This window comes from Oenanthe melanoleuca, chromosome Z (genome assembly GCF_029582105.1).
Source record: "Oenanthe melanoleuca isolate GR-GAL-2019-014 chromosome Z, OMel1.0, whole genome shotgun sequence".
Lineage (NCBI taxonomy): Eukaryota > Metazoa > Chordata > Aves > Passeriformes > Muscicapidae > Oenanthe > Oenanthe melanoleuca.
This window is the reverse complement of record NC_079362.1, coordinates 11,056,757-11,200,935: the sequence shown is the minus strand read 5'-3', so window position 1 is coordinate 11,200,935 and position 144,179 is coordinate 11,056,757. Positions and strand designations below refer to the sequence as shown.

At 39.3% G+C, this 144,179-nt stretch overlaps 2 protein-coding genes across 2 annotated transcripts in view; one reads left to right on the top strand and one right to left on the bottom strand.

Annotated features, from left to right (window-relative positions):
* Positions 1-8,881, bottom strand: part of ZFAND5 (zinc finger AN1-type containing 5) — a 15,487-nt gene extending 6,606 nt beyond the window's left edge. Inside the window, exons 1-4 of the mRNA XM_056513258.1 lie at positions 8,492-8,881; positions 5,439-5,596; positions 4,925-5,036; positions 4,398-4,495 (exon numbers count right to left, since the gene is read on the bottom strand). Coding sequence (XP_056369233.1) covers positions 4,398-4,495; positions 4,925-5,036; positions 5,439-5,596; positions 8,492-8,850 — 727 coding nt within the window. The 5' untranslated portion in view covers positions 8,851-8,881. The remainder of the gene's footprint in view (positions 1-4,397; positions 4,496-4,924; positions 5,037-5,438; positions 5,597-8,491) is intronic.
* Positions 8,882-72,162: 63,281 nt separating this feature from the next.
* TMC1 (transmembrane channel like 1) lies at positions 72,163-131,646 on the top strand. The gene is made up of 20 exons (XM_056514647.1): positions 72,163-72,327; positions 80,436-80,498; positions 80,633-81,002; positions 86,567-86,707; positions 101,616-101,706; positions 102,406-102,487; positions 105,281-105,387; positions 107,754-107,852; positions 111,029-111,171; positions 113,576-113,720; positions 115,336-115,530; positions 117,446-117,625; positions 117,849-118,001; positions 118,895-119,023; positions 121,959-122,026; positions 123,223-123,462; positions 125,904-126,029; positions 127,521-127,599; positions 127,695-127,830; positions 128,686-131,646. Exons 1-20 carry the CDS (start codon positions 72,294-72,296, stop codon positions 128,946-128,948), a joined length of 2,844 nt encoding a protein of 947 aa, XP_056370622.1. The 5' UTR covers positions 72,163-72,293; the 3' UTR covers positions 128,949-131,646.
* The last annotated feature ends 12,533 nt before the right edge of the window (positions 131,647-144,179 follow it).

Below are 144,179 nucleotides of genomic sequence, written 5' to 3'. Positions count from 1 at the left end.
CTTCTTGAAGAATAAAAATCAGTGTCATTCAAAATTAAAAACCACTTTAAGAAAAGAATGTCCAAAGCTATCAGAAGTTTTTCTTATACCAAGCAGCATGGCTGCTTCAAAAAAAGCATGTATCTTACCAGTATTACATAGATTTCACACTGGAAAGGAATGAATCTAGTGTTTCAGTTGAAGAAAATATTGAAAATAAATTGGTACTATTTTCTAAGACTTTCCATATCAAAAGTGACCAGAAGGGATACAGAAGTTACAGAATAGTTTTTAGAAGCTTCTCTAATGAAAATATAATTCACCAAATAACATCTATACACCTTAAACTTCAGGTGGCACAAATTCTTGAAAGCAAGGAAAATTTAAGGACTGTGACTTGATGAAGCTAACTACCAACTCCCACAATTGAAGAAATAGAAAAAAACAAAACAAAAGAGAGAACAGGTAGAGCCAGAAGTCATCCAAAAGACTTTATATGCAATTCTGCAGCTCTGTAGCAGAAACAATAGTAGTAGTAGTAGTAGAAGTACTAGAAACAATACAATCCTTATACTGCATATTAGCACAATTGTCCTGGTTTCAGCTGGGATGGATTAATTTTACTCTCAATAGCTGGTACAGTGCTGTATTTTCAATTCAGTATGAGAATAATGCTGATTATATCAATGAAACTAATGTTTTAAGTGTTGCTAAATAGTGCTTTTAGTTTAAAACAAAGACTTCTCAGTATCATGTGCTCTGCAAACAGGTTCACAAAAAGCCAGGACAGAGCACCACTGGGACAGCTGACCTGAATGAACTAGCCAAAGGAATATTCCACATAACAGAACACCCTTCCCAATACATAAATGTGGGGTTGTTGACTGGGAGCTGTCAATCACTCTTCCGGGATGAGCTGGGCAGAGGTCAGCAGGTGGTGACCAAATGTAGTATGCATCACTTGTGAAATTTCTGGAGTTTATTCCTCTTTCTCCTCTTTTCATTACAATAATATTATCATCAGTATTGCTTATTTTATCTTGTTTTAATAATTAAGTGGTTTTTTATCTTAAGCCACAGGGTTTATTCCCCTCATTCCCCTAACTGTCCTCACTGCTGGGGAGCAAGAATTGAGTGGCTGCATAGTACTTAGCTGCCAGCTGGGCTTAGTCTAAGACAATGAAATGCTTGTACATACAATTTAAGTCTGAAAATATGGGCAGTACTTATTTTGCTTTAACAAATTTTTGCTCAGGAACTACAACAGCTATGCCAGCCTAGGTGGAGTGAGAACATATGAAAAGAACAACTCTGCAGAGACACCAAAGTCAGTGGGGAAGGGGCAGGAGGTGCTCCAGGTGATGGAGCTGATATTCCCCTGCAGCCTGTGGTGCAGACCATGGTGAGGCAGCTGTGCCCCTCCAGCCATCCACAGGGATGCAGAGATCCATCTAGAACCCATGGAGGAGCATCACATCAGATGTGTGAGGGGGATGCCTGAAGGGAGGCTGTGACCCCATGGGAGAGAAGAAGAGCCCTGCTCCTGTGCTGGAGCAGCCTGACCTTGAAGAACTGCACACCATGGAAAAGTGACCCATGCTGTGGCAGTCTGAGGGGTGCCACTGCCCATGGAATGGACTTCTGTTGCAGCTCTCAGGAAGCTGCTGCTTGTGACATGGCCTCATGCTGGAGAAGTTCATGTAGAACTCTCTTAAGTGGGAGGGACCCAACCCTGAGCAGCCTGAGGTGATGAACTGACCATAAGCCCCTTTAATTCCCTGTCTCCTGGCACCACTGGGGTAGGAGGAACAGAGTAGGTGGGGAGGGTATGTAGGGAAGGTGTTTTTAAGGTCTATTTTTGTTTCTCATTATCCTGCTCTGATCTAGTTAATGATAAACTCCATATCTCTAATTCAAGTTGGTTTTGCTGTGATGGTATTTGGTGAGTGATCTCTCGTTGTGGAGGGGATCGATAGAGAGACTTTGGTGGGTGCCTGGCATCCAGTCAGACTCAGCCAACACAAGAAGATACAAGAAAACAATCACAGGAGTTACAACTGAGTTACATCCACCACGCCTTTCTTCAGGTGCTAAGGTACAATTACTTGTCTTAGCACCAGCCAAATCTAAGTTGCAACCTCAACCTGAGCAAAGAAGAAAAACACCAAAATCCCAACAAAAGAGAAACAAGCTTGTCAAACTTCAGTTTAATTTTTTCTCAACTTTTCTACCTTCAGTCACTTGGTTCAATTCCAAAAGAAAAAAAGTATAATTTTATGCTACAAGACTCCAAAAAAAAATAGTTTACCAGATGTAATCTTCCTTTTAAAGTTTCTAATTCATAAGGGAAGCATACAAAATTTATTTTGCTAATGAACATCTGGCTGAAGAGAATGTGACTTCATACTTTTGAAGATATGAAACTGCCCCTAAAATCAAGCTGTGCTTACAGCTACACTGTGTTTCATTAACAACTCCCATTATCTTAGTGAATCACACCTCAAAGAAAGTATTAACTTTTGCTGCTATTCGGTGATAGGAATTATTTACCATTGTTCCAGTTTGTCCTTGAGGGATCAACATGTAACGGATGCTACCGGAAAAAAGGAAGATAAAAAAATCTGCCTAGCCCAAACACACCAGGAATCTTTTTCATAACAAGTCTAGGCCAGTTTCTCTTGCCTGCAAGATGCAGAGTAATGCACCACTAAATATAGCCAACAATGTGATTTAAGATTTCAGATGTCCAAGAATTGTATATAAGTACGTTATTTTACAGAGCTGTGCCAAACAATAATACTTAAAAGGGAACTTGGGCATTAGAGCAGCTCAGGCTGCTTCATGAATTTACAGGTAAGTTCTCTCAGGAGGTAGCTCAGTTCTTCAAGTTTTTTCCAGAGGCATTTAATTTCTTTGGTAGTATTACCAAGCTTCTCTACACAAACCTATGACAGCTTTTACAGGTTTCACCCTCTGAGATCATTTACTACATTTCCTAAGTATCTGTGAGCTGCTTTGGCTTTTCCCCCCATTCTAATCAATAGAGAGACATGTAACCTATCATACAGCTGACCCACAGTACCTGAAAAACAGGTATCAACAGTAACTAAAGACTTTACAGCTGACAAAATGACAACTGTTCTATGAAAAGTAAAATCACCTATTATTTCTGCACTACTACCATTTTATGCATTCTTATTTCCTTCTTGACACATTCCAGTAGTATTTCATAACATGGCACAATGGGTTAATGAATATTGTTGAAAGTCAAAAATCACTTTTCAGTCACATAATGGAAGTCTCTTTAGATGACACCAGCTACAGAAATTTAGTAATTGCAAAATTTCCCTTTTAGTCCATACATAATGAAAAAACCCAATATATTGTATAACTGTACTTTAGTTCGTGCAACAGAACCTTGATTTAACATGACTTATGAAAATGGTAAAACCCTCTGTACAAATACTGAGCACTCAAACATCAAGTGTCAGACCAATCTCTGTTGGCAAAGATATAACTAGATAAAAATCACTTTGATACAGTGCTGAGTAGCATCTGATGCCATTTTCCTGTCAATGAAAATGAAAAAATAGATTTTTATCTTCAGCTTGAATAAACAGACTTCCTACTACACAGAACTTTTTAAAACTGTTTCAGAGCTGGTAAATTATATAAAAAAGTTGGATTTGTTAAAGTACAAAACAAGCATGTTAAGATATCCATTTGAACAAACTGGTATGAATTCAGTTGTTCACTAGTTAAGAAAGCTGCCTCTGCCTCTCTACCTCACCCCAAGAAGTAGTTTATACATTGAAGTTTTATGGCTACAACTATCAAGCATGAGAATAAACTGTTAAATGGACAATTCACACCCAGCAATTAAAGCTGCAACTACCCTACATCCCTGAAACAATGCATTAGTTATATCTACAGATTACTCAATTAGTTCAAGAACCCTAAGCAACCTCTGTTGATGTTTCCAAATCCCATATTCTCCCTTCCCCCACAGCCTCACTCCTCTGTAGAAAGGAATTTATTAAGCACCCCTCTCCAAATACAACAGGCCATTTTAACTGCTATGAGTCAGCTGGAATTGTTCTCCTAGATGATACATAGAATCCCAACAGTTTGACTTCAAAACTGAACACCTTGCCCTAATACGATTTTAGAGTGCCTAACTCTTAAAAACAAATGTTAGGGATCTAAAAATACCCTCATAAGTGTCAATTATTTTACTAAAAATTAACATATTTTAACTCTAGTTCCTTTTTCTTGATTCTGATGAGACAGTACTCAAAAGCATCTTAAATGCATTTCTTAAGATCACCACCATAAGAGGAGACGGCTACTCAGAAAGTAAACAAACTCTCCACTGTGTTAATTCACTGGTTATGCCCAGTGTCACTCTGAGAACATACCTGGCTCAGTCTCTGTTTTCGGTGTTAATTCTTCCTCTCTTGAAATACTCATTTCTGTCATTTGCTGTGTTACAGGCAAAGCGGCAACAGGCACGTTTCTGTTTAAGCACAGTGAAACACATAATTTACATCAGTTTTACACTCATAGTAAGAGCCTGAACTGTGCAGACCCAGTAATGAACTACTGGTTCAGTCACCACTGTCACACTTTCCTGACCTATGCTTCCACTATCTTCAAAACGCACTCCTTTATTCTACTCTAGTTTCCCCAGAAGGAAACAGGCAAGCCTGTAACAGCCTATAACAAATTAGTTCTGAGGATAAACAAAGAACATTCTTTTTACTGCAGCACTACAACACCAAATATTTGAATGATTTTTCAATTTACACGGATTTACAGAACCCTGTCAGACCTGTCAGGTCCTTTTTCCTCTGCACACAGTCGCTGCAATAGGGCAGGACTGCTGCATGCCTTCCTGCACACACACACAGCTCATTCAACTGTCACAATACAACCTTAATTTTACCTTGTTTTTTCAGATGTGCTGCCAGCAGCACCTTCACAGTTGTTTAAGCTAGTGTCTGCTCTCTGTACAGATGCAGAGTCTGAGGTAGGACTGTTTGAACCACTGGTTGATCCTATGCAACAAGAATTTGACAAGTTATGAACAAATTGGAGAAAACACATTAATCAGTCTCCTATACAGTTATGAACTGCCTGCATACAATTTTCAATGCTACTGCTTACTACTTTTTATTTCAAGATACTTTTTGCTTAATAATCAAAATGCAGATTGCATAAAAAATGCAAACATAAGTGGGAAAGCAAGTTATGGTTGAATGCCAAGCAAACCAGAACATATTACATAGAAATTATTTTTATCTTTACTGTGCTTTAAAGTAGTATTCTCTTTGTATATCCATTCTTTCAGTTCAGCTTTCAGAAGTTCTCCTAAAAATGTTACAGTATTCCTTGTAATCCTCTGTATACTTTAATACAAAAGAAATAAAGAAACCCCCAACAACTCCTCACACGCTTACCCATGGGGCTGATTCTACCACTATTCTGCTGTCGTTGAAGATGTTCTTTGTAGCAAACAGAACACATCCCATTTGTCCTAGGATTTCCATAAAATCCACATCCTGTAGTACACAGCATAGGCCCTGGGGTCTGGTTTGTCTCCTGAGTCATCTCGATGCTGTAAATAAAACCAAAAACTGCATTAGGATCCAGCTTGTCATTAAAATCAATTTCAGGGTTAAAAGTATTAAGAATGAAAATAATTACGCCTGCTTACCCTGCCCCACCAAGTGGTATCACCATTCTTAAAAAGGTTATTTCAACATTAATATACCATTCAAGACCACAATTTATTGCTAAGTAACATGAGCATGAACCTTTAAGACAAGAAAAAGTGTCATCATACTAATATTGAGAAATAATATACTTGATGAGCACTGAACTGCATGTGCAAGTTAATTTAATTTGACAGCCAAAAAATAATCTCCCTGTTTCTGAGCACTAATAAGCATATGCAGAATAAGTAAGACTAAGTTCAAAGCCACAAAATAGTTCTGGCAGATAACTTTGCACATTTTTGCTGGACTCCACCAGAGCCAAGAGACTCCAGCAAAAAGCCCTGCTTTTTCAGCGCTGATCTCAAATCATTTTGAGGCTAATTCCACAATTAGCAATACTTACTCTCACAACACTCTTCCAAGGGGGTGATAACACTAACAATTCCAAACTGTTGAGTATGTTCTATTACATATCTTACACATTTACAAAAGAAAAAAACTTATCTAATCAAGTTATGTCAATACTTCTAAGCCTCCCAGAAGCAGACAGTGACAGACAGCACGTTAGAAATAAGGTTTTCACCTTCACTGCCTGTTAACCTCTGCAAAGCAAGGTGAGTAGAAAACTGCACAGCAGCCAAATCCTTGCTTCCCAAGGGCAATAAAACTGGAACACAGTAATCAGGTACTTGCTACAAATTGGGGACATGTAATAATATTGCACTAAAATTTAAATTTAGTAGAAGCTGTACATATGGCATGTGAAGACATTTTAGTATAAACTTTGGATTGCTGTTTTCCTATTCAGAAACTGTCACAGTAAAAAAATATTTGACAGTTGACACTTAGGAGAACTCAAAAATCCAAAAGTGAATTTGTTACAGTGTAAAGAAAAATGCTTCTAATTAAGCTCACACTACAAATAGTAAACTTGTTTCCCTGCAACCACAACTGCAATTTACAGGTGTCTTTAGCTAAACTAAACTACTGGGATCACAATAAACCAAAACCAGGAGAAAGTAAACCAGCAAAATTCATCGTGTCTGCTGGTGGTCACAGGACCTAATTTTCCAGATATAAATAGCTGTACTATTTATAGCTTTATAACACCTTCCAGGTATAAATAGCGTCCGTTCTGGCTACAACACGGCTTCACACTTATTCTGATACAGTTTTGCAGCCAAACACACCAGTCAAGGAAGCTAGTAAAAAGCCTTGCCCACCTAGAGAAAATTTAAAAAAATCTTGTCATCTTTGACAAGATGTAGACCTATGCCTATATAATGCAAAAAAACACTACTTCTGCCCTCTTGTTACTAACCAGGTAACATCAACATGCTATTAAACGTACTGCCAACAGACCTGCTTAATTTCCAAGTTCGTGCGCTAAAACAAATTTCACCACCTATTAAATGTTGCTTTAGGTGCCAACTCTAATAATCTACTACAAACTAGGCACTCAGCAGCTCCTTCGGTCCGCAGAGTCTCCCACCACCTGAAATGCATGTCTCTAACGGAACGATCAAGTCGTTGCGCCCAACGCTGAACAAGCCGTGCTCTTTCCAGGCCCCGCGGAGCGGCCGGGGTTTCACCCAGGCTCACTTTCAAGGCGCCTCCCGACCGTGGGAGCAGCGCCAGGGCGCACGCAGCCCGGCCGAGCGCTCCGCGCCGGGGCACGGCCGCCGGCGGGTCGGTCACATGGGCGGGCGAGCGCCTGCGCTTCCGCCTGTCAGAGCCCGGGCCGCCCGGCCGCCCCCGCCGCCCGCTGAAGTCAGTCCCTATTTATATCTCCCGCAGGCCGCCGGCTCCGGCGGGAGGAGGCGCCGGCGAAATCCGACTGCCCTTCCCTTCCAGAGGGGAGCGGGTGTTGACCTGCAGCCCAGAAAATGCGGCATCGCCAGCCAACCTCCCGCCAGCAGCGCCCCGGGGCAACCAACGCGCCACAAATGCGCCCCGCAACCCGGGGCGGGTAGGGTTACACCCAACCGCTCCTCTTCGAGAGGAAGGTAAAAGATAAGTGAAAAGGGTCTCCTTCCACCAGCAGCCCCGCCACCAGCCCAGCTCGGAGGAAGGGAAGGGCAAATCCCGTTAGCGACCCCGGCCGCGCACCTCAGTCACCCCTTCGGCGCAGAGGCCATGGCCGGGCTGCCGCCGTCCCGCCGGGCGATCCCGCACTGGCGGCGTAACGACAAAAACGAGGGGCCCAACACGTGGGCACTGCGTTAGCAACGGGCTCACCGACCTAAATACCGAACTGCCTCAACACCCTCCTCTCGAAGAGGGATCACAATAAACACGAGAAACACAGGAACAAAACAAAAGGAGGATGCACAAGGGCCGTGCGGGTCGCTCGCCGCTCACGGCCGCGCTCGGGCGAGGCAGAGCCCGGCGCCGGTACGGGGGACCCGAACCGGCAAAGGGCGCTCCCCAGCCGGGTGCAGCCCGGCGGCTGACTCAGACAAAGGGGGGGTTCCTGCCAAGTGCCCGCAGCGCCGCGCGTCCTAACTACGTCGCCCACCCCCTCCGCCTCCCTCCTCCGACACCCGGACACAAAAGACCCGCGAGCTGCCGGCAGCAGGCGGAGGAGTCCGGCCGGGCCGCTCCTCGCAACCGCCTGAGTCACGGTCGGCCCCACCGCCGCCAGCCCCGGGAACCTCACTGTCCCGCCGCCTGCGCTGCCCCGCACAGGCCATGCCCAAGGCCGGACGCAACGCCGCCGCCCGAGAGGAGGCCCGGCACACCCCGCCGCGGTGAAGGCCCCGCGGAGCCGAGCCCAGATGCCACCCCTCACCCACCTGTTCCCGGCGGGGGCCACAAACCCCGCGGCGGGTGCCGGAGAAGGCGCCGCGGATTGCTCCGGGCGGCTGCGGGGAGAGCGCGAGTTGCGGGGCTGGCGGCCGCGCCGCCGCCGCTTCGCTCCTTTGTTCCCGCAGCGGCAGCGGCGGCCGTGTCGGCAGCGGCGCGAGGCGGAACCCGCCGTGCGTGGAAGGCGGGCGGCGGGAAAGCGCTGGAGGCGGGTGGGCGGGGAGGGGGAAGAAGAAGACGGCGACGAGGAGGAGGAGGAGGAGTAGGAGGAGGAGGAAGAGGAGGAGGAGGGAGGAGCCCAGCCCGCCCGGCGGACGCGGCTCCTCCCCCTGCCCGCCCGCCGGTGCATGCGTGCTGCCGCCCCGCGCTCCGCCCGTTGCCGCTGTGGGGCGCGGCCGCCGGGCCGTTCTCGCCGCAGCGGCGTCACGGGCGCGGGAGCCCGGGCGGGGGCTGAGCGCCGGAGCGCCGGCTTGCCGCTGGGTGTCCGAGCGCCTCGGCGCCCAGCCGTGGAGAGTGCCGATTGCCTTCGAAATACCGTTTTCTCGGGTATTTCTTCCTGTTTGACCTAAATTTGACCTACAGGATCCAGGCGTCTTGTGAGATGGAAAGTAAAAATGAAGGAGCGTTGCCCCGAAAGGGAAGAGAACTTCCAATTTAAATAGCCGATTATAAATTTCATTGCCAGTTGTCTGATAATGTAGTCCTTTCGCTGCTCTGAAGAGCAGAGCTTCGCAGAAAAACAAGTAAGAAAGTAACTACACGTTTTACTTAATCCAGTGATAACGAGCCAATTCTACTTGCCATTTTAGAAAGAATCTTATCCTCTAAGAGGTTAATACCTTCAGAAATACCGTGAGATTCACAAAAACTACCTTGGAGACCTTTTTTAACTTGGGATATTTGGAATGTCAGAGATCCATAAAAGGAGGACACTCCCAGGGTAACCCTAGGATTTTACCACAAGGTGCTTCAGAAGAAGGCATAATTTTTGACCTGTTATTTGCTTAGCAGCATCAGAAGCAAGTTGCCTTCTAAGGAAATGGGTGACTAGTCCAAGGGACACACTTTTAAAGAAGTTTCATCATGAAAATACTCATTGTAGAGCAGAAACATACTGCTTCCATTGGCTTACACCTGTTGTTTCTGGTTGTATGTTGTGAATTAATGCAGGTACCTAGAACTTGGCAGATGAGGCAAGCAGGAAATAAGTGGTTTGAGTCTGAGCAGGGTTCCAGACACTCCTTTGGGAGACTGTAAACTCACCTCCTGATGAAAGGCATCTGCCCTCTGAAGAGACTTGAGGTGTAGCGTTCCTAAAACTTTGTGGTGGAGATACATTGTTTTTAGACATGTATGTGTGCAGCCCAAGGGAGGGATAAGTGACCATCTTTCTCACAGATTCTTCTCTAAAAGGCATTGGACGACTCTATGGCATAAAATGTTAAGATTTCACCTACGAAGGACTGTAAAAGACTGCCAGTACTTTTCCCCTGCTACTTTCTTTTGTAATGCTGACATTTGACATACACCTCCATTGTATGGACTAAAAGAAATGCAGAGAATGACTAGACTACAGGGTCTTTATGCTCTTTTTCTGTGTACTACTGAAAGTATTGTAAACTCCCGTTCCAAGGTACAATAAGATGATATTATTATTATTATTATTATTATTATTAATATTAATATTAATATTAATATTAATATTAATATTATTATATTATATTATATTATATTAGAATTATTATTATATTAGAATTATTATTACTATTGTGTAATTTATGGTATGCTGAGTTGTGAATTTCTGTGTCGTGAACAATGAAGCTGATTGTGCTGATCCTGGCCAGTACTTGTCAATTTCCTTTCCTTGTTGTGCCAATGGCACATCAGTCTTGTCCAGCCTCATTTTCTTCAGAGTTTACTGTGTTCCCAAAAATCATGTCAGTTCATGGACTATTCTGCATAGTATTCTCTTTGTGCAAATCCTCACATTCTACTCTCATATTGCTCACTTTCAACTCTCAAGATCTCTTTTTAATATATACTTTAATACTTTTGTACCTTTTTTTCTGATGGTGCTTTAAATAGTTTTGCATCAGCAGATTACCCAGATGCTGGCTCAGCTACTGGTTGAATTTCTGTAACAACTGCACTGTTTTAAAACCGAAATCAATGCCCAGAATATAATTGATGGTTTGCTAGTCAGTATTTGTGACTGGAAAACTGTATCTGACCGTAGGTATTACAGATTCCTCCATCCAACTCCTTTCTGCAACATTGCAAGGAAGAAGTTTGGTTTCTTCTGTCTTCCAAAGTACTGCACTTGTTTAAGGTACCTAGATGATCTAAATCAGTGGTGTCCAAAGCAGTGGTATTTCCAGAACATTTACAATGCTTTTTCAAAAGATATTTTCTCTGTCATCAGAGTCCCATCAGAATGAAGCTGTGCAAAGTCCTTTTTGACGTGTTGAAGAAAGTCTTCTTTGCAGTGTGTTCCAACGATGCTTGTTGTCAGGGCTGGAACTCACGGAGGGATGATGTTCTACTGTCGGCAGCGGAGAGCAAGCTGCCAGCTTGGGCAATTCACACTCTGCTGTCTCGCTGCCTCCTCCTGTATTTCACAGCTGTCAGTGCTGCTGTTCCCATGGGGGTGTTGCAGGGGAGAAATCAGTGTCCCCAGGCACTGAAAATCATACCCTCTGGCTCTTTCTGCTGCAAAATTCACTCTGAAACAGTTTTTGATTATGAAATGTAGCTTCTTGGGTTCCTACTGTTGCCAGTAGAGCTAAGAGGCAAGAAGCAAGTGAGGCAAGAAACCAAAGAGAGCGTAGAGTCAAGGTGACAAACAGGAGAACTCAGTTTGGGTGACTCTGACTTCTAAAAGGGAACAGCACGCCCCTCTGCTTCCCTGTAGTTTCATTTCTGGCTGCAGGGTTCTTGAAGAGGCAGTAACAATTTTGGGCAGAGATAGATAAGGAATACAATATCATTTTGGGATACCCAGTGTGGGAAACAGAAACAGAAACTTCCACACATACTGAAGGGTTTGATTTACAGCCTTGGAAAAAGCCTGGATTGATGTAGAAATAGAATTATACAGACATTAAGCAGAAAAATTATAGACTTACATTTCTATAGTTGTAAGTAAGAATATGCCTTAAGTAAGTAAGAAACTGTAAAGAATTTTATAGTGTAGTAATGTAGTTGTATAGGGTGAGCTAGGAGTTTAAGTGTTATAGTAGAAACATATGTGTGTTCATGTCATAGTAGCTCATTGGATAAAAGTATACACAATGCAGAAAAATTAAGTGACAGTGATAGGTTAGAAAAACAAAATATACTTTGTAGCAACTCTCCATTGGACTAAAATGTTCTATACGGCCTTGTAACAAAGAAACCCATGACTTCTTTGGCTATGGGTGAATTCTTGCTTTAAATTTCACAGCCTCAAGTCTGATGCATTTTGAAACCTTAAATCATCTTTAGCCCAATCGTAGTCCCATCCCTTCATTCAAGGTGACGATAATACCCAGGACAGTGGTTTCTCTCTCCTCTATTTTTCCACTTCACTTGATTTATCACTTCAACATTGGAAAAGCACAACAGATCATAATTACACCTAAGGGTGTAGTTAAATATTGAAAACATTTCTTTCCTTTGTTCAAAGGGACTAGCTTTTGCAAGACAAAAGCAATATACCTATGAGCAGTGTTTTGACTAAATGATTACTACACCTCATAAACCCCCCCCCAAAAAATATATAGTATGGGAGAGCTTAAGGAAGTCTGATTTCACTGGCAAAAAAGGGTAAATCTGAAGTATAACTAAGAATCCGATTTTTGTTGGTTTTTTGTTTTGTTTTGTTTGGGTTTTTTTTTTGTTTTTTTTTTTTGTTTTTTTGTTTGTTTGTTTGTTTGTTTGTTTGTTTGTTTGGTTGGGTTTTTTTTGACTGGTAGTTTTATATTTGGGAAATTTTCACTCTTCCAGTCCACAGAAAGGCATACACACAGCTGGTGGATGTTTAAGTAGACAGTGTGATAATAATGTCCTTCAGGTAAACTGCTAATTTTTAGACCTCATTTCTTGGCTTCCTCTTAGCAAAATTAGGAATTAGATAACTGTGCTGCAAGTTTATGCAGCAGATATATCTTGATGATGTTCTCTCTGTCTGATTCTGTGCTACAGACTCTTCTGGAGCATGCACCTTTTAATGCCAAAACTATTTTTTTGTACCTGTGGTTTTGTTCATCTGTAGGAGGAACAGGAAAACACATTTATTTTACTAATGCAATGGGGTAAGTTAGGAGAAGTTCTAAAGATTATGCCAGTGATATTTCTGTGGAGATCTTGAGTTGTGACCTCTCTGTTTGGGTGTATACCAGAAGCTTTTCATTGATGTTTTATCATTGGATTTTCTAAGATGTCTGTCCCATAAATTTTACTGGAAACAGGATCATGGAAAGGCAGTGGTGAGGTACAGCATGTCTCTGTTGTCTGCTTTCACATGATGGCTGAGGCCTGCCGAGGATTCTTGTCCACTCACATGTGGTGACCAGAGCACTGCTTTCCCATTTTCTTCTTTTCTCATCTTCCCACAAAGGATGCAATACTCCAGAGGGTCACAATGATTCTGTCCCTGTACCCCTCCTGCAGTACAGAAATCACAACAGTCCTGCCATTTAACCCACACATTTCATTCATGTTAATAGGAAGGTTCTCTACTTTGGCTTTAGAGCAGCACTGAAGCCATTGGAAAATGTATTGGAAAAATTTTTTAAAAGCCCCACCAAAAAAAGATGTCATAGCTTATGGCTTTGAAACTCAGCTTGGCACATCCACTGCTTAATTGGTTTATTTTACAATTCTTTCTATAAAGAGAGAATCAGCACACACTCAGGCCCGCCTCTGATTTTTATTTTTCTCCAATTGCTTTGATGCTGCTTTCAAATATCCAGAAATTAGTGAGCATTTCTAGCTTGATTTCTTGCTGAGCAGATGAATGTGAGTGCACTGCTTTGTGCTTTCCAGCTTGCAGCTGTTTTGTAGCAGTGCTAGTGTGTGCTCTAGGAAAAAAAAGCAGACAAAGATTTGGCTTGTCTGCATGCTGCTGTCTTTCCTTGTGTCCAGATTTGGGCAAGAGGCTTTGGGTGGAAAGCTTTTTATGCTTTTGGCTCTCATCTGCCCTTTGTGCAAGGACTCTTCTCATTTCAACTGTAAAATTTGCCATACTTGTAAGTGCTTACACCAAGCCAATTGGTTAGCAACTTTGGGGAGGTTACAACCATGAACCCTGGCTTTTATTAAAGGATTTGAATGGATTGCTGGCTGCTTACAGGCTCAGAACTGCAGAGAATATGTATGCAGAGCCCACTGGGCTGTATTTGTATACTTTTGTGTGACATTTTACCTGGTGCCAGTGTATGGATATTCTGCTTGCTCCTACTCCTCTCAAAATTTCAAAGCAAAATTTCAAATTTTTTCTTATGGTATAGGCAGTGGATTTTATGTTTTTTGATTAATTTCTCCTCCCTATGTTTTAACTGCTTTTTATACTTTGGAGGAAAGGAGCAACTCATTACTGTCAGGTATTTGGTAGGTATTTGTCAGGTATTTTTTTGGGTAGGTATTTTTGTGACCCCTTCTTTTTCTGCTCTTCAGCTGTGGATGTCAAGCCCCATCCCCACCCCACTGTAGTACAACTAATTGTTTCTTCTTTTAACTGTGGCATGTAAAAATCCCTCTCTCGTTTCCTTCTTGTGGTCAGGGTAGTGTGAAATTATGTCACATTAACAAGGTATCAAAGTGCATAGGTGGGGCACAAGGGAAGCCAGCCTGTTGTAAGGTTGACAAAATGTTCAAGTGGGGCGGGGGTCACACCTTGTCAATTGAAGGAGTTACCTGACAGCTCACAGGAGCTGGTGATAAAAATAATTCTGTGGACCATCTTTCCAGAAAACACAGCATTATAAAAATGTGCCCTTAACTAAGTCCCCAAAAGGTAAAATGATAAGAGCAAAACAGATGCAAAGGTTTATATTAATCTTTGATATACTGTCTTATTGCAACATGTGGAATATGTAAAAGTTTTCTTAAGAAAGGATGTTCTTTGATGTTTGATCTTTATATATTTCCAAGCCTAATCAACCAGAAGGGAGATTTAATCTGTGAAACAGATAGCAGCTAACAAGCAAACTCCAAATGATACCCATGTATCAGAGAAATAAATCCTTGTTTAAGTTTAGGGCTTGACACGCTTCAATGATCTCAGGGGGAGGTTTAACAAGGCTTGTGAAGAAGGGATGTCCACTGATACTGGACACAAAGAATGCAGAATTTATGTGACATCTGGTGGAACTCCCAAGATAAGGGAGAAACTAATAAAGCAAACTCAGCAACTGTGCTGAAATTAGCTCTGACTGGGTGAAAGGTAATTCCTGCAGGGAAATCTGTGACCATGGAGCACCAACCCAAGAAACCCACTGAGCCAAAAGAAGGGAAAGACTGAGCATGCAGACTAATTAGAATGGGAAGGAAGAGAATCATCAACCAGTAGAAGATAGGATAATAATGAATAAGAACTATGTAAAAAGTATATAACATTGTGGCAGATGAACGCTAATTCTTTTGTTTGCTACAGTAAAAAGCTTTAATATTAGGCATGCTTGATTTGTGGAATTCCACCAAGCATCCAGGCTTGTGCAACCTTGAAATAAACAATGTCTCTCTAGAGTGTGTAATTATTGGCTTGTTGAAAACCAGGTAATTAATCCATTTTTTCCAGACAACAGTCTATTAGTAAATAGTCTGTCATCGCTGATTCACTGTCTGTGACTACATATCCACCAATGACTTTTTCTTCCCCGTTTAAAAAAAATGTTTATATTAATGATTTTCGGTATATAGCACCACTTACATTACTGAAATTAAAATTTTAAGTAAAGTCTTACAGCATGTTGTAACTTTAGGGATCACAAGACCATTAATCCACACATCATTTAATGTCTGATATAAGATGAATTCTTACTACTTAGGGAAATGAACAGAAGCCATCTGCTAGTGTTTATCACCTGCTAAAGAATCTTAGCACCTGCTAATAGCAACATTGATTTTTTTTGAAAATTACCTGTGCACAATCTCATCAGTGTCCCTTTACTCAGGAGCTCTGGTGTTACACAGATTTTTTTAATCTGCTTTTTCTAAGGTCATGTGGCCAGTTCCCAATTTTCACACTTTTCCAGTTCCAGTTGATGGTGAAGCAAGAGCTGGAGATATGCCCATGAGTATATTGTTAGATGGTGTGTCACAAAGGATCTCCCGTCTTGAGATTAGCAGATTCCTTTTGCTGAGCCATGTGCATGATCATCCTTTCAAAAAGAAGAAAAGTACTGTGAGAAGCTTCTGGCATTTTTGAGTGTTAGTGCCTTCATTCATCAGCTCAGCAGAACTTTGCAAGGCAAGTCAAGAGGTCACAGAAGTTCTTGTACTGAAAATGCTGTTCCCAATAGCAATGATTAGCAGTGGTTAGGTTTTCAATGTAAGAATAGGGAGTTAAGGTGTAGTTTTCTGGTAAGAAGGTTTTGTGGTTATTTTATGACTTTCAAAATTGAGAGCTAATTAGTGTACCTTTCCGTGGTCACTGTAACAATAGCATTTGCTCATCTTTAGGAGCAGGGAGACTTCACTGAACTTTAAACTTTGCAGAGTCATGTAAGATTCTTTTTTCTTCTTTTTTTTTTTTTTTTTTTTTCCTTCCCCTCCTCCCCCCCCCCCCCCCCCCAAGTCAATTAGAATATTCAAAAAATCCGTATTTTTCAAGGTTGTCTTTGAAGCCCAGGTTTTATAAATAATTATGCTCTTCATACTGCCAGAAGCAAGGCTTTCCAAAAAGCCTTAAGTGGATACTTTGTAGCCCAGAAGCTTCTGAGACAGAAACATCCACATTGTGAAAGGTTTGAAAGTCAAAGTTGTCCGGCTGGCCTTAGCTCAGGCCCTTTGAGGTTAGGCATTATGCTACCAGTATTAATTATACTGTTGTATACCTTTTTTGCTACTTAATTTTTTCTCTACTGTTGTGCTAATGTTAATAAACCTTCCAGTGTTTGATTTTTTGTCAATGGTCCGCTACCCTCCAACTCTGGCTGCTCTACATCCCAGGAATTCTCACATTTACTGTTAAGCTCCCTCAGAGTGTATCAGAGACAGTGATCCTTGGAAGTTCTGCTGCCTTACCAACTGCTGTTGTCTAATGCCTTGGAATGTTATTTACGTGTACTATTTGCCTGGATGAAACAATATTGTATTTACTGGGCTTCTGAGGAAAATTCCAACCCAGGTCATGGCCAGGAGGATGACTGATAGACAAGTATATCTAACCCCAAGCTGCAGTCCCAGATAAGGCTCTTTGAGCTCTGCAGGGCCACAGAAGCTGCCCCGGCACCTCCCTCCCATTGCAGCACCTCGTGGAACTCAGCAATTTTGCAGTTTACAAAACTCGGGCCGCCAAAATCTGGCCTTGGGCTGATACTCCCCTGCCTGAAGCTCAACCTAAAGCAATATGTTGCACCTGGTGAGAGGTGCAAAGGCATTCAACATGAGTTGAACTTGAGGTGAATTTTTAACAGTTATATACCTCTGTACATACTTCTTTGTGCTTGTATACATGCATGAATTGAGTTAAATATGATTTTCCTTTGTATGTTTCATTAATGTTATAAGTAAAACAGTGAACCTTACATTGAACTTCATTAAGTTATGCTTTTGGAAATTTATATTACACCTTTTAAAAAAATACAAAACTAACTCTGATGATGATTCTTTATGCAACATAAATCACTCATTCATGAGTGGAAAAGTGGGGACATAATTTCTTGGGATTTTTAAAAAGGAAGCCACCCCTCAAACTAAATAATTGTCCTTGTGAGATCTCCTGACCACTTTTCACATGGGTCTTGAACAAGGATAAAGAGTCCTGACACTTTTCTTGCTATTTGAATTAAAGGAGTGATTGGTCGTGGTAGAAGCCAGATCGACTTAAGTTTCCTAAAACACTAAACAACAAGTTCACAGATGTGTAATGCAGCTTGGGCTACTGGCCTCTCTTCCTTGATGACATACAGCACTCTCCTTTTCCTCTCATCTTCCAATCTAAAAGATTGAGTGTTTAATGTGAATATGCTCAAAGAAGAATCAAAATCCCAGGCCTATAGTACCGTATTATTTTTAGTTTGTTCTGCCAGCAAACACAGGCTTTGTTCTTGCAGCAGCTATTCATCTACTATAAAATGGATGAGAATTGCAATCAGCATTTTCCTCTCAGAGCTCTTTGAGCAATGCTGTCTTGGACCTCCCTTATGAGGAGCTAAGCACTCACACTTTTCAGGAGCTGCTCAATTTCTCAGAGGACACAGACAATGTAGCAAATGACAAAGTATTTTCTAACGAAAAAATATGTTGGAGGAGAAAATAAATTACTACTTAAACAAGGCCTTTGAGATTGTTCTTAGAGAAACACAGACATTGGAAAAGAGGAACAATAAGAACATATTTTTTAAATCAAAATCTCATGGAAAAAGATCTTTGTGGTTGAGGGGATGAAATACAGACTCCAGTTTTACCAGCTGTAATTGAAACCATAAACTTCTGTTGTGATCTGATTAAAAAAAACATCCAAGAATCCTTATGGAAGTCATTATTCAACCTCCTGGTGCACCACTGAAAGAGAGAAGAAAGCTCCAGTGTCACAAGTTACTCCACATGGAGTAACTTTACCTTCCATGAGTTCCACTAATTTTTCTAATTAGTAGGGTAATGTTATTTTCCCAGATATGAGCTCATTATCTGAAACATAGCACAAATTCACACTGAGGAGAGGTATTTCTATCCTTTATTCTAAATTTTATTCTAAATAGGGAGCTTGGTGGTAAACCATGTAAAGTTTTTTACACTAGTCATACATTTTAACAATGTATAAACCAGCATTCATTGGTTGCAATTACATAACTATTTCATTTTTTAATACTCAAACCCCTATTTATTAGTTATATCTCTTGTTTCCTATGCTTCTTAGTCTGCAGGTGAAGTTCTTCCCTTCATTTGAGTCTGGGATATGTTTTAAATAGATGGACTGAGCCACTGAGTCGGTGGCTATGATGGCTCACTTCTGGAATTACCTTTCCTCCCTGGTGGCTCTCACCCAGACATTCTCCTTGGGATTGCCATTGATTTCCCTTAAAACAAAAGATTAGCCAAGCATACAACATTCACAGTACAACTGCTTAATCATAACAGTCTATCTATAGCTACTGATTAACAAATAAAAGTTTGATTCAAATTTTGAGGTGCTTAAATCTTGCCAGGCTGGATATCACAGTCTTAAAGGGATATAACTGGCAACTTTGGGGAGTATCAGTGCTTGGCTTGGTCTCTGCTTTTTAGCTTTATCAATACAGATACATTGGCAGGATGATGGCAGCAGCACAGGGTTGATGAGTCAAGCACACAGAGGAGCTTTGCCTGGCCCAGTGCCTGCCATGTGCTGCTGTAGGGATCTGCTCCATGCATCACTCCAACGCTGTGCAACATGGCTGTGTGGGCCTTGCCACGCATTCAGAGAGGTGAGCAGTGCTGGCTCTGCTCCCCAAAACTGTGCTTCAGCACAGCAGGGTCCTGGGTCTGCACCAGCCCACTGGCATTGCCATCCAGGGTGCACATGCCTATCCCACTGCAGTGACCTGCAGCATGAAGGCCTCACACATACAGACCTGTAGCATGAAGATCTCAAATATACAGACAGACAGTGTCAGACCATGAGTGCCTGCAGAGATTTCCCAGCGTTTATAAAAGGATACCTCCGTATACCTATAGGGATCTAGCTCTTTGAATCTTGCAACTGCGTAGGTAAGAGATGTGCTATGAAAAGAGTACCCTTTTGGACCATTATAACTTTAATAATCTCTCCTTTAGCCTTCTCTTTTTTTGAAAATATGTAGGCAGACATTGTCTCAGGAAAGAGAGAGACCAAGAGCAAAAGATGTCCAGTGAAAGGGGTTTTATTTTCTTGTCTTTCTGTCCATGAAAGAGTTCATTGTTCCACCTCCACAGTTCATTGCTACTTGTAAAGAAAGGAGCAAATTACTGAGTGCCAGCAGAGGAAAAGAATGGTATTGAACCGAGATGAACAAGGGTTTTCATCATGACAAGAACAAGACAGATAAGAAATCAGTTGATTTGTGTTTGATGGCTTGTGTTATATTTTATTATTCCAGTAGTGGCTTTGCTGTCTCTCACGCCTTTTGGAACTGTTTGTACTTTGATTTAATCAAGAATTAAAGCTTTAAAACAGATTCAGTAAGCCCCCCCAGGGGAAGAGCTACTTGTCAGCTGTGATTACATTTAATTAGTGCAAGAGTAAAGTTTGTCATTTCCCCCCTTAATCTTAGCTCAGCAAGTTCTACTGAGTTTCTTTGGAGTTCCATATTCCTTTTTGGTTATCTGGGTTCTGATTTACACTATACTACCACGTTCCTGATGTCAAGTTTTGTAACAATCCTTGTTGACACAGAAAAAGATATAAACTCAGCCAATATTAAAAAGTAATGTGACCAGGTCATAGCAGAATGGGCAATATGATAAGGAAAGATTTAATTTGTGGATGAGTATTAATTGTACCTGGCACTTTTGTGGGTGTTGAAGTTACTTAGTAGTAACCCAAGCTGCATTGATATAGAGATCTGTATTTGGAAATGTATTCCTCTAGTTTAACATGATTACCAGCAGCTATTTTGCTGGGTTTTTTTGTGCTTGACTGTGCTACCAAAAAGTCTGAATAATGAGGATCATAAAATTTTCATTCAAACGACACAAGAAATTTTCTGGAACATTGTTGCTGAACATTGCACAATATCTGCCAACATGTTTGATAACCTGGGTGAGTATGATGAAATGGAGGGAAGAGGCTTGTCTTTGGAAGAGTTACACATGGAGGACAACCAGCAAAGTAGCCAAGCAGACAAAATCTAGAAATTGCTGAAGAAAGGAAATTGGTATATTCAGGGAACTGGAAGGGTATTGCAGAAACAGATCTATCTTATGGTTAAATGAACTAACAAAGCTCTTATTCTTCTTCCACTTGGGTGTCTGATTGCCTGTACAGTAAACTGAAGAACCATCAGCTGAAGGCCTTGAAAACCCTGTGCATGAGGAACAGCTGCCCATAAGAATCTGTGACCCAGAAACTCCAATAACACTGCCTGAAAGGGAAGAATAAATTTGGGCTGTATACAGACAGTCTTCATGGAAATGGGCACTGGAAAATGTCCAGCAAATTTAGGGTTGGTGAGGTGTTTCCTGCTACTCTGCAAAGGATCTGTACAAGGGTTTGTGCTGCTGGGCAGAGAATTTCCTTTTGACAGGCATGAATTATTCTGCCTCTTCCCAGAAGCATACCTTGAACCATTCAGCTTGTAATTCCTTTTGGAGTGAGAATGGTGACCCATGGATGCTGAGTTTCTTTAATCCTTCTGAAGGTGAAGATGGTGCTTTATTAACTCCTTCAGCCTCTGGAGCTCCCAGGGGGGTTCCAAGAGGGAAGAAAGCTTAAGTTCAAAAATTAAGATTTTCAAACCAAGCTCCTTCTGGTATTATAGAGCCCACACTGTTTGCACAGCATGTAAGCAGTTGCAGTTTAAGAAAGAGAGAGCTATTGTTTGTGCAAATGTAATTTAATTTTCTCATTTTGTCCGTTAAACCAAATGCTACTGCCCAGAAACAGCCAGAAAATACCATTTTACAAAGAAGGAGGAGAAGTTCCATGGAGGGTAGTGTGTGTTTCTTTGAGCCAAAATGTTAAAATAGATGGCATGTGACTTCAATAAAGCACACTGAAGGTGAAGTAGAAGTGTGTTCTCAGGAGACCTTGGCTAGTGATTCACATCTGATGAACTAGGACACCTGACCCAACATGCTACTCAAGGTCCTTTTTGCCAAATGGATGTCTTCATGTCTGTGTGAGATGCCCCTGATACTATATCCCCAATAATTCTCCTTTGGAAGGTGGCACCTCCTAGTGCACCGAGACTTGCCTGGAAAATTGGTGTCTTTCTGCAATGCATCCTGTAGTGCTTCAGGCAATACTGGAGCCAGTGCTTCAGAATTGGATTCTGGGGTTTATATTACACATCAAGGATCATGTTTTTCCCAAAAACATGCTCTGTGGTTCTCCTGCATCTGTTTTGGTGGCTGTTTGTTCCTGACATAATCAAGTCTTCATCAACTGTTGTAGATGAAAGAAGAGGAAGATTCAGAAGACAGCAAAATACACAGTAACATCCATAAAGCTGGCCAGTAGCTGTCTTGAGGACTGCTGGGGGAAAACAGTTGCAATAATTGTAATACAAGAGATGTGCTCACCTTTGTCATGAGTTCTGCTTGTCAGGCTGTATTAATTAACACCTGCACGCACCAATTGAACATCATGAACTTCCAGGTGCTCTGTGTGCTTGCAGGAGCTCTTCTATGTGCATGTCCCTGTTGCTGAAACTCATAGATATCCTTGTCTTCTGCAGCCATGCATTGCTCTCTTCTCCTTGATGATGTCTCTTCAGAACCACAATGTGCTAAATTAACCTATTCTGTGTTGCCTTGCTGAAGCAGGCACCCAAGCTTCTCTTTCTTTGGTCTCATGCTTGTTCTCTTTCTTGTGAAGCTGCAGAGGATACAGAGGGACCTGTGACTTCCCATGCATCCCCAATCTGCTCACCAGCATGGCAGGATGGAAATCAGAAAGCTCTGTATAAGCTCTGCTCAACAAGAACAAAAACATCACTCTATTACCAACCCGATGTTCAACACAAATCCAAAACAACCCACTGCCAGCGAGTGTGAAGAAGATTAGCTCTACCAGAGCCAGAACCAGTGCAGGCCCCTAAACCTGCTGTCACAGCTGCTGACTAGCACAATGCTTGGCTTGCAGCCAGCTTGCAGTGACCAGTGTGCACTCACCATGGGTGTAGCACATCTGCCTGACTATCAGACAAGTCTGGGCTGCCTTTCTGGTAGTTGTGGCTGTCTGCTGGCACTGGTTGTTTGAAGGAGTCAGATATGAGATGGCAGGAGAAATTCCCGGGATTATTCTTGTGCGTTCCTAAGGCGGGACATAGCATTTTTTAGTTGCTCCATTGCCTGCATCTGAATACTAGGAAAATGCCACATGAATGGAGGTCAGCACTACTATAAGCACGTGTAACCATAGGAGGAAACCTTCTTTGTCTGAAAGCATCAACTCACTGTAAAGTGAAAGGTGTTGGAGTGCTGCCATTGTGTGCCTGCTCAGATGGTATACTTACCATGAAGTACATAACTTGGTGTAACTCAAAGAAAGTAGAAAAGTTCTAAGTAATTTTCTGTGTTTAGTTGGCTTATGTTGGTGTCACTGAAATTAATGGAGTTGCAAAAGTGAGATGTACAACTGCTCTAGACTACTTTTTAGAGAATTTTTTTTCTTTTTTGGTATGATTCCCAAACTAGAATAATTCTGACCATGACATTAGAATTTAGTTTCTCTTTAGCAAATAATGTTATATAGGCATTCAGCAGCCGAGGTGTAGTCCTGCCTTTTTGCTCCAAAGCTCCACTTACAAGCTGGTGGTGAAGTCCTTTAACATTACAAAAATATCTCAGAAAAAAAGATTAGTTTACTAATCCTAGACTAATTTTAAGTTGTGTTGGCTTCCCAGCTCTGTTCCAAGTTATGCCCTAGCTACAAAATGGCAAGATTTGAATATTGTCATAAAACGCCACAGACCAGAGTTAGAGCCATGTCAGGGTATGGAGGCTGAGCTGCCAGGCTAGCTGAACACCACTGCTTTACTCAGAGATGCTGCTAGGTCAGCAGACTGCCAATTTTCTGAACACTAATTCAGAAAGTCTGTAAGCAATTGGCTGGAAAATGCAGGATATTTATCTCTCTGTTTCATTATTGCCTCACAAGTGTCACAATTCTTTTTCTTCATCAGTGGTGGTGGGCTGACCCTGGCTGGGTGCCAGACACCCACCAAAGCAGCTCTCTGACTCCCCTGTGCAGGTGGACGGGGGAGAGAAAATGTAACAAAGAATTCGTGGGCTGAGATAAGGACTGGGATAGATCAATCACCAAATACCATCATGGGCAAAACAAGCCAGATTTAGAGATATTTAACTGAATTTATTACCTACAAAATCAGAGCAGGATAATGAGAAGTAAAACAGACCTTAAAAACACCTTCCCCCCATCCCCGCTCCTTCCCAGCTCTACAGCCTACCCCAGCAGCACATGGAGACAGGGAATGAGGGTTATGGTCAGTTCATCATGGGCTGCTTCTCTTGCTGCTCAGGGCAAGGAGTCCTTCCCCAGCTCACCATGGCATCCCTCTCATGGGACACAATTCTCCATGAACTTCAGATGTGAGTCTGTTCTACAGGCAACAGTTGCCTCAAATTGCTGTAGTGTGGGTCACTTTTCCATGGTGTGCAGTTCTTCAAGGTCAGGCTGCTCCAGTGTGGGCTCCTCTCTCCATAGAGCTCCTCTCAGGCATTGCTTCCACTCTGGGCTCCTCTGGTGCCTGGAGCATCTCTTCCCCTCCTTCTTCACTGACCTTGGTGTCTGCAGGGCTGTTCCCATCACACATTCTCACCTCACTCTTCTCTGGCCATGATTACAGCTGTGCAATGACTTTTTTTGTCATTTGTAATTTCTAATTGGCCCAGCCTAGGCCAGCAGCATGTTGGCCTTTGGAGCCACTTGGCATTGGCTTTGGCAGACACGGAGGAAGCTTCTGGAAGTTTCTCACAGAAGCCACCTTGGTAGCCCCCTGCTATGAAAGCTTGGCCATGCAAATCCAATGCAAGTAGTTAAGTGAGGGCAATATTAATTTAAGGGCATGAAAATAAAACCAGACTGCCACTCTGGGCACTGATAGACAATGCTGAGATTATAGTGACAATGGGGAGCAAACTCCTTTCTTCTCTTCATGATATTCTCAGCTTCATTTCATTGTCCATCTTCCTTTGTAATGAAACCCAAAATTTAATAAAAAGCAGCTATATTTACTCAATTGGACTATGTGAGATCAAATTACTTTTTGTCTTACAGTTAGCTGCTGGTTGCTTATTTGCTGTGCATTATGTAAGGCCACAATTCCAATACTCTCCTCACTGCATGAAAGAAGACTGTGTGTGTATGTGTGTGTTCAAACTGTCTTTTCTCTGTGTGTGGTGAGTGGATGCCAAGTACATTGTCTTTATTACCAAAATACAGATGAATTAAAATACATGAATTAAAATAATGCAATATGCAATAATCTGTTTTCCATGTGCATGAAGTGTGCAGGCAAACCTGTTTGCTGCAGCTTAGCAGCCCAAGCTTTAAAGATTTGCTTTGCAGTCTCCTGACACAAAGCTTTCTGTAAACTAGATTGCAGGCTGACACCTTGTTGTTTATATGTATATGAAATACAAAGATTGCAGGCTGACACCTTGTTGTTTATATGTATATGAAATATAAAGATTGCAAAATATAAAGGTCCAAAATATAAAGACATCATGTATCTTTCTAGTGTAACTCCCTGGGTAAGAGAAAGCAGGCGTAACCACTATGATCTTGCAGTAATGAGTATGCCCATTAAAGGAATAGAGAGAAATACAGCAATTAGATACTTGCAATATCTGACTAATAACCAGCCTTAGCCCCATATCTGAAAATGATTGTTCATTTTTAAAAATCTGAACACATTTTCAAATTTCATGGCTTTTTACTGCTCAAGGCATCACCCTGAACTGACGACATGAGAAAATAAAACCTTGGGCAATTTTTGTCCTCCAAGGCTACTCTCTCTGTTTCCTCATGAACCTACTACTTGCTTGGACTCTTAAAAAAAAAAGTTCTAAGTATAAACAATTTAAAGTGGAGCCTAACCTATCATATCATGCTAATGGCTGAACATTTTTTACAGCTGTCAGTGCAGTTTTCTGTGACCCTTACCAGTACTCACAGTCCCTTAGGGAACTGTATTAAAACAAAAGCAGTGCTTAACACTTGGAAATGTGACAAGTCTCTGGAGAACCATAAAATTACAGGCAGTTTTGCACAAGTGTCTATTGAAAGGCAGCAGAGCATCTCTCCTTCTTCCATGCAAAATTGATTAAAAAATTTCTGCCCATACCTCTTCCCTGCCTTTTAAACACAATGTGATTTTCCCTCTCTTGAGTAAAATTTATGTTAAGAAGGTGTGCACATCAAGTTTGTGTGTCTGATGACTTGGAAAATATTTGTACATTCAGAACATACTGGAGTCCATGGAGGGGCGTACATTATGCATACTTTAGTATACATGAAAGGAGCAAAATAGGAATGTATTTGGCATATGCTGAGATGCCATTTACTGTGGTTGAGCAAAGTAAACATAAAAGGTGCCAGACTACATTTCTGACAAGCATTTTGTTAGAAAATGTGCAGTGGAAGTATGTTGTTATCAAAGTTCCAAAGAAATCAAGCCTATCTTACAGGCTGATATTCCTCTTAAACAAAGTGAACAGGAAGATGTTTGAATCTCATGAAGATTTCCCTATCTATATTTAAGTGGAACAGTTCAGTGTGTAATAAATATCTTCATCTCTCTTAAGTATGTGTACAATATATTTTATATTATGAATAATTCAGCATAGCAGTTGAAAAATCAACAGTAACACAGTAATATTTTGAGATAGCATTCCAACACTTTTTTCCCAGGTCATTGAATTTCCCTTCTGAAGAATTTTGAAATTTCGGGTTGTTGTCCATTCAAAAGAATAAAAATATTAAAATTCTTCATAAAACCGCCACTGTACAGTACTAGTGATGACTGCTTTACTGACAGAGCTCTGGTGGCAATAACAGATCATATATAACTTCAGAGAAAGTGGAAGAAACTCATGTGAGGCAGTTACAAACTAGAAAATATAGCTCAGTTGCTCAGAGCATGGTGCTAATAATGTCAAGGTTGTGGGTTTGATCCATGTACAGGCCATTCACTGAAGAACTGGACTTGATGATCCTTGTGGGTCCCTTCCAAGTCAGAAAACTCTGTGACTCTGTAATACAATGTTCTTGAGATTAATGACAAAAATACTGTCTTGCTTTCATATGTACAGTGGACTTGTTAGTAGAGGATAGCTTAAGACTGGACAAACAAAAAGGGCTTTCTTCTATTTTTCTGATTCTTTGAAATGATAGCAGGTGCTATTAAATAAGAGCTTTGAGTGCTCACCTTCAATTTCCAGCTCTACATTCAGTAATAGCAAAATGTGGGGCATTACTCAGGCTCAAACTGCTGTCTGGCACTAGTGGGTGTACAGTGACCTGACATGGTCAGAAAACGATCAGTCCTGATTTTGAGCCTGCCCCCAAGGCCACCATGTAATTTAGAAGGTAACAGTTGAGCAGTAAGATTTTCCTACCTTCCTTTTTTTTCAGGTGAGGCATCTTTTTTCATTAAGAAAGAGGATGGAGGCAACTGAAGATTTCAGTTAAACAAAATGCTGAATCATCTCAGGGCAAAAGTTAAACCACACAAGTGCTTCTGATATCTAAAGGCATTGTCACCTTTGTAGCTGGAGTAAAGAGGTTCAGGTAGGAAGGGATCAGGGATCTTTACACTGGGCTTCAGCATACTGAGCAACTGGCACTGATTTAAGTGGGATTTGGTTTCAGGGGCATGCAATTTCATTTTGAACAGCAGGTACAGATTGTAACAGAAAATACATTATACAGGAAGCTCCCTGTGTACTTGAAACCAACACATGCAATTACTCATGGATGAAACTGACATTTTAAAAATGAAGAAGACTTGTCCAGTTACAGAAATCTGTCAGTTTTCATTGTAGGAAGGCACAGACAGCAAGAGAAAATGTCAAATTTTGACTTATTGAGGGTTTTTTAATACATTCTTCTTAGCATTTCATAAACAGAGTGCATGAGATGTAGCAACATTCAGGAAAGCTCACTGTTCATCAGTAATGGCTCAGTCATGACTCCATTACCAGAAGTCTGCTGCTGCACTTTTGTATAATTCTGCATTTCCTTTTAATAGCTGCTCACCAGCAGCCATTTGGTTGTACACAGAGGTATTTTGGGGATGCTAAAAAGTGCTGCATTTACAGATCTGTTCCTTTATTGAGGTGTTTGACAGAAATGAAGTGGCAAAAGTAGAAATAAAAGGAAAGAGACTTAAAAGTATACCAAGGGAAGGCCAAGAAGATAATGCCATGAAGTTAAGCAAAAGCTGCATTTTAAAAAAGGTTTTGTAGCTGAGGTAGCATCAGGCTTGTACATTGGCAAAGAGTTGGTGGAAGTCTGAATGCTCCTTTCATAAAAGGACTTGGAGATAGATAGCACATGGAATACATGTCAGGGAATAAGACTGGCCTTGTAGCAGAAGAATGGACGAGCTAGTAGATGCTTTCTGTCTTTAATTCTCATCATTCACACTCCATAAGTCAGCACGTGATATAGGACAGAAAACGTGGTGCAGTTTTGCAGATGACATTGTTTTCTGCAGCTATTTCACACCTGCTGAGAACCACTTGAGTAAAGTCATTAAGCCATCAAACATGGCTTTTCAGCCTGCAGGGCCTCATTAACACTAAGGGAAACAGAAATCCACCTTTTTGAGAGCTCATTGTTTTCCTTACTGAGGAATGGTGCTGCCCTTTGCAGACAAAATAGTTGTGCCAGCCCTGTAGTGTTGACTTCTCGAATTTAAAAATCAAAAGACCTCTCAGGAGCAGCACAACCGTAATATACTTTGGCTTCCTTGAATGTTTGGTCTACCTTAAACTCTTTATGTTTACACTATTATTATTTTTCTTCTTCAGGAACAAAAAGCTAATCTCTTTCAGAAAATCAGGGATCCCCTGTAATAAGTGCATAAACAAGGAATTAAATATCCATCATTTTATCAGACATGATTCTGGGTGCACAGTTCTCTTACCTGCACGAACAAAAATTTTGCTTATGGGTAAAACAAGACCTCTGGTGTGGACCAGTTTTGAACATAGACCATTTCAGTCCGTATTATTTTAACCTGTGCTGATGGCAAGCAACAGCATTATTCCGGATCCCCAGAGCCCAAAGGGCATTGAGAAGAAAGAATTAAGTCACAGGATGGGATGAGGGTCTGCAGGAGTGTGCAGAGTTAGTTGGCACTTGTACATCTGTACATTTACTTCAAAAAGAGAAGCCATTGTCACTCCACACTAATCTGAACAGCATCCTATGGGATCAGGAGCCTAATCACAGCTGCCTAATGACCGAAATACTCGTGAGGGTCAGCTGGGCATGCAGTCTTGCTGGAGGGGACACTGTGTGACATGGCTTGGGCTCTGTCTGCCCGGGTGGCTAAGGTGCAGGTCAGCCCACAATCAACAGCTTTCCTGTTGGCCTACTGCCATGAGATGCTACCAGACAGGCAATGTTATACCTTTTGAGGCAAAAGACAGCAGAGATATAAGCATGCTATAATAATTGCTTTTCTCCTGTGCAATGTCATTCACTCATGTGCAGAAATTCTAGTCTGTTAATACTCAGAAAATGTGCATGTTGAGCAGTGTTTTCTTTCTCAGGAGATCCAAGGTTTCCCCTTTGCCAAATAACCTGGCAGCGACAGGGTGTTTAAATGAACAAATACCAGGCAAGAAACTAAGCAAAGCAATCAGTGTCATTAAGGAGGTGATGATTCATGCTCCACCCTTCCATCAAGCTGCTGCCTTTTCAGGTTTTGAAGTAAACTTTATTCTTAGTCTTCTGTAAGCCCCAATGTTCATATGTTATCTCTTCTGTTAATCTCAAAGCAAATACATGTGTCAAAATATTCCAGTTGCCCAGGCTGAATGGATCTGGATGCTAAGAATTGGAAATTATGGTGCTGTTATTAAATGGATCTGGATAAAGGTGAAAATAATTGCATGAGGAAATTTTACTGCAAAAAACTTATTAAATTGCTAGCTAAGATCTGTGTTATTTCCTCTTCTACAAGAAAGAGAACATTTCCCTCCCCCTTCTATCCTTCTCCTGTAGAAGGCTGTCCTGCATTTTACAGTCCTGGATATGTGTTATCCATAAGAGAAGTGGAAGGCTAAACACAGCTCTGCTTGACAAATATAGAAGGCAAATTGAGGCTGATAACTCTTTAATAATTTATTTCTTCCTCAATAGATATTTTTAACACAAACCGTGGAAACACTGAAGAATATGGATCAACCTGGAAAATGAGTTGTCCCATTAAGGTTAGTGGGATGATTTGCATGGACAAAGTACACTCATGATACTACAGGCTGCTCTCTGTGGCACAGGTTTTGCAGCCGTGCAGTCTGAGGTCCTGCTCTGAACAGGTACTGGTTAGAATGAAGGAAAAAACCATATCTCCCCATATTACTGCAGCTCTGTCCTTTTGGTTTGAACATTGAACAGAGGGATTTTGGATTTTTTTTAAGATTGTATTTTTCCTGACCTTGAAAAAACCAAAACATTAGGCCAGAAAGCATTTTTTCAGCATTTTTTCTACAGTGAAAATAATTACAAGGTTTGAAACATAACATATTCAGTAATTTTTTTCCAATTTTAAATTCTTTAAATTTGGCATACTTATTTTGGAACACATCCACAAGAAAATTTTGGGTTTTCAGAGGTCATTTTCAGTCAGTGCAAGTACTCTGTAAATTTATAAATATTTTGAAAGTCTGTTCAAACCCAAAGCTTTTCTGTTGAAAGTCAAAGCAAGGTTATACTACTTTAAAAAACACTCATTAACAGTCAACAGAGCTCACTGCTTGGTGTGAACTATTTGCCATCCTGTGCTAGTTGTTAGACTAGCAATTTTCTTTGTAAATAGATGCAGGAAAAGTGATTGAACAAGACTGAAGCCCGATCATGTGTGCAGGTGGTCTGAGAGCTGGGGACCCAAAGGCGGTGGTCACCTGTTTCCTGGGATGCAGCTTTGGAGCAGGAACACCTCTCTGCTTCTCACCATGACTTGCCTCAGCCAAGTGCAAGTCATCAGCAGAAGGAAGGTAAATTCTTCTGATTGTGATTCTGATTGTGATTGTGATTCTGATTCTTGCAGCTCTCAGAATTCAGGAACTATCTGCCCTGGGAATGGTATCTGTGATTCCTCAGCCTCTTGGTTGAGGTCTCAAAACTTCCAGGCTGCAAAGTCATCTGTAGATGCCAACATTTTAAAGAATCTGACTCTTTTTCACACCTATAATGCTGTCAGGAAGAGGAATGATGCTGGCTTGGGGCTGCTGCCTTCATTCAGTGCAGAATTCCTCTAAACAGAATATTCCAATTGTTTAGAAACAATGTTGTGAAGTGTGGCTATTTTCCTGCAATAGATAATATAAAAACCATTGTATTAACCAGTTTCTGTGATTCCACAAACTGTTTGTGGAAATTAAGTGGAGTAAATTTTGAGTGTAATAATCTGTATCCAGTCGTAGTTCTTAACTGATAGTGATGTCAGGAAAGAAATTGTGTCTGACCAATCACCAGGGTATGACTGGAGGGACCAGGGGCATGCTGCATGTAGGGCTTAGGTTTAACTTAGTAACTACAGAGGATGACACAGCTATGCAGTGTACAAGTGTGAATGCAGATGTATGATATCCCTTGACCTTTATGGGATAAACACCACAAATACAACTGGAGGAGCAACTGGGCTCAGAGAGCTGTCAAAGTCGTTCATTCTGCAAACCTTGCACAGAAAGCACTGAGGACAAACTCATCTCTTCTGGTGTAATCCTGGGCTAGAAATAGGTAAATTGTAGGCACACTTTTTTAGTTTATGCTCTAGTTTTGTAGGATGGTGAAGATATTGTAACACAAGTGAACAGAAAGTTGTTAAAAAACTCAACAAAATTCATTCACCAAGCAGAAATATCTGAACCACCATTATCCTGAATGACAATATTCTCTACTGAATCTATAAGGTTACTGTGCCAGGGATGGCTTAGTTTGGATATCAGGAAAAGGATTTTCACCCAGAGGGTGGATGGGCACTGTAACAGGCTCTCCAGGGAAGTGGTGACAACACCAAGCCTGACAGAGTTCCAGAATTGTTTGGGCAATAGTCTTGGGCACATGGTGTGACTCTTGGGATGTCCTGTACAGGACCAGAAATTGGATTTTGATGATCCTGATGGGTGCCTTCCAGCACAGGATATTCTGTGATTCTATGACTTAATTTGTACATGCACTTGACAGAAGGTATTTTCAGTCTGTCTGCAAGCAAAGTTGAGTAATCAGTATTGCAGATCTGACACATTCATAACAGTGTAAGTTTCATCCAACACACACAACACACATGCACACCATGTTATGCTAACCTAGTTGTTAGTTAAAACTTGTTTATGCATTATCATATTCATCCTGGAGCAGCTCATTGAATTATTCTACGTTGTAAAAAACTAACTTATTATTTCTCTAATATAATCCCTTGAAATAACAATAACTAAGGTACAGTCTTGTCATGAATGTTAATTTCATGTTGTTGAAGTACCAGTTTACTGTCTGAAACATCTTTTTTTTATAGCTGGCTTTACTGCTTTTGCTGTACTGCAGCTCCTATAAGTTGATATTTGGATCTATTCAAATGTAATTACATAAGAACAACAGTTCAAACCAAACAATGTCAGTTTGGCATTTCTTCTGGAAAAAATAGGTATTTTTATTTGGAGATAATAACAATTAAACTTATATACTTAATATGTGAAGATTACAGCAAGAAATTTGGATTGGTTCTAAAAATGGCAAAGTTATTATTTTTCTCCTTCCCTTCCAGAGAGTAATGGGCATCAGGGAGCATTTCTTTCCTTCCAATACTGTACTATGGCAGTAATGAAAAGGAAGCACTACCATTGTGATAGGTGTGTTTTTGTGAAAGTACAGTTTTGCAGTGGCCTTGCTGTGAATGGCACTCACAAACTATTCTCACCTCAGCTGGCAAGTATGTACAGCCTTCATCTTCCTCCTCTTAAATTTTTTGTCATGATTTTGACTATATGAATAATCTTTTCACTCTAACAGTGAAACTGGGGAATTTTGGCATATTCTGGTTGCAAGAAAAGATCTCCCCCAGGTTACTGGAAACACATTCATTCAGCTTTTAATTTTAGATGGCTTCTGAGTCCAGTTGTAAAATGGAGCAAACATCACCAAACTGATTTTAAGAGACTTGAGATGCAGCAGGAAAAGGCCATGAGGTGGGCTCAGAGCACTACAGGAGTTTTAATTTTACATGCTCATTACAGCTTGACTTTAGCACTTGGATTTGAAAAGTTTATTATTGCAGGAACATGTTTTCTCTTTGTTCTCATTTCTAGTATTTCCCTCCTTAAAATTGAAAATGAAAACACGTCAGAATACACATATCTGCAGGTGAGTAAATTTCATCAGTGAAATGTATGAATATCCACCATGAATAGAAAAAGAATCATGAAGTAGTAAGACCCCACTGTTTTAGAGATTGTTTAAAGCTTTCGTTCTAGGAGGGTGATTTTTTTTTTGGCTTGGTTTTTTTTTCCCACATTTATTCAGGGTGGTTTAACTGGTGCCCAGTGCTACTTTTTTTGCAATTTTTGCCAAAATATGTATTTCCAGCAACAAAGTGTCAAGGTCATAGAATAACATGGGCTGAGAAGGAAAACAAGAGGGAGAAGAGATGCTGAGAAAAAGAAATGAAAATTCCAAGGCAGTGTATCTCACCTTCCTTTCCTTTATTGGACCTGGCTGCACCAAACAAGTAGTGTGTAAAAAAGTGGATGTGCATGCTGTTTTTCAGGACCATTCCCATCTGTCACAGGGGAATGTTTTTCCTAGGGGTTAAGCGTCTTTTTGTTAGATCATTCCTGTTAGAGCTCTCAGTGGAGAGGTGTGGGAGAGCAGGTTGCTTTGTGTTAGTAATTAGGGAGTAACCTTCACATCTTGCATCTGCCTCCAGCTCCAAGATTTTTAACCAACAGAAATGTGTACTGGGTTCACAGGGTTCAAATAAACAAGTTTCAGCTCATGTGTGTTGTGATAGTCAGCTATATTGAGAGAAGTTATTTACATCTAGCTCTGGCTACCTTTTGACCTCACTAGCTTTCCGCCCCCCTTCCCCAAATTCTTGATTAATTTCCAAGGTATGACTAATGCATTTCTCTAAATGCTTTGGGCTTCACACCCCAGCTCTTATAATTCAACAGTGTGTTTCGTCATAATCCTGTTTACTAGTGTTTCAGTAAACAAGACTCGCTTGCTCCCTGAGGGGAACACAGGAGCAACAAAGCCTAAAATTATTCCTAATTGAGTTCCAACTACTACATGATGGGAAAGATGAGAGATTTATTATTGTTAGCGTAATCTTGTGGGGCATCAAATGTTTTGGTTATGGGCATCGAGAAAAAGACACAGGTACTTAACAGAGAAGGAGGTAAAGGAATTATTATATTTAGGTTTAAAATGAAAGACTGTATCCTTCTGCCTTTGAGTGTAAATCAGTTGATAGAACAGTTGCAAACATTTTCTGTTGTTACATTTAAACTTGTCTAGGTTAGCATTTACACAGAGACTTACTAGTGTTACACCTCCATTAAAAGTTATATAGTGCAAGAAAAATACATCTAGTTAATCAGTTCTAGCCTTGGTTTAAATACCATTGTTTTCTCTCTGGTCAGCTGGTGGCAGGCAGTGCAGGAAAGCTACCCCAAGGAGACACTGTAGAGAAGCTGCAAACACTGGAAAATGACCTGTGTGTCTCCCATCCGTGTCCAACAGAAAGGGGAGGTTGGGGCCTGGTAAGGATTAATAGCTGACAGGAGGTCTTTGGGGAAGTACAAAGGATCCCTGGAACTCCCTTTAATCCCTGGAGAGGTCCCTGTGGGTGTGGGGTGATGGGTATGAGTGTGATCAAAGCAGGAATTCAATATCAGGGACTGGAGGCACCCCTGGGACTTTATGTTCTTCTGTGTCTACCCTCTTGTACTTGGCTGAAGTGAGAATCTTTCTCCATCCAGCATGTGCAAGACTATTTCTGTTCTTTCTGCCCTTTTGGTGTCACCCCAAAAGATACTGAGATCCTGCTGAGTTGTTCCTAGACACATGATCATTAGCAGGATTGCATGGAGGTCCACAATGTTGTGGTCAAAATATTGTGCTCACAATATGTGGAAAAGTTAATTAATTTCAACACAAAAGAATAACGTGTTGAAGTCACCTGTTTATCTGAAAAGGAGGGTGGGCACAGTGGACTTAGAGGACTTTTGTGTAGTTTCTTTCTAGTATTTCAATATAGGGAGATGTAATATTCCATGTAATATGGAGGATCCTACAAACAGGGGAGAGAAAGTGACTTAATCTGGAGCCAGTGCAGGAAGATGAAATAAGGCCCACACTGTCTTGTGCAGCCCGGCTGGAAATAACAACATGGTCAGCGTGCTGGTTTCACATGGCGGGGGAGCGCACGGGCCGGAAACAGGAGGGCTGTCCCCCATCCCGGGAACTTCCCCGGCGAGCTGCAGGGACCAGTCAGAGGGCTCATTTAGTAGGTGACAGCCCAAGTAACCGATTAAAATGTTATTTCGCTTTCATAAATCACACTGGTAAAGTTAACCCGGCCTCTTTTGCCTTCCGGCCGCAAGGCAGGGAGCAGCGAGCGAGGCCCTGGCCCTGGCCTGGCTCTGGCCTGGCCCCGGCTCGGCTTGGCCCGCCCGGCCCGGCCCGGCCCGGTCCCCTCCTCCATGCGGCCCGGCCGGGCAGGGGGCGGTGCAGGAGCCCCCAGGCTCTCCCCTCCCCCTGTTCCGAGAGGAGAGGCCCCAGCTGAACACATGGCGTGAAGAGGTGCAGCTGAGCTTTGGAGTTTTCGTCCAGCATTTTCCATGTGGCCCAGAGTTTTCCCAGCATGGCCTGGCCCAGCTTCTTCGCTTTCTGAATGCAATTTTAAGTCTTTTAATGCCTGGATAAAACCTAGATCTTCTGAGCTCCCCTGAATGAGAAAAATAAAGCAAGGAGTTTACTGAAGTCAGAGAAATGAAGATTAAGTTTCCAGATGGGAAGAGATTGAAGAGATGCCACTGATAAGTAGCTGAAAACCTCTTTTTTTTTGTTGGTTATGAGGGGACTGTGACTACACTGAAATTCCTTTAAACTGTGAAATATACTTGGTGAGGTTAAAGTGTTTGAGAAAAGGCTCTTTTTGCCTCGAGAAAATGAGGCTCTTTGTTTTAGGACTGGAGATATGGACAGAGACATTTAATAGAAAAAGAGATGAAGAGAATTTTGTCTTTCAGCAACTTGCCTTTAAAAGTAATACCCCAAGTGTGCAGCATAACCCATAGCACAGCTCTGGAGGGACTGTGGGGATGAGAGGAAGTTCATGAATTGCAGTTTTTTCTCTGGGCAGACGCAGACTGTGAAAGTGAAGACACCCTCTAAGGCCAAACCAAAAAAAAAGGAACTTTTCTCTCTAGAGTGAACTCAAATGATTATTTAAGTAAAAAACTGACTGAAGTGTTCTCTGTATATTGCTGTTAAGAAATGTGTAAGATAAGGAAAGGGAGAGGAAGGAATAATCTGGAAATCTTATTCTAAATTCCATTTTTTTTGTGTGTTATTAATGAATTTCTTCTTATACCCTTTTAAGTTTTAAGCCTGCCTTGTTTTTTCTCCTAAATCCAATCTCTAAAAAAAATTAAATATATTAAAATTGGCAAACCCAAGTCAAACCTTGACAGGCAGTTATCTGGAAAGGGTCCTAAGCCTTTGCTGGAATTCCAGGCACATAAGCTGGTTTTGTGTAAGAGCTGTTCTCACAGTATTCTAAATCCTAGCCTCTTTTAAAGACTATAGTAAGCCAGGTAGTTAAGAAAGGCACACTTTTTCTCTTGGTGACATCCAAAAATAAAAAAGCAATTATACTGAGAGCATTTACCTTTCCACTTACTGCAGCTGTTGCTTTATAATTTCCAGTTCCAAAGTATGAGCAGGTGAATTCCTTTCAATTTTTACATTACAGTTGACAAGAACTAGTCAAGCCAAAGTTTTTGTTTCTTGCTTTGCAGATATCATAGAGCTGATAAGTAAGTTTCAGCTGCTTTCTCCAAAACATACTGAAAGCCAGTGCTCACAAAATGGGAACTGTAATGAAGTTTTAACCTAGTTTGAATCTTAGATGTTAATAGCAGAGTTAAGTCACCTTTTGGGAAAAAAGTTATCTTGCTTGATAGTAATGAGGTAACATTCTATATTTGAGAGTTATGTCCCAGATATTTTAAAGTCTGTCTGATGCTTTTGATATTTCTCTGATTTAGATTGATATGAAAGTAGTTGTTTCTGTAGCATTTTCCTTGTCAGGGGAAAGAATTTTTCTGCATCTTTGTGTGTTTCAATTGGCATTTAAAATATCATCTTTTATTAATACTTGTTTCATTAAATTGCACATGTTTAAAAGCAAAGGAAGTGCCATGTAATGTGCTAAAATAACGCTAGTACATGCTGTTTCAGCAACCTACATGGTACTTGATAAAGAAGAAATTGTTTCTCTTCTATTCCCAAGCATTTATTTAAAACAAACAAAAACACAAAAAGCCCCCCAAAACGCAAACCCAAAATAGAATCCCCCTCCCCCGACAATCTCACAAAAAAAAACCCCTAAACAAACCTCTCTCCCGAAACCAGCACCCTAACAAAAGAAAAGTTGATCAGTCACAGTGACAAGGATGCACCCTGCCTGAAGTCAATGTGCCCATCATTTAGATCCTTATCCAGCACATTCTTCCTCCAATTGTCATGTATTTGTGCATGGAAAGGCTTCATGAAAACTGGTCCCAAATTCCATCAAATTTGAGTATGGACAAGCTGGAGTCGAAAAGTGAATAATCTTTTGCTGAATATTTGAGACAAAATTCACCAGTATGTGTGTGAGGACTGGGTGAACCCAGGCAGACAGGAACTTCCCTACTGGATGTCCACTCTATCCCTTCAGTATTTTCCAATTACAGTTAAACTACATGAGCAGGTCATTAAAAAAAAAAAAAAAAAAAAAAAAAAAAAAAAAAAAAAAAAAAAGCGTTATAAATGACATGATAAAGGCACTGGGGGAGCACTGAGTCTGCTCCAGAGCTGCTGGCTGGTAGGAATCCAGCTTGACCTGCTGAGCATGCGGGGCCATTTCAGTCCAGCAAACACGAGCTGCTGAACTGGCAGGAGCAGGGCACATGAGCAGGAAAAGGACCCATGTTCTTGTTAGGAGCAGATTTCTAGGAAGTTGCTCAGCTGGTGAGGTGCACTTGCTGGATTTCTTATGAAGGCTGACAAGGTTTTCGCGGGGTGGTAGGGTGTTCCAGTACCTAAAGGGGACCTGCTGGGAGAAAGCTGGAGAGGAACTTTTCACAAAAGCATGTCACTGTAGGACAAGGGTAATGGTTTTAAACGGAAAGAGACCAAGTTTAGATTAGATATTAGGAAAAAATTCTTTATTGTGAGGGTGATGAGACACTGGCACAGGTTGCCCAGAGAAGATGTGTATGCCCATCCCTGGAAGTGTTCAAGGCCAGGCTGGATGAGGCTTTGAGAAATCTGGACAGGTAGAAAGTGTCCCTGCCTGTGGTAGGAGAGTTGGAATTAGATTATCTTTAATGTTCCTTACAATTAAAGCTATTCTATGATTCTGTTGACTCTGATTTACTCAGATGCATGGAAAGGTTGCTCTTCAATGAATTTTTTAGAAAGAGAATTCCTGTGGGAGAATAACACCAAGTGGGGGGAATGAGGAGTTGGGATATTACTGTTATTAGCCTGGGCTGTTCATAGCAAGGATGATCCAAGTAATTGAATTCAACAAAGCTTTTTTGTTCAAAGTAAATTGAGAGCTCACAGCACCCTTCTAAACCAAAGCCAAAGTTCTCCAGTTAAGTTATCTCTGACAGCCTGTTTCCACTAAGGAAGTACAGTTCGTAGATGATTATTGGATCTTATTTGTAAATAGACCTGTATAAAATTGAAAAGGAAAGATCAGATATGTCCCTATAGAACTATTCATGTTTCTTAGAAGTCCTTCTGCCTGGATAGCCTACTCTTAAAAGTGAAGTATTAAAGGGTGGTGTCTTGGTACCAAGTGCAGATGGTTATGACACTAAGATATTTACTTGACTGACTGAACTTTATACAAATGTCATTTGTTCTTTATGTATTTTCTCTGAATTTTAGTGGTTTGGCTGGTTAAGACTTAGGTGACCATATGATTGTAGAAATTTCAGGAAGTAATATGGCATGATATTTTCTAAGCAGTAAATTAAGACCTCTTTCTTACAGCAGCAACAATAATGTGCAGTGGCAATGACATGTTAGGTACTCTCCAAACACACAGAAGAGTTGTAGTGCAATGGAATAACATCTAGGAGGAAGACCAAGTGAAAAGGCAGAGGGAAGTAGAACACTGAAAGCTAATTGCTGTTGAAGCAAACAAGATTCTCCACAAGAAAAAACAAGATTAACAAAAGTCCCTAAAGACCTTGGTAGTTTGTGTGGTGTTGGGGATTAAAACAAAGTCGAAAGTGGAAGTAATAATGGTCTGTAGAGAAATTCATGTGTTCTGGCTGGAGAAGAAATATTAATAAAGGTATACAAATGGTTTTGTGAGAAACTGCCAGTCACAGAGAAATGAATGATTTTGTAGCAGAGTGTTATGAGAGACAATGAATGTAGAGACACATTTACAAAGCTGTGAAAATGAAAAAAAAAGCAAACCCAAACAACCCTTTAATTACAAGGCGAAACTGGGCAGAGAACAGCAAGACACATTGCAAAGGTAAATAGCAAATAAAATATAGCATGCAGAGTCTACATGTTCACTTCTTCTGCGCCATGGCACATTTTCATTTTGCAGTCCTACCCCACTTGTACAGTACTAGTTTAAGTAATGCAACACATTCCTCCCTGTTTTCAGAGGCAAGTCACGTTCAGATATGGCACGCAGACATGAGAAGGGGTGGGTAGTACCCTGGAGGGTGCCACCTCCTGGTGGGAAAACCTGGAGAGGCCTTGCAATTAAAAAAGGCAGGAAGTTGTGAAGCCAAATAAACAACTCACTGACCACATTAGTGTTTCTATTCTAGATAAATCATCTGTATCTTCCTCAGCTTTACAAGTGCTTCTGTGCAGACCTTGTCTATAGAGGAGTGATGTTCATGTCAAACAACCACGGACAAGGATCTTTATTTGTTTCAAAGGCTGTTAAAAGTACTTTCTGGATGTCTCCAGCCTGCTTTTTCCTCCTTCCATTTTTCATCCTTTCCTACCACTCTTTGGAAAAAGTCTTGGATGTTTAGAATGAACTGGAGTCTGGATGGAGTAGGAGCTGTTTCAATGTTCAGCTGCTTTGATCCTATTCCTTGTGGCCAATATTCCTGCAGGGTCAAAGTTCATTCCTGTTCCATTAGCCCTGGCACTTTATTCTGCAGGCATTGTCGTGACTTCCATGGTGGGTGGGTACTGATCTGTGTAGGCAGCAACAACAACAGCACCATTTTGAGTGGTCTGATCTATGTGAGAAAGTGTTTTGTGCAGCCTGAAGGGACTATCACAGAAGTGCTGTCAGAGTGGTAATCCCTTTCTACATGAAAGGAAATGAAAAAATGTCACAGAAGCAAATTGAAAAGAGAACAGAAAGTGAGGGTTGCACGTATTTGAACATCACAAAGCAAAGCTCAAAGTTTCAAACAAATATAACAGCAAGGTTAAATTTGTAACCAGGGAACCAATTTTCGGTGCTGAAGGACAGTGTGGGTATAGGAGAGGCTTTTGTTTTTCAGATATAACCAGAACGAGGGCAAAAATATAGCAGTCTACCTTCCTCCTATAGCTCAAGAGAGTAGCTCAAGATACAGATAAGTGTGTCTGAGTAAGACTAAACACCATGGGGGAGAAGCAGAGCTGTAGAAGTGGAGATCATGTCAATGGGTGAGAAGTGCTGACTGAAAAATACACTGGGAACCCTTTGGTGCCTCAGAGAGAGTGGGAGAAGAAGGGAGAGCAGGGCCCACTGAGGAATCATTGCAGGGGCTTCACTGCATCTTGCCATGGTGGGCTTGCTCCTACTTATTTCAAAAATGCTGCAGAAAGGGATTCCTGTGTTAGCTGACTCCATCTATAACTAGCCCCATGTTTTAGCTTTTTTTTTCAAAATCATAGCTTCTGCTAGAAGTATTAAGATATTACAAATATCTGCTGAAAGGAATGACTTTTTTTTAAATTAAAAAAAAAAAAGTTGTTTGGAGGAGAAGAGAAAATAAATGAGGAAAAAAAGGCTAGTTCTAACTACTTGAATGTTATTAAGGTTGTTAAACTTATGTGAAAATATTTAGTAACGTTTTTGTGTACCCCATTATATTTCTAAGCCGTATATCCTGATGGCCAACTCTATTGCTTTCTGAACAAGAAAGGACTGCTAAATCAGCCATTTATTTACTCTGGTTATTAGAGTGCACATCTTTTAAGCTGTGTAAAGACCAACAGTGTATCACAATTGCTTTCAAAAGTGAATGAAGTTTGTCTGCAGTCTCCTGCAGGCAGGAATTTTATGGCCTGTGCAGTGCTTGCCTGAAGAAGTCTTGTTAGGGCAGCATTTACTTGTGATGCTCTCAAAATGCTTGTAATAATAATTTCTTTTTAGTTTATTGAACATTTTTTCTCTAAAGAATTAAGTGTCTGAGGTACCTTGAAAATACACCCTGCCCTGGGAAGGACTTGTTTTCTACAGTGAATTCAGTGTTCAGGGGTTCACAGATTTAAGGATTTCAAATATTTTGTCTCCCACAAAATAATGAAAAACAATAACTAATAACATCTTCTGGGTAATGCAAAAAAAACCCCACTGCTAACCCTACCTTCTTGTATTTTTTTATTGTATTCTATTGTAATGCTGTAACCAAATTTGCTTGAGAAATTTGTGACTCTCTGGAGATGCCTGCTGTATAATGTCCTCTTAATGCCAAGATGTTCATTTAAGGACTTGTCTGCTCTATTTAGATCTGAAAGAATGTGAGTTTATATTATTTGGGAGGATATCTCTTTCTACCAGTGTTTTTTTTCTTGGCATTTGTGGTAGGTAGTGGAGTCAGCAACTGATCCGGTCTGTCCTTCCCAGAAGCTCTGGACCATCTAAAAGGGGAGGTTTCCCACTTCTGGACATTTCTCTCTTAGATGAAGAGCCAGCTTTGCTGCCATTGGCCAAGAAAATGTTTTTCTTGTTGAAGGAATCTCATGAGCTGTGAATCATCCATGTGAGGAAAAATCAGGTAGATCAACTCAAACTGTCTGGCTGGATAAACCACTTTTGAATGGGCAGGAGACTGTTCCTGTAATCCATTTTCCAGTGTTTTTTATAGCTGGCAGAGAATGGTAACAACCAATCATCAACCAGAACACCCATTTGCCAGCTAAACATCTCTCCAGTCCCCTGAATAATTAACTTTAGTTTTTTTTTTTGTTTTCCCTGAGCAATCTGTGAATCAGGAATACCAAACAAAAGTCTTCTGTATATGATGTGAGTTTTCTGGTGTCTTCCTGTCAGTTTATTAATATTTAATTGCATTTGCCATATTCAGCCAAGCTGAGAATGAAATCTAAATTAAAATGCTCAAGTAAGTTGCAACAGATTTGTTGCTTAGATAAATTAAACACAGGCTAATAATCTGTTTCCTTGAAATCTTAGAAGGATGATGGAAAGAGAAATGTAAGAGCTAAAGTCCACGAGGAATCAAACATATTTTTACCAAGCAGCTGCCCACTGAATGACCATCGTACTCAAGGCTGGGTTTTCTAAGTGTCAGGAAAGGTTTAAAAACAGTACAAGAAATAAGTTCTGTTTGCATACAGCAAGGCCCCTTTTATTACAGTTGCTTTTCTTGTCAGTGCTAATTAGCAGATGAATTACCCAATAGACCTGATAATTAGTCTATCATCACTTGCAGCTGGTGTTGCGAGTATGAGTAAAGATGAGGAAGATAAATATAACTCATTTAGAACAGGAAGGGTGATGTGATTGGTGACTATCATCACTGCAATTCCACTCTAAAGGGAGAAAAATAGGTACAAAACACAAGGACATCTTTAACTGCTGCAGAAGATTTTACATGCGTAAACAATAGAAAAAGCAATTCATTTCATTGTAATATTTTCTAGGTTACTAGCTATGACAAGAACTCATTTTCTCTGGTGTTAGGTTTAATTCCTGATCAGTAGACAGAGATACCAGTTGAAGTCTAACTCTCAAATTGTAATGCCAGTTTGTGTAGCTGTTTTCCTCTTTAAGAAGCTACTCATTGTTTTATTGTTTTCCTACTGTGATCCTTACATGTAGCAGGTCTCTTTCTGGCAGAGTAAATAACAAATTGATCACCTGGAGTTTATTTTTCCCTCCCTGTCCTATATGTGATATTTACTAGAAGCTTAAACAGCTCAACAACTTCACACTGTTTTTTCAACTTCAAAAATCCATCCAGTTGATTTTTTTTTTTCCCAGAGTGCCATATTGCTGAATCCTTGAGGCTATTCAGTTTTCCCTCTTGAGGAAACACATACTCATTTCCAGAAGATGTGTAGAACATTTTTCAGCTTGTTGACTGGAGCTGATTAAACTGCTGGGGTTTTTTTGAAGTATGTAATCACATTACATTTTAAGTTTTGTTCTGCTTTTTTTATAGCACCTGCTATAGACTCTCAGTAAACATTAGAAATATATTATGTAGTTCTTTGGCAGTAGATCATGCCTACATTTGCATAGCATGAACTTTCCATAACTAGTTTTTGGAAAAGAAGGAAAAAAAAACATTTAATGAAAGGTATTTTTCACAAAGAAACCTTGTCTTAACAAGCATTTCTTTTAGCAGTGGTGCTGTTGTTAACAACTATTACCCCTTGCCTTTATTCTCAGTCTCAACTTGAATAGGTTTAACTCCACCCTTCTTTGTCACTGGCAAAAAGAGTTTCCAAGCTAAGATAGTTCAATTTAGTTACATACACTCTCAGTAGTAAAGATACAAACTGGTTGTGAGATCATATAGTGGCTTAGAGAGCTCATCTGTGACAAAAGGAAAAAAGAAGAAAAAAAATATTTCCCAAGCAAATTACCTTCATGATCTTCAACAACTGAAGAGCTGAATCAAAGATGCTGTGGAGGCTGGGCCCAGGCTGGATGTCTTGTAACATAGCCATTCTCATCATCTTAATGAAGACTATTAAAGGTAAACCTTAACATTCTCTAAGTGAAGAATAGAGTCATATTAATTTTTGTCACTTTTCTAAGCAGGCACTTTGGTAAGTGCTGTCCACCCCTTCTTTCAGGCAGCACATCAGAACAAGGAATTTCTGTTAGCTAAGGTAAAGGCTTGTGGTACATAACTGTTGAAACTCAATATGCAGAATTATGACACAGATTTAAGCCTGGACTGAAGTGGTCCCTACTATCCCTAGCTTGACTAAATTTTGGGCAGGATTCACAAAGTGGGGAAACTGGTGAAGGAGTAGTGGTAACCATTCATGTTTTTATAGACAAACATGAATGAACCGGCTTTGGAGAAGTTTTTGGTAACTAATATCCAACTGATATTTAATATTCAGGAGGTGCAATTTCATCTTGTAATAATTTACTTGCTCTTGTAATTTTCTTTCTGTGATCTGTTTGGACAGTATTTATGAAATATTTCTGTTTATTCTTCAAATGGATTTACTTGACCTCTCAGCAGATGAATGTGTTAGATGAAAGGAAGATCAACAAGAAATAGGAAATCTGGTGTTTCCAAACACAGAAATGAGACAATTTTTTGTAAGATGAAAACTTGTAGACAGCCAAAACTAAAACGGGTACTAGCAGTTTGAATCACAGACTGTCTCCTCATTCAGAAAAGACTGTGGAACAATTGCTACTCTCACATCAAAGTAGCAATTCTAAAACCTGTCAATTCACCAAGTGAGGTGATCCTGTTCTTGAGGGAAAATCTCAAAAACTCTCTAAAGGTACACTTCTCAGAAGCTATATATAAGAAAACATTTCAGATGGCTCTTGACAACAGAAGGCAGGATATGTGTTGTGCTTCCTAATTCACAAGAATGCCTTGTGGTTTTATTTGTTCTTCTCTGCTGACATAAAAGAACAGCTACATGCTCTTGTATCCAGCATTGCCATTCTCTAAATAATGATTATAGTCCTTTTTATTTCTTTCTTTCTTTTTTTTTTTTTTTTTTTTTTTTTTTTTCCTTTCCTTCATTTTGAGTAAATTTCATTTTTAAAATGCAGTTAAGTTAAATGTATAATTTTAGGTCCCATTTGATGTGACTGCTTTGTCAATGGCACTGGGATAGGCAAGAGATGAGTTGCTTTGATATTAAATAAACATTCTGCCAGGGTGTGAAATGCTTCCTCCCCTGTGATGTGCTTTTATGAATTGGTATTATCATCCAGTATGGCTTAGTGTGCTGCAGGCTCACCACTGAGGACCACTGCCTTTCCCTACTACTGCTCTAGTGAGGTGTACCTTTAAAAAATAAATAAAGCCTTAATGATTGCTGTGATTTCAGTGAAAACCAATCCAGAGAAATTTGACAAGTTGTTTTTAAGAACATTGTACACTGGAGGTTTCTTGGAGATGTAGATAGATACATTTTTTAATCAGACTTACAATTTGGGGATAATTTCTTCTGAACTAACTCAAACTTGGTAAAAACAAGGAAATGAAGATACACTTTGGTTTGTGATATCTGAGTCAGTGCACCGAGCAATTTTGCATATGGGTAGTATTTCAACAATATGACACAAAAAAAGACAATAACAAAATTACTAATAGAAGGAATAATTTCCTTTAGGAGTGTTGGGTGTTGAGTGTTTTTCTAATACTTTTGTCAATTTAAAGAATTTTTCCCATTATCATGCCAATGGAGCTGGCTTGTTACACCCTGGAACTTTGACGACTCCAGACAAAAGGGGTAGGTGGGATCGGCTTCGAGAGGGGCACTCGTGCTTCCAGTGAGGTCGGAGGAGGATCCCCCGTCTGCAGCCACGCGGCCGAACGCAGGAGAGCCAGACCCTCTGCCATCACCTGCCCTGCATCTGCCCTGCTACAGCCTCCAGTCTCTGCGGACACAGCTGACCACCAGAACCCAAACGGTGAGCGAGGAGCTGCCCGCTCCAGCCGCTCCCCCCTGAGACCGGCACGGCCGCGGCCGCCCCTTCCTGCCTCCGCTCCCGCCGAGAGAGAGCGTGCTCACAGCTAAAGAAAGGACTGGAACCGAGTTATCTGTTCTGTTTTGTTGGTAATTTTAACAACTGCTGTTGTTTTTGATTGTACGGTTAGATATATTAGTAAAAGGGCTGTTATTCCTACCCCCATATCTCTGCCTCAGAGTTCTTGATTCAAACAATTATAATACTTGGGGGGAGTGGAATTAAAGTCTCTATTTCGAAGGAAAACTTCTGCCTTTATTGGCAGACACCTCTCCTTCAAACCAGGACAAGAAGGCTGAGTGAATGAAAGGAAAGCAGAACCACAGCTGTTTTTACCAGTGGAATTGTTTACTTATTTGAAGCTGCAGAAAAGTTTAGCTTGATAATTTCTGTATTTTCTTGCTTTTATTAAAAGGGAAGAAAGACAGTGTGAAGTGAAACTCTTAATATATTTTTTCCCAGGCTCAGAAATGTCAATTACTGTTGCAAATTTTAGGTCTTCCTATGCAGCTTATGAGGGACAATGGAACAGGTTCTGAAGGTTAAGAAGATTCTGAACTACACAGGTGTCTAGGACAGATCTGTGTGCTCCTTATGCCTGTTCCTAGAGCATCATGTGACATTTTGCTGTCTTTTTCAATTTACATTCTTCCCTTCACAGCAATATCTCAACAATATAATAAAGGTCTCAACTTTGCCCTCCATGTAATTTTTCTTTCTCGATTTAATCTAGTGTGTAGGTGGGGATTTCTTACAAATCCCACTACAGAGTAAAATCTGAGCACTCAGTCTTCTTCCTAAGAAGTAAGGGCTTTATCTCAGAGAAACCAGACAGTATTTTAAGAACATTATTAGAAGGCTTGCTTCAGGCTTATTTTTAACAGAAGTTTTCTGTGTAATTAAATTTGGCACATTACAAACTACTATCCCTCATTTATCTTAGCAGAGAGTGTTTAAATCAGATAGCTGAAAATCTAATGGATAAATCCAAAAGCATGTGGGTTCTTCAGGCTTTCTAAAAATAATTTGCTAAATGCTATCAGCAAATCAAAATTGCTGTTCTAAGAGTCATACTGAACAGGACACAGGAAGAAAAGGTGCCTCAAAGACAATAAATGTATTAGCCATATTCAGCATGTATTCTTAAAAAGAGAAAAATGAGGCTTTTTACAGTAGCATTTTCAAGCTCAAGTGTGTTGAGAACAAGAGCTACTGCCTGGGCCCTGGCTGCCTGTGGTATCCTGTCCTGCAGAACTGGGCTTGGTGGAATAAGTAACATCTTCAGCTCCTGAAAAATGAATTAGTGTTGCTTAATTCAGCTGGACTAACTTTTCAGCTAAACTAAATCACACCAAGAGTAGTGACTTCATCAGAGCCCTTTTCATGTCCATATCATGTAGCTTCTTAGCTTTTCCTCTTCTTTAAACTACTAACAAATAACTTGCTTTGGAGATAGCTCTGCATTAATAATTCAGCTTTATTTTATGCTCACTCCTGACAAAAAGCAGGGAAGTGTGACTGGTGCCTCTGCCTTATCCTATCCAGTGCTCCCAGAGAGCTTGCAATCAGTGACATGGTCTAGAGAGGGAGAGAAAGATGACAGCAGTGACCATACTTTTCTCCAGGCTAATCCTGAACTCAGCTTTAGAAATTTAGAGCATGAGAAGATGTATTTTGCTAGCGAAGACATAATAGGTAATTAAAGAGTGTGTGGAAAGCAGATATTTCCAGTATTCCTTGCCCCCCTAGGTTTATTTAATATGCAGACTAATTGAGAGCATCTTCCGATATCAGCTCCAGGGAAATATATTTCCTTTGTTTAAAAAATAGGTTGGTAGGAAACCTGACACTTCCTTGGATACCTGATTGCTTTGATTGCAAATCCAGAATATAATCTGGAAATGAGAAATAGAAAAGTGTCAAAGGGAGTAGAAGACCTTATTAAATAGACCTTAAATTCATTCACTGCTCTTTTTTTTTTGTCCCCAAGAACAATAAAAATTCTCAGTTTTTCAGCCACAGTGTTATAAGCATATGATTAACTTCTTGTGTAATCCAGAGCAGATAGAGGAAGTAGTTTGTTGGAGACCATGGTTTCTTACTGCTGAGAAAGATTCTGCAAGATTTGGCTCTAATGGCAGCTTCACATGTGATGAAACTGGCACTCCTATTTTGTCTGAGTCGAAAAAGTCATTGGAAAGCAGCTCATGCTTCTCTTCCTGTTTTTGTTCACTTCATCCAGCTGCACCAGTGAGAAACCCTGTAATAACATGAATGACTCATTTCTTATGTTGCTTAATATTTGTTTTGAAATTCTGACACACATTCGAGCACCCGACTTCTCCTTCTTCTATGAAGACTTGGTTTTAAAATCGATTGTGGGATTGTTGAACACTTAATTTAAGGAATTACAACAGATGCCAGCTGTGATCAACCAGAGACATGCTTCTGTGTGTTTGAGAGCAGAGTTAATCTCTGGAATGGCTCAAGGATTTTTTGTGTATAGTGCAGTGATTCTCTGTCTGGTGTCTCAAAAATATTTTTGTGGTCCTAGGGCATACATGGGGACAGCATCTATGCATGTAGACAGACAGGGAACTTGTTTTTGTACCCAGCCACCAAGCCTCAGCCAGGGAGACCATACAAGGTGGAATGATGGTAACTTGTGGAAGAGAAAACTTCAGAGGTCCTATCAAGTAGGATTTTTTCCAGGGCACATTTTCCAGCTCAGGGTTTTAGAAAGGTACTTTGAAAAATCCCATTTGCCTGCATGCATGAATGTCACGGGGTGAAACAGATTGTTTTAGCTTTTTTTTTTTTTTTTTTTTTTTTTTTTTTTTTTTTGGGCGTGTGAAAAGCCCAACTTCTCCTTGCCTCTTGTAGAGGAAAAGAACATTGCTTATTACTCTATGTAGGTGCAGGTTTTGGTTTTTTTTCCATTTTCTGACAGTATAAAGGCATCGAGAATTAATGAATGAACAAACAAAAGCAAAAAACAAAAGCCATACTCTTAATTCCAAGTTGCAGTGTGTGACTTTTATATTGGGAATCCCGCTTATTTCTACAGAGAGATCCCAAGGGTCCAAACTGCCCCTGCTACACCTTTCAGCAGGTCTCTCTCACTGTAACTTGTGGTGCATTATCCTACTGGATCCCCACAGGATCTTGCTGTTACTACCTCAGGAAAAACTGGTACTAGTTCCTCAGTGGCAAAACTTCAGCTGGCCTGTGTGTGGCATGCGTGGAATGGTAAGTGGCAGGGCTCAGCAGAGGCTGGCCATGACTGAGATATCTGAGAAAGCTGGCAAGGCTTTTCCTCAGGAATCTATCAAATCATGAATGCAGTGGACTAGGCAGGGATGTCTGTTTGCTGTCTCTTCCAAAATGAATGTTGGGAGCAATCAGCAAGCAGAGCCACTGGTTCATCAGGCTGATAGGGGTCAGGGTGTGAAAGGGCACCTAAGTCATGCATGGGTCGATGGATAAATTAATGAGAAAGAATTTCATGGGGACTGGCTAATGCATAGTGACTGTGTCAAATTTGGGAAGTCTCTGAGCTGGGAAAAGGGAGAGGCTGCGAGGAGGGCACTAGAGGGAAGTCAGAGATGTCTGTCTTCCACAGCTGGAAGTGTTTATGTGGCCATAGAGTTTATAGCTACAGGCAGGAGAGACCTGCAGTCCAGACCAGGAGAGCTGATCTTATTTATATTCATGCAAAAGTACAAAAATTATTTTGAAATAGCAAACCAACAGAAGAGTAGAGTATTACTTTTAATAATGTCCCAGGAATATTTTTGAAGATGGCAAAAATATTCCTATGAAAGGGATACGACAGGGGCTTTTGTTTTTTAAAATACTGTTCTCTGCCCACTCATCTAAAATGGTTCTATCATATTCATGCATGGTCAGGGGTACTGACATTGCTGGGAACAGTGGGGGGTGTCCATTTCAAATGGGTGACTTCCCCTGTTGTCATGGGGAAACATTTTAACTCAGAATTCTTGTATGGGGACTCTTAGCAGTAAGTCATACATTATTTTTTAAGACTTCTCTGAGGTAGAAGGAAATTACAAAATGTAGGTGGAATGGTTTCCAGAGGAGACCTCGGTCTTGCAAGAGGCCTTCCCAACATGTTTTAGTACTTACGACTCACATTGGAGTGTGATACTAATTGTTAGTGCAATGTTTTCATGAGAGCCCACTTATTCAGTGTGGCTCCATGTTTGGGTTGTCAGATGAGGATGTCATTGGAAACTTCCTCTAATTAAGTCCCACTAGCATCAGTGGGTGTTAAGAGCTGCTCTACATAAACATGTGAGTCTCACTGGCTGTTCTGCATTTTAATGAATATTTTCATTTAGCTCTCTGTTATGTCCTGAAAACAAATGAAGGTGTCTACAGGACTTTATTTGATCTCACACATGCCTCTACTGGAAACTGTCCATAGAATGTCCCCATAGCCTTAGCTCACCAAAAATTGATTTAGGTGAGGTCTCTGTCAGGGCATGGACAGACCAGCACGGTGTTTTCTTGGCTCACGAGGCAATGAGTAACTTAGCTACACTTGGCACCCTCTACAAGAGTGGCACAGCTCTCACATGACAGATCAGTGTGGTTAAAAACAGGAAGGTCAGCTTCCATTTTTAAACGATGGGGTGCTGTATAAACACTAGCTTGTCATAGCTAGCAGCGATGAGTGAAGTTCAATGATGTAACTGGCATAAGGTCCTGATCTGGCAATTAATCTGAAACACATTTTACTATGGTTGTTCTCTTTACATTGACTTGTAATAAACCAGCACATACAAGGAAAGACACGATACAAAATGCATACATTTTTTGTTGTGACAGAACAAAACCTAAGTGCTGGATTGTTTCCTGTCTTAATTATGACAAACCAGAAACAGAGCACAAACCATGTTTCTCGTTACGGTTTTGTTCTGTGCTTGCTGCCAGTTAGGAAGACAGCAGCTTCCTGAGCATATCTTCTATAAAAACAGCTGAAGGTTGGTCACTGGCAATCTTGCACTACCTATGTGCCCTGTATTGGTTTGATTGACCTGCTGACAGTAATGATTTAATTACTCTGACAGGCACTGAATCCAGGTTGCAAATGGTATGTGTATATTAATAAATTATTTTTTAATGGTCAATGTAAAACTAAGGAGTAGAGAAACTGTCATCAATAGCTATACATGCCAATAAGGTTTCTGCTGATGGAGGACCATCTCCGTTCCCTACTGTACAGAAAGAATACAAAAAGATAAAGCAATGAGGTTAGCTCATTAATACAGATACTGTAATTTGAGTTATATATATACACAAAGTATTTAACCATTATCATAAAAATAATGGAATTTTGTATTATTGTTTTCTCATCTGCATTATATAATTATGTCAATGAAATTTTGACTTTAAAAATAACCCCAAAAAGGTAGCATATTAGTACAAAAATACAATAATAAAATCTATTCTAGTTTAATCTCATCAAAAGTCAATTTTTTTGGTTGAAAATATGTGATGTATGTAGTATTTTTTGAAACTAAATTGTAAGATAAGAAAAAGAAGTGAAAATTAGCAGGGGTAGATCTCTTATAAGAGACTAAGCTGTAAATCAGTAAAGACAGAAATATATATTATGTTCATCATAAAGTCTAGCTGAGTAAAAAGTTAAAATAAGGAAAAAATAATTGCCACAAAAGATCTGAGTTTTTTTGCAGCTGAATTATGTAACTTGTATAGATTTAAAACTGTATTCCAATAGATTTAGATGTCCAAAACCAGAATAATGACATGGTGAACTGCAGTAGTGCCCTTTTTTCTGTTTTATCTATTCCGTGAATCTCCAGTGTCCGATTTGAACACTCTTTGAAGCAAATGGTTGGGGTGCTCTCTAGTCACTGACCTTGACATGGTCTATTCTTGATGGGGATTTTTGCCTCTGGCTTTGCTGAGATGCAAACATCTCATGCTTACGCCATTTGGTAAGAAGAAACATGATTAGTCACTAAAACATCTAATTTTTTTTTAAGGATGAGTCTGCTGTAATGCCTCACATGAGCATGTGCTTTGATGTTCACCTGAGCTAGGGTCTCCATGAGTCATCTGGACAACCTCTACAGGAGGCTGAGGTCAACAGTGACCAGATTCTTCTTAGTCCTTGAGAAGCTTGATGCACTTTCATCTTATACTCACAGAATCTCAGAAAAAAATTGCATTGCTGTATGCTTCAGTTAATTTCTAGAAAAACTCTATGAAATAATAATGGAAGATGCAGAAACAGAAATAAAAGAAGAAACAGAAGAAGTGCAATGTTTTCTTACTCACCTGCACCAGTACAACCAGGCTGGACATTTGCTGCATGAGGAATGCTGACTACAGTTTGTGTACAGAACCTAGCCTGTACAGATGCAGTGTCCTGTCACAATATCTCAAGGTATTGAGGTATTTGCACTGTTTCCTACTTTAGAGTGCATAAGTTTGACAACAGTGTAAATGGAAGTAGGTTTTTCAAAATCTAATATCTACCCCAGCTAAAACCAGCACATCCCCTCTATCCTTACTCCATATGCTTTTCTTCCTGCACAGATCGCGCATAAACCCAGGAATGACCACCCCACTTCCTATTATTTTATATAATAAACACACACGTTGCTCTCTCAGCCTATGGGCCACCCATGAAGGGTGTACATGTACATAAAATGTCCACCACATGTCTATTAATGTCTGTTAAATTAGTTAATGACTTTGGGCTCCATCTGTTATGGGGGCCCCTCAGGACAGAAGAGGTGCTGTGTTACATGGATTTACTAAGCACCAACACCACATCAGGTTGGGTCACTGCTGCACCATAATTGCTTCTTGTAAGGCTTCTCCTTTACTGGTTTGGGTAGTTTCTCTTAACATAAATTCTGAAACATGCAACTCAAATCATGGCTTACAATAATTTAAAGCTATATCCATTACAATCTCCACCCCGGTCCTTTCAGACCAGGTTGTCTGATTTAACCCTGCAACAAACCCCTCCTCTTGTTCTCAGCTTGGCTAACAATGAGGGGTTCCTTCCAGAGCCCACAGGTAGCACAGTCTACATCCTAGTCCTTTATGGCTGCAGGTGGATCTTTGCTCCATCATGGTCTCATTCACATCACAGTCCCTTCAACTCTTCACATTGGGGCTCCGTCCTGTCCAGTATCCCAGCACAGAAAGCACCAGCACCACTCTGGCCACTGGGCCACTGGCCAGGGCAGGTGCTTCACCATGGTTGTAACCAGTGTTCCCAGGCAGAGCAGTACAACAGCAGGAAAAGCAAAAAGTGCCCACTAGCAAGCAGTAGACTCTAATATTCAGTCAGGAAATAGAGGCCCATGGCAAGCACAGGAGCCTGCTCATTTTCAGCTGAACACCACTAGCAGTGTAAATTCAACCTAGTACATCCCAACCAAATCTTCCATTGTCTCAAACCCCTCAAGCCCCACATGGAGAATCAAAAAGGGCTGTGGTGGGTTGACCTTGGCTGAATGCCATGCACCAACAAAGCTGCTCTGTTGTTCCCCTTCCCAGCTAGACAGGGTAAAGAAAAAAAGAAAATGAGTCATAGGCTGTGGTAAGGCAATTTACTGAAGCAAAGTGAAAGTTTATGCATGCACAAAAAAGAGGAAAAAGAAAAAAGGTTTGCTCTCTACTTCCCATCAGCAAGCAATGTTCATCCACTTCCCAGGGAGCAGGGCTTCAGCATGGTTAGCAATTGCTCCAGAAGGTAAATATGAATGTCTGCCTTTCTTCCTTCCCGTTTCCTTTGCTCTTATTCCTGAGCTGATGTCATTTGGTATGGGACATCCTTTGGTTAGTTTGGATAAGCTGGCTTAATTGTGTTTCTTCCAAGGATCTTTCTTACTCCTGCCCCTTGATGAGGAAGAATGTTGGTGATGGAGTGGTTTTGCTGTGCCAGCCCTGCTCAGCAGCCGAACACTGCTGTGTTATCAACCATCTTCCAACCAATGCAGAGAATAGCACTGAGAGGGCTGCTGTGGGAAAAGGAACTCCAGCTCACACTGGCCTGATATAAATGATTTGCCCTTGGAGATGTGATGGTGACGGTCAATTATTACCTCCTTTAACATGCAGGAGAATCTGCTTCTTGACATCACTGGACACAGAGGTGGGACTGGGAGGTCTGTGGCTGTTGGATCTTCCTTTTTTTTTGTTTTTAAGAAGAGACCTTATATCCCTTTTTCACTGAGATTTTCACCACTATGCCCTGACTAGCCTTTCAAACCTGACTAATAGTGGCTTAGACATCTCATCTGTCAGGTTCCTTGTGATCTGTGGATGCTTGTCATTGGGCACCACAGACCTGTGTACTTTCAGCTTCCTTAGATGGTCTTGAGCTTGATCTTCTACAGCTCTTTTTTCTCCCAGCCCTTGCCTTTTCCTTCTGCAACTCAGGTGGTGTGGCAAGCGTACTTGCCAGTAAAGATCGAGGCAGAACTTTGTTGAGTGCCTCAGTCTTCTTCACATCCTGGGTAATCAGGTCTCCAATTTCCTTCATGAACGGGTCCCCCATCTTCCCTACTCTTCCATTTACCACCAGCATACCTGTGGGAATTTTTCTTGTTGTTCTGGACGTCCCTGTCAAAGTTTAATTCTATCATGGCTGTAGGTTTCCTAACCCATATTTTCTCTAGTTTATCTATCCCTGTTTCTATCCTCTGTAGGTTTCCTTTTTGTCTTGCTTCTTGTCCTCTTCACTGCTGCAAGAATCTTTAACTGCATCAGCTCATGGTCACTTCAGCCCAGGCTGCCATTGAGCTTCGCCTTCCTTGTCAGCCTCTCCGTGGTGAGAACAGAGTTCAGCACAGCACTTCTGCTTGTTGGCCCTTCTCTCACTTGGAGGAGGCAGCTGTCATCAGTTAATGCTGGGAGCCTCCTGCATTGCCTGTGCCCTGCTGTGCTGCCCCCACAACAGATGTCAGGGTGTTTGGAGTCCCCATGAGGACCAGGGCTTCTGAATATGAGGTTGCTCCTTCTGTTTATAGAGAGCCACATCCACCTGGTTTTGCTGATCAGGCAGTCTGTAGCAGACTCACACTATAGTGTCACCTGTCCCTGCCCTCCCTTAAATCCTGACCCATAAACTCTCAGTTGGTCCCTCATCCATCCCCAGGCAGAGCTCTGTGTGCTCCATTAGGTGGTTGACTTAAAGGGAGACACTCCCTCCTCTGCTCTGTCTGTCCTTCCTACACAGTGTGTGTCCATCCATTCCAACACTGGAATCATAGGAGTTATCCCACTACATCTCTGTGATTCCAGTAAGATCGTAGTCCAACAGGCATTTGCATGTCTCTCATTCCCTTTTGTTTATTCCCCATGTTGTGTGCATTTGCATGGAGGCATTTAGATATGACTCCCTATGAAGCTGACTTACTAACTGCAGTGGCTGGAATTCTTCAGGACTGTCTCAGCTCTCCTGCTAACTTGTCATCCCGCTCTAGATTATGAGCATCTGTGGCTGTTACTAGCATGAGGCAGGTAGGAATGGGATGGATTGAGGTTCCCCTCTTCTGGCAACTTAATTTAAAGCAACACCACTCCTCTCCACACCACGGCTTTGTTTCTCTGTCTTAAATTGGTAACTTGTGTTTAAATGAAGGCAATGAAACATATTCACAATTAGAACAAGACAAAAACTTAAAGAGGATTTAAGCCTTCAGCAGGACCTCATCATTAAAATAAAAAAATGAAAAAATAAGACATTATATGTTGTGTAAAAGTGTTGGAAGAAACACTATACTTGACAAAAAAACCTCATTCCCTCTCAAATTTTTTAACTGATCCACTACATGAAGCACAAAATTCAAGAAATACTTGAATTTTGTGAGGATTTTAATGTCAGCTTCTTCATTAAAAGTATCAGAGCTCATTGGAAAGGTTTAGTGAATCCTGGGAATGCTCCAATGCGACCTCTCTACCTTTGGCTAGGTATGTGGCCAGGCACTGCAGGCTGCATCTGAATCTCCATTGCTTCTGGCCATTTAACTACTTCAGTACAGCCCAACCAGTGCTGCTCCTCAGAAGAAAAAAAAATGGTCAGCTGTAATTTTGAACTCACTGATTTTTGTAAACCTACAGTTACTCCTTAAGGAAGTGCTTTGAAATATTGAATCCTGCCAAGAAGACAAGAGGAGTCTGTGCATTCACAGTGCAGATATCTTCTTCTTGTCAGTTTTCTGAAACATTTTTCTCTGTTAAGTCCTTTTTGATTCTGGTTCACGTAAACATTTTGAGTAACTGATTCCAATAGCTTTTCCAGCTGAAGTGAAAAAACTTCTGTGGTTCAGTGTAGAGGCCACAGGGTTCATGAGCACCTTGGGACTGTGATGACTTCCAGGAATGCTTGTGCTGACTACTAGGGAGATGTCTCTTTCCTGCATATGCATTTCTAACTAAGAGATTCAGATCTTCCTTTGAGAATGATAAGCAGCTCATAGCATCCCGTAGGCTAGTAAAACAGCAGGTGTTACAGTCCTTGTCAACACCAAGAAGAATGTTATATATACTGGAGTGCCATCTACTGGCTCTTTTCCTCTGTAATAGTCAGATAAGAGTGCCAGATTTGTGTATGTGTGTTACTGTTTCCAGGACTGTAAAGTAAGTTGCATTCCAAGGAGGATACCTCACTTCTCCCATTGCATCCAGGACTCAGACCCTCAGAGACCTTCACTCAGCTTCTAGACTTTCCCTCATGCTGGTATTTAGACCAACACTATACATATGTCAACATCCTAGTTCTTCCCTTGCAGTGGTTTGTTCCATTCTTTAAAATTTCTGCTGCCTTTGAAGGTATCTTGGGAGAGAAGCTCAAATGCCTCCACCGAAACATTTGAACACTGTACATATAAGTAATGGTAAAACAATTAATCATGGAATCATAGAAGCATGGAATATTTCAGATCATAAGATAGCCATGAGCATCATTGAGTGCGTCTCCCTTCTTCTCTCAGGACTAACCATACAGCTGGAGCTTTATCAATAATCTCCTTGATCTCTGGTAGATGGTGCTGTGACCACTTCCCAGGACAGCATGTTTCAGCGACTGACAATGCTTTCAGTGAAGAATCTTTTCCTAAAGACTTCCTCTTAAGCAGTTTCATTCCTCTTAAGCAGCTCTGGTTCCCAAAGAGAAGTCTCACTCAGAAGGGGGAACATCTCCCCCTCCACTGTTTCACTTCAATGGCCACCTCCCCAGCCTTCTTTTCTCCAAGATGCACAAGCCAAGTGACCTCAATGCTCCCCTTATGTCTTTCCCTTGAGTAATTTCACTCTCAGCTTGGTCACTCTCCTCTGAATATACTCCAGAGTTGGATGTTCATGTATTGAGGTGCTCAGACACAGGACACAAGATTCAAGTTGAGGCCACCCCAGTGCAGAGTGGAGTGAGACAATCACACCCCTTAACCACACAGTGATTCTGTGCTGTGACAATATACTCCTGGGAATGGCTGGCCCTTTTGGCTGCCACAGGACACTGCTGACTCATGTTCACCTTGCTACCAGTCCACATCCCCACGCCTCTTTCTGTTGGGCTGCTTCCCTGCCTCTTATTACACCCCAGCTGTACATATGCCTAGGATTTTTCCATCTCAGATACAGAATCCAGCACTTGCTCTTGTTAAATTTCATATGGCTCATGGTTGCTCAGCTCTCTAGTCTATCCAGATCTCTCTCTAAATCTCTCTACCCTCACAAAAGTTCACAGTTTAGTATGGTAGGCAAAATTATTGAGTGAATTTACGTTTGATTCCTGTGTTCAGATAATTTATAAAAAGCATTAAAGAGCACTGGCCCAAAATGCCAGCCTGTTAGAACCCCAATAGATATAACCCTTTGAGCCCAAACCACCAGACAACTGCTCACCCAAAGTATCATTGGCTTGTCCTGCTGTGTGCTGGCCAGTTTATCAGTAAGGATACTGTGAGAGACATTACCAAAATCTTTGCTAAAATTAAAACCCCCCACATTTCCTGCCTTCCCTCAGTCAAGTATCTGGGTGACCTTGTAATAAAAGGCAATTAATTTAGTTAAGCAGCACTTTCCCTTTGTTAAGCTGTGGTGGCTGTGAAAAATGATTTTGTTGCCTCTCAAGTGTTTTTTCAGTAGCACCCAGATTAACCTTCTCCATATTTTCAGCAGGCACTGTGAGACTGGCAGGCCTGTCTGTAATTACCAGCCTTCCTTCTTTCCTTTCTTGAAAAATGGGACAACTTTTGCTAGTTTCCAGCCCATTGGGACATCTCCAGACACCCAAGATGCTGAAAATAATGGAGAGAGGTAATGTGATGCCATCATCCAGCTCTCTCAGTACCCTGGAAAGAGCCCCCTTGGAGATTTATGTGCATGCAGGTGAGGAAGCAAGTTTGGAACAAGTTTGGAGTTGACACAGAGTATATCTTTCCCCCAGTCATGATTTTCCAACTCTGAGGGCACCAGGACCCACCACTGGTGTTGAAGACAACAGCTGAAAAAGGCTTTAATGTTTTTTGCTTTGTCCATGTCCCTGTTTATGACTAGCCTTGTAAAGCAAGGACCAGTGTTATGTCTGATCCTCCTTCAGCCTTCCAAATACTAGTAAAGCCCTTTTTGTTGCCCTTCACAGTGATGAGCAGCCTGAATTCCAATTGAATTTTGGCTGCATGCAGGAAAAACACAGTTTCTCTGTACATCAGGGAACAACATTGCTGTAGCTGTCCTGTGTTGCCTGTCTCTGGTTTCAATGTCTGTATACATTCATTTTCTGCCTAAGTTCTGGGAGCAGATCCCTGCTCAGCCAAGCTCGTGTTCTGCCCTGCTGGCTAGACTTCTGGCACTTTGAAATTGCCTGCTCTTATAAAATTGTCACTCATAAGAGTTGACAGAAAAGCAACCAACCTTCAGGGACCCAAATAAATTCAAAAGCAGATCCTCAGAGAACCTTACTAAGTAGCTTCTTCTGCACCCTGAAGTCTGCTCTTCCTGTATCCCCTTTATTTTCTTTCCACTTCGTTCTTACATGAAGGGTCTCCACAGTGCCAGCTCCAGCTGCAAGAGCCATACATTCCAGACCTTCCATTACATAAAATGCCACCCCTTCACCTTACCTGCCCTGCCTATGCCTCCTGAACAGGGGCTATAACCCTCCAGCAAGGCACCCCAGTCACAGGATTCATCTCACCATGTTTTGCTTTTGCCAGTGATGTGCTTTCTCGAGGACTGGGCCAAAAGTTCTACCTTCTCCTGCATTTTCCTTATATATATTTATATTCATAGACTTGAATAGAAATCTTCAAATGTGATAATAAGGATGGCAGTAATAGTCATAAAGCTGAAGGGATGATACAGCCGTATAAATAAATTTACATGACTGATCTTTAGAGGAAAACTGGACTTTATTTAAAAAGAGGTTAATGGCAAGGTCAGTATGTTTGAAAATACTTATTTAGACATGTCCACCTGACTGTCTCTGTAGTTACATCTGTCTTCTCTGTAGCAGGCTTTTGGTCTATGTGTTCCTATAGGGATGGGTTCACAAAATTATTTGCAGTTGTTTAAGTTTTACAGCCACATTTACGTTTTGTGATTCATGTGCCTTTTGAATACACAGAGATAAAATTAAGTTTCTACTTTCTCTCCTGGATGGAAGAGATGGAACAAAGCACATCTCCTTGCTTTCTTCTGTAGTTTTTCTTTGCTTTATTGAGTGGAACAATTTGTGCATGTAAACATTCATTCACTGTTAGAAACACCAGCCAAAAAGGGAAGTTTGCATGTCATAGCAAATGTGGACTCTTTCCAGAGCCTTTATCTCTTTAGTTAGCTGCTCTCCGGGTGTTGCTTTGAAGTTATTTCCATTCAATGAAACAAAAGAGTGCCTTGTTTATATCACTGACAGATTGACCAAGAATGGTATTTTATCTCTACCACCCAAACAGTTGATTAATTTAGACATAACAGGTCGTGGAAAGAATCAACATAACTGACACAGTGCAAGATTAATGCTGTTTAATTTTCATGATCTCTCTTTTGCTGTTTTTAAGCAAAACATCTGTTGAGTGGTCCATTGCTTTCCAAAGTAATGAGACTGTGATTTTCCTTTGATGCAGGTTTTGTTGTGAAGGGAGCCCTTGCATTAAGGGGCAGTTGGTTTGCATGCATTGACATCTGTTGATAGCTGAAGCTGCAGATCCACAGGGGAGGTCATAGAAAGACAGAATCACAGAATAGGCTGATTTGGAAGAAGCCCATGCATAGTCCAACTCCTGACCCTGTACAGGACATCCTAAGAATAATGCTGTGGGCCTGACAGCATTGCCCAAACACTGCCTGAACTCTGTCAGGCTGTGACCACTTTCCTGGGGAGCCTGTTCAAGTGCTCAACAGCCCTCTGGGGGAAAAAAAATCCTGATATCCAGCCTAAACACCCCCTGACACAGCTTCATGCTATTTTCTTGAGCCCCCTCACTGGTTGTGAGATAAAGAAATCAGTGCCTGCCTGTGCTGGTTTAAAAGCAAACCAGTGGAAGATTTCAGGTCAGAACTACAATTTAATAGGAAAATTAAAATAATAGATAGTAGTACAAAAACACTGACAGAGTCAGAATACAACCTGACACTCTGTCAGAGTGTTGGTAGCAATCCAATTAAATGGTGACTGCAGTCGTCCTGGAGTGACAAATATGGTTCTGTTGAAGCAGTGCTCCTGTAGAAGGCTGCAGTTTTCCTCTGAAGGCCCTGTGGTGTAGATGGGTCTGGTCTTCCTCTTGGAATCCAATGGAAAAAGGCTACTTGTGTGACAGAGGACACACAGCTGACACCAAAATGGTTTCAAGCATCAGCACTTTATTATTCCCCAGTACAACCTTTTATACCCTGTTTCTCACAGGCACAACATCCGTGTACCCTTTTACTCCTTTGTGATTGATCACTGTGTATCAGTGTTCTGATGTTTTCTTCATGTTGTTTACCCATCAGGTAAGTGTGCATCTCATTAGAGATGAGGCTCAGCCACAGCCCCATTCTGCATGTCCCATAATCTGTTCTCCTACACTTGTGGTGCTCCAAATCTCAGATCTTTATCTGTAGCATTTAAGGTGTTGCCTAGGGTGAAATCAGCAGGAAAGGCCTTTGCAGGGTTATACAAAGATGTCTATTTTCAGCCACGAGTCAGCATTGTCCAGTGTTCAGGGGAACAAAGGCCCAGAGGCTCAGAGGGTCCAGGCTAAAATACATGGGAGGGTAAGGCGGGGAAACCATCAGGGATCAATTATTAGGTAACACGGGGCTACTACAAGGGAAGGTTTAAAACAGAAGACCAACAGGGAGTTAGGGTGGGAGTGACCAGAAGACTGTGAGAGGGCACAGGGTTGACTCAGGGAACAGAACAGGGGCTGCATTCTTTAGCTGGGAATGCGTTTGGATTTCCATATTTATCTAGGTAGGAAATGCTTGGTTCCTGCCCCTGGGTGGAACATCTCTCAATGGGATGATGTAATTTTATCAGTCGTGCAGTGATACCCAATGGCCCATTAATAGAAGATATCTCCCTGGAGGAAGGATGGGTTGTGGAGAAGAAAGATCACTGCCCCACCTGGTTTTAAGAGATGGTAATAGAATACATACTTTTGGTTGCATCTCTCATTGCAACCTAAGAGACTGTCTCTTCACTTCTTGTGTGTATGCTGAAGACCACTATGAGATCTACCCTCAGTCTCCTCTTCTCCAGACTGAAGAGACCAAGGCACCTCAGCCACTCCTCATATGGTTCCCCCTCCAGACCCTTCACCATTCTCATTACCGTTATTTGGATGTTCTCTAACAGTTTCATGTCTGTTTTATATTGTGGCACCCAAAACTGCCCCCAGCACTCGAGCTGAGGCAATTGCACCAGCTCAGAGCAGAGCAGGACAATACCTTCCCTTGCCCAGCTGGTGATGCTGGGCCTGATGCTCCTAGGACACGCTTGGCCCTCCTGGCTGCCAGGGCACTCATGTTCAACTCACCATAAATGTCCTAGTTTGAAGGACAAGTGTCTACCAATAAAGGCAGAAGCTCCTCTTTGAAAAAGAGAATTTAATTTCACTCCCTTCCAAGTGCTATAATTGTTTGAATCAAGAACTCTAAGGCAGAGATAAGGGGGTAGGAATAGCAGCTCTTTACAAGCAGAAACAACAGCAGTTATTAAAATTAGCAACAAAATAGAACAAATAACTCAGTTCCAGTCCTTTCTTTAGCCACGGACACACTCGGCCTGTGTCTGTTCCCGGTGATATAACACGTGGCAGGGCCGGCAAAGCTGCGGAGAGCAGGCGGGAGGGGTGGGGGCGGCGGCGGCCGCCGGTCTCGGGTGGGAGCGGCTGGAGCGGGCAGCTCCTCGCTCACCGTTGGTGTCCGGGCGATCAGCTGTGTCCTCAGAGGTAGGAGGCTGGAGCGGGGGAGATGCAGGGCAGGTGATCGCAGAGGGTCTGGCTCCCCTCCGTTCCGGCCGCGTGGGCTGCAGACAGAGGATCCACCTCCTCCAAGCTCGCCGGGTGCATCAGTCACCCTCCCCCAGAAGCCACTCCCACCTACCCCTTTGTCTAGAGTCGTCAAAAGATCCTGCGTGTAACCCGGCAGGCTCTGTTACCATGATAATGGGAAAAATTCTTTAAACTGGGATAAAAACCCCAATCCCCAACATTATCCACCCCAAATTTTTTCCATGCCAACATGCTACAGCAAATTAAAACTTCTATATTATATACATACATGCAGTTACAGGCACAGTATCATAGATAGTTCACCCTAGAACAAGGTCTCCTTGGGGTATGCATCGGGTCTGTCCATCCTTTTGCATCACCCACCAAGTGCAACCTGGTCCTTGAGCGAAAACCACCCCACGAACAGGATTGTCTTTGCTGGAGGGAGAGTTCACCCAAACAGTTTTTCCTAACATGCCTCTCAGGTGTACCACAGGGACCTTATCTCCATCTGCTGTTCCCAGGGGCTCAGATTGGGCAGGGCCTGCTCGGTTAGTGGAACCTCGGGTATTCACTAACCATGTGGCCTTTGGTAGATTGATCTCTCAGTTTTTGAAAGTCCCCCCACCAAGTGCCTTTAAGGTGGTTTTAAGCAGGCCATTGCACCGTTCGACTTTCCCAGCCGCTGGTACATGGTAGGGAATATGATACACCCACTCAGTGCCGTGTTCTCTAGCCCAGGTGCTTATAAGGCTATTTTTGAAATGAGTCCCATTGTCTGACTCAATTCTCTCAGGGGTACCATGCCTCCAGAGGACTTGTTTTTCCAGGCCCAAGATGGTGTTCCGAGCAGTGGCATGAGGCACAGGGTAGGTCTCCAACCACCCGGTGGTGGCTTCCACCATGGTCAGCATGTAGCGCTTGCCCTGGCGGGTCTGAGGCAGTGTGATATAGTCAATCTGCCAGGCCTCTCCGTACTTGTACTTGGACCACCGCCCCCCATACCAGAGGGGCTTCACCCACTTGGCTTGCTTGATGGCAGCGCACGTGTCACAGTCGTGGATAACCTGGGAGATGCTGTCCATGGTTAGATCCACCCCTCGGTCTCATGCCCACTTGTAGGTGGCATCTCTGCCCTGATGACCTGAGGCATCGTGGGCCCATCGAGCTAGGAACAATTCTCCCTTGTGTTCCCAATCTAAGTCTATCTTTGAGACCTCTATCTGTGCAGCCTGATCTACCTGCTCGTTATGGTGGTGTTCTTCATTAGCCCGACTCTTGGGAACATGGGCATCCACATGACGGACTTTCACGGGTAGCTTCTCTACCCGAGTGGCAATGTCTTTCCACTCATCAGCAGCCCAGATTGGTTTTCCTCTACGTTGCCAATCAGCCTTTTTCAACCTCTCCAGCCACCCCCACAGAGCATTGGCTACCATCCAGGAGTCAGTGAAAAGGTAGAGCTTTGGCCATTTCTCTCTCTCAACAATGTCCAAGGCCAGCTGAACAGCTTTGAGCTCAGCAAGTTGACTTGATCCACCTTCTCCTTCGATAGCTTGTGCAACCTGTCGTGTGGGGCTCCATACGGCTGCTTTCCACTTCCGGTTCATCCCCACAATACGACAGGAACCGTCGGTGAAAAGGGCGTAGCATGTTTCACCTGCTGGCAGTTGGTTGTACGGTGGGGCTTCTTCAGCCCTGGTCACTTGTTTCTGCTCCTCCTCATCAGTGAGACCAAAATCTTCACCTTCTGGCCAGTTTGTAATTATCTCCAAAATCCCAGGGCGATTCGGGTTGCCAATACGGGCGCGCTGCGTGATGAGGGCAATCCACTTGCTCCATGTGGCGTTGGTGGCGCGGTGGGTAGAGGGAACCTTTCCTTTGAACATCCACCCCAGCACTGGCAGTCGGGGTGCCAGGAGGAGCTGTGCTTCTGTGCCAATCACCTCTGAGGCAGCTTGAACTCCTTCATAGGCAGCCAGGATTTCCTTCTCTGTGGGAGTGTAATTGGCTTCAGATCCTTTGTAACTTCGGCTCCAGAATCCCAGGGATCGGCCTCGGGCCTCACCAGGCACCTTCTGCCACAGGCTCCAGGACAGACCATTGTTCCCAGCTGCAGAGTAAAGCACATTCTTTACCTCTGGTCCCGTCCTGACTGGGCCAAGGGCCACTGCATGAGCGATCTCCTGCTTGATCTGGGCGAAGGCTTGCTGCTGCTCAGGGCCCCAGTGGAAATTGTTCTTCTTGCGGGTGACCAGGTAGAGAGGGCTCACAATCTGGCTGTACTCAGGGATGTGCATTCTCCAAAAACCTATGGCACCTAGGAAAGCTTGTGTTTCCTTCTTGCTTGTTGGTGGAGACACTGCAGTGATCTTATTGATGACCTCAGTGGGGATCTGGCGCCGTCCATCTTGCCACTTTACTCCCAGGAACTGGATCTCTCAGGCAGGTCCTTTGACTTTGCTCTTTTTAATGGCGAAACCGGCTCCCAGCAAAATCTGGATGATCTTCTCTCCCTTCTCAAATATCTCCACTGCCGTGTTCCCCCACACAATGATGTCATCGATGTACTGCAAATGTTCTGGAGCCTCACCCTTTTCCAGTGCAGCCTGGATCAGTCCGTGGCAGATGGTGGGGCTGTGTTTCCACCCCTAGGGCAGTTGGTTCCAGGTGTACTGCACGCCCCTCCAGGTGAAAGCAAACTGAGGCCTGCACTCTGCTGCCAGAGGAATGGAGAAAAACGCATTGGCAATGTCAATGGTGGCATACCACCTTGCTGCCTTGGACTCCAACTCATACTGCAGCTCCAGCATGTCCGGCACGGCAGCGCTCAGCGGTGGAGTCACTTCATTCAAGGCACGATAGTCCACAGTCAGTCTCCATTCTCCGTCAGATTTGCACACAGGCCAGATGGGGCTGTTGAAGGGTGAGTGGGCCTTGCTGACCCCCCCTTGGCTCTCCAGCTCACGGATCATCTTGTGGATGGGGATCACAGCATCTCGATTCGTCCGGTACTGCCGGCGGTGCACTGTCATGGTGGCAATTGGTACCTGTTGCTCTGTCACTTTCAGGAGCCCCACTGCAGATGGGTTTTCTGATAGTCCAGGCAAAGTGTTCAACTACTTAATGCTCTCTGTTGCTACAGCAGCTATTCCAAAAGCCCACCTGAACCCCTTTGGGTCTTTGTAGTAGCCGTTCCTGAGGAAGCCTATGCCTAGAATACGTGGTGCCCCTGGGCCAGTTACAATAGGATGTTTCTGCCATCCCTTCCCTGTCAGGCTAATCTCAGCTTCCAGCAAAGTGTATTCCTGTGATCCCCCCGTCACCCCAACAATAGAAACAGGTACCTTCCCCACATGTTCTGATGGTATCAGGGTGCATTGTGAACCAGTATCAACTAGTACTCTATGTTTCTGTGGCTTTGATGTGCCAGGCCATCGCAGCCACACTGTCCAATACTCTCTCTCATCCCATGCCTCTCCCTGCCTAGAGGCAGGGCCCCTCTAGCCCTGGTTATTGTTCCTTTCCTGGGCATACATAGTGGAGGTTCCTTCCAGGGGATCTGACAGATCATCCTCCCTTCTGTGATACCCTGCACCTTTACCATGGGAGGTTGAGGCTACCTTCATCTTCGCATGGTTCCCTCGGTTAGCATTTCCCTCCCTGAGCTGACGCACCCGTGCTGCCAGGACAGAAGTGGGTTTCCCATCCCATTTTCCCATGTCTTCTCCATGGTCTCGCAGGAAAAACCACAGGTCAGCTCGTGGGGTGTACCCTCTCTCCCTGGTTGGGGTTCTAGATTTGGGGCCTGTGACTCGCACTGGTGTTGCATGATCTTTCTTATCTCCTCCCATATCTCCCTTATCTCACCTCTCAACCCTCTCATTCCCTTCACCTCCTCTTGGACCTCTTGGAGGTCCTTGGCCACGGCAGAGACATTGGTCTGCATTGGGCCATTCAACATACTGTCAAAATTTCTGAGTTTGTTGGCAACAGAACCCACTGTCTCTTGGTGGTTATCAGCGGTGGTCATTGCAATGAAGGTGCCATTACGAATATCTGGTCCACACCTGAATCCTGGGCCAAGGACCCCAAATTCCTGGCCTCAGTTCCATCCAGTTGCACACCTGTTCCCTTGTGCAGGCCCCAGACCTGGAGTAACCAAGTTGTAAAAGGCTCATGGCCCCACCATGGCTCATACTCAGCTGTCTCACCTCCTCTTGGGGATAATTAGAAGACTGAGCCAGGGCTTAGAGAACCGGGAACACCTGATTGATTGAGGCATTTTATCACCTTAGTGATGGAGATCTTTGTGCTTAGGAGCATCCTTTTTCTCAAGGATTTGTGTTGCTAAATGATGAAAAAATGTTATTACGTAAAGACACAAGGACAAGGGTATCCTGAAAAAAGTCCTGTAAAATTGCCTTTGTCTTCCAGTGAGTACCAAAGCTTATGTGAAGAAAAGCTCACTAGCATGTCACAATGGTGTAGTTTTTGGTAAGATTTTTAGAATATTAGCTGATGTTCTGAATTTTGTCCAAATCATAGTAACTTTAAGACAGGTTTTAGTGTCTATTATACTTAATGGTGTTTTTTTTTTTTTTCAGAAGATCTTCTATGTTTTCAAGTGTACTTAACTTTATCTCTTTGGTTTAAAGGGGAAGGTGATTTTATGGTTTCAAGCAGGTATTTCAAACCTCAGTTTGTGTGTCCAGGGTTTGAGCAAGGTAGTATTTTTCAAGTCATGGAAATAAATCTGGAGTTCCTCCACTGGGTGCAACCACACATAAGTAGTAAATTCAATCATTTGAGCAGTGTGCCTGTTTGTCAGCATAGCAGGTGCTAGAAGCAGTAACATAGGCAGTCTTTGCTGCCATTGTGTGCTGCTGGATAATAATAAAAAACAGCAGGTCTGTTAATGACTATTCATTCAGCCATTAATTTCACTAGAAGAAATACAAGAATATGATTCTAACGAGAATTATTAATTTTAAGTGGTATAATCATTATGGCAATATATATATGCATATCCTCATATGAAATTCCCAAACATTTCCAGAAGTGGTGCAAAGAGCGAACATATGGGTCTGTAGAAACTCTGCTAAATATCTAATTTTCTAATTAAAAAAAAAAAAAATTAGAGAGTTTTAGTGAATATTTAGGGTTTTAAAGTGGGTTTTGAGGTTTTAATAAGACATTCCAATTACTAATAGAGCAGGATAGATTCACTGACCAAGGCCGATTTGGATAAATTCTTCTAAATAATGTCACCCAAATATCTTTATTCACATCAATTGATTAGATTTTTTTAATGCTCTCTTTGTGAGGCTTTTGATGCTTTTTCTCTCGACCCTATTTATTTGTCTACCATGAGAATCTAATGAAAATTACATCCTGCTGTACTTTTAGCTTAAATTCCAGGTTTTTTTAGAAAAATGTGAAACACAGTATTTCAGAAATGTCAGAGAAATTACAAATGGTTTTATAAAATCTGTTGGCATTCCCTGCAGTTTTTCTAACTTAGTTGCTAGATTTCCTTTCCACAAGGGACACAGAGATCTCTGCACAAATAAAATTCTCTCTACATGTAGATTTAAGCTGTAATTCTATTCTCAATCAATATCAGTAAGGCATCAGAAGAACATTGCTTGTGTTTCTGTTTACGGCATTCCCTAATCAATGTTCAACTCATTGACTTTGGAATTAATGTTCGAAAAGAATGCAAGTCAGCTTTTGGAAGTTTCTGGCATGAAATCAGTGAATCTGATTCGTCATCTGACTGTGCCTTTCACCCTTGCCCTCACCAGGGTCCCCCCAGTGCCAGTGTCACCTCCCTGCTCTGCTAGCGCTGCTGCAGAGGGTACTGGTGGCCCTGGGGGAAATTTTGACCCCCATCCCACCTCAGCCTCTTCCTGGTGCAGTCTCCCGCTGCTCATCCACTGAACTGTGAAAAGATGTGGGATAATGAGGGTAGTAGGCACAGACTTACCAGTTAATGCTGTTCAGGCTCACCTGAGTAATTTGAATGCAGAGTTAGGGATAGATTTACATTAAGTAATACCTTAGAATGAAAAAGGAGTTTCTGACTGTTTTTGTGTTTACTTCCAGAGCTCCCTGATTTTATAATGTCCTTGCACAAGTAGAATATACATTTTGAGTGCCTTTAAACAAAATGGCATTTTAAAATTCCATCCTGAAAAGAGTAACCTTTAGCAAAGTCTGTCCGAAAATATTGCCTTATGTTTTGCACTAAGTTTAGAAACAGAGGAAAAATTCACCTTGAAACATGTAAAAATTAACATTCAGTGCATTTCATGGCTGAAGAAAGGGTGTTCAGCTGCTGTGTAGAAGAGTGAAGAAGAAAATTACAGTGGTTCTTTGTGCATGGGTTGTGGCAAAGTAACTTAAAAGCTGTTTACAAGCAGATTCAGATTCAGACACTTGCAGATTTATGGAGATATTAATGTTTATACAAAACATGGTTAAGTTGTCACTCCTTGGTGCAATTGCTGTTTTCCCTGGCTGGATTTATCTGTTTGGGCTATCACTTCAGCAGTATGCAGACCAGCACTTTCCACTTCTTCTTATGTGGGTTTTCAGCTAGATAGAAATAATTATGTATTGCCATCTTCAGCTTTTGCCTACTATGTATGCTTCAGCTCTTGGAATATATAATAATTGTTTCTGACAAAGAGATGCAGATTTGAACACAGGGAATAAAATGTTACATGTTTGCCAAGAATGGAAGCTTTCACAGTTTTCAACACACTCACAGTGTTCAACACACTCAGTCAGGACTAAGGCCAGTTCTCTAAACCCATTGGGACTATTTTAAATTTTTTTTGTTTGTTAATAGCATTCTGTATTGTTCTAATTTCATTGCTATGGTATAGATCTAAATTGAAGTGATTTGAGGTTTTTGTTTGTTTGCTTGCTTAGGTTTTAGTTTGTTTATTTGGTTTCGTTTGGTTTGATTTTTTGGGGAGTTTTGGGTTTTTTGTTTTTCAAGCCTTGTGTGCTGTAAAGAGCACATTTTTACATGCTGTAAAAAGTGTAAACAAAAACTGTTCTCAATCTCTGATGAGTATTTGAACTCCCAGGATAAAGGGAAGTCTAGCATGTATGTCCTTGCTATGTTAGCTCCAGTGACAAGTCACTCTTCAAAGGTTTTCAGCCTCTTCCTGTCTCCTGACCCTGGCTGCCCTTTCCCACACCATGTCAAAATTTGACTACTTCTTCTTGTGCTAGTACAATTGTTTGTGGACTGTGTTGTGATGGAATCACTGCATTAAGCTGGCTTAAGAAGCTGATTATTTGCTTTGATTAGTGATCCAGTCTGCACAGCCACCCCACAGTGATGTACTGCTGAGAGCAGCAAGTAGTGGAACTTAAAGAAACATTTAACTCTACTGCCACAAATATAAACTACAAACCAGACTGGAAACACTAGTAAGTACTATACTGATAAAAGTAATTGAGGAAATCTGATTGCTGACTGAGTCAGGAGACTTTGAGAAACACATAAAGTGGAATGTGCAATTCACATACATCATTGCAAATATTCACCCACAGACAACATTCAAACTGCATGTATAACTTTTATTTATGTATTTTTTTAAATATTGCCTTTGCATCTTTTATTTTTGTATATTGCTTTTTTTTTTTAGGGTAAGATTGATAAGTCAGCATTCAATATTTGTCCTTTTCCTTTTTGTGAGGTTAGGGACCCTCCAGAGCTCTAGGCACCAACTTCGTTGGGCTCTCTTAAATGAGCAAAGCAATTAATAGTTGCTAAAAGGTTATTTATTACAAAGCACATTTTATTACAAAGTACATCAGTCTCAAAAGGCAAGCAGAAAAGGAATGGCAAAAGCAAGTAGCAAAAGCAAATGGCTAAAAGCAAATGGCAAGAAGCCCTGGCAAAAAGCAGATAGCTAAAAGCAGCAACTCTCCCCAGTGCATATTCTTATATAGGATTTTCCCAACAAGCTAAGACACAACTCAGACCACCACTCCTTAACCTATTAGAATTCTAGTTTCTTAGCACGCCAGGTTATGTTTAGACTATGCATATGACTATCTTGTTCTATCTGAAAAATGTAAGCAATATTCTTACTACAGCTCTATTATGTCTAAGTACTATCTACAACCATGGTCTTGGAGCCTCTACTGAAAACATCAGTATGTTTTTCGACCTTCACTAGAACTCGCTCTGCTACTCTGGCATTTGAAACCTTTCACTTACTAAAAGCATTAGAGCTTACACTAAAACTTACTGACTTCTACTTAAACATCTACTTTATGTGTAAGTGGCTTAATATACTTCAATCCATCCAAAGGCTTTAATTCAATCCCTGCACTCTGATTTCTCTCTGAAGAATTCAGAGAGACTCCTGACTCACTAACTTCAACACTGTTTCTCATATCCAGTAAAATATTTTTCAATGTGGCTAATAGATGTGAGATACAATTAACTTTAAATTCTGAAGAAGGCTTATAGGACCAGTGCTTTCATCCCATTTTGACTGCAACTACAAAATACGTTGTTAGCATTTTTTCACTGTTTCCTTTTGCAAGTACTTGCAAAAACATGGTCATTCTTCCCAAGAAATTTTTCTTTCAGTTATTAAAGAAGTACAGAAGCCTACCAACTGAATTTTTAGAACATGATTATTACTTTTCTGAATACTTGAAACATAGTCTAACTAGGGATATTCAGAGATTATTTGAATGTTTTCCTAAATTTCTTGTTTTGTATTAGAAGTCTTTCCCAAGTATATAAAAACACAGGATCTAGGATATTATGCAATGACTAACATAAGAATGCAGCAAAAGGGAATCATACTAGTCCAGAAAACATATTTTATAGCACAGGGACTCTTACAATTGTAAACCTTAATCTCTTGAGGAATATTTCAAACATACAATGTTAATGCTCTAAGAGAAAAAGCAATATATATAGCAATATATAATGGCAATATGTTTCAAAACAAAACAAAAAAACCCCCCAACTCTGTGCTAAAGCTTGAAAATGAAAAGGTAAGGTAGTCAGCCTCACTGGATTAATTTTCAGATAAACTTCCTTCACACACCTGAATGACAGCTCCAAAGAAAAAAAATGGCTTTCACAGCCCTGTGTGTAAGAGGATCCAGACATCACTAAGGAGCATCTGAGAAGGTAGGCTATTCTGCAGGTGCTTACACTCTTTTTCAGCTGGGTCACACTGAAAGAATTTCAGATGAGGAGTTATGATGGAATTATATAGTTAAATACAAATACTTACTGCAAGAATCATATTTCAGGTTCTTTATTTGTAACATATTGTTACAGATTTTTGCTTCCTGTAAACTACATTTTGGCTTTCCTTCACTATTAATTTAGATAACAGTTTTGATCTAAATTAACACATTTACCAGTTAATCTGGTAAACTTGGGGTGTAATATCTGGATATAAAGGCAGAAGCAAGAGTCTTAATGGAACTGCAAGAAGGTGCAAATATAAGCCAGCAGATATGTCAGAATCTGCTAAGATTTTTGCTAAGATCTTTAAATCAGTGTCAGGCTGTTCTATTAAAGCTATGCAATTTAAGAATACCTATGGTAAAAGCTGACTTTTGTGACAGGAAAATAATGTATGTAATTTCCTCCACATGCAGAACTGTAGATCTGTATACAGCATGAGAGCATTCTGGTGTGGATACTGTGAACCTCCTTCCTCAGTAAGGCACTTAAGCACTTAAACATTAGTATTAGTCATAAGTAAGTACATTGTAGAAGAGTTTTTTCAGCAGTAATAGTAAAGAAGGTGAATAACTTCTTTGATTCTTTTAATGCCAAACCCAAATAGCAAACTAAACATTCATGAAAGATTTATCACTTACGAAATTAGTATCTTCTTATATTTCAGTGAGTGAAACTTCACCAGCGCCATCCGTTCAGTGACAAGCAGGATGATATTGTGGTATGCTTCATCCTGAGCCACTCAGCTTTCAGACATTTTCCTGTGTATCCAGCACCTGAAGTAGCCCTGTGAAACACCACGATGACTAAACAGGACAAATCAACAGAAGGAAATGGTAATTACGAATATAATTATGCAACCTAAGCACATATTCATTTTCTGCATGTAGCTCAACAGTGTGAAAATTCTGTTTTCTTCTGCTTATTTTTAATATAAAATCTTGTTAGTCACAATTCATTAACTTATGTTCAGAAATTTGTTTTATTTATGGCTAGTAGCATGATAGTGTGGCTTTTCACTGATTAGTAAATCAAAAGATTGTGACTACAGCGTTGTTACTTTTCTTACACTATATGTTGTAAACTACACTTATAGTTTGCAGGAAAGACTAAGAAAACAGTACTATTTTGTGGCTTCTGTAAGGTACACAAAAACAATGCCTCCTTTTCTTGCTGCTTTCAATATTTATTATGAAATGTCAAAAATTCTTCACAGAAAGATTAACAGTATTTCTATACTAATGCTACACTGTTCTGGATCTAAGAAATGTTTTGTAGGATAATAATGCCTGGTGGCTTATTCTGGCAATGTGCAAAGCAAGTCTAATATGGGAAGTGCTCTCAGTTCTCATGAGCAGTTCTACTCTTTCTAAAGCAAGGATCTTTTTGTATGCAACAAGAATGATGTTTCTTGTCTTCGCTATGGAAGAAAATTCTAGGGACCTAATTCTTTAGGTCTTTCTAAGTACCAGGCCTGGTGCTACTAAAATGGTTTTCTAGATTTTTAATCCATTATAATATTCAGTAATAATAAAAAATGTTCTACTTTAATATATAGCATCAGAAGGGAGTGCTGAGCATTTTGACAGAATATAACAGGCAGTAAATATTTAAAGTCCATCCAATTTGCTTCCTTTTATTGTCTGAGCTCCTCTTATTATTCTTCACCAATTTTTTTTTCTACAATGCTTTACTGACCAGTTTAATTTTCAAGCAGTATATGCTAATGGAACTCATTTTAGCACAAGAAAATCACAAAATTCAATGCAGGATAAGCAAAACATTTAATGGCCACAAAAGAATTCTTATTTCCGTAAGAAATATTATGAGCATATACACATACATTTTTCTAAGCATTTATAATGAACAAATTCTAAGACTAGAAAGGTTCTAAGTTTACCATAAAAATCCACCTTTTACTTGAAAATACCTGACTGAATTGACTTGTATTGTGATTCAGTGACTTTATTATTAATTTGAATTATAGAAGATATCATTCCCATGGCAAGCAAATACTGCACACTTTTTACCTGGAGAAGATAAAGACTTTTGTCCCTGAATCATGATCACTCTTTGACACATTTTTTTCCCATGAAAGTTTATCTTGTATATATAATTTACAATCAAATCTAACAATCATAATGACAGTTATGTGTGTATTTGGAAATAAGATCGTGTGAGTAAACTTAGGGCTGCATTATGACTCCAGAACACTAGAAAAGCTGAACTTCCATTACAAATAACTATGAGACACTTCCAGAATGTAGTTGTCAATCCAATTCTAACTTAAAAAATCCAGGGCCTGGAGTTATATAGCACAGAGTTCAAGTACTAATCTAGTTGCAGTTTCTTTACAGGAGGTTTTGAATCATCACAGTCCTGAGGGATATTCTTGCAAGTTTCAAATAATGCATTTTTGCTTTTTGGTACCTTTATCTCAAGTGAAGACATTCTTGATTTGGTGATTCGTCTTGTTTCACAGCATGTCTGCTGCAAAGTCTAAGGCAGTAGGAGATGTATGGTTCGTTGCTCTGAGTACATGAATGTGAATTCATTTTTCCCGGCATCTCATACAGGAAAAGGCAACCTAGGGAAAAATCATCAAGAGTGGATTTTTAAAAAGGAGCAGTTGGAAAGTGTCTGTTACCCTCTAAATATAGTGAAAAGATTATGTGGTGAGCTGATCAGCTCTAATTATCAACCTTAAAGGAGCTGTCTTATGATACAGTAAAAAATACAATTGACTGAATTCACATCCACTAAGAACCTTTCGTTTTTAACTTGAATATAAACTCTTTTCTCCATATTATCATGTGTTCTTCTCATTTTAACATCATTATTAGTGAATGACAATGAGCTAAATAAATCCCATTTCAGAACCAGAAAAGGCCAAATTGGTATGGTTTGAGGCAGTCTCAGACTTCTCAGGGTACACTGAACACTTAATATTCTGATCCTAATTCTTGCAGTAAAGACTGCAACAAAAATGGAAAATATCTCACCACTACCATATTGTGTGATGAATGCAAGTGCTGTGTTTTGTTTTATTACAGCTCCCAATGTGCCCTGCAAGCTTCTCAGCTCTCTAGCCTTGGATGAGGCAAAGCCCTCCAAGGTTAGATCTTTATAGGGCACAGGTCGGAGGACACAGGTGTATCCACAGAGATGGAGTAAGGAACAGACGCCTGAAAACTTTTATGTATGTTTCCCTGAAAAGTGTGAAATACTGAGGGGCTTCTCATTGGATTGTCTTCCCCCTTACCTTTTGTGAGATTTGTAACAGTAATACCAGATTTTAGAATCCTTGCACTGAAATAATGCAATAAAAGACATATTTATTTCTGAAGGGAGGATTAGCCTAGGAGAAGTCCTGACCCTTAAACTGAGAGACAGCTATCAAACCTTGCCTTGTGTAAGTACAGCCGAGAAGGAAACCAGAAAGAGGAGAGAGCAATCAGATGATGTATCCCATGCTAGCTACAGTGTCAACATGACCTATGTGAGGTCAGTCTCTGTCCTTTCAGTAGAAAATCAGGAATTTTTTTCTTACCAATGGAGAAGAAATGAGCTATTTATGGATGTGAATTGAATGAATTTAATTTTCTCCCTATGGTCCCCAACTGTATTTTTAAAAAATTGATTTCAAACATTTCAAATATTAGGTGGGTGAATTTTCTTTACTGCAGAGAGGGAAAACCCATTGCCCCAGAGACAATTTCTGGAAACAATTCAGGCATACAGGTCTGCAGGGCACAGCAGGACTAGTAAGTCTTCCAAGACCCAGATGTCCTTATGACTTTGAAGCATAAATATTTCATCCTGGTATTTATGGTATTTTCAATTTAGATGGGATAAATAAGCAATATATTAGCCAGTGAATATAAATTTTTATTTTACTTTATAAATTCATAGCTATTGCTGGTAAGGATACATTTTTTGAGTTGTGTGATTTTTATGTTTGTTCACTGGAAGAAAAATTTGTGACATTTACTGGGAAAAGCAGAGGAAAAATAAAGCATAGGCTGAAACATTGAGCATTATGGTTACTCCATAAATGTAACTTTTATTTGAGGTTTGTGTGTTTCAATCTCTCTTCTTATGTGCCCAAGGCACTTGTGTGATGTGGACCAAGGTGTTCTTCCCAAAGTCTGGAAAGAGACTAAGTGGATCGGGTCTCTAGTTAAGGTCTTGGAAGTTGAAGTCTGCACTAATTCACTTTTCCAACGGACTTTCTGTGGTATATTGATATATTACTTCTGTTGTATTTCACAGGGATTACTTCTAGTGTAATTTATTATTACAGAAGTGTTGTGAGATACACTCATATATCCATTCTTAGAATGAATAACATGGAAATGTATGTAAATACAAACTGAGTATTACATAACATTTCCCTTTTTTTTGGACTAGTACTTGCCAGGCATTTTTTGTCTAATACAACCTTGCATTTTTGACATTTCCTCTTGTTGAACACTTAGTTTATTATCTATCTAGGCTGATGTCTTTCCAGCACTGAAAGACATAGTCCAGTTCAGAGGAAAACACAGTAATTGCTTTACTAGGCTCTGTTGGCAGATGATCCATTTCATTGGCTTGACAATTAACTAATAAAGTAGTAATATATATTATAACATATGCAAGTAGTCAGACAGCATTTTTTGATATAGAAGTTACTTTGCATTCCACTGAATTTTTTGTAGCACTAAAATGCAGAATTGCTTAGCAGTAATCAGCATTACACAGTAGTAGTGGGAGCATAGATATCACAAGAATGGGCCATGCTCTATGATTTAGTTTCAAGAATTATTTTCCCTCTCACAGTGAAAGATCCATAAAACTGTATCAGTATAGCATAAATTTCAAAAAACATCCAAAGCATGAAATCTGGGCAATAGCTTCTGATAAAAGGTGTACAAATGACTTGGAAAAACAAGGTAAGGGTAAAAAAATTCTTATGATCTGATAGATAGACACCTTATAGAACAAAGACTATGGTGTTATGCATGCTTTTTCTGCCCATAGTTTCCTCAACAGCCACCATGTCAATGTTTGGAGCCTCCTCCTATCTGTCTGATATTCTGCCTTATGACTTGCAGATTAGTCTGAGCCCCTATTCAGGACACCTTCTTTAGGTCTTGTAGTCTTATTTATGGCTATAGTCTAAATAACACTCAGGTAAAATGATAGCTTACTTAGATTACACTATCACTGCCCTTAATCTAGAAAGATGAGAAAGTTTCCCTTAAACTACTTGGGAAAAAAATAAGAAAGCAATTTGATTTCCTAGACTAAAAGTTAATTATGGATATGAGTTATGGGCTATATTTTCAAATATACTTAATGATACATATGCTAATACACTGTAATTAGGACAAGATGATGTATCCTGGAAGGTGTAGCAGTTGAGGTTTTGGTCTGGGTCACACTAACTCAAGTTATCTGAGTCAAAGGCTGCTATTAGTCCATGAATATTAATACTGTGAAGATAAGGGGTTCTATCAACCCTTTTCTGGAAAAATTAGTAATTCTAGACAGTGCTTTTGTGGCACTTAGTTGTTTTTATAGGAGGATTCACTGAACTTTTGATAAGTGGGATCACACGATCTGTTTGAAAATTCTCAAGATTAGTATATGAATTTCCCATATAATGAGGATTTTTTCCCTGCAATGAATACTACAATTTAACTTTAACAAACCAAAGCATAAAAAATACATTTTGGGACCCTGTATGATGCTAATACAGTACCTGAGAACTGCATTCTACTAATTGTTTATGTTGTGGTTTACAGCAGAATATTGAAATTAAGTGCTAAACATCATGAAGCGTAATTTGTGTTTGAATATTGTTGAAATGCTTCTCCTGTAGTTCATTGAAACAAGCTTTTACACAAGCCTGTTTTTTGCATTGTGAGTTGCCTAGCTTGTTCCTTTCCTCTTTGTAAAGTGTCACAGAGTTTATGACCTGGAATCACTTACTACAACTACTACTACTGCTACTACTACTACTAATGTTCTTCCATATGGTAAAATTTTTTTGTCTCTTATTATTCAAATACCCAGCCAACTATCAACTGCTCTTTCAATAATAAGTGCAAAACAGACACAAATAGTTATTAATGTGGCCTGTTGAAATAAAAGTTGCCAGGGGTAGCTGCAATATAAACCCATGTGTGTATGTGGTTCAGAACAATTCTCAGGGTGACAAAGCGCTTCCATTCCCTCTCCTCAGTGATTATTTTCTCTTCTAAACAATACCAACTGCTATCACAGCTGCCACAGTGAATAACTTTTAGCTCTATCTTGAGCTTCAGCAAAATGCTGTCTGTATGCATCTATGTCATACCCAAGGACCTGGAAGAGGTCTCTTAATTTGTAGATACATCAGAATGAGAAAGACACAACTCTAAGAGTCTTCCTATTAACACACTGTATCTCCATATGAAATTCAGTTTGGAGATACAATTTTAAATCTTTGCAGACGTAAATTTTGAAGGCGCACTGGTGCTTGCTGGGCATGTCTATAGTACCCACTTCGAGCTGATAATCCTATATAGTAACTGGTCATGCTTTCCAGGTTTGTTTTATGGCAATTCTGTTTCTGTTTGATTATAGGCTTTTTATTACTCTTTTTTCTAACTGTTCTTTATCACTTATGTGCCTGATTATTCAGATTAAAAAAACGTTAAGATACAGAACTTACAGACATGCTTACCAATAGCAATGTTTTCAACGCTTTTTTCAAGCAGTCTGAAATCTGTAAATTAGCTTAGAATTTTATCTCAAATTTTTAGTGTAGTGAATTTGCTATCCTTATGCAACTAGAATTAAACAGACTCCAACAGCTATCTTCTACCTTGTTTAAGTCTCTGTGTCTCACAATCCCTTGTCACAGTCTTTGTTATGTCAATATGACGTCAACTCAAGCTTGGTAGACTTCATGGTGATGCATGTTTCATTACATATGATAAGCTTCCGTTTGTTTGCTTGTTGTATGAGCTCATCAGGCTGCACTGAGGACACTCTCTAACGAATAAAGTGCTTTTCTGAAAATTTCTGTTTTGCCATAGGAGGTCAGCCAAAGCCTTTGTTTCAATAAGAGATAGTGCCCTACTGTTGCATGAGAAGCATCTCTTTAGAGGTGTCTGTCTTCATCTTTGCAAGCTTTCAATAGAAGCACAATGGTCTTTATCAAAGGAGATCCTGTTACTGTCAGCAGCAGGAGGCATGTGTCCAGGAGGAACAACGGAGCACTTATTGTCACATTCCAATTATAATGACAATGTTTTTACATAGTCTTAAAAATTATTGTGCAGATCCTGTAGAAGTGGTAGAAAGTGTTAATTACAATTAGAGGTTTTGCGTAGGGAAGTTAGACTCAGTTTTATATGCCAGTTAAATTCTGGTTAATAACACTTTTCCTGTTACTGTGCATAGTGAAACAAGACCCCGGATTCTTTCTTGTTTGCAGCCTGATATTTTCTGTTCCTTTTCTTTCATATGAGGCAAAGCCTAGAGGCTGCCCTTCACAGTTGGCCACAGTAGTCCCTAAATAAATCAATTTGTGTGTAAATTTTCAATGAGTTGCTAGTGGCTTAGTAAAATTTACAGAAGAAACTGGGGAACCAGGGAATGTGTGAAGAAAAAATATAAAGAAAATTTCAGAAATGTTAGAAATTATTGAAAGAGGAAGATACCTGCAGTTTCTCACCTGAAAAATGCAACTATAAGGATCAGCACCTCTCACCTGTCCAGAGGAAAACAATATACACAGAGAATATACTGATTATATAGGAGTAAAATGACTGCTACCTACTTCTACTATTTCATGGTAATCTCTGTTAGTCTTCTTATTAATTTCCTACTACCATCTATTTCTATAAACACTACCTATATGTCTGAAGTGTTTTCTCACACTTACAAGCTCAAAAAAACCTCAAAAGGGCCCATTAGAACCTGGCTTCTCAAGTATTGCTTCTGAAGAAACTTTCCTAGGGAATATCAGTTGCAGTTTAAGAAGCAGTTTCAGATTACTTACTTGTTAACTAATATGTTCATGCCAACATGTTCAAAGAACACACTAATAAAATATTATGATGGATATAATACATACAAGGGTATTTTTATTATTTAGTTTATTCTCTATAAATCTATGATTGCAGTTTCAAAGTGTACCATGTGTACCAAATGAAGTGAATATTTTTCTGCTTATTGATGGGCAGCACAGACATTGTTTCTTATTGAACATTTTGAAAATGAAAACTTAAACAAGGGATCCACTCCAAATCAAAGATTTTTCTAAGCAGAAACAGTACCATCTTCTATAAATAGACCATCCCTCTAAAGCCTTCAATGTTAAAAAAATCTCATGTGACAGAGTGATAGAATAGAAGTTGTTTGTGTAGAGCATACAAGTGAGTTGGATCAAATTTTGTCCTTGTGCTTAAAGATTTGGTTGTTGGAACTGAGAGTAAATTTGCTCTTTCTTCTGGAACTGCACTCTTCAGCTACACTGCAGGTCTGGAACTATATGTGCTCCAGTCAGTCAAATCAGAATATTATTATTTTAGTATTTTTTAATCTCAGCCAGTTATTTATCTCTCATGTTTAAGAAAATCTCATAAAATTGTCTGAGAAGAATTTTCATCCTTGTTCTCCAAATTTTAGGGTATTTTTAGCATTCTCCTTTCCTATATATTGCTTCCATAAGAAAGAGCTCCTCCTGGTGTCCCTTTGAGGCTTATTTATTTGAGTGCTGAAGGAAAGACTAACTAGTTTTTCTGTCATCATCTTACTTCTTGAAAAGGTGTGCTCCAAAAATGCTCCAAAAGGCTAGGTTGTAAAATGTTGTAAAAAAGCCACAATTGCCAAGAATTTATTGAAACCCCCAAATTCCTAATGATTGATCTACCCTTCACATGCACTGGTCTTTTTTTTTCACTAACAGATGGAAGTGATGACAATGAAGAAGGCAGTGCCGTTGAGAATGAAGAAACTGCCAAAGGAACAGGTCAGTAATGTGGATTACTTTGAGGCAAGACACAAATGCTTTCTGATTATTAGTAAGAATGAAGCAGAAGGAAAGTTCTCTTTCTAGCATGTACCCTCCTCTCATGTTTTTAAATGTTTTTTAATTAATCACAGATAAAGGGAGGAAAAGAGCAACACCAAGAACCAGAAGGGCGCATGCCAGAGGGAGAGACAGGCATGGTGATGAGGAGGATGAGGATGATGAAGATGGGACAAGGAGAACTGGGCATCGCAGGCACAGAAACCGTAGACGAGGACGAGCAGCTGGAAATGAGGCCAGTGATTCTGATATGGAACCTGCAAAAGCCAGGAAGAATCAGGCAAATCAGAAATCCAAGGAAGATGATGAGGAAGAGGAAGAAGAGAAAGGGGGTAAAGGTGGGAAAGGTAAAAATGAGAAGAAAGGGGACAAAAAGCCTGATAAAAAAGGAAAAAAAGAGAAGGCCAACAAGAAGAAAAAGGACAAAAAGAAATCAGGATCAGGGTAATTAAGTTTGTTTGTTTGTTTGTTTGTTTTATAATGAAGCCATAGTTATCTTACATAAAACCTGTTTTCACTTACAGCTGTGACATACCAAGAGTCAATATGACCCCCTTAGTTGTGATAGTCAAATTAGAGCTGGTAAGATATTCTTTGTCTTGCAAGGGGGAAATGATGGCTAAGTGAAATGAGAACTTTCCAGAAAGTCATATCTAGTTACACCCCAGTTTATGAGCTAGAGAAGGGGAGCGAAAATGACAGAGAAGAGAAAGAGGTAGAGGGAGGTAATAACAGGTGAGGTCTGCCCTGCTTTTTTCTTTCTGCAAAAATAAAATGCCCCAAACCCCAAGGTAATAATCCTCCAAGAAAGCCAAGTTTTATTTCCAGTATAGAACAAAAATATTGATGCTTCTTAGAAGATTCTTGTGAACCAGATTTTTAAGATCAGAGCCAAATTCAGCAAGTCAGAACCAAAAACTGAGATGGGATTTTCGAATCTGTCTCTCACTTACTTTCTCTGGAATATCACTTTTCAACTTTCCAAAGTATCTAATGCAACCTGGGGTCTCTAGAAGTCTCCAGTGACAGGAACCACTTCAGAAAAATATTTCTATTTCTCTGCCATCCTAGCATTCCCTTGCTCCTCGTCCCTTCTTGTGCTTGGGGAATGCTTGTTCCCTGGGACCAACGTGCAAGGGAGCAAATGGAGCTAGGCACACTTATCTCAGTGGAGAGGGAGAGAAAATCCCACTCCTCATTCAGCAGTTGTTACAGCTGATTTGTTCCCAGAGGCATTGCTGGAGAGCACAGCAGGAGTAAGAGGAAAGAAAAAATACAGTGACATATGCCATTATATTAATTTGCCTGTGATCACATTTCTATATGTTTCGACTTTATTTGCCTTCCCAATGAGAATGAGAATACCTAAAGTCTTACTTTCTGATGGCTCTTCACTGTGGTGGCAATTATACTCCTTTGTGCAGTTCCCTGTACTCACATAGCAACAGTCCTGACTGTGTAAACCTATGCTCCTTTGCTTATTTTTGTCTTAATCAACATTAATTTTAAAAGGCCACTGAAAATAGAAAATTGAACAAGGATACAATGTTTTTCGTTGTCTTCCAAAATTCTTAGTATTAAAATACATAATTCTGGGTTAAATAACTTGAAATTGCTACCTGGAACAAGACTTTGTTCTTAAAGCAGTAAGTCTAACAACATTTGAGGAAAAAACTGAGGACACTCTCAAAAATAGCTCAAGAATATAGTATTTGTAGACTTGCAGCACCTGCTGAAAATACGAATACTTTAAAATATTTTCAAAAGGAAAAACAAAATAATGTAAGAATGAAAGATAGCAGACTGGTGATCAGTTTGGCTGTGATTGAGATAAAGGGCTTGTGAAGCTTCAGAATGGAAAATAAGGTTAGCAGTATAGAAATACAGCTTGTCTAGCAAATCTGTGAGGATCTATCTCAACAAATGCTCTCTACTATTTAAACATGGGCCTTGCTGATGAAGTTTTTTAATTACAAAGGTGTTTCAGCATGAAAAAAAGAGCAAAATCAGAAGTTGAGAAAGAAAGCACAAAAAACATTTCACTAAATGAAAAGTGAAAGTATTTGACAGAGAGATCATATTGTATTTATCCCTGTCATTGTAGCTTTTTCTAAACTATCAACATTGCCCATTTTGGTGAGGTCACAGTACAAGTCAGTAGAATCTGCTGCAGTTTCACTCTTCTCCCTCAGTAAATTTCATATAAATTAGGAAAACCTCTTCATGCACTGCTTATTCTACATAAAGGTCACAAGAGAATCTTAGAAGAACTCTGCATTGATTTTTGGTTTAGTTGTTTTGTTTTTTTTCAAGACATAATATTCCACTCTTGGTTAATTTGTGGTAGTGAGTTTCCAAGGGAAATGTCTTGGTGAAAGGAATTCTTTCTGGGTAAATTTTAAATCTGTTCTTAGATGTTAATGGTTGTTGATGAGGCTGATCGTTAACTGTTACCGAGGGTGTGAGGAGGGCCTGCTCTACACAGTTCGTAATCATCAACCCCAAAAAACCAATTTCTCCTTTATTCTCACTGTCAGAGATGTTAATGGGTTAAAAAAACAGGTTTAGTTTTTTACTGCCTTGTTTCATTTTGTCTGATTGATTTTAGAAACTGTGCAGACACATGAGAAAAAAAATAGGAATGGGATTATATTCTTCCTACTGCATTGCTCTGTGTGTGAGTAAATAAACTGACTACTATTAGGTTCGCTCAAGAGTATAAAACTTCTGTGAAAGCCTCGAGGTACATGGAAGTTTAAGACAGTACTTCTTTTTTCTAACTGAGTAGCATTAACTGACATTCAACGTTATGGGGATTATCTGTATAAATAGAATTTACATGAAAATCAGGAAAGAAAGATTTCAAGTCTAGTCAAATTTATTTAATTGTCATGCCATATTCTCAAAATCATACTAGTCTTATCCTGTAGCATCCTAGCTCAAAGAAAACATTTTCATCCTAATTTTTAACGCCATACACAGAAATGAAGAAAAGAGTATATTACACCCATAAAGAGGAGATGAATCTAAGAACAAAATAGAGATATATAATAAGATCATAAAACCAAACAACAGATGAATACAATGAAGAAGTTCATTATGTGTGTAACTTGAAAAAGCACTTGATTTCAAGAGCTCTACTGACTTAGGTGTGTATTGAATTGAAGCCAAGGAGGATGGGGGTTTGATGTCAAGATGTTTATTGACGCTTGATGCTTTATGCTAGCCTGCAGGTCAAAATGAACCCGTCTGGCTTTTAAATGTATCAATAAAAACCTTCTATGAAAGCCTAAGACTTGGTTGCAGAAGACAGAATTTTTATTATTATTATTTTTTCCTGACTTGAATAACATGGTACTTTACTGCTTGAGCTAAAGGAAAAGTCTGCTGTTGCTCTACCAAGTTTGGTTGCATAATGCAAACACAACTGGTTTCTTAAAGAAACTCTGAAATTTGGATTTTTAAAGTTATAGTTTTGGCTCCAAAGGAAAGTGAAGAGAGGAAGAAGAGACATGTTTGTAAAGAAAAACAAAGCAGTAGCCAGCAAAGGGCATAAAGCCCATATTATCCCAACTTGACGTCTTGTGTTCTGCTAAGCTTCCTTTTCTCAGTAAGCTCACTGCATTAGCACAAAGCCCTCTCACTGCAGCACTGTAACTCAGCAAATTCCAGCTTTGCATAACCCAGCAATCTTCCATTGGTGGAAATGTTTAATATCAGGCACACCCCCAGCTTTGTAAAATACAAAGCAGCTGATTGCAACAATGGATTCTGAGCTCTTTCAAATCAGACTCTTTTAACCCTTCTGTTCTTCATGAAGACATGACTCTCTTTGTATTCTCCCTCTAAATTTTATGCACAAATCACTTTGTTATCTTCTATCCTTTTGACTTCAGTTTTCATATCATTCTCAACTCACTCTTCACAATACTGTTATGACAATAAATAGATATGATATTTAGTAGCAGTTTTTCTTTAAGTTTTCTGTGATACTGTTTTTTTGCCATGTTTTTGCCATGTGAAGCCCAAAATGGTAAGACTGTTGGGTACAACTTTCTAAGATGGCCATCTATTCAGTATGAGCCACAATGACGCTCAGAGGGTTGGAGCACTTCTCCTGCAGGACAGGCTGAGAAAATTGGAATTGTTCAGCCCAGAGACAAGAAGGTTCAGGGGAGATCTCCCTGTAGCTTTCAAGTGCCTTAAAGCAGCTTATGAAAAGGAGGGAGAAAGACTTTTTATATGGCCAGACAATGACAGAACGAGAGGCAAAGGTTTTAAACTGAAAGAGAACATGTTTAGATTAGATGTTAAGAAGAAATTCTTTACTCAGAGTATGGTGTAGCACTGGATCAAGTTGCTCAGAGAAGCTGTGGACGGCCCACAGCTGGGGAGTGTTCAAGGCCAGGCTGGATGATGTCCTGAGCAACCTGATCTAGTGAATGGCATACTTGCATATGGCAGAGAGGGTTGGAGAGATATAATTTTTGGGGTCCTTTCCAATCCAAACCATTCTGTGATTCTGTGTCTGTGTGAAAATAAATAGCATTTTAGCCTTTAATAGCAGGTTGACCCGCAGCTATGGAAGCCTCTTTCTTTCATTTGCTAACTTTTCTGTGTCTGAAAGTTTTCGTCTCTTCCCCTAATCTTCTGCTATAATTAAAGTGCATGATAACTATAGGTAGATGGCCAATAAGAAATTTGTATTTTTCTGCATTTCAGAAAGTACTTTGCTTTTATTTTATTTATTTGCTTAAAACCCTATAAAATACTCTTGCTGGTAAACTCTTGTGTCATTTATATAATTTTGATCTCTAAAAAGACCACTTTTGTCTGTTTTAATAGAAGAAAAGTTTAATAATTCTTAAATTATTCAGGAGATAGAACCTATTCATTAGGTAATGAATCATTCAGCTCTCAGATTTTTGAGATCAGACTCTCAGATAGGTGAAGTATGAGCAAAAAAGTCTGAAAACTACTTGCTTGATAAAGTCAGAATGAATTTTCTCCAATCAAGCCAGAAAACCATTAAAAAGCCCCAAACAAACTGGCAGTACAGTTTTAAACATTCAGAAGACAAATAAACAAGCAAGTAAATAAACAAAAGAAGCTAAAGACAGCACAACAAGAACAGATAGAAATGCATCAAACTACTATCACCAAGAGGTCACTGAGTGGTAGTTGTCACTGTCAGCTTTTTAGGGCAGAAAGTCAGTCTATTGATTTCCTTTTTATCATTTTCCTGCTCACTGCTATAAAAAGAGGAAACACCTGCTGCTGATGAATTGCTACATGCCATTATATGAGATGCAAGATTGCTCACAGAAAAGGGTATCTATGCAGATTTTAGGAAAGTGAATATTGTTTTAATCAGCAATTCTTTGCAAAGATACTGCAAACTGATGTATGGATAATAAGTTCAGATCACAGACACATCTGGAGAAACCATTACAATTGCACCTCCTTTCCTTGAGGGCTTGCTGCTTTCTTGTGGTCTTGCTGCAATATGGCATTGAATTTTTCCCATCTATGAAATATTAATGCCTTGGTAAATGCATAGATTATAATTTAGTGTTTAAATTTGTCTTAACTGTCTCTTCTCTCTACTGTGACACACTAAGTTGGAGGAGTTCACTTTCATGGCTGCAGCTATAGCATCCTCACTTGACCATTGTGAGTTTGAGCTGGACTCTTAGGAGGCTGATTACAGCTGCAGGAACAATAAAATACTGTCAGATTTTACTCCAAGAGTGCTGTTCACTGTCCCTGCGATGTTGAAGGTGTAGTGCTGGTTCACCTGCAGCTCTGCATTTTGCACGCAGGCTTTGCCTTTCAAACTAAAGTAAATAAGTCTAAATAAATAAAGTGTGTCCCCCTTTCTGTGCAAGTGTGAAGTCATTTATCTAGTCTCAAATTTAACAGGAATTAACAAAAAGTGTACATTTCTGTGAAAACTTCTGTCCTATCTGAGTTTTGGTGATGTTTTTTGTTCCTGCTTTTGTTTGAAGCTCTGATTCTGAATCTGAGGAGGAGCCAATTACAGAGGAGGAGTTGGCCAAGCTGAAAGAAGAAGTAGAAGAAAAAAAGAAACTCATTGCCACACTACGAAACAAGCCATGGAAGATGAAAAAGAAGCTCTCTGTCCTGAAGTATGGTTTGATTTCCATAATGAATATCTACTGTCCTGCTTTGCGCTGTTTTTCTGAATTTTCACTTTAGTTCTGCACCTACTCACAAAATTAACTTCAGACCACCTCTAATCTCTCTTCCCCAGGAGGTATTCTCACAGTAAGTGGAGGTAAATGGTCTTGCAGATCAGTGCTTTCTTGTCCCACTGGAGCTGAAATCAAATATGGAGCTAATATCTTTTTGTATTAATTTACATTTAAATTTCCACCAAGCATAGGAACTGGGTAAATAGAGAGAACTTTATTCTTTTGACAAAATTGCTATACTCCCCTGCTTTAGATAACTCATTCACTGCAGCAATGCCAAGTGCCAAGCAACACCCACAAAACATTTGTCAGATAAAGGATGGTCTGTCCTGCAGAGAGTTTTTAATATGAACAGAAAACACAGACATGAAATATGGTGCAGAAAGTCTATAGATTTGTTCTTTTAGAAGGTAAGGTAATCTTGGAAAGGGCCAACTTGCAAAGAGGTAATGAAAAGAATCAAATGTGGTGAAAGGGAACAGTATCTAGGAGATGTAAAGTAGAAGCATTGTGAAGGAAAGAGAAATTTCTCAAAATATAAATGAGCAGATTAGATTTTGGATAGTCTACAGCTGAAGGATCACCAGGTACATAACTTGTATGCAGTCTTCCTATGGAGAAAGCTTCTACTTTTACAGGCATTCTTCTATCCCATAATTCCTAGCAATTCCAAGGAATCTTCATGACCTTATATGTCCCATAGACTATTGCCCATTATTGCTTTTCCATGTGGGCAGTGATGATGCTGCAACACATAGCTCAAAGGTGATCAAGAGACATTTCTGAGTCTTGGTATATCTGGTAAGGAAAGCTGGCACAGAGGCAATTTTTTCCTCTATACTTCCAATTATAGGCCGTGATATTGGAAGAATTTTTGTCTGTTAATACAATAATTCACAGAAAAAAATCCTCTTAGACACTCTGCTAAGGCCCTTGGAAGATGAGGTGGTGATTTGAGACAATAAGCACGTCTTTACCAGGAAAAGAACTGACTGAACAAACCTTCTGTGATGAAGTTACTCCATCAGTGGACCAAGGAAGGGCTGTGGATTTTGGGAGGACTTCTGTAAGGTCTTTGATACATGTACTGGGACTAGTGCTGGCCAAACGCCAGTGCACCCACTAGAATTATTTACTCATTTTCTGCTGTGAGATAAGGATTAGGAGGAGAGCAAAGCAGGCTCAAAACTTTAAAGGGTATAAAGAAAACTTTATTAACAGAATTAAAAGAAAAAGTATAAGAAATCAGAAAAAACCTTCAGAACACTTCTCCTCCCCCCAGCTCTTCTTTTATTTTCCCACAGGCAACGTAAAAAGACAAATCTGGTATTTTCAGTCAGTTCACCACTTTTAAATTAATCTTTCTTCTTATAGCAGCCTTTCTGGACTCAAAGGGGGCTTTTAAGAGAGACAGGAGCAAATTTTGAGAAGGGGATGCAGTAATTAGACAAGTGTAATAAAACCTTAAATAAAAACAGTAATAAAAACTTAAAGAATTTAGATTCAGACTATATTTAGGGAAGATATTCTCTATGGCGAGGTTAGAGACACGCTGGATGAAGCTGCTCAGAGAAGTTGTCCACTTAGGGAGACAAGTCTCTCCTGCCATGCCATGGAGAGACTTTCTTCTTTTCCAGAAGAAAGAGTTCTCTTGTGGTTTGATTTTTCATTAATAGCATCCACCCAGAAATCTGCAGTCATGAACTTCCAATGGTTGGGTAGTTTTCCCACAACTACCCCCATGGATCATTTCAGCTTATTGGGGTACAATTTTAAGGATGAGCTATTTTTAGTATAGAAACAAAAAGTTGCTTTCTTTTATCTCTGGGAACAGAGGTTTTCTTCTTCTGTTCCTGGGGCAAGGTTTTCTATCTCATTTCTCTCCATTCAAGATTCTAATTGGATCACAACTTCTTCAACATCTGCTTGCTTTAACACAGATGCCTCTGCTCAAGGCTGTCATTAGAATGCTACACCCCCACAATGCATTTCTTGAGTTGCAGGGTAAGAAAGAGTTGGATGTATCAATTGTATCTTCACCTTACAAGACTAAGGCGTCTACTCATTCTTCTTCCATCAGGGATTTTGCTCCTTCTTTACCAGCCTTGGTGTCTCTATGTTATTTTCTTTACATGTCTTCATCCTTTCCTTTTTTTCTCATTCAAGAGAAGATTAATGTCTGCAGGTTTCATCTGTGTACTAGAGGAGTTAATGTCTTGGTGGGGCCTGTGGATGGGCATGCAGTCTCTGCCACTCTAACTGCATGGCTGTTTTCTGGCCCCTGCCATGTTCAGTTCCAGCCATGGGGTTGCTTTCTGTGTGGGGCTGCAGGACTGCCTCTGTTCTTAGCTGCATGATTTTCCACAGTGCCAGCAGGATGGCTTGGCAGCTCATGGTCGGATCGGGGCCTGGCTCAGCTCCGCCCAAAGCCAAGCAGAGCTGGCCTGGCTGCTGGTTATAGCTGGAACTTGGTGGTGGTGAAATCTCAGCTGGGCTGTGCCATGGGCTGAGCCAACTGGGCTGCTTGGCGGAGCAGGACCTGGCCTGGGCAGCGCTGCAGGAGAGCAGGACCTGGCCTGGGCAGCACTGCAGGAGAGCAGGACCTGGCCTGGGCAGCGCTGCAGGAGAGCAGGACCTGGCCTGAGCAGCACTGCAGGAGAGCAGGACCTGGCCTGAGCAGCGCTGCAGCAGAGCAGGACCCGGCCTGGGCAGCACTGCAGGAGAGAGGACCTGGCCTGAGCAGCACTGCAGGAGAGCAGAACTTGGCCTGGGCAGAGCTGCAGCAGAGCAGGACTGGCCTGGGCAGCACTGCAGGAGAGCAGGACCTGGCCTGGACAGAGCTGCAGGAGAGCAGGACTGGCCTGGGCAGCGCTGCAGCAGAGCAGAACCCGGCCTGGGGAGCACTGCAGGAGAGCAGGACCTGGCCTGGGCAGCACTGCAGGAGAGCAGGACCTGGCCTGGGCAGAGCTGCAGCAGAGCAGGACCTGGCCTGGACAGAGCTGCAGGAGAGCAGAACCCGGCCTGGGGAGCACTGCAGGAGAGCAGGACCTGGCCTGGGCAGCACTGCAGGAGAGCAGGACCTGGCCTGGGCAGAGCTGCAGCAGAGCAGGACCTGGCCTGGGCAGTGCTGCAGGAGAGCAGGACCTGGCTCGGCCCTGCCAGGCCCCACAGGCCCTGTGGCAGAGTGTGGCCCGGCCTGGCCAATGTTCAGTCAAAAGCCGAAATCAAGAGATTTTCCTGGGCTTTTTTTGTCTTTAGATGTGTTTTCTCAGAGGCGTATTCGGCTTTCTTAGGTGGTTCAACAGGGTGTCAATGGTCAAAACCAGCCAGCTCTTTGGTCCTTTCAGGTCTGAAGGAAGCTGAAGGTCCTTACAGGGAATCGCTTCTTTATAGCTCATGGATTTTTTCCTTAACTAAAAACTAAACTATGTTAAACCACAAAATACTTCTTTCCAAATTGTAAAGATATTGTTTAAATTGATGGACTGTACAGTTGCTAAAAATTGTCTGAATGGTCATACCCAGGGAATTGGTGGTCAGTGGGTCAATATCTGCTTGGACATCACTGACAAATGGTGTCCTTCAGGGATTCATATTGGGACCAATGCAATTTAACATCTTCATCAACGACATAGATGGAGGGATCCAGTGCACTGTCAGAAAATTTGCAGATGACACCAAGCTGAGTGAGGCAATTGGACACACCTGAAAGACAGGATGCCATTCAGAGGGACCTGGACAAGCTCAAGAAGTGGGCACATGGGAATTTCATTAGGTTTAACAAGATCAAGTGCTCCAACTTTGTTGGGGCAACCTCTATTATCAATATAGGTGGTGGGGAGGAACAGATGGAGATCAGCCCTTTGGGCGACTTGGGGTTGCTGGTGGGTGGAAAGTCAAAGATAAGTCTACAGTGTGAGTTTGCAGCCCAGCAGACGAAATGTGTCCAGGACTTCATCCAAAGCAGAGTGGCCAGTAGGGGGAGGGAAGGGATTCTGCTGCTTTAAACCACTCTAGTGAGACCACACCTAGAATTCTGTGTCCAGATCTGGAGTTGTCAGTACAGGGAAGGACACTTGAGCAGGTCCAGAGGAGGGCCACAGAAATGGTCAGAAGATTGCAACAGCTTTCCTAGAGACAGGATATGAGAGTACGGTTGTTCAGCCTGGAGAAGAGAAGGCTCTGGAGACACCTTACAGCAGCCTTTCTGGACTCAAAGGGGGCTTTTAAGAGAGACAGGAGCAAATTTTGAGAAGGGGATGCAGTAATTAGACAAGTGTAATAAAACCTTAGATAAAAACAGTAATAAAAACTTAAAGAATTTAGATTCAGACTATATTTAGGGAAGATATTCTCTATGGCGAGGTTAGAGACACGCTGGATGAAGCTGCTCAGAGAAGTTGTCCAAGGGACATTCTGGGAGGTGTCCAAAACCAAGCTGGATGGAGCTTTGCTCAACCTGGCCTAGAAAAAGGTGTCCCTCCTCATGGCAGAGGGTCTGGAAATAAGTGATCTATAAGTTTCTTTCCAGCCTAAACCATTTAATGCTTTTCTGATCCCAAGACACACAAATCAAGATGCAGTTATAGAGTGTGTTTTCTAGAGTCCTGCCTTTTGTTTCTTTGGAGCCTAAGTTCGACTGACTGCAAGACAAGACTGGAGTTTTCATGCTACTTCAAGTAAAAATTTTATCTTAAAAGTGGGCACTTTATTATGATAACTGTTACAATAGTATCAGTATATTTTAAGGTATCTTTGTTCTGTATTTTAGCAAGATTTATAACAGAATCATTAGTCTGATAGATTGGAATTACTGGAATTGTTCTTGTACCTATGAAAAATAGACACATGCTGGCTGTAAGTGCCTTAAACTTTTAAATTATTAGTGTGACTTTTGAATAGTCTTGTGTTAGCATTTCTTGAAACTCTTGGTGAACCGTTTTTAGTATTTCACCCTGTCTTACTTCATTCCCTGTGAAAGATTTAGAATATCATGGGATGTGTGCTGCAAAAAGCAAAACTACCTTCTTACAGGTAGAAGAGCAAATTAACCTATTCTTTGTCTTCCAGCTTTCACAATTGAGAGATATTTCATTGGAGGTTTCTTCTCAGCATTGTGATAAATCTTACATAATTATATAAGCCAACCCCCTCTTCCATGTTTGTTATGTATTGGTATCTTTTATTTCCAAGAATGGAAAAAAAGTGCTATGCAGTAATAGTCCTATACATGACGAAACAAGACCAAGAAAGTACTTTTTAAAATATTGTTTTAAATGGTTAATATTAGCATTAATTAGGACTTTTCATTTTAAATATTGGCTTTTTTAAAAGAAGTGTTGTGAGAGCAAACAATTTTGGGGGAAGGATTTAATGTCCACTGAAATTTGTGTTTTTTAAAAAAGCAGGACATTTTAAAGAAAAGATTTTGTTTAAGCATTTTCACAGAAACATTATTTCGTGGCTTAAACTGTGTAGGGTGAGAAAGATGACTTATAGTTAACCAGTGATTAATTTGTAAAATGGTAAATATTTTCCTTCATTCTTTGGAAAATGCATGAATGAACAATAATTTTAGAACACAGATGTGGAACAAGTTACTCTGCAGAAAACGCTTCGGCCAAAGCATGATTGAGAGTTCATTGCAGAAATGGCATTCTTAATAGAACTGCACCGGTAATTTAGATTAACTCTAACTTCTAATTTACATCCCTGTTCTAAAAAGAAGCATTTCAAACAGCCCATGATTATTCTCTGAAGAACCATGACTTGATGAGGATACTGCTCTGATATGATATCCCTATGTAGTTTGAAGTTGAGCTGTATTGATACTGTCAGAGTCTAAACTCACCTTGAGACATCATGGTCAGATCTTCACAGGTCTGGAGATGTGAAAAAAGAGAGGAAGAAGATATGGAGGGGGGTGAAAAGATGTCACAACAGATGTTCCCCGCTCTCCTAGGCCCTAAGCAATCGACTTGCTTGGTTGGATGCTGAGGACGCACTGGTCTGTGCTACTGAATATATGAATGTGCTTCGAGTCCAGACTTTTTATCATTTCTAAGACAAATATCCTCCTTCAGAAGAGTTTTCTTGTTTTAGTAATTTTCCCTCTACTTGCTTGCTTTAATGGTTTGTGAATAGTGTTGCTTTGTCTTTTTTATGGGCGATGAGGACTTGTGACATTTCTTCTTGTCACTGCCTACTCAGGTCAGCACAAAGTTACCTGAAAAGCCATCAGGTGATAATGACCATTAATTATTATTTGCAAGACTGAGATTTAGAGTGGGGAGTAAGTTGATTGATTGATTGATTGATTGATTAATTGATTGATTGGCAGAGATGCTTGGGAGTTGGTCCTAAAGTGAGAAGGAGTCCAGGAGGGCTAGATGTGCTTTAAAAAGGAAATTGTTAAATATTCAGGAACAGGCTGTCCCCATGTGCAGGAAGACAAATCATTAGGGAAAAAGGCCAGCCTGGTTAAACAGGGATATTTGGCTTGATTTCAGGAAAAAAAAAAGAATCTATTGTTTCTGGAAGGAGGCACAGGTAACTTGGAAGGACTACCAGGATATCGCAAATTCATGTAGGGAGAAGATTAGAATGGCCAAAGCCCTACTAGAACCTGATTGGCCTCTTTTAAAGACAATAAAAGGTTTCTATAAATACATTTTCAGTAAATGGAAGGCCAAAGAGTGTCTCCATCGCTTTTTGAATGTGTAGTGACAGGGAATGAGAGAAAGGAAGAGGTACTTATGCCTTCTTTGTCTCAGTCATCAATATCAAGACCAGTTGTCCTTATGATAGCCCTTATAATTCCTTGAGCAGGATATGAGCGAAGGCCCCACAGTCCAGGAGGAGATGGTTAGTATCCTGCTATGCCAATTAGGCATGCACAATCAACATGTCCTGGTGGATTCCACCCCACAGGATGAAAGAACTAAAACACTCAATCATCTGCCAGCAGTCCTGGTTAACTGGAGAAGTTCCAACTGACTAGAAATTAGTACATATAACACTCATCTACAAGAAGGAACAGAAGAATGATCTGGGATGTTCTGTTCCAGGCAATTTATGGAAAATATTATCCTGAGTGCAGTTATGCAGGACAATCAGGAGATCAAGCCCAGCCAACACAAATTGAAGAAAGGCAGGTTGTGGCTGGCCAAATTTATTACCTTCTGTGACAAAGTGACCTGCTTAGAATATGAAGGGAAGACTGTGGATGTCATCTATCTAGACTTCAGTAGACCATATGACACAGTCTGCCAAAGCATCCTTCCAGAAAAACTGGCTTGGATGGGTGCACTCTCCAATGGGTAGAAACTAGCTGTTTGTCTGGGCCCTGAGAGTGGTGGTAAATGGAGCTAAATCCAGCTGATGGCTAGTCACTTATGATGCTCTGCACAGCTCGGTTTTGGGGTCAGTGCTGTCTAACATTTTTATTGATGATCTGGGCATGGGAATTGAGTTCACCCGCATTGAATTTGCAGATAATTTGGGTGGGAGTGTTGGTCTGCTTGAGGGCCAGAGGGCTCTGCAGAGTGACAGGCTTGATCAGTGGCTGAGAACAACTGCAGGAGGTTCAACAAGGCCAAGTGCTGTACTTTGCACTGGGGTTACAGCATCTCCTGTGCAGTGCTACAGTCATGGGGGCAGACAGCTCTAGAACTGTTCTTCAGAAAGGAACTTGGGGGTTGCTGTTTGAACATGAGCCAGCCGTGTCCCCAGGCGGCCAAAAAGCCAAAGTGTCATCCAGGCCTGTGTCAAGAACAGTGTGGCCACCAGGATGAGGGCAGTGGTCGTCCCCCTGTACTGGGCACCTCAAGTCTGTGCTCAGTTCTGGGCCCCTCACTTTAAAAGTGACATTGAGGGGCTGGAGCCTGTCCAGAGAAGGGCAATGAGGCTCCTGAAAGGAGTAAAGAGCCTGTCTCATGAGGGACAGCTGAGGGAACTGGGGTTGCTCAGTCTCACGTAAAGGAGGCTCGGGGGGACCTCGTCGCTTTTTGCAACTCCCTGGCAGGAGGCTGTGGGGAGTCAGGACCTGTATCCACTGCAGTGCCTGCAGTGAGGGGACAAGAGGGAGTGGCCTGAAGAGTCAGTTTAGGTACTGGAAAATACTGTCACTGATAGGGTGATCATGCACAGGAACAGGGTGCTCGGGGAGGTGGTGGGGTCACCATCTCTGGAGGTGCTCAAGAGGCATCTGGATCTGGTGTTTGGGGATGTGGTTTAGCGGTTTTGGGGTTAGAGTGGTAGTGCTGGGTTGATGGTTGCACATAGTCTCTTAAAGGTCTCTCACAACCCTGACCATCCTATCATTCTGTTATTTTTGGATTAGAAGAAGGTACAAAAACCCCAGAAAACTGATGGGCCAGACCTTCAGGTGTTGCAAACTGGAAAACCTTCATGGAAAGCTATCCCAATTTAAGTCTGAGGGTTGGATTTTGGGAACTGCATCCCTGTTTTGCATTTTTCTGCCTGAGTTCTACCCTAATATGAAGAAAAAGGAAGGGTTTAAAAGTTGTGCTACTGTGTTTGCCTCTGATATCTCACTGTGCTTTATATTAGTGTTTATACCCAACAGCAATGCTTATTATGGTTCCATATAGAGAACTGAACACAAGAATCCAGAGATGTGTCAAGTGTGTTCTCTAAAGTTGTACCACAAGAGAGTTAGTACACTACTAAAACAAGTAAAATAACAAGTTATATAAAACAAGACTGTAAAATATCAAGTTTAGGCTTTTTGAAGTACTTCCAATGAAGCGCACACCTTAAGGAGAAATGTATGAACTTTATTTTTTCCCCTAGGAAAATCAGAACAATGCAGAATCTGTTCTTCACTTAGAATCAAAGAATGATTAGGGTTGGAAGGGCCCTTAAAATTAAACTTATTCCAACTCACCAGCCATTGGAAGGGACACCTTTCACTAGAACAGGTTGCTCAGAGCCCCATTCAACCTGGCCTTGAACACTTACAGGGATAGGGTATCCACAACTTCTCTGGACAGCCTGTGTCAGCACTTTACCACCTCCACAGTAAAGAATTTCTTCCTAATATCTGATACAAACTTATTATATCTCAGTTGGAAGCCATTCCCCCATGACCTACCGCTACATCATCTTGTAAGAAGTCCCTCCCCTTTTCTTGCAGGCCCACTTCAAGTGCTGGAAGGTTGTAATTGGGTCACTTTGAAACTTTTTGTTTTCCAGGCTGTGCAATCCCAGCTCATTCAGGCTTTCCTCGTAGGAAGCACGCTTCATCATTCTAATCAAGTTACTCTTAAGAGCAACTTGGTGGTTCTCCTTTGAGTTAGCTCCAACAGGTTTATGTGCTTCCCTTTTCCACTGATGTGGTCACTCCTTTATAGCAGATCACATGCTAAGGACAGAATATATCATGGTGATTTTTCAGTATTTTTGTAGCATAATTCATTTTATTACAGGACTTAGACTGCCCATCAAGACAAATTAATTGGAAATAAGATATTTTATAAGTATACAAACCGAAAGATATATAAGGTACTTGTGTGGGATGATGGAAGTTTCTCATCTTTTGTTGCACTCTTTGTACTCCCATCAATCAGTATTTCATCTCTCTTGTTGTGGATATACTGACAGTCCTGGAGGCCAGACTGGTTGTCTTGGAGGTCAGCTGGGTATTAAATAACACTATAATTTGCCCACTATTATTGCTGAACTGCTTTTCAAATGAGCTGTGCCTGACAATATTTTTTTGTCAGCCCATCTTCTAAGACTTACAAAAGTCCTGGAAGATCAACAAAAGCTTTATATTGAGCTTTTAGTTTTTAGAGTCTGAAACCTACCTGAACTGTTACTGAAAAATGTGATCAATGCACTCAAGTCATATTCATTATCAACAAGCTCTAAGAGATGTAATGCATCCTCTCTGCAGCACAGAAGTGCCTGAGGTACCATACACCTAGCACTTCGGAAGCTGTAACCCCACACCTTGCTTTAATAATTAACTAAGGCTCCTCTGGGACAATAACTCCTGGCCCTCTGAAACATTTATTAGTTCTTGCATCTGTAATTCAATTAATAAGCTTTTCTAAAGCTTCTTTAAATTCACAGTTAGCTAGTGGGGCACACTTTGGCTTATCTTGTGATACAGATAATTTACCTCTAACACATGATACCAGTGATTACAAAGCTTGTTTTTGTTAGTCTGTGTCATTTTTGGCACATCCTCATGTTTGTGAAGTCTCATTACTTCCAAGTGGGCATGAATATGTATATATGTAGTGTTGGTTCTTGTTGTATTGTAATGTATTTCTAAGACTTGCTCATTCCTCCTGTTATCACATTTTATTTATAGCACAAAAGAAATTGAGAAAAGGACAAAGTTTGACAGAAGTCTTCAGGAATGTACAAATAGAGGTCTTTCAGTTTAGACATCAAGGTAGAAACCTTACCTAAGTAATGTCTTGAACTATATTTAACATGTGCCACAGACATGGAAAGGACATGGCAAGCCTGGTCCCTGACTGAATGGTGCCAAGTTGATTCTGAACTTTTGAGGCCAGGAGGTTTCAGTAGCTTACAAACCACGGAGGTCAGGAGTAAGTAGTCAGTGGAATAGTCAGTGGACTAATATGCTGCAGAGCTGATGGGGGAAGAAAAGAATACAAGAGAATGAATATATATTCCATTTGATGACTCCTGCATCATAAGCAATATGAAAATGTTATTTAGAATGTTATTGGGAAACTACCAAAATGTAAGAACATTAAAGCTAATTTGGTTTCTTTTATTCCAACAGTGAAAGGATGCTTCCAGTTTTTTTTTCACAAAGTAATTTACTTTTTTTTTTTTGTTTTTTAATAAATTATTTCAATTGTATAACAATAATACAAAACAATTTAGATTGGAAAAGAACCTTATGATCTTCGAGTCCAGACATTAACACAGCACTGTCAAGGCTATCTCTAATCCAAGTCCCTCATCACAACATTTACACTTTTTTTTGAAAACTCCAGGGATGGTGATTCAACCATTTCCTTGGGCAGTCTGTTCCAATGCTTAAAAATTTTTGGCAAAAAATTTTTGTGACACCCAATCTAAACCTCCCTCTGAACAAATTGAGACTTTCTTGTTCTGTCGCTTGAAGGGAGAAGAGATTCCCCCCTCACTTCAACCTCCTTTGAGGAGGAAAACTGGCTAAAGTGTGCCCTTGATCCCCTCCTCCAGACCATCAATAAAGCAGTACTGTCCTCAGTACAGAGCCCTGGGAATGCCACTGAGACTGGATGACAGGTGGATTTAACTCTATTCACCACCACTCTTTTGGCCATATAGCATGGGCTACTCTTTTATTAATTATATGGTGATTATTATCTACGGGATGATTTTGGCTATTATGTCACAAAATCTGGAAACATTATTGCCACAATTTTTAATGCATGCTTGAAACATCTTGTCATGGTCTGTGTGCATTAATGGTCAATGCATTAATGCCAGCAATTCTGCTAATTGAAAAAAAGTGTGCTGTTGTTAGACTGGAGTAAAATTCAGTGTAAATGAAAATGAAAATAATACTGCAAGTCCACCATTTGGACTTAGCTGATTTCTTTCAGGATTTATACAGCAAACTTTTAGGTATGGGAAAGCAATTTATTACGAAAATGAAAGGAGTTACTTCAAGCTTCTTTGATGAAACATGAAAATAACTTCATAAATATTGTTTACGTATGGGTCCAACAGTTTTTTTTGGCCCAGTCTTTCATGTGCAGCTCAGTTGACTGCACTTGTAACCACTCAGTAAGCAATAGTTGCTAGTGGTGCAATGATGAACTTAGTCCAGTGCAGGGGAACAAAATGAAAATCAGTGAAATATAGATTATAAAACATTTAGGGAAGAAGAGGTGCAAGAAGAGAGGAAATTTCAGCCACCAGCAAAGCAGAATCCAGGGAAGCATTCATGAGCATCAGCAGCATAAAATCTGTAGGTCCAGATCACCACCTTCTAAAAGCAATTTTTTGGTTTGTCCTGGAGAAAACACCTAAATACGTAACACTTGAAAAATTGCTTGATGAAGGTCCAGGAGGCAGGTGAGGAGAAGAAAAACTTGTTTTAGTGGGAAACCTTACAAAATTAATTTAAAACAAGTAAAAGAAAGGATTTTAGGAATTCGATAGAAAAAAATGGAAAATGGAAAATTTGTTCCTGTTTTGGCCTTATTTTATATCAGAAAAAGTTTGTGGAGAACTTGAGAGTTTCACCTATAGATGCTAAATGTTCTCCTATATGCTATCAAGGATTTAAAAATTAATTTATTGCTCTTTTCATATTATTTCCTTAAATTTCTAACTTACTGCTTCACTCTGAAAAAAACTCAACTTGAAATTTGAAAATTTCATATTCTGCAGCATAACAGAATTATGGACTGAAAACAGAAGTTTCCTACTCTGTAGGTTTTGACTTCAGAAAATTTTCATGAACAAGCCTGATAGAAGTGGTAGTAGAATACAGTATTCTGACCTGGGAGATTGATAGGTGTACAGTTTCTTGAGTCTGTGTGCTTTTATGGCACTGTTCCAGCACTGTCTGCTGAATTTAAGAGGAAGCTGCCATCTGCTGTCAGACTCCCTTATATCTTTGACAAAGCAGCAAGATTTTGTATCCTGTGGCTTCTATTTAAAGGAGACTCTTGGACACAGGTTTCCTGAAGCCGAACCAATATAGTTATTCTGACTTCTTTGGGAGGGCTGGAATTTAATTGTAGATTTTTCTAGGAATCCAAACGAAAAAATTTTTTATGAGCAGTGTGCTGTAAAATCTCTGGAGGACTCAGAGTAGCTTGGAAAATAAAGAAACCCCAGTCAGTATCAGTGTTAGCTAAATACAGAAAGATCAGACTTAAAAATACAGAATACAAATGTGATCCAGAAGCACAGGATTGGAAATAAAAGACCAACACCCTTAAAAGGACACTGACTTGTTCCTAAAGGAATATTTTTGATATGATGAATATGTGCACTCTGTGGCTGTGGGGGTGGCTGGGTATTTCTATCTTTCCTAATCTGAATCTTTGCTTTCCTTGTGCTATAGAGAGAGAGAAAAAAAGTGATTAAATTAACATTCATGATTTCAGATGATGGGAAAAGGTATGCAGAAGTTCTGAGAAGGTCAGGTGAACTTGCCCTGGCCCTGATATTTCACCAGCTGGGTTTGGGTGAAAGCACTGGGAAAAGAGAGTGTTCAGAGGGTTCTCAAATATGGAAATCTCTCAATGACTGAAAATTAAATTCAATAATTCAATTTTGCACTTTTGTGCACTTATCTAGATTCTTGGTAAAGCAAGATAAAGCAATTGTTGTAGAGGGTGTCTAAGTTGTGAAAGGCTTCAATAGATCTTCAGACTGAAGATCACTCCAAGAATTTGCAGTTACTAAAAATACACAATTACCTTCATAGATGTTGAGATTTTTAACCATTAAATTGGAAAAGTTATGACACATCTTCTCATGTAATTTTAATTCTCCTTTATTTCAACCACACTGCTATATACTGTCATTAACGCTATCAGATTAACACTATCTTTTTCCTCCCCTGTATAAAATATATGAGCAGAAAATATAAGCATGATAATTAACTTCACTTGGTAAACTTATCTGCAGCAGTTCTGGGAAGAAAGAAATGCACAATACAATCAACATCCATCAAAATTAGTATTTTCCTGATAGTTTGCCTTTTCCCAGGTGCTTTTTGCAATACAATATAATAAAAATAAACACAATATAGAGTGCTGTGAAGTTATCCAGTGTGATAACAAAACAGTTTACAGCATTATGCATACACTGACAGTTAAGAATCCTTAGTCTGTTCTTCAGTGGTTTAGGACATTTAGCCTTTAGGGCACATTTTGTCTGGAGAGACATAACGGAAAGTCATAAATGGAAATCGGATTAAATGGAGAAAAAGCATGCACCTGATCTCATCTCTTTGTTGTTTTAATCCATGGATTTAATGCATTTTAGAGTTTATAAGTCTTCTTTCCATCTTTATATTATATAACTTATATATCTCTAGAGGCAAAATTTTAGCCTTTTGCGGACCAATGAAGCCGCATTTTTAAGAAATTACTCTGGGAATGATACAGGTAGAGAAGAAGCATGCAAAATTTCAGAAGAGCTAAATTAAATGTAATATTGAGAAGATTGGGCACAAGGAAACTAAAGCCTTAGTCTACACATATCTCTCCCAACCTGGCAATGCATCCTAAACTGGGAACACAGAGGGGTGAATTTCAAATGTCTCCGGGTAAGACTAAGACACAAATGAGGTCAAACATTGGTAATCAAAATGATAATTTACTTTTACTCACTACCAATGAAGAGAGCAAGGAAGAAATTAGAAGAGTAGGAAAGAACAAAGGATAACAGGAAGCAGGAAAAATAATCACCGCCAAGAATCGAGAGCATCCCATGAAGATACTTTTTTCTTCTGTCAGAATAACAGGAATAAGTGTTTGTGCAGTAGATGAACTATAAAAGTCAGTTTACTGACTTACTGTGACTAAATGTACTGGACATAGGCAAATCTCTGAGCTCCAAATATGTTTGTATTAAATCAAGTGGCTGAAGTTACTTGTATTTTGTATTATATATATAATATGTATATAATCTTCCGCAAAATACAAAATCTCAGAGCTTTCCTTTCCAAACCTTACTAAGGGAACAAGATTTTATGAAGCTCTGTGAGGAGTAAAAAATTAATATAATGGAGACTATATAAAATTTACTATAATATAAATATATGAATAAGGCATAAATATAAATATAACATCCATATGTCTCTTTTGCCCTCATTTTCCAGGGAAGCACAGCTTTTTGTTGAAAAGTTTGAAGGTGCTCTTGGAAAAGGAAAAGGAAAAAAATTTTATGCATACAAAGTGATGATGACCAAGGTAAATTGATTGTTTCACTAACTTCCTGTAAAGCTAATGGGAAGCCTTCTAGAGCTTATTGCCATGGGTACTTATCTTCCACAATAGCGTTCCTTGTTTTTCTGTGGATTTTAAGTTTTTATTTTCACTGCTCTTGCATGAAAATATTTCTAATGAAAGCTTATGGTTTGATTTTTGAAACTTGTCACCAAAACAAAACTAAGCTGTATTACAGGAATTTGCAATATCTTCAATATCTTTCAATATCTTGTAAAAGTTAATTTCTCTTGATGTAGATTGGATATTTGTGTGGACTGAATCCAAAGTTCAGTCTTTCTCTTAAGACAGCCCTCTGTAAAAGATGAAGAAAAAAAGGAAGAGAAAAAGAAAAAGAAGAAGAAAAAGAAAAAGATAAAGAGGATAAAAAAAGAAAGAAAGAAAGAAAAAAGAAAGAAAGAAAAATAGAAAAAAGATTGGCATGAAAGGAAGTGATTAGCTAATAATTCTTCATGTGGTAGAAATAGGATCTTCACACAAGTACAGTAGAAGTCATGTTAAAACAGACAAAAGAAGATAGTTCTTCACAATTACTTTTTAGACCCTGCCAATGGATTTTGTGGATGATTAAGGGATTACATTAGCTCAAGGAAGAACTGAGCATCTGGGCACTGAGATTTTTCTTTTTTTTAATTTTTTTTTTTTTTCTGTGATTCTTTTCAGAAATGGATGAAATTTCAAAGAGATTTTGAAAATTTTAAAACAGCCTGCATACCCTGGGAAATGAAAATTAAGGAGATTGAAAGTAAGTAAGTAGGAATAGGATCTAGTATCATATTCCTGATGTCTGCCAAAGTGATAAATTTCTTTAGAATATCTGTCTGTATTCAATGCATAATTTAACATCAACGAGTATTTATTTTTCACTAATATTTGTTGAACTTGATAATATAACTAATTGGACATTTTCTTTGGAGTATCACTTTATAGATAAAAATTGTTTATTTTACAGGTTTGCAGTTAAAGAGCCAGTGTGGAAAATAATCCTAGAGAAGTGTAATTGGGGTTTAGCCATTCACTTTATTCACCTTCACTTTATTTTGTCTGCATTTATTTATTCAGATTATACAGTGTAGGCTATACTGCAATTATTTCTACCACATTTTTCATTATCTTGAGCTTCAGGTAAGTTGTATTTCTGTCATTGTCAGCCACACAGACAGAACAGTATTGGTATTGGATGCTCCATATATAAATGAGGCAGTGTAGTTAGTGCTGTGGGTGTATTTGAGAGTAGGGGTCTGTCACAAGTCAGCTTTGTCTTACAGTTCCATGACGAATTTAAACTGCAGCTCTTTATTTGAAGGACATTTGGATACCTGAGTGATGGTCTGCAACTTAAATTCCCTTTACAACAAATGCTTCCCACTACAACATAAAGAGTCTTTCTCAGTTGAGTCTGACTCTTCCAGTACTCCAGCTATCTAGAAAGACCAAGTAAGAGTTTGAAACACTGGGCTATCTCAGGTAGGCTCCCTTCTTCAAGATGAGAGTCCTTCTAGCATGGGGAGGCTGGCTTATGAATAAAGGGCATCAAGCTCTGCTGTGCTGCATCCCCATGCGTAGGCGAACCTGATGCTGGGGCTTTGATGTTTAAAAGAGAAGTTGACAAACACATGAAGTATTTATTTTAGAAAATAGATCCAACACAGAACATGTTGCATCTCAGAGTGTATTCAAAATACTAGTGAAACCTGGATTGGTTTTGTTCACAGCTAGTGCAGTCCATTTGTGACATTTTCTGTGTTCCCTGTTGAAGGTCACTGTTTGTACCTGCCCACTCTGAAAATAAAGCTGAGGGCAGTCATGGATAAATTACCCTCATCCTTAGTTGAGCTTTTTATTTGCCAGAGGTGTCTGTTCTTGCCTGATTGGTGAAAAAGAATAAAGCTCATGAGTGCAAGCGTTGGCTTGCAATAGCTATACTGATGCAGGTAATTCCAATGCATTACCTCACTGCAGATGTTCCAGATGGATGCATAGCAGAGGTTTCATCAGGATAGCTGATACAAGAACTGTAACTCAGTGCATGGAAAGATGGTATTCCAAATACAATGAGGATACTAGGATTTGAGCAAAAGAAGTAGTGGGGCATGGAGAGGTCTACAAAAGCAACCTGAAGTCAGAAATATTAATGATTTCCTGCTCTGTATTTTTTGAGTCCATAGCATCCCCCAAAGTTTGGTTATAACTGGGTAATCTGCATCTCACAACCAGATAGACTAACTCAAAGTCTCTTGATTTTTACCTCTCCTCAGACTTCCCAGTATGTCAATCACTGCTAAGATTGACCACGTCACACAAAATTTCAAAATGATGGTATAATTCTGAACTGCGAATAAAGCAGACTCAAAATGCTGAAATCCTTGACAGAATGGCTTGTTCCTCCCTTTGCACAGCTGTGATAAATGTGTCTTAGTTGGCCTCTTTTTATACTTTGGGATTATACCTGTTAAAGTGTATTAAATTTTCTACTGATTGAGATATTACAGTAAAACATGTGTCCCACATAACACAAGATATATTAACTTCATATTACAGACTGAAAGAATGTGTTACATGTCTGCAAAAATGCTTGGAAATAACAATATAAAAAAGTCTCTCTGACTAGATATTTACTTTTCATTTGCTGTCAGTGTGCTCCAGGCTCCCAAGTTAGACTGTGTGAAAAACCTATTTTCTCTTTTTTTCCCCTGCAAATGAATGGTAATGGAACTGAAATCTGAGACTTTTTAACTGACAACTCTACTATAGTCATCAGAACTGTGCTTAAGCAAGCTGAGGTTGAATTTGAGCTCTTATTTTAGTTTGCCCAGGCTTGCAGAGGGTCAAATCAAGCCCTTGGTTCTCAGTGTTTTCCTTGTGCACAAGTCTGGGCCGGGGGCCTGGAGTGTGTGAGGTCAAATCCTTCACCTAGAGATGGGACTGCCTGCACACCTGGACATAGATAGAGCACATAAACAGAAAAGTAAGAGGAAGAAAGGGTACAAACACTTGCAGATAATGTTTTTCATCTCTTGTGAGAAAATCTGGTGAGCACTCATATAACGAGTGTTTTATCATTCTGCAAATACTTTCCCCACTGGCTAATTCTGCACTGCTTCCTGTTAAAAGTGAGCTGGTTCCAGCTTAGCATGACAAGAATGCTTAAAATCCACATCAGGTAGAAAAAATATAAAAATAATTGAAATATACTTCCAGAGATTACTTAATAATAGCAAGTATCACAGCTTTTATATGACCCTAAATACTCCATTTAACTAATACTTTCATATTTTTGTTTCTCTTTTTTCAGTCAAATCAAGACATACTAATATGCAATATGCAAAAAGTTATTAAAATTATGGTAATAAAAAAAATGAAGTTAATTAGATTTGTAATTAATTAGAATTTAAAATTAATTAAAATTAGAATCAACCAAATGTGTAAAAACCTCTCCTGATTTTACTTATTTTAAATAAATTTTGTGAATCCTTAGATAAAATAACATCAAAGGACTAGCTTATCTGCCTTTTTATCACATCTCATGTTTTCACAGGTCACTTTGGCTCATCAGTAGCATCCTATTTCATATTCTTGCGTTGGATGTATGGAATAAACATGATTCTCTTTGGATTGACTTTTGGTCTTGTAATGGTGCCTGAGGTGGGATTCTTTTAAATTATCTTTGAGGATTGTTGTGTGGATTTCTGTCTTTGCAGTGAGATTTTGTCAGACTGGAGCTTTAAACAGTTTTTAGTCTCTTTATGCTCAGTTGCAAGTAATAGACTGTACTAAGCCTGTAAAGAAGGACTTCCTTTGTGAGCAGCTATCTCTACATAAAGATGTCTTGAATTAGACAGGATAGGAACATGTAAAATATATTTAGGGTTGTCTTCTGAAATGGTTTTTGAAGTCTGGGATGACATAGGAGTGGAGGGTTTGTTTTTTTTTTTTGCTGGGAAGTGGGTTTGTTTATTGTTTTTTTTTGTTTTTGGTGGTTCTCTGCATAACAAAGTGGAGGAACTGAGACTAAGAAAAAGCCAGGGGACTATCTCAACTAAATGTGCAGTGCAATAGAAAGATGCATCCTGGGGCTCAGAGGATTCTTTCAGATGCAATACTTTTGCACTGTGCAACATCTCTCTTGAGAGTGGTACTTAGAGCAGATGTTGGACTACTCAGACATGAATTACTTCTATGAAATATAATAATTCCTGAGTTTTTTCAGCCAGCATATTGACCTTCTAAAAGCAGGGCTTTTATGGAATTAAAATTATTGTGCCATCTTTCTGGTTTCAATATCCCATATTCCTCTTATGTTTCTCATTTTGTAGTAAGCAGATTAGAAAGAGTCAGGTAGGAATTTCCAACAACGTCCCAGTCCAGCATTTCAGTAGCATGATCCCTCCAACTGGATCCCTTCAAATCTATAGGGTTTGATGGGATTCATCATCTGATGTCACTGCAAAAACTTCTCAATGACTTTTGAGTGATCTTGGGAATTAGGAGATGTTCCAGCTGACTGGAAGCTGGCAAGTATTGTTCTGATTTTCAAGAAAGGCAAGATGGAGAACACCAAAAACTACAGGCCTGTCAGTCTCACTTCAGTGTCTGGTAAAGTTAAGGGGAAGATTTTTCTGTGAGGTATTGAAAAACCCTTGAAGAGCAATGCAGTGGTTCACTGCCACCATGGCTTCATAAGAGGAAGGTCCTGCTCATCAAACCTGTGATCCTTTTATGACAAAGTAACCCAACCAGTTGATCAAGGAAAGCCAGTGGATGCACTCTACACCTGGGATGGGGCAACCCTGGAGGGATGGACAGTCTGGGGAATGAGATGCTGAAAAGCAGCACCATGAAAAGAGACCTGGGGGCCCTGATCAGTGGCAAGCTGAACATGAGCCAGCAGTGCCCTGGCAACCAGGAGGGCCAAACATGTCCTGGGGGGCATCAGGCCCAGCATCACCAGCTGGGCAAGGGAGGGGATTGTCCTGCTCTGCTCTGAACTGGAGAGGCCTCAGCTCGAGTGCTGGGGGCAGCTCTGGATGCCACAATATAAAACAGACATGAAGCTGTTAGAGAACATCCAAAGGATCATGAAGACCCTCAAGGGGGAACCGTATGAGAAGCAGCTGAGCTCTCTTGTTCTGCTCAGCCTGAAGAAGAAGAGACTGAGGAGACACCTCACCACAGTCTACAACTTCCTAATGAGGGGAAGAGGCAGGCAGTGATCTCTTCTGCTGGTGACCAGCGAGAGGAACCAAGGGAAAGGGCTGAAGTTGTATTAGGAGAGGCTTAGCTTATGTATCAGCAAAAGGTTTTTCACCCTGAGGATGGCTGGGCACTGGAACAGGCTTCACAGGGAAGTGGTCACAGTGCCAAGTCTCACAGCATTCAAGATGTTTTTGGACAATACTTTCAGGCACATGGTGTGAGTCTTGGAGATGATATTTTGCAGGGCCAGGAGCTAGACTTGATAATCTTCGTGGGTCTCTTTCAACTTTCTGTCATTCTGTAATCTTCCTTAGAAGCCAAAACAGAATCAATGTCCAACTGTTTTCAGGGTGAGCCTGGAAAGGATCTGTGAGGAGATGTTCTGTGCCTGAACGAGCATCTTGCCAGCAGCAGGGGAACTGTCAGAATCTGAAAACTGATTCCCTAGCATCTTCCCATATGTTTCATTTTAAATATCCCAATAAAATCCATAATTCAAGAAAATATAGTATTTGTTTATCTTTGTAAGATAAACACCACTCATTAGAGAAATATGGATGGACTTCTGTGTTACCTTTGAATGTAAGAGACACAATTTGGCACTTTAAATGTAGAACACACCACTGAATGCATATGCTAAGTGCAGTTTCAATCAGCATTGTGGAGGAGCAGTGAATTGTAGAATTAGGTCTTTCTCATTGAGGAGTTTAGGAGCATAAAGCCAGTCTTTTAAAGAAATGATGGATCACTGTCCATTTTGTCCTTTGCTGCTATTTTGCTTTAAAATATAAATCACTCTCATTTTTTGGTTTCAGGCTTTGATGGGTAAGCCATACGGCTCTTTGCCTAGAAAAACTGTCCCGAGAGCTGAAGAAGCAACTGCTATGAATTTTGCTACTCTCTGGGATTTTAGTGTAAGTGCATAATCTTGCAATATTGCATATCCACATGACTTTTATTCACAATCACGTCAATATTTATTGTTCAGTTATTCAATACAATGTATTTCAGGACATAACTCACAAGATAATTAATTCACATATTTTTTTCACAAGGTGTCTGCATAGATGTTTTTTCAGATAAAACACATACTGAAGCTTGATATTCACAAGCATATCTCAGTATATGTAGTAATCCAAAGACACATGGAGTAATATCTCAAAGCTGGCTTGCCATTCTGTGGTGCTGGATTTCCATTCCTTAAGTGTGAATTTGGTCTTCTGCTTTTATATGATTAAGATTCTGAATTTTAAATGCAGTATGAATTAGCAAAAAAAGAGAAGAAAATATGTAAAAAAACCCAATGAGCTCCATACATTTTATCCCTTTGATTACCAACAATGCCAGTGATGGATTCTCCTTGGATAAAAAAAGGATTGGAACATCTTTCTAAAAACATGTGCATGTAAGATTTTGCAGTGACTATTTAATGAGATGATATAGCATCTAGTGCATCAGAAGTTGTATATTTGAATGACAGTAAGAATAAATTTAAACATGTGGCTGGAAAGTTAGATAATGAATATGAAATTATAAAATGAGAAATAAAAGGAATTACAGTAACTTGAAGATTTTACAAAGAGAACAGGCTAGAAGTGCTTTATACAGAAGATCAGAAAAGAGCTTGTAAAATAAATGTATTTGAGAGAAGATGGAAGAAGGCACTGATGGATGAAGGAAAGACAGGAAAAGTTTTTGATAATTGTCAGAAACAAAAACTGACAGGTGTGAAGAAGAAAGTACAATAAGTAACAAAGTAGCGGTTAACAGAAGAAGCAAATGAAAACATAATAAAATAGAATAAGGCAATGAAAGGGTATGAATCCCCTGAAATATTGGGGGGAAAAAATTTTGAGGCATGTCAAATTGGCAAATATTCCCTCAAGATGATGACATCTTTGTTTAAACAGCACATGAAATAATTCTTTTCATCTGCTAGCAATACTTGCCTGCTACCAGGTAAGTCAGAAATAAATGATCACAAATCACCAATCAATATTCTATCCTAGACAAAACCCCAACAAAACCCAAAGAAGCCCAAACCCAAGAAAGGATGTAAAAAATGCAGCAGGAAAAAATGTCCCCATAAAATAAGCCAACATAATGAAACCAGAGATAAGAACAGATACTGCAGTAGGGAGGAGTTTGTTTCAAGCCTAAAAGGGATGAAGGCTTGGTAAGCATCTGGACAAAAATTCCCACTATGGCAAACAGTGAGATAGGGAGCAAGTGCTTATCCACAGGCCATCCCAAGTCACAGGAATCTCATGGATACCTGGAGTTTGGACTAAGACAAGTAAAGAAAAGATGAACTCAGCATGTCTATTCTGCCTTCTTTTGTTCTTGAAATTTTATTCACAATACCGACATGAAAAAGGGAAGTATATTTGATATATATTTGATATATTCTACTTGGAATTCAGTTTTAACATACAGTTTTCAGATTATAATCCAGTCATAAAATATTAGAGTCTCAAGTCTTGCTATAACTCCTTCAATAAGTAGTCTTTTATTTTAGGCTCAGAAAAGAGTGAAAAAGATCTTCCATGCACACCTACTTTTACATGATCTTATGGTGAAGTGATGTGGAATCAACAAACTGAATGATACACAGTGCAGGAATTATCCCTGACTTGCAGAACACAGATACTAAAAAGGCATTTTAATAATTTTAGGGACCCAAAAGGCTCTCCAAAGCTGCTTTAGACTGTATTGAAACCTGGGTTAAAATGGAATTATAGGATGCTGTAGTGACCAAAAATATGCAATAAGTATGCTATTGAATTTGAAAGTGACCTGACTGGTGTAGAAGTTTTACTAGTACTTAGCAAGAAATGTGCTCTGTTAGAATACTTACCTTATTAGAGACAAGCATATTTATATCTCTTATGCATCAAATCTAGTCAGAGATGAAGAAAAATGAGATATGTGGATCAAGATATTTTGAATAGTATTTGTGTGTGCCATATATCAAAATTTGATTTTCAGCTTAGAATTGTGAATTAGGTTTTTCAAATAAGCCCGTGACTCATTTCATGTATAGTAAAAGCTTCAATAAATCAAGTTCTTGTTTTAAAAAATAAATAAGAGAAAGATGTTACTAATTGTAAGGAAACTGGGAAACAGAAGGGAAGCAAAAGGTTTTTTAATTCACCAACCCTTCATTTTGTGGTATTACTGTCAAAATTATGCATGGTCTATCCTCCAATTATGTGGTCAAATACTACATATTGTGCTTGGAATACTTACATCCAGATTGAGGGTTGTCAGTGCTGTGCATGCACTGAGCTGTCCTGGTAAAGGCTCTGGCTTTTTTTCCTTTTTTTTAGGAGATGAGTTCTTGCACTAACCTGGGGATTACCAGGAAGTTTTAGTTCATTGATCCATGTAGGTGCCAGCAATTTCTTAGTTAATAAGGTACTAGTAAACAATTTTGAAAAATCATCTATCAAACCAGTGGAAGCGGGAGTCATTTATATTAGGATATTTAGAATAGAAGATCGACTTCGAACTGCTGAGAAAGATTGTGAACTTATATAGCATTTTAGATAGCCTTGGAGTCAAGTCTTTATGTACAAAAGATCTACATTCTGAATAATCACCCATAGAATGCCCCTACCTGTTGGTTATCAGATATACTGAATGATCATCCAATGAACAGTAGACAACTGTTATTACACAAAGAAAGCAAATGAGATTTTCATATCAAATTAATGCAAATAAATTTTTGAAAGATGAAAATTAAGTTAAAAATATGGGATTTTATCTGCCAGTAATTTGAAAAATAAATTTTGTACAATCACGTTTCTTTCTTTACAATAAGTATGTTGATGAAGAAGTTTTGACTCATTAAATTGTAGACTTAATAGTTAGTAGTTTGTTAATGAACAGTTTAAAAAGGTTTTAAAGTTGCCATGAAATATTCTATGTCTTTTTAAAATAAAAGGACACATTGTCTATCCTGTCATTTTTGGTATTAGTGAGATTTGAATTCAGCAAAATGGATGTTTTAATACATTGTTATTGATACATTTACTGATTATGTGCATAATAAAGAAAAGTAACATGATAATTTTTTCTGACTTTTCAGGGCCTTGCACAGTATTCTGTACTTTTTTATGGTTATTACAATAACCAGAGGACAATTGGGTGGCTCAAGTTCAGGATGCCTCTTTCATATTTCCTTGTTGGAGTTGGGTCTATTGGCTATAGCTTTATGGTTGTCACTCGAACGTAAGTTCTCCTTGGCTCTGGAAAAAGTACATTCAAAAAGGCAGGTAATTCCACTGCTGACCCTGGAGACTGTCTTTTTAAAAAAGGTACTAATTCTAAGTGCACAACAATGCAAGATCAAGTGCAAGGTTAAAGTTATGTAAGACTCCTTCAACCTGTATTTACTTATCTGTCCTTCTGAGCCAGAATTTGTGTTACAGTGTTGTGAAAGTGAGAATAAATCTCTACCGAAATAGCAAAACTTCTCTCCTGAACTTCAAAAATAAAAATGAATGCATAAAGTGAGGAAGAGATCTGTCAGCCCATCTTCTCGTAGTACTTGGCATCCAGTAGATCATCAGCTAAAATCCAGGAAATTCAATAATTTACCTTTAGTGGTACTTTGTGTGAATTAAACTCTTTTATGAAGGAAGAACACAAAAAGGAAGCATATGGCTACTAATTCTGCATGTAGCTCACAGTCCACAGTAAATGCTGCCCGTAAATATAATCTTTAATACCCTTGGTTCAAGCCAGATGACCACCTAACACAGTGGTAGCCAGCTCCAGCAGTAGTTTTATAAAAAGCCCATAGTGAAAAAATTTGCAAGCTTGCAGTTCAGGATTCAAAGACACTTTTAAATACAGAGAAATGCATTTAGTGCATTTCCATTATTTTCTTCTAATGCCGGTATTTTTCACTTGTATGAGCACTAGATTAATTCATGTTCTGTTTTCAAATTGGCTTCCCACATAAGGAGAGAATCACTTGAGGGAAGAAAAAAATCTTCAGTCACAAATATGTATAGTTTTTTGGAGACAAAAAACTAGTACAAAAAGTAGCAATTGATTTAGTTAAAAAATATATTTTAAAATAATTTTGATAAAACAACTGCCAAGATTAGAAAAGCCTTAATCTCAGACAATTTTATTTCAATGACTCTCTCTCAGACAAAAATATATTCCTGGTAGCAGGAAAACCCTGTAGCCCAAAACAAAGAAATATAATTGGCAAAAGAAATAGATTGCATTTGCTAACTTTCCATCTCACCATATGACACCAATGATGGTCAATATTTAGGTAATCATATGAGTGTTCTTGCAGTCTTCTGCTCTTTTCTATTTCTCCAGAAAGGAGCACAGTGAGCACAGAAACTAAAAGCAATGTAATGCTGTTGGCTGAGAGCTGAGTAAGGTCTATGTGAATGAGACATTGAGGATTATAGGCACTATTATTTTATTTAGGGGAAATATTTAGATGTAGGGCTCCTCTCTTCAGCTCTTGCAATGCATATCATAAAATTCAAACATTTCTGATCTCAAAGAAATTATATTCTAACCACGTGTATGTTAATTATTTCTTTAGAAAATCTTGAGAAGGAAATGTCTCAGTCTATAAACCAGAAGCAGGGCAGACTTTACCAAGAACCTTTCATGATCTCTGACTCTTCTGGGTATGACCAACCCTGGTATTGATTTTTGGGATCTCAGAAAGATTCTATGTATTATTTACTTAATATTCTCATCCTAGATTTCAGAGCATGTGTTTTATTGGACTTTTAAAAATGTGATACATAGAACACATTAATATTAATAACATAACTCTGCTGCATTATTGAGATTTAAAATAAATGTCACCTTTTCCTGACCAGAAATACTGAAAACTATCACATAAAGTACGTGATTTGCACCCTATCAGAACACTTTTTCCTTGAGTTTAATGATTTGAATTAGGCAACAAAGTTTGCAAAGCAATGCCATGCTTATTGCATGAATGAAACAGAGGACTTTGAAGGCAAGATTAAATTTAATCTGAAGAAACATTTTTCTGAAGAAATAATCTTATGTTTCTGGACAATGTAATAAATCTCTTTGTATGTTCATAGGAAATGATAGGGAAGATATTGCTATGAGTGCTATTTTTTATATTGCAACCATGTTTTCTTCTGTCTTCTTGTTTTAGAATATTCCCTATATTCTTTGTTATATTTAATTTGTTTTGTTTTACTTATGTATTTATTTTTTATTGTTATTTTAGAACATTTTGCCTACTGATTTTTTTCTTTTTTCTCTATTTATGAACTCTCTAGCAAAGTCTATTGTAGTTCAGCACTTTTCTATTTAAGAGATGCTCTCAATATTTGTTTTCTATTAAGCTTCTTATCCAGCAGAGTTTCTCTGAGAGGTTAATGAAATACATTCATTCTTTCTCATCAAAATGTCTGTGGTGAGCTCATAAACTGTCTAAATATGAAAATATCCATCTTGTTTCAGAAAAAGAGATTTAATAAAGCATAACTGACAGAAAGAAGGATGTAGAATTTTTCTGAAAAGGAGTTAGAATTTAGGAACCATTTAGAAGTCATGCCCACAAAACAGAACTTTGTTCTAACAAAGTCTTCCTGTGTCTTTGTGGTTTTTGTAGAATGGCAAAGAATGCAAATGACGATGGTGGTGGAGATGACACTAGTTTTAATTTCAGCTGGAAAATGTTCACAAGCTGGGACTACTTGATTGGAAATCCTGAGACAGCAGATAATAAGTTTGCCTCCATCACAACAAGCTTTAAGGTAAAACAGAGTTTACTAAGGAGAGGCAACATGATTTGGCTTTCACACTGGTGTGAAGATGCAATAAATGTCAAGAGTTAGTTGTGCTGAGGCTCAGAAATGTATACTCAAATTGGCATTTGTATGCCCTTCTGGGTCTCTGTGTCTTGCCATCAGATTCTTTTCTTTTTAATTGTGAAATAAGTAGAATTAGCATCTTTTTTATATTCTGTGCTGACAGCATCAATTTTAGAAAATGGATTATATTGTAAAAATAATATTTTCCTTTCTCATCTCTGATGGCTTCCAGTTTCTATGGTGTTTGTCCAAAAAAGTTTTTTAAAAGTATTGCTCTCCTCTTGCCAACCTCATGTTGTCAATTTCTCTTGTTACAGAGAAGGGATATCATAAGACAAAGTAATAGAATAATAATAGAATAATCTGTATAGGGCTGGTTATCAGAACCGCTCCAGAATTTAGAGTTTATACTTGCTTTTCAGTAAGAAAATGTTTCTATTTTCAAGTTAATTACAAAATATAGCCTTATTTGGAAGGCAATGTTCTTAGGCCTCTTTCCAGCACTTAGGGTATGCTGATTTCAAGAGTAATTGTCTAAGGAATCTGGGGCAAGATGTAAGATGCAGGGCTGTGAAAACAGTGGGAGGTATATATTCTATATTTTGAATGTTAAAGAGCATGTTTGTGCTATAGGGTGGCTGGGACACACCAGTGCATCATGCAAAGGAAGATTTAATTTTCAAAGCACTAACGTACAGGGAATACACAGGTGAATGCACAGGAGTACACAGTGTTGTGAGACGATGAGGAGGATGCTGGGCTTGCAGTCACACTATCAGGTGTGACACCACGGCAGCTGGAGCCCCAAGCACCGGCTGCTCTGCTCAGTGCCACCTCTCCTGTCCACAGCAGCCACACACCCCCTCACCTCGCCTGCCTCCTCAGCTGCAGGAGTAACAGAGAGCTGCCCTCCAGTGTGAGGCATCAAGGGTAGATTCCAAGAAAGCAAATACCAGAGAAACACTGATTGAAGGCACTGCATCTGTATGAACTTCCCTGCCTGCCTATGAAGAGCAGATGCTGAAAGCTATTTGAGAAAGAATACAAATCAGTTGAGAAAAAGGCTTAATTTTGAGAAATGTGGGGCAGACGTGTTGTTCTGCACTCTGAAGTTCTGCACTGTTCAATTTTTTTTTGGAATTTCTACATCTCAACTACCTTTTAGCTCTTTCTGAGTTGCTGACTTTCAGAGTAAAACATTTTCCTCTTTCCACACAAATTTTTAAAGCATGACATTTCTTTTTTCTGACAGACAATCACACACTTATCCTGCTGTATCACTCAACCTTGTATCACTTTGCAAGCTGTAAGAATGTGCTGGGTTTTTTGGACACATGAGTACAAGTATAACAAGATTCATTGTGGGCACACAAAACAAGGGCAATGGAAGCCCTGGGGAGCCAAAATCCCAGAATCTGCCAGAACCTCAAAACATGAACCCCAGATGTCCATTTGAATCTCTGTAATTTATCTAGCTGACTTCTAACAACTGAGAAAGCAATGTGGGGCCTTGACCATTAAAGTATCCATAATACTCTTTTCTTTCTAACAAGTGCAGGAAGCAATCGTGGAGGAGCAGGAGAGCCGAAAAGAAGAAAATATTCATTTGACTCGATTCCTACGGGTTCTTGCTAACTTCTTAGCCCTATGCACACTTGCTGGAAGTGGCTACCTCATCTATTTTGTTGTCAGAAGGTCCCAGCAATTTGCCTTGGAAGGTCTGGAGAACTACGGGTGGTGGGAAAGAAATGAAGTTCGTGCTATTTCTATAATAGATGTGGTTTGAAACTGTGTTCCTCTGCTTTGCATGTTGTCTTTTTCCCCTTGATAATTTAAATATTCTGAGTGTGGGTGGGAAATGTCTAACAAAACAATTGCTTATGTGTCTCTGCTTCTTCATCAGATTTTTTCTTTGCTTCTTTCAAATATCCCTTAGCATTTTGCTTTCATTTGAGGCCTTTACATTTCTTCCTCTGTGCTCTTAGGATTGTTTTCCAGACACTCTATGGATTCATGAGATCTCTTCAAGGAGCCTGCTCTCTTGCTTTACTCCTGAGATTAGCCCAAGCAGAGTGATTGGTCTGTGGGCACAGAGAAAGTTATTTGGCACCTCATAGACACATCTCTGTCGTGTAGCAACAGGTTGAAATGGAAGCCTTCCAGTTCCACTTGCGCTGTCCAAAAGTCACATGCCATTTTTTTTTGTGCTTAATCTCTGCCTACTTCTTTCCTCAAAAGCAGATGCAGCCTGCTTGATAGAGGTGGATAGTGAAGATGGTGATTTGTGTGCTACGACAGTGTGCAGTATATCAGTGTGCTGGGAAGGTTTTACTTTCTTAGCAAAAATGCTACTGTGCATGTTGTAAAACTAGTTTGATAGTTTTGCACTAGTTTGATACTTTGATACTAGTTTATCTTCTGAGCTGGAGTGTAAAGTGCATAGCTGGCTTCAATTAAGGCAGAAAGTTGTTAGCCTCACCTGATGAGATCGGTGATGGGAACAAGGAAAATCAATTCAGAATTCTCAACACCAAAGCCTGACTGAGATAGTAACATTAAAATATGAAATACCCAGTTCTGGAATCCAGAGAAACAGGGCTGTTGTGAGCAGGTTGTTATCACATTTTAGTTTGATGGGAAAGGAAAAATTGTGTACTAAACTCCTTGATTTAAGGCAGCACAAGCTCTGAGATGACAGAGCTTGGAGGAATTCAGCTTTTTTTCAGTTTAAAGGTGTGGTAACAGATTTTACTAACACTAACTGGGCTACCATCCAGAAAGTAGCTAACATTTTTCTTTATGCTCACAGTTATAAAAAATAAAAGTATACTTCTAAGGCAGCTGAGTTAAGGTCTGGAGCAGGTGTATCTCTAAAGGAGTGGGTAAAGCAACATTGACATTATTTGGCTAAATATTTTCATATAGACAGATAATTAACATATTTGTGAATACAAAACATTGCTTGATTGGATGTTAATATTTAATTGCATAAATATATTTGCCTTCTGAGTAAAATTCACATATTTTTCATATTTTATGGATCAAATTTTCTTACGTTTGCATTATTGGTATATGAATTGAGGATTTAACCAGAAAAAAAATCCCAGCGCCTAATCTACAACTTAGAGTAAACAAAAGTGCAGCTCCCACATACCCGGCAAGAAGCAATATCTAAAAAATTTGCATTCTTCATAGAAGTATTAAGCTGCATTTGTAGAAAATATTATTACACTAGATTCATTTAGGGAGTGAGCACTGTTTACAATTATGCAATTATGCAATAGAAAAATCCATTGTAAATATATTTTTTGTTATCTGTTTCTGAAGAGCACAGCATAATAAAGGGCTGCTGATGACTTTGTGGAAAAGACCTCCTTTTCTCTCTTAATGTTGTAAATTTTTTATCTCCTTCTTCATATCAGCAGTACCTAGCTCTGTCAGAGCACAGTTCAGATAAGATTAGGTGTCATGCAGAAGAAATTAGTCAAACGAGACAGACTGGAATGGTGTGTGGATTTCATTAACTTGTGATAATCAGAGTGGGTTTTGGTTTTTAATAAAACCCAAATAAAAAGTAGTAATGGAAACGTACCCTTCACCCAGATCAATAATAAAAGAAGAATGTATTTCTAGCATTTCAATGTTAACTTTTTCCCCTTGCTCCTCAGGTGAACACAGTTATGTCACTTTTAGGAATGTTCTGTCCAACTTTATTTGATGTAATCAGTTCTCTGGAAAATTACCACCCTCGAATAGCTCTAAGATGGCAGCTGGGAAGAATCTTTGCTCTTTTTCTTGGCAATCTCTACACTTTCATTATCGCCCTAATGGATGAAATCAACCTCAAGGCAAGATATTTACTTTCCTTTACTATGTTTGACATGTAGCTGGGCAATATTGAGGACCTCCAATCAGTCCCAGACATATAAGAAAAAGACATTATTTTCTTTCTGCGCTGTAAATTACATCCATGCCTAAGCTAACAATGGGAATTTTGGAATAGACATTCTTGAGGGCTGATAACAAGCTCATGTTGATTTATTTTCCCCTCCAATTTATTCCCATACTTAGTTGGAAGAAGAAAAGATCGTCAAATATAACATGACAATATGGGAAGCCAGTTTGTACAATGGTACTATTCCAGAGAATTCAACTGCTCCTCCAATACATGTGGATCCTGCTGATGTCCCCAGAGGGCCATGCTGGGAAACAATGGTAGGACAGGTAATGTAGCTGCTTGGAGCACATATTTGAAACTAGGTCATACAGTGTCTTACAGGACATGATATCTAAATCTTCTTTATTGTGGCTAACAAGTGTTATTTACATGAGAAAATGTGAGGAGAAGTGTATGTGAGACTTTTTCTTGAACTACAAGTTTTATAAAAATGATTCTATATTCTTTGAATCCTACTGGAAATTCTTTCCTCTGTAAGTTGACAGAATTGAAAGCATTTCTTTTTTCCCTCTCCTTTCTGCCATTCTCTTAATTTATCTTCCTCTTCCTGATGCCATCTTTGCCTTACTTGTCTACCAATTTTGTAAAAATAAAGGAGTAGTTCAAAAGGGACATGGATGTAAGACAGCTCTTACAGCAGAATGCTTTTGAGAAGGCATCTCTGTCTTTAGCCAAGCAAAATAATGCAAAAGAACAATAAAATTTTAGTGAAAATCTGCTCACATTTTTATTTTATTCAGTTGAACATTTATTCTTATTGACCCCCTAGTATAAAGAAGCGTGTGCTTTTTTTTTTTTTCCCTTTCTTTTTTAAAATAATCTTTTCAAGGTCAAAGCGATCAAAAGCTGTTTAAGATATCAGCTTGCATTTCTGTTATAGGAGTGATCTTGGCTGGAAACCTTTCTGGTTTAACCATACCCTGTAAGTCTCATCTGACAGTATGAGCACAAGTTAGAGCAAAGGATACCTCTAGAAATGAGGGGCAGTACTTCTGGCGCATTACAGAATTGTTACAGAATTACTGACTGTAGAAAGGTTAGGAATTTTGTCCATGTTGAAGCAGAATAAGCACAATTACAGAATTGGTACAGTACTTACATATTATTGTAACTATTAATTACTTAAATGTACTCTTAAAAGATAATACTGCTCTGACAGGAATTTGTGCGCCTGACAGTCTCCGACATGATGACAACATACATCACAATTCTAATCGGCGACTTTTTGAGAGCCGTCTTCGTTAGGTTTTTCAATTACTGCTGGTGCTGGGACTTAGAGTATGGATTTGTAAGTATCTGATTTTAAATGTCTTTTCTATACATTGCTTCAGAAATAGATAACAAAGTTCATTTTCCTTTCAATGATATGGAGTAAACTTTTAGTTAGATACACCAACTTCAAAATCCCTGAACTAATTGTGTTAATTTTTCTTGCATTTTGCTTATGTCTTGATATTTGTCATCTTCTTTGGACTTGGGCAACTTTAGGAGTCTTAAAATTTGTTTTATTTTGTAAGAGCAAATTTTATTTTGTTTTAAGAACACATATTTTTCACGCATTTACTATGTGAACATTTCACAGAATATGATCTCACTGATTGAATAGGGTCTTCTAGCACATAGTTCTAGATATTGTTCTAGAAGTCCATACATATATATTTGTATTTGTATTTATATTTATATTTATATTTATATTTATATTTATATTTATATTTATATTTATATTTATATTTATATTTATATTTTTATTTTTATTTTTATTTTTATTTTTATTTATATTTATATTTTTATTTATTTTTTTCATTAGAATTAGTTTAGCTGATGTAAAGATAGTAAAGCCCATAACATAAGCAGGCATAGAACTCTTCACTTGGGAGTTGAGACTTCTGGTTTCACACTGACCTGATCCAGATTAAGCTACTCATGCTTTCAGGGGTCTGATGCTGTTCTTCATCTTTTAAGCAGTAGTCATGGTGTTGTCAAAGCTTATGAAGCTCCTGAAGTCTCTTATTGTACTTATTGAGAAGTACAGAAAAGAACTATGAAATTTAAAACTATCAAGGGTAATTCTGCATAAGCATCATTGTAGCTGTTACTTTAACTTCCTTTTGTCAAAATTTTATCTTCATACATGTAAAAATTTCTTGCATTGGTAAGAACTGCATCTTGGGAAGTTCCAGTTTTCCAGCGGAAGTGAAAATGTACATGTTTTCTGTTAAAAATATTTTGTTTCTGGTACAGCAATCTCATTCTTACTTGCTGACTCCCATGAAATTTCAGCATCATTTCTAGGCTTTACATTCTGCCTCAAACAGGATGGAGATGTAGGGATGGATACTGCCAGCTAGTCAGGTTGTGGTGAAACAGGTAATGATATCAAATTGCACTATCAAAATCAAGTGGAGGAGTTTGAATACAGCATAAGCAGAAAAATTGTCAGCAACACATCTGCTTGTAAGGGATCCTGAAACCATTTTATAATTGACCGTTTTATTTGGCAGTAATGTTGTAGGAATGTCTGTAATGATCTGGTCCATTAAGGTGCTCAGGTCCAGTAAGCTGCCTGAAACAACAGCTGGAAGTGGAAGGTGAAACTGAAAATCACTGAATTTCTGGAAATAGCTCATATGAAAATCATCCTTAGGAAGTAGCTATACCTATGTCTCTGTGGTTAGTGGTCATGGATATATATTCATTAATTTTCAGCGTTTTGCTACACAAAAATTGTTTTTAACAATCAAAATGTCCTTTGGTGAAGATTCCAGAGATTAACTTGCATGTTGTGTGGGAAGGCCTTATTTTTATTTGTTTAAAAATTAGATTTCAAATTATTTTTTCTGTTAATGTTAGCACCTATGCTACAAAAAACAGTCATATTTTTTCTGATTCTCTATGATCCTATTAATATCTCCATGTTGCTTTTGATATTTCTCTTCAGTCAATTGCTTTTCAAGTGTCCTGTTAGGAATCTATTTAATTTTTCCCCTTATGTAAGCAGATTGATAAATACACATGACATAAAGATATCAGTTCACTGTAAACAAATATATATATATATTTACATATATATACATAGAATGACTTTGTCTTATTTTAGCCATTAAGGAGTTGTTATTTTGCGTCTCATGCCCTTCTTACCCTCTATCAGTTATCAACATAATTGCTACCTGGAAGATGTGCATTATTGATGGCCTTTTTGTCCATTATTATGGTGAATCAGGCAGGACACCAGATATGGTGCATAAATGTAGAAATAATATTTATATATATATATAAATCATATATTTGAAACAGACATTCAGGTATGAACATAAAGTTTAAAGCCACCAATTTCTTAGCAGGAAGTTTTGATCTAGTGCACATGAACACAAATTAACACATGTTGCCTTTAAATTGTTGCTTAAATTCAGTGTAATCAATGTTTAAACTGGAAATGTTCATAAATATGATATTAATAATTAAGGTGAAAAAAGAGTTGAGTAAGTGAATAAAGATTTGAAAAATCAGAACAAAAGGACAAATTATTAGTTCAGAAATAAAACAATAAACAATTTTGGTTGCATTTATGTGTCTACACTGGAAATAAAAATATATGATACAGGACTTTCTTCAGCTATCAAAGAGATAATGACACCCCATGGAGCTCTTAAAGTTCTGAATCTTAAAGGAAAAATTAGAATCAAACACTCAAATTAGAAATAAGATATTCAGATTAAACAAAGGAAATTATTAACAAAGTCTATCAATGTTAAAAGAAAAGCTTTAAAAGCACAATACCTGAAATATGAAAAAAGAAAAGAAAAACAGAGTTCAATTGGGTATTAAATCAGTTAAATCACATTCATCACATTAAATTTCACTGCTGGTGTGGTACTGGAGGGCACAATATTTTGACAACCAGTAGCCACTCTAATGGAAGTTTTCTGAATTGTTGCTTTAAAATTTACCCAGTACCCAGAATGGTTTTTAATTCTCCATTAGCACCTGCCTCTGAACTAATGTCAGGAAGATTTTCAGTAAAATGCTGCAAACTATATTAAAAACTACCTTTGTGGCCTTGAATTATATTCTTTATTTCATGATTCATTGATAAGATGCAACAAGAGGCCTTGCAACCTGATGCCAGTGTGCTACTACTCCACAAAGTGAGAGTTTTCATCTGCTTTAACAATTTTAAAAACTTTGTGCAAACTTAATGAAAACACCCATATAATTTCTTTCAGCCATCATATTCTGAGTTTGATATAAGTGGAAATGTGCTGGGATTGATCTTTAACCAAGGCATGATCTGGTAGGTGTGGCAAAGCATTTTGTATCTGCAGGATGGTGGGATTTATCTGTATCTGTGAACGATTTTTCTGAAATCCTGATCACATCCCATTGCTTTAATTTGATTGAAGCATATGCAATATACACCAAACTCTGGTGCACTGCAATCAGTTGGAAGAGTTCAAAACTAGTTATGGGCTCAGATTATTGGAGCACATAAATCAGGATTTTGCACTGAGTTCGTAAAACCAACCAGTAAAAATCTTCACAGATTAAATTTATGCTTTTGTTCACTGACTGCTTGCTGTAGTGCTTTCCTTTGAAAATTAGCCTTTCAGCATACTTTACCATTCTTTTCCCATACTCCTGTGCAAAAATTCCTTGAAGCAAATGTATTTATACTTATCTGTGCATTTATACTTATCTTTCCAACCCTAATGTAAATATATTTCCTGTGTCTAAATAGAAAGAATGAAGCACTTAGGGGCAAAGCAGTGTAGCTTGATCACCTTGTCACCTGATCACAGGGGCAAGGATTAAGGAAGAAGCAGGTTCCTGATTTCTTGTATTCTCTGCAATTTGACCATGAAAATGAATTTAACTGCCCTTCAGTCAGCATGAGACAAGAAATAGGGTGTGATCAAAATAAAAAACGTGCCAACTGTTTTGGTGTCATCATAACCATGTAACCATACACAAGAAAAAACTGTATTTAACAGAATCAATAAAATTGTTGGCATGAAGCACTGAATTACCCTGGCAACAGCAGTTGAAATAAATGTCAACTAAGATAAAATATCCTTCCTAAAAAAGTGCTAGTATATCAATAAAAGTAATAAACTACGAATGAAATTATTTTGTTTATACCTAGCTGTGGGAATTGGTAATACCTAGTTTTATGGCTATCCTTTCTTTACACAACACAAGCAAGAGGTTACCTGGAAAAATTAGGAGTGAATAACATTTTGCCGAGTCATCGTTTAATTTACAGAGAAAGAGGACTTTGAAATAAAAAGTTCATACAGGTAATTATCTTTGTACACCTTCAACCTTTTTTAAAAAAGAGCAAAAAACAGTTAAAAACCCCATAAAATTTGCTATATGAATTTCTGAGTGCACAGTGTGCAAAACACATTGTCAGAGGGAATGTGTGGCATGCTTGGGAAGAAAGAAGTCCTATAACACAGTGGTTATTTTATTTATTTGCTTGTCTTCTAGGATGGGATCTTTTTATGCTCCATGTCTCCCAGCAATCAACGTGTTCCGCCTCCACACGTCGATGTACCTGCAGTGCTGGGCAGTGATGTGCTGCAATGTCCCCCAAGAACGGGTCTTCAAGGCTTCCAGATCCAATAACTTCTACATGGCCATGCTGCTTTTCATCCTCTTTCTCTCCACACTGCCTGCTGTGTACACCATTGTCTCCATCCCACCATCTTTTGACTGTGGTCCTTTCAGGTTCTTTGCATTTTAACTCCATTTTTTGCAATTGTTGTAATGAACTGCTTCCTCACATCACAGTAATGAAAAATAATGCCTCTACAATAAGCATTAGCACCTGATATGCTGAGTGTTTAATTGTGATGAATTTTTCATTGTGGATAATTCCCGAAGCTGGAGTCCTGGAAAACTGACTAATTCTTTTGAAAGTTTTATCTGAGATGTAGAATAGAAAAGAATTTCTTTTTATCAATTTCAGTGTAAAAAAATTATCATTACTGCTGCACTGAAGAAAAACTATTTTTAAGGAGTATAGCAGTGACCTGTTGTACTTGAAAGTGATGGCTTTTAGGAAATGTCTGTATGTAGGAAGGGCAGATCATAATGCATGAGGGTGTGATAAATGCACTGTGGTTGCCTTTGAGTGCTGTGACTGTCTCCAGCTCATAGAATTTTGTGTGACTGTACTACCTACCATGTGAAGCTGAACTTGTTTCTGAAGTCTTCAAAGGCCTCCATAGTCATCCATTTCCTCTAAACACCTAGGCCTTCCTTGCAAGCACATCTTGTATTCAAGGTAGTTTAGACTTTGCTACACTTTCTCCTTTTGTCCACAGTACCTGGAAAATCTAGGACTATTTTCATCATTTTTACCTACCAGGTAACATGAAATATAAGTACAATGAGTTGTATCATACCACAACAGACAAGATAAAAATTTTAAAACTCTTCAGCCTTTCTTTTGAATAAAATATTAACAAAGCAAGAGCAGGAGAACAGTAAAAGAGTCATTCAGGTTGCAATGAAAGGTTTAAATAATATATACTGTCGTGAGTAAAATGGCATCTGCAGGATCTCCAGTGCACTTTGCAAAGGAGCAGAATCTCACCAAATTAAGTTTGTCCAAAGGCAAAATGACAGGGATTGTCATTGCAATAGTCACAGCTACCTAAAAGGGAGAATCACATGACATGACGAAAATTCTGATGAGACAGATAATTGCTTGAATTTAGAGAAGAATTTACAACAAAACAAGAGATACAAATTAATATTTTTCTTTTTTTTTTTTTTTGAGTCCTACACAAACATATTGAGGGAACTATTTGGGGTCAGTTCTGAGCAGCAGCAGTTTTAAAATTGCGTGTTAACTAAACGGTGAGATTACTCTTCAAAATGAGAAGGATAATGTTTGTCACTTTTTCTCAGTCATGTGCAGAGATAAATGATGATATATACATATCATCAAAAAGTGAAATCTTCAATGCACTTGAAACTGAAAGGTTCATTCAGCCTCAGTACAATTAATGTTCCTGTTAGTAAATCAGTGTCCCATCCTTTTTTGAAATGTGTGAATCTTTTGGGGTTTAGGTTTGTTTGTTTGTTTGTTTGTTTGTTTGTTTAAATTTTAGTCTGTTCATTAAAGCAACATACATAATTCAAGAGAGACCTGCCAAGAGCAGGGAAAATAGGACAGAATTAGCAATATTGAAGTAGAAAAAGCTTTGTGCATGCTGCAGAGCATGAGGAGAGCAGAGGATGAAATTTCTCATCTACTGTGAGTGGGTAGGGCAAGTAGAGAGAAAGAACAGGTCTGAAGAATTCTGCCTGCAAAAATTTTATATTACTTGAAAGGGTGTAAATATTGAGAATGAGTTAAGAAAAGGACCCGTTTGTAATAAGTTCTCTACCAGAACTGAAAAGCAGTGACAGGAAACTTCAACGACTGGACAATCAGGTGGCAATTTGCTGACAATTCCTGCAACTAAGTAAAACTACTAATTAGAATTTATATCAGAAACCCATTTTGCCAGTCTTGTCTCGGTTAAAAATTACAACCTTCTGTGCCCTGAGGCACAGAAAAAGGCAAAATAAACAGAAAAGTATTTTCAGAACATCTATTGATATACTTCTGAAGGAAAATAACCTTGGGAGAAAATAATTTTCTAAGTAAGCTGGAGCTATTACATATGAAGGTAAACTAAATTACTGCAACAACAACAAAAATACCCTGAAACACAACCACTGGCTCATGTACCATTGGTACACACCAAAGAGAAAGAAGGATTGGACTGAACAAAAAACAGTTGCAAGAAAATCACTTTTTGCTTGTCAAACAAAAAAATCGAATTTGAATTTTTTCCCCATGTCTTCATAGAGCACAAATTATGCTTCATTCATGGGTTGATGGTATGGAGTTCACAACTCATACACGGATTCACGGAATAATTTGTGTGGTAACATGGCAAAATCTATTAGCACACTATAGGTATTTTGGTGTCTATTTTCCCCCTTAGAATACATAATTTAGACAATACTCTCTTCAGAGAGTAAATTTTAAATAATGTTAACATACCAGCTATTATCCTTTTCCCAGGTTTGATGTGATGTGATTAGCTTATCTATTCATAGTTGCAAAAATATTTGTATGTGATATATTGTCAACTTTTCTGTCTCATTAGTGGGAAGACTAGAATGTTTGAAGTCATATCAGAAACTCTGGAGCACGACTTTCCTTCCTGGTTTGGGAAGGTATTTGGTTATGCCTCTAACCCTGGACTTATCCTACCCTTTATACTGCTGATGGTGTACGTATAGAATACTAACTCAATGCTTGCTGTATGTAAGGTCTGCTAAGTTTCTTTCTCTCTGAATCATCTCTGCCTGAATATCTAAGAAATGCAGTGCTGATTGTCCAGTGATGAGTGCTTGAACAATTCATGAGTCTTTTCTTTGTGCAAACTTAACATGCATTTGCAGAAAGGTTGATATCTCTTTTTTGTTCAGTGGCTTTTTTTTTGCTTAGTTATGCTTTTAAAAAATGCTGTTCCTGCTAAAAAAGATAAAAAAGTATTAAAATGGAAAAGGCCTACAGGGAATCTGCAGTGCTCTTACATTTATCCACTTGTTCAATATACAGAACAGTGCATCATAAATCCTTAGCAAGTTCAATAGGAACACAAACATCATGGAGCAGAGTTATTCTCAGTAACTTCCAGTGAATCTGATCTTCAGTGCCTTTAATTGATAAAGACTTTGCTCTATAATTTTGAGACAGGGGTGTGAGACAGAGTTTTGGAGGGTCTGTGAAATAAGGCTAGTAGAGGATTTTGTGAGTGACTCAGTAACTGGTAAAGGAAAATGACCCTGGAATGTTTGCTCTTAGAGATTGTATTGAGTCCTGGTTTATCAAGACATTTTAGCCTGCTTCATTGGATTATTATATCAGGTAATATAGCATACTGCTGAACTAAAAGTTAATTCTATACAGACATAAGCTGCAAGTAAATGTAGAGAAGATTGCAGAACACAATAGAAATTACAAAAGGATTTTATATGAGTAATATAACATATTGAGATGAAATTTTGCCAAGGTTCACTTAAGGCCATATTCTATTTTAACCCTTAGCTATAAAGGGTAAGGACACTAAAAATAGATAGAAGAAAAAAAACAAGAAAGAGTGAAAATACAAAGCAAAATTAAGCAAAGCAGAGAAACCTCATATGCTGATTAATTATTTACTGCTCATGTCAATTAAAGATTCCACAGTAGATTTTTTCTTATTAAATCAGGATAGTGAAAACAAATAATTTCATAGAGTTGTCACAATAGTAATTACATGCACTAAAAAATGCAAATATTCTTATGTTTTTTCTTAGTAGAAGAAGGAAGTAACAATAAAAAAAGAATATTATTTTGGTTCTCTTCTTGACAGTATTTCAGATTGCTTACTATATTTGTTCAGAAGTTTTCATAAATATGATTTACTCATTTTTAAGGTATGTCATGCAACTTAACTTTTGTAATTTATTTTATAGAAGGCATTTCACAGTTTAACACTACTTATTGAAACCGCTTTCTTAAATACTATAAGACTGAATGTAGAATATTAATATATAGAAAAATTTATTCCATTTCCCTCCCCTGAAATAACAGTGCCTTCTTCACAATGCAAGGAAGCGCATGGTTCGTTGTATAGGTCTTATATTATCACAACTGTAATGATTACTAAAAGAATGTTCTGAGTTTTTCCATTTAAATAATTGTCTAACAAGAGACTATTATTTTTTGAATTTAGCCTGAGCATTTATTATCTGAATGCAACATCCAAATCTTACAAGGAAGCTAACTTGGAACTTAAAAAGAAGTTACAAAGTGTAAGAATAAAGAATTATTGATTTTTTGCATTTTACTAAATATTAGAGAAACCGTTCAGGTCACTGAAAGATGCCTTCTATCTCCCTATCATTAGCAAGCAGAAGAAAATAAAAGAAGAAATAAACAAAAGGCACAAAAATCAAATGAACAAGAGGAAAATCCATTTGAGACAGAACCGTCAACAGCAAAGCCAAAAGGAGACAAGCAAGATGAATCCACTGCAAACAAAGGTAAGAATTGGTTTGAATGTCTCATGATGAAGAACTCATGTATGTGTGATCCTAGTCTTCCTCACTGCCTTGACTGCTTCCTCTCTGTAATCTCCTGAAACATCTTCACAGTACTGAATCACTAGTATTAGCCTAATCTCTTTTTCTGACTTGTTTAAGAAATACTGCAATGTTACTCCATACCTGGCAGCACCAAAACTAAAAGTTTATCTATAATGAACTGAAAGTCACAGCCCTGCTGGAAAAAAGCAATTAAAGCTTGGTCTAAGTGCTAGTGATCCTTCTTATCTTTCACAAACTAGTCAAAATCTAAACCTGCTACCCTTCTGCTGCACTGTGATGACCCAGAACTACATAGGAAAGTATTTGTCATCTGTGCCAGGTTGACATGGAGAAGGTGTAATGAGAACACAGGAAGCATCTCTTATCAGAAAGCGTGGCTGGGGCAGGTGGGTGTCAGTCTGTCCCCAGGGATTTTTCTGGCTGTTTCCTTTCCCTCATCATGCATGCATGCCCTACAGCCACTAAACTGCCTCAAGCCTAGGAGGGAAACCCAGATGAGAGATGACTGTCTTTGGAAGAGCCTGTGTAATTACTGCCTTCATCACCATGGATAGATGATATCTAAGTGCATCTTGAGAAACTGCCCACCTGCCCCAACGAGATCCTTGCAGAAAAAGTGGATGGAAAATACAGCACAAAAGTCATGAGAATGCATCAGCCCAGGTTTGGGCACAGGAGGGCCAGAATTTCTACTGCTAGATAAGGATAGTCAGGCAGATGCTGGATTTCCCTGTCAGGGAGCTTCAGGCTTGCACAACCATTTGTTAATCCTGTCCTCCAAACACATTCCAGATGGCAAGAAAGGACAGGATGGCAACGAATCAAAGAAGACAGGCCAGCCACAAGAAGCCAGCTCCTCTCAGACACTCCAGCATCCTGGCCCTGTCCTGAATGGCCACTATCCTCCACAGAGCCGAGGAGGAAACCTTCCTCCACCATCCATAGCTGTGACAAGGCCTCCAGGGCCCAGGAGAGTACCAGGCTATCCACCTGGAAATCCATGCCTCCCAGGGATGCAGCCAGGAATGCCCAGGGGCCCTCCCATGTACAGATAAGAAGCCTTAAGAATAGTGTAATGTGACACTGAAGGATAGAAGTGTGGTTCTAAACCCAAACACACTCCTGTAAGAGCAGAACCTTGACATGTTTGTTTTAAATCTTCATGGGATAGAAGTAACCCCTGTGCTTCAGTTTTTTGCAGCATGGGCAACATGGCATATGTTTTCTTGCATTTGAAGGCATTGTGAAAATGTGTTGTCTGCATCAATAAATTGCTAAAATTACAGATTTTTATTGGGGATACTTATTAGAAGAGTGGAAAACAATTTGTATTCAGTTGACTTTTCTTAAAAGCTTGAAATTTTGTACCTAATATCTTTTCCTTTTCCTTAGAAGAACATTTTACTCAAAGCACAGCTGTGTATAAAGTTTATGAGAATCAGTTAAACCCTGCAAATATCTTGTCCTTTGCTGGTCAAACATGCTTAGCCAAAGATTTCAGACTGTACATGGGGAAACTAGGACCAAAACTAGGAGAAGTTGTATGATTCCATTTAAAGTCTCTGTAAATGTGTTATAAAGGAAAAAGAAAAGTAATAGTTTACCTGTAACTATGAAGAAAATTTAACTCCTATTACACTACCACTTTCAGCTAGTAATAGTTTTATCGCATTCTTAAAGACTAGAAAAAAAAATTTTAAAAATCAGAGTGGTAAAGGAATTATCTCCAGTGTGGGAAAACATATTTGGGGAATAGATATAAGACAATTATTGATTAATTTTTCCTAAATGCCTTAATGGTATAGAGACACTTAACATTTCGTAAGATATGTACTTCACAATATTCTCTGTGAATTTGTGACTTGTCTTGGTCATTATGCAGTCCAAGATGGAACAGGTTATTTTTCTGACAAGTCTTGTGGAAACACAGGGTAGATATGAGCCCAGGGGCAAGTAGATGTTACCTAGTCCAATGAAATAGGTTTATTTTTTTTTGTTCTGGTCTTGTTTCCTTTTTCAGAACAGTGGTCTTGATAATTATTTTAAGGCTCACAAGCTTAATAACAACAAAATTAATCAACTTACTGTCTTCCAAAAAATAAATGTAATTCCATTGAGGGCCTTCTGTATAACAGAGATTTGTTTTGTGTAGTAGAAAAATTGTAACCATATCCTAGTATAAAACAAGTCTGTGACATCACAAAACAACCTCCACCTGATTAAATTGTGGATCTTATTAAGGAAGGGCTTAAAAAACACCCCAGTATAGTCTATCTATCCCCATAAACCACAGTGATCCAGATACAACTTCCCTCTCAAGCAGTCTTTCAATCAATTGCCAGAGCTTGGAAGGATTAATCAAAGGAAAGTTCACTTCTGTGACTGTTGTACTGCTTCCATGAGCATCCACTAGACATATCTACAACTGGAGTGCTGGGAATCCTATATTTTAAATTAGAGAAAATACAGACAAGTGCAGTGTAAGTTGTTTCATCCATCTCCTCATCTACAAACTTCAGACTCATGGAAAAAGTACAGTAATTCAAACTGTTTATTAATTGGTAAATTTTCTAACAGGATTAATTATTAACTGGATGCGTCTCTATCCCAGAAACAAAAGATTGTCAGTTTTCTTACTGAAACTAAGCATGGAACCCAGCATGGTAATTTTTTCATGCTTTTAACAAAAACTTTTTCCTACAAGCTGGGCTTGATCTATCCTGAAATATTGATTTACACAGAGATTTTTGTTAATTATTTGTTAGTATTTCATAACAATAAATTTTTTTGTATTCCTCAGAAAATAGATTGTTTTTATAGAAAGACGGAAAAAAACCTGACTTTAAAGATATTTTATAGTTTAGTGAGTTTTTCAAGGGGTGTTGGAGTAACTTAGAGTTGTAGAATACTTTTAATGCAGTCTCATTCCCTAAAATGTAAAGGGATGTTTATATCATGTATAGAGACCTTAGTAAGTATTCCTTGGCCTATTAGGAGTGAAAATTTTCTGTGGATGTTAAAGGCTTTCTCATTGTTAATGGGTTTGGTATTTCATTCTGTGGGATTGTTTTATGTTGTGAATGGAAGGGCGACACGGCAAAGAATCTGCCAGCTGAAATTGTTCTGGGGATCTTTCTGTTAGATCTGTATGCTGTACTGATTTTCAACAAAGTGTTCTCACAAAATACATGTATGTCCTGAGATGAGCATACAATAGCCAATATGAATAACAATAGCAAAACTAGATGCTGTTCACCACGATGCTGTGATTGAAAATGAGATATTTATTTTTATTCTTTGGTACTTTAAAGTAAAGATATTTCATCGCTCTATTTTGTGATGCTTTGATTTCAGTATAACATGGAAATTATACTAATGTTAGAATGCAAAAGTACTACCAGTATCATATTTGGGTGTAAACATTCTATGTGAAGTATTTGCCTGTACTTACATTATTAGAAGGTTTTAGATTGGTGTAAAAAGCTGAAAGACATTTGGCAATAATAATAATTTAAGGTGGGAATAAATATAATCTCCCTGTGTGTCTGGGGAGCAGCTGACTGTACTGCTCTGCACTTCAAAAGTCTGACCATTCTATTCTGCTCAGCAGGAAAGTTTAAAGAAAGGAGCTCGTATATGACATCAGAATATTTTGCTTTCTTTTGAGATATAGCATCGCAGTTGCAGTGCATAGTTATAGAAAGTTATGAATCACATCTGTTGGAGTCTTAGTAAAATAATAATGAAAAATAGCATTACATACTTTGAGGCTTGTTTTGGTCATTGACTTTTTGTTGAAATGTTTTGTACATTTTTACATAATAGTCTCTGCTCTTAATATCACAGGTATGTAAATTTTCAAAAATATTGGTGATTTAGTCTGGAAATAGCAAAAGGAAAGAAAATTTACAATACCTCTGGTTGATTGTCCACTTTGATCCATTCTTATATGTGTACATTGGTATCATACACAACAAATGACATGTTCAGTAAATAATGTTCAACACTTACCATCTGACTCCTTCATCTGTGTTCTTGCCAGATCTCCACAGTTGTGGAGAGCATTTAATATTTCACATTCTTAATCCATTGTGAAGAATTTAATAAAAAAAATAGATCAAGAACATTTTTTCAGTCTCTTTCTTGGAAATAGATAGGAAAAAATCCATTTTGTAATTTGATGTCAATAATAGTTATAACCAGTTGTCTCAAAATATTTTATCAGTTATTTTATAACAGTTATATTGGAAGTATTTAATTTCCATAATTCTTAGAGCCAATAGTTTTCAGTCAATACCAATTTTACCCATCAAAACGATTATTTCAAAAGATGGAACTTTCTGACTACAAAATGCTACACAGAGGTATCTCAAGTGATTGATCCAGACTCTAAAAACAATTTCCATGCAATGACCCATCCAAAAGGGAGACACGTGGCTAACAGAAGATTGGGACAATTAGGTTGAATCATGATAGGGAACAAGTCTTGGATTTTTAAAAATATATAAATAAATTTTCTCTTTTTTAAGACCTGGAAAAATTAGTAGAAGAAAGATAGAAAGTGCTATGTAATAATTTTAGGAAACAAAATCTTCTAAAATAATTACATAAATTCTCAAAGTATGAAGGCCAGTTCTTGAGCAAAATACCAATAATCTCAGGAAATCAGTCTAAACCATAACTTATATAAAGTAACAACCTGATCCTTACAGCATTAAAAAATACAGCAAAATTTCATTGTAATTAACATGAGATTAATTTCTTGCTAGCTGAAAGAAAATACGATATTTTAAAACGTTTTTTATTAAGTCACCTAAGACCTGCTCTGCAGATATAACCATGGGTCCAGATATTTTGGATAAAAGATAATTTTAGAAATTCTGCAAGTCACACTCACTTGTTTAAAGGAATCGTATTTAAAACACTGTGGATATTTTCCACAAAAGCTGCTAAGCCTGGTAAGCTGGTTGTTATGATCTGATTAGTGAGAGATGCCTCTGCCTGAATTAAAGTGCAAACGAGACCATATGTTGAAATAAATAATATCACAGGGTCACAGAATCACAGTATAAGCTAAGAATATGGATTTTATTTAACACTAAATGTGGGGGAGAGACATAAAATGTAATAGAAGGGAGGAGGTGGGGATGGAGCAGGGGACAGAGAGAGAAAGACAGCGAGATCAAGCTGAAGATAGCCACCACGCATGGATCCAGGGGCATCCCATTGGTTCTTCGTGGGCTTCTCAGTTGTGGGGATCCAAGAATGTTCTTCTGGAGATGCCACTTTTATACATTCCAAGTTTTCGTCATCCATGGGATAGTAGCAGATGCTGCTCTCATAACTTGATGTGGTATGTGTATGAGCAGTTGCTTCCTTTCCTAGTTTGCCACTCTGGGAATTTTTGACCTGATATGTTAGCCATAATGTCATAACCAGATCTCACCTCCTGGAGATTAGATTTCAGGAGATTAGGCCTGGAATTAATACCTTCCTGTCATAATTTTTTATCTTGAGTTCCTGCTGTGGTCTATTTTATGGCATATTCCTTCTGTGTCCTTGACAGTGTTTTGAGACATACAACTGTGTTTTTAAAATCCTTAATGTGTAAATAAGTAGGACTGAAAGACTCTAAAATCTCTTCTACAATTTTAAAGGCATGTTCTTGTTGCCAGCATATTGCACCATTCTGGCACCTTCTGCTATCTCTGATGACCACAAACAACAATAATACTGAAGGACCACAAATTAACTATGTTCCAGCTGCAACCAGATTAAAAATAGAGAAGTATTTATTTTATTTTTATTTTTTTTTTAACAAGCAGTTCCTTTCTGTCAATATTGGCCTCAGTCCTCCCACGTAAAAGCAAACTGACAGTCCTGTCTGTGCTACTGCAGCTCTTGTGTGCCTCATGCAGATGGGCACTCTCAGTTTGTAAACTGGGCTCTCTAATATTATCTGCCAGAATAAGCTCCTTGGTACTTGGTGCTTCCTATCCTCAAATGAACTTTGCTGCACAGTGGAAAGCAAATAGTCTGTCATTTCCAGAAACAGAAGGAAGTGGCACAACATGTATTGGGAGTGAGATACTCCGGGTCATGGTGACAATTTACTATAAATAACAGCTTTCAGGGGATTTTAGTGCCCACCATCTGCCTGTATAATATGATGCTGCTTTCTTCACTAGGCAAGACTAGGAATAAATCTATCTATCTATCTATCTATCTATCTATCTATCTATCTATCTATCTATCTATCTAATCTATCTATCAATAGCTGATGTCCTAAGCTCCAAACCATGTTATGTGTTAAAATCTAATCTCCTCTTCTGCTTCACTATTGCCTCCCAGAGGCAATGAAAAACCTGTTATTAAGGCACATTGTCCAGGCACCTCCCTGTTGCCTGGAATCAAAAGGAAAGCTTTCTAAACAATATTAAAGGGATAATGTAGTGAACAATTCTTTAATGAAAGCTTTCAGATGCACAAAATATAGCTGTATGTTTATGCACAGTAGTGGATTTCCACACTTTTAATGAGTTTAATTAATTAGTATATCTAGCAGTTACATCCAATAGAAGACTTGTTAACTTGGTAACCCGCCTTGGACCTGCCCTACTGGAAAGACTCCAAGGGGCTCCTCACTCCATAATTTGTTATGTTTTCTAAATGCTGGTGCAAAACTGTCCTTGTTAGAAGCTCTGTTCTTGAAAATAAACTAATTAGAATTTCAATAATGTGGCATAAATGTGTGAGAAAGTGTAGCCTACTATTCTAAAGTGTAAGCAAGTGTTAAAAACTATACTGCTACATATAAAATATATATGTGTATATATATTTATATGTATATAAAATATACAAAGCTACAAATATATTAAAATATTTATAAAAAGCAAAAAAAATATCTAGGCATCATGTCTACTACCCCAGCCATTCCCTCCATATCAGGAGGCTAAAGACACTGGGAATCCTGGTCAGCAGCCTGTAAGCTCCCATCTTCCAAGCACTGACTTAAATCAAGGAGGACTTAAATCTCTGGGCCGTTTCCTGCAGATTGGTTCATAGGAGATACAAACATATCATTGTCAGTATGGACCTTCCTCTAACCTGGGCATGGTGTTTTCCCTTTGAATCAGGATTTTCCATGAAAGGCTGAAGCAGGATCGTTGAAGAGCAGACAGATGCTGATGAGAAGAGGGAAGCAACTTTATTTCCCTTTTCTATGCAACATTGTGGTGGTGGCTGCAGTTCCACTTCCTTGGTGACAAGCCAGTCCAGCTATGTCCTATGTCCCAGTCTGACATAACAAAGCAGGATCTGTCTTTTTCCTGAACTGCCAGCCTATCTGCTTGCTTGAAGGCTTGTCACCCTTTTCCTGGCCATCAGCTGCAGCTTCTTTATGCCCCATATCTGGGACAGAAAAGGTACAACATGTCTGCAGGTCCTTTCAGTTCATGGAACATGAAACATATCCATGCTCTTTCTGGGAATCTGGCAATCTCTGTGTGTTAGGCATGCATATTATACTAGAGGCACTGTGCTGGGATTGTCATGCCATAGCTGAGGCAGAGGAGAGGCTCTGTGTTTGATCAGTGCTATTGAAAGTGCCGACCAGCCAGGCAGTGTTTTTCTGCCTGTAGGACTTTTTCTTTTACACATGGCCTCCATAATTTCATTCCTGTACTGATGTCAGGTGAGAGAATTCCCAGCACTCTTCCTTTTGCTCTGAATTAAGTCAGAGAGGCTGAAATGATATTTGCATATTTAATGTTTATCTGGTTGTCCTATACTCAGTTCTGTATGCGATTTTGCAGAATACCACTAGAATGTCACTCATTATATGTACAGTTGTTTAGGCCTTTACCTGACTGAACCCAGGCTGGCTATGTTTACTTTAAAAGATTCTATGGTATCTCTGAAAAGACTTTCTAAAAGGCATTCACTAACTCTTTGAAAACCTGCCTTTACCTTGTCTCTTTACTTCAAGGTGCCTCTCACCCCAACTACATTTGTTTGGTAAAATGCTTCATATTTTTATATTCCAGAGTGTTTGAGCTAGGAAACATCTTGTCTCAGTAGTTCATCAGTTCTAATTGAAGAAAGATAAATATGCCACATTTTTCTTGTCAGTATCTGAACTTGATGAAATTGTCCCTCAATTCTTCCTTCTCTTCTTCCCTCCTGAAATCTTGCTCTTTGCCTTTCTTCTTTGCCTACTGTGGACATTGCTTTTAGTTTAGCTTCTATTCACTCTATCATTTAAAAATAGAGATTAGGAGATCATAATCCAGCATTTACATTCATTGACTGCAGAAGGATGCCGCTGGTGTCCTGGTATTAATTGTTAATATAAGTTGAATTTAACTTATTAAAAAACCACAACTCATTGCCTTTATCTGCCTAGCCACTTCATTTCCAACATTTTACATTGTGAAATTGACTGACTACATTATGAACATTTTTTTGACTTTTATCTGTTTGTGAGGCTCCCACTACAAAGCTGCTCCAAATCTAACTACAAGCTACAGTGAGCATCTAGGTCTGTGAGTACCTAATTATTAGTTTTCCACTGATATGGGCCACCAGATATGTATTAATTTATTACCTGCATGCATAATAAGAAATGGTTTTAAAGCTTACAGTGAAGTAAAAAGTGCTTTTTTCTCCTTCCCTTCCACTTGCCTCATAAAAAAAAAAAAAAAAGAAGAAAAAAAAATTACATGTGCCTTGGTCTTCTCTCCGGTAGAGGTCAGAACAACATAAGATAATTTCCACCATCTGTGTGAGTAATTGCCTTAGGAAAGAATAAATCCTTCCCAGTTGATCCTGTAAAAGTCGACTATATTAAGGCTGCTAATAGTTTCAGATCAACTTGGAATGTGTGGAAGTGCCAGAAGTCTGCTGATATGATGTTTCAGCTAATGCCAGTGGTACATGTTTGCAGTTCTGTGGCTATCTAAAAGAAATTTAAAAATTAATAGGCCATCTGAAATAGTGCACCGGAAAATTCAGGGGGAAAAGACCCTTCCCAACATTAATGTATTTTTTAGAGATAATGACTGGTACTGTAACTGCTTGGGAATCAATATTTTGATTTCTGCTTTTAAATCAACTTTGTTGTATCATATAATCTCACCTATAGATACTTTTCATATCAAAATAGTTCATCTATTCTCTCACTACAAGTATATGACAAAATGTGGTACTTGTTCAAAAAACCAGATTTAAACATAATTCATAAGTATACAAAAAAGGCAAATTCCAAACTCACTAAAGGAAATTTTCATTTCAGAATCTTTTATTTGGTAAAAAACCCCTCAATTCCCTCTATCTTACATGTCTTTTTTAAAATAAATAACTATTAATTCAGCACTGATTTTTGTTTTCCTGGATAAATAAATAGATGAGTAGTAATATTCAGATAGATTATGAAGGATAATTTGGGGAGCACGTTTGCACAGCAAACCTGTTCAGATAAACTGTAAACTGTAGCTCCTTCAACAGAGGTAACAAACAGCTCTGCAAAGAATTCATGTAATGGTGTATGGGTAACAGCTGAAACACCACAGGAATGAGAGGTTACATACAAAGATATGATTAAAGAAAAATCCACAGCCTTTATAAAATATGATAGAATAGGGCAGAAGGGCTGTTCTGCCTCACACAAACTGTCCATAGAGCCAGAAAACACTGCTTGAAAAAGCTGAGACATCTCTTTCTGAAGGTGTATGAAGGCACATAGCCCTTCATTTTCCACATCATGAGTGAACATGTTCCAGAGTACTTCAGACTTCACATTTCCATTCCCTAACAAAAAACAAGTATGAAAATGCAGAAAGGGTTCTGTTCTCAACTTAGTCTATGGCAGCACAGTCAGGTGTCATGCACAACAATGGTATATCCAATTCCCACTTTGTTTTTCAGTTGACTACAACAAATAAATGTACACCAGAAACAAGACTCCTTCTAGGCAACTTCTGTACCAGGACAAATCCACGTAACCTAGGCTCTAGCTGCCACTGTGCAGAATGGAGTAAATTTGTTTTGTCCTTTGTAAGCCAAAGAAAACTAAAATAGTGTGGGAACCTTGCAGCAAGAAATCAGGGAAACAAATTCCAGGAAAGTGTAAATATAATACTCAGCATCATCATAGAATCACAGGATCACAGAATCCCATGAATGGTTCAGGTTGGAAGGGATCACAGAGGGTCATCTGGCCAAACCTCCCAGCTCAAGAAGGGTCAACCCAGATCCCAAGGCACAGGATTGTGTCCAGATGTTTCTCAAATAGTCTTTCTCCAGTGAGGAAAACTCCACAGTTTCTCTGGGCAATCTGTTCCAGTGCATGGTCACCCATGCAGTCAAGAAGTTTTTCCTATTCAGGTGGAACTTCCTGTGCACCAGTTTCTGCCCATTGTCTCTGTCCTGCTGCTCAGCACCACCAAGCAGAGCCTGGCTCCCTTTTCTTGGCACCCTCCCTTCAGGCACTTACAGACATTGATGAGATTCCCTCTCAGTTCTCCTTGAGGCTGAACAATTCCCTCAGCCTTTCCTCAGAAGAGAGATGCTCTGGTCCCTTTATCATCTGTGTAGCCCTCCCCTGGACCCATTCCAGGAGCTCCATGTCCCTGCAGTGCTGAGGAGCCCAGAGCTGGACACAGCACTCCAGATGTGCCTCACCAGGGCTGAGGGGCAGGATCACTCCCTGGAGTGCTGGCAGTGCTCCTCCTGATGTACCCCAGGGCACCATTGGCCCTCTTGGCCACCAGGGCACATTGCTGGCTCATGGACAGTTTGTTGTCCACCAGGATCCCCAGGTCCTTCTCCACAGAAGGCCCTTCTCTTTACTCTCTTATGGCATGGCAAAAATACATAGCAGAATCACACATTTTACATTTGAAGTGATATAAGGTATAATCTCTGCACCTGTGATGAGCTTTGGATAAATTCCAGCAAGGCTGCTTCAATCTGCTCTTTTAGTTTGGCTTTTCTTGCTAGGGTTAGTCTAAAATACATGGCCATCCAAAGTGACTCAGCTGATACCACTCTGTTAGATGGTCAAAGAACTGATGGATTGTTTTCCTGTGTCAGCTCCACCTAGATGAGAGATACATCCGAGGATCAGTAACCAATTCCACAAAACAGGCATTTAACTTCCACTTTCATGGCTTACATTCAGAAAAACAGAGTAAATTTTTTCCTCTTCTGGCTATCTTGTCTGAAATTATCTGAAGTTCTGTGAACACATCTTTCCACTAGCAAAATTAGTCAGATAATACCCATATATCTGCTAGAGTATTCCTAGATGTGCTTAAAACTTGCTTGTTTCAAGTGCCAAAAGCCAGGCTACCCAATAAATGCCTAAACTGTACAAGGAGTAAGCAGCTCAGTTCCAGGCTGAAATCCTGTCATCTGCAAGCTTTGCAGACCACAGTGTGAGCAGTCAGGCTAGGGCTCCAATTTTTCAGTCCTACAGTTCTGGTGGCAAAGGGATTTCGCTGTGTAGCATGGCAGTGTAAAATCTTTGACCCCAGATTTTTCCCAATGTCTTTTGCCTCTCCAGAAAATGTCACTGCAGCAACCTGCTCTCTGGATGGCACTTTCTCCTTTTCTCCAGTTTCACTGGAAGCAAAGCACCTGAGCCAGACATAGCAGTGATGGTATGGGATATTCCCTGAAAATGCAGGAAACTTGCTGCTTACCTGTGTGCAATGTTTAGTTGCCTATTAATCATCAGTTTTGAAATTGTTATCTCAGTGCTTAGCACACAAGATTTTTCAGATTTCTTTTCAGTGTTCATAAAATGCTCACTTGGATACTGAGAGCTCAGGGTACCTCCTGGAAATGTTCACAGACAGCAAGGATGTGTTACAGGTGATATTTATGCTATTTAGTCAGTTTTCTAGGCATTCACAGGTGTGTTCTAGGAGAGATTATGATGAAGAGTAAAAAATAAATTTTTTAAAATAGCCAATTTTTACTGTAGCTCTGCATATAATTTATATGAGATTGTGACATAAAACATGTGATTATCTCACTGGCAGATTATGAAATAAAGAATATTTCAATCCTAGGTTAAAATGGAATCCTTTCTTGTTCTGCAGTACTTATACCATTTTCATTCACGTGTTCCTTAGTGAGCTGACAGACAAAGCAAGGTAAAGTGTTGTGCCATCGTGTCCTTGAGACTAGGAACATTTCCATTATATAAATCCTCTGTAGGTACTCTTTTGACAGATTGTTTTTCCTCATCTATATATTTTTTGTTGCTGCTGTTGTTGAAGAAGTGTTTGCATTTGCATTATAGCAAAGGATATATGTATTTACCACAAAGAGGAAAGAAGACCCTTCTGTCACAAATGTTGTAGCAGCAGAAACAAGTTTCACAGATGTTCAAAACATTCTTGAAATCCAAATTAATAACTGCATCAAAGATTGAGGTGAACAGGATCCTACATATCAGTAGGCTATCTGTGGATGATTCTTCTCTTTTTTTCATCTACTTAATAAATATTGGCAAGAAATGAGAAAATATAATAAAATAACACATAAGTTAAACAAACTATTTGTTCTGCCTTGCTGCATGGGTTCACAAACATCTTCTTCTCCTTTGCAAGCTATGAAGTGTCATATTACTGATGTCTGCAGACATTCCAGTCTTTTGGACCTGCATTTCTTTCAAGTTTAATATTAGCTATGGATTCTCTGAATCTGTTCATTAGGCCAAGGATGAGTTTTTATTCTCAAATGTAAATTCTTCCCATGTATATGCTGATCTCTAGTCTTCCTGGAATAGTACTTCTAAAGGAAAGATACAAGGAAGAACAATAAATTTTAGGACATTTTAGGAGATGGTTTAAAAATATCACAGGGATGGAATGTTTAATTTCATTTTGCTTTCAAATGTCATAACCAAAATGCATTTTTACAAATACTAAAACTTCATAATTGACCATATTTTGCTGCCTGTTAAATAACACAAAACATTTTATTCTACCTCTGCAAAAGGTTCAGTGTGGTTTTCTTCATCAAGCCCAATTGATAGCACAACTTTTCTCTTGACATAAAAATATATTCTCCATCCTCAGTAGGGTTCTTGAATTATTTTATGCCTTTCTTTTTTTTTTTTTTCTCCCCAAATTTTTCATGCTTTGTTTCTTTAAGTTTGTAAAGCTTTTGGGGGACAAAGTCTTGTCCACCTTCTTCCCTGGAGTACCTCTGTCTTCATCTGATTATTGAATGAGATTTGACCTTGCAATTGTGGATTTTACCAGGTGATTGTATTACACTGTCACGCATATTAACAGGTTTGTGAATCAGCACTTTAAAGAAGCAAGATTTCTTACAGAGAGCACAATGACAATAAAGTAAACAGATTTTTTTTGTTTAATAATGTAATGTCTTATTTACACAGTAAGAATTTTAGTTTTAAATATTTAATTTCTTTCTGGATTCTCTAAACTGATGTGCTCTTTTATCTGTCCCCACATTTCTTTTCCATTTTCCTGGCTAAATACCAGTTATTAGTCTCATCTTCAAAATAATTTATTCCATAAACCATTCAACATAAAGATTCTTTTTCAAGATGTGCATTTTCTTTCAATATAAATGAGTTAAAGTTCGTCCTTCAGACAAAACCACGTTTTTGGAAGTTGAAGCAGTAATGTCATGCAAGCAGTCCTGAGGGAGCAAAGCACCAGATTCCAATGAAGAACTTGAGTACAGAGCATATCAATGCTCATAGGAGGTGTTTGTCTGAATGATACAGTTAATGCTAGTGACAGCTGAACATTCCTCAAAAATACTCTGTTTAAAAAACATGAGTAAGGGGAACTGAAAATTTTGTATCGGCTATAGAGTGTTCAGAAATTATTTCTGTTATTGATGAAGCAGTGCCAACTTGGGGAATTCTGAATGCTAGATTTAACAGTGAAAAATATCAGACTGCTAGATTTGGTGGTGATGGAAAGTTTTGGACTCTAGGAGTAAATTGTTTTAATACAGAACTGGATTCTCCCATACAGGTCTTCATATGACATGAAGGAGCTCCTAATGAGCTGTGGATATCTTCTTTCCAGATGTTTTCCAACTGCATTAATGCCATAAACCCCCACTAAAATCTGCATCAAACTGCCTCACCCCATGTCTCACAGGCAGCAGCTTGTTTGCTAGGGAAGTAGGCAAAGAAGGAGGCAATGAAACCACTGTGACCTTGATCTGGACAGGCAAGTTTGGTGAGACAGAGAAGGCATGTATCTCTTTCTTCCTATATGTCTGTCTGTCGCAGCTTTTTATTTTATAATCTCCTTCTGTGAAATAAAATTTTGCCAGATTTGGTTCTTGTAAATATATTCCATAATACAATGACTTATGTAGGAACTGATATTTGTGTTGCACACCATCAGTACTTAAATATGAGTTTTTCTGCCAGTAAAGTATAAACAGGAAAAAAGAATAAATAACATATGCATCAAAAAATCTCATAGGAATTTATTAATTTTGATTAAAAGTTTAAAAAGAAGTCTTCCATTGTCTATAAAGCCCTATACCTAAACAGACCAATTTCTACAATTAAAAAATGCCAGTGGAGGTTAGCTATAAAAGCCTATATATTCTCAGAGGCAAGGAAAAATGAAAGATAAAACGTTGAAGGCTTTAGAAGGGATGTCTTAGTTAGTGGTGGCTAGTACATCACATACAGAGAAGAACACAGTCTAGGTGGTTCTTGAGATAATGACATATTGTCAGACATGAGTATTTGGTATCAGTGAACGCACTGATATTTTTCCTTTGGATATAATTTTTTTTACATAATGTAGACCTCTCTGAAGAGGAGTGCCGTTACACAGTGCAGGCTGAAGAAACCTATTGTAAATAAAACACACATCCATCTTTGCTGAGTGTAAGGTGTAGTCTCCTAGGATAATTTCTCATAGAGCTGGACCTGTGTTTAGGGTTATTGGCATCCCACTCCCCCCCACCCCTTATATTTTAAAAGTAAAATAAAATCATTAATGTTGGAAAAGACCTCTAAGATCATTGAGTTCAATTGTTTTCTTCTCTTTGTTTGCTTATTAAAGTTTGTGTTAAATCTTTCAAAACTATAATGAGATCTTACAGTGAGATCTTTCAGAATCTGAGTGATCCTTTGCTTTCATTCCTCTTTGAACTCCTTATACTTCTGTTGCTGCTCTCTTCTTCTTTCCCTCTTTTTCTTGCACTTGTCTTTTCTGCACTTATCTTTTGTGTCCCAGATGGCCTACACTTCTCCCCAAAAAACCTTTTGGTTGCCAAGTTCACATCTTTCAAATTCCTCCCTAAAACCTATTTCATCAGGGAATTTTCACTTTTTATCCAAGCCAGATGCCTTTCTTGCTCTGAATATTTTTGTCCATGTCTTTTCTTGTCTGTCTTAAGGCCTGCATGTATGGTAGTCAAGGATTATCAGTAATTTTCTTTCTTGAAACAGAATGAGAATTCCTTACAAAATCACTATTGTGACTGAAATAGCCTGAGGGTCCCTCTATCCTTCTGTTGCCATGCAAAAGCTTCCTCTCGATCCAAAAAAAAAATAGTGGTGGAGGCAGGGATCACCTCATTGATAGCCAGAAAATGACCCTTAGGAGTACAGGTTTCTAGAGCTTGCCTTCCTATGTGGTATAAAATTGATTGAAACAGATAACTTTCCAATTAGACTGCAAAATCATGTCACTGGTCGTACTTCCATGAATATTAAGGGTGTGCCTTTAATAGTATTACGGGGATAGAAACAGAGTTCACTAGGAAAAGAAATAGTCCCACTTAAATCTGCTGGAATACTGCTCTGGACATTATTTACCTCGATAGCCATTGCCTTCAAGAACTATCAGAAAAACATCATGGTTTCAAAAATAAAACAAAAGTTTAATAACTGCTGCTGACACTAGCAGTCAGTTTTCAGCGGCCTTGAAAGGACATGAAACAAGCTCATTTCTCTTGTTAAATTTCATCCTCTGTGAAATATTGACTACAACATCACTAACATTATAAGGAATATTTGCATAGAGATCAAGTAGTGCTCTTCTTGTGTTTCATTCCAGTAAGTTTCAATGGTGCTGCTTTGACATATAATGGAAGTAACATGATAATGATTCAATCCCAGAAAGAAAGGACCTCCTTAATCACTTGTGTAATATTTGCAGAGTTTAAGTCCTCATTTATTCCTGTTCAGATCACAAGTCATCATACCCACGTGCAGATGTAATTTAAAGACAGAGCAAAGATATTTCATTATCATATGGAGACTC

Bases quoted from the DNA above. Each gene is read 5' to 3' on its own strand.
- TMC1 (XM_056514647.1), top strand. From the start codon at position 72,294: ATGACTAAACAGGACAAATCAACAGAAGGAAATG. The intron at 122,027-123,222 runs GTAGGTGTGGCA...CTTGTCTTCTAG, and splicing joins TTTAACCAAGGCATGATCTG to GATGGGATCTTTTTATGCTC. The intron at 127,831-128,685 runs GTAAGAATTGGT...AACACATTCCAG, and splicing joins TGAATCCACTGCAAACAAAG to ATGGCAAGAAAGGACAGGAT.